Source organism: Pagrus major, chromosome 1 (assembly GCF_040436345.1).
Source record: "Pagrus major chromosome 1, Pma_NU_1.0".
In the NCBI taxonomy this organism is placed as follows: Eukaryota; Metazoa; Chordata; class Actinopteri; order Spariformes; family Sparidae; genus Pagrus; species Pagrus major.
In genome coordinates this window covers 16,743,886-16,888,064 of record NC_133215.1, presented here as the reverse complement: position 1 = coordinate 16,888,064, position 144,179 = coordinate 16,743,886, and the positions used below count along the sequence as shown (strand labels likewise).

The following is a 144,179-nucleotide window of genomic DNA, read 5'->3' as shown; positions in this document are numbered from 1 at the left end:
CCAGGATATAAAAATGTGAGCCAGCATCCCTATTTTTAAAATAATTTCACACATCCCCCTCCCCTTTCTCATGACAACAACCTGTTAATGTGCCCCAGGGCAAACATTTACAGATGCCCCTACTGACCGCCGGCCCACACATCTTGCATGCTCTACATGTACGTTCTTACAAACCCTATCGCCACACAAGACTGTAGATGAAAAAACCCTAGATTACAATCAATGGCAACTTTTTCTTCTTCTTTTTTATTAAAGTTGAATGCCAGCATTTCAAAAGATCTTGCAACTTGGCTATTTTTAATGTTAACGGAAAGATTGTGGTCAGGGCAAATAAAATATGTCTGGGTAAAGCAAGTTTTGGGAACACTTTATAATAACCATCATTAATAAATGGTATACTTGCAGGAGAGCTAAGCCTTAGTTAATAGTTATTTGACTGATAACAATTAAATGCTTTACAAACCATTTATTAAGCGGATGGTTAGGTTAGACATCATCTTCAACTTTGTAATGGCCATCCAGACAATGTTTACGGATGATCACCAGGGAAACTTATTAACCATATAAAAGGTATTACAAACATCAGTTGCTTAATTAATAGTTTATAAAGCATTTCATTGTTTCTTAACAGTAAAAAACAGCTGCAAGCTGTGTCGCTTTCTCACTCTACTGCTTCCTCCTCCTCCTCCTCTTCCTCCTCCTCCTTCTTTTCATTCACGCTCCCTTCTGATGGACCACGGGCTCCTGGGACCATCTACCTCTCCTGGCTCCTGCTGCCTCACATACTGACAGATCTGGATCGTCATACCTTGGGCTCTGCTGGATCATTGCTCTCCTCTGTTTCACTATCTCCTTATATCTGTATCTCTCTGTCTATTGCTAATTATCTTGTGTGGCCTGCCCCAGGTCACCACGGCGGAGAGGAGGTTGTCTGGCTCAGGCACCACTTGGCGATGCCTTTGCCTGCTGAGTCGTCTCCTGGATCCACACACTTTACATTATAATTTTTATCAGATATTCTGTCAATGCAACCTGTAAACTGTGATTCTGTTGTTCTTTTCTGTACATGCGACATCTATTGCATGTTTGTCCGTCCTGGGAGAGGGATCCCTCCTCTGTGGCTCTCCCTGAGGTTTCTTCCATCTTTTTTTTTCCACCCCTGTTAAAAGGTTTTGTTTTTCCATCAACATGGCAAGTTTTTCCTCACTCGAATTGAGTGTCTAAGGACAGAGGATGTCGTTCACTGTACAGATTGGTAAGCCCATTGAGGCAATGTGATTGTGATTTTGGGCTATACAAATAAAATTGATTTGATTTGATTTGATTAAAAAAAAAGTATTAACTAATGTTTAATTAAGTCTGGGAAATTTCTCTTGCTCTTCATCTCCTTGCTGATATAAGTTAAGATTATAAGTGTCCATGATCATTTACAATGACGTCATTATATTGATTGACCCCCTCAGATATCCCGTGTCCCTGTACTATGGTCGTATATATATGTGTCATTTGTAGCAAATTTGAAAATCAATCTTTTTTTCTTTTTTTTTACTAAACTGCATTTGGCATTGAACCTCGCGCCTGCTTTGTCCGCCTGCTAAAATAGCCTTGTTTAGAGTAAGAGAGGGCAACGGAGAGATGAGAGATCCAGATTCCTTGAATTGAACTGTTGCCTCTGGGTTGAACAGTAAACGACCTTAAATACGCTGAATAATGACAATAACAGTACTTCAACATATGCGAAATTTGTTAAACAGGATTAATTTGCAGTTTAAGTATCCTCCTCAAACACATTTCATTTGATGGTTTCTCTCCATGGTGGAAATATCACGGCCATCACACAGCAGTCTGTGTGTGTCAGTCAGAGGACGCTTAATTTGTCAGCCAACTCCTGCTGGTAATGGCATTAAAACATGCAAAGTCTTGCAACAACAATTTCGAACCCAGCTGCTCAGCATCACAAGGGCATTTATTTTTTTAATTGGTTTGTTTATATTTGTGGAAACTGTATAAAGAAGTTGCATTTGAAGAGCTTGTTCAGACACTGTGTGTCATCAGCCGAAGCAATAGGTGATGATAGTTAGTCACAGTGTGAATGTAAAATTGTTATCTTGACTCATGACTTTTTTCCACATGTTTTCTGCTGATTACTGATGTCACACAATGAAGACAGTGTTACAGTATAATTAACTACATTTTTATTAAATCTCACAAATTGATTTATGAGGTAAAAAAATGATAATGTTGCTACAGGTCTGTCTTTCTAATAAAATTTGTCATGTTCCTCATTTCTTACCTTCTGGCGTTTTCCTCTAAATGTGCTTAAATAGTTTCAAATTCATTATTTTCAGCCCCTCACCCATAGTAATCCTGCACAGAGGATTTGCAGGATAAAATGGAGTGGACCATGTGGAAATGTTTAATAAGAAATCCTTTGGGATTCCTGCACGGTATGTAAATGAATGGAAATCGTCTGTCATGCATCGTAAGCTGTGATGTTGAATTCTTGGGCAGTATTTCATATAATTATGTTGAGATCATAAATAATATACAATGTTTAAGGGATATAAAAAATACAGGGCAGACTGTGGTTCCCCTCAAACCTCAGGCTTTTTAAAACAACCAGCAAATCTGAAATTCATTTTCAACATTTGCATGCATAATTTAACTACATTTTAGTATTATATTATGCAGCTCCCACCATTTAATGTATGCTGAACAGTTTTCAAGTACATACAACTACACATTTCATATTTAGTACCAATAGTTATAATAAAAGGTTTGCTGAGGTTTTCTGCATAAGTCAGATCCAGAGGCTTTGTGCAAACATGGTTGAGCTGAATGCCACATTTGTAATATAAATGATGACTATAAAAAAGGCCATATTCAAATGAAATATAGTAACTATAGGAAAGTGGCTGCACTGCTACTCTTGGCCAGCACCCATGATTAACTGGGCAATTTCAGCTGTTCATTTATCTAATGACTTTAAGCACAGAGCTCATAAAGATAGAGGAAGCAACAAGTAACAACTGCAAGATTTTTCTGTATCCAGCAAAATGTCTGAATAGATTTAGACCGTATTTATTAAATTTTGGAGAAAGGGTTTAGCTTATTAAGCACTGCTGGGTCAAGCAACTTATGTAGTTTCTTCATCTGCTGAAACACAGACAAACCGCATTAATAAAAGGACAACTCCCTTTAAAGACATGAAAAAATGATTTCACCATAAGGTGCGATGATGTCAGCCTATCATATGCAGATAATGTAAGGTTCAAAGAGGCTCAGAGGGAAGAGGAAAAACCCCAAGACTTAAAATGAATTATTGGCACGTTTTATAAGCATGTGTATGTGCAAGCTGTTGCTGTCTTAAAGCTGCAGAATATTTAAATGTCAGGAGACATGTTTGTGTTCTCACAGACGAGGAATAGCAAACCAGCTTAGTGGATTTATGTTTGTAATATCAATCCATATTTAATAATGCTAATGTACAAAAATATAACCCTTTTCATGTCATATGTATGATTATGACATGCTTTTCTCTAGTTCTTTTGTATTTGGCACTTGGCTTGAAACTGTCAAATGAACAGTTTAACACCGGGCAAAAAGATTCAGAAAAAGATAACAGATTGGGCAAAAAAACGGAAAAGAAGGAGGATAAATCTGGCAAGAATAACAAGAATATACATAACAAAGACAGCATGACAGATGACATACAGGAAATAAACATGGTGTCTCAACAACAGATGATGGAGTGAATGATAGATGATTTGGCTCATTTCCTCTGCTGAGAAGCACACAGGGATGTACATAGCCACACCTACAACTAATTAAGAAATTAATTTGTTTGTCCTTCAGTATCATATCATATCATATCATATCATATCATATCATATCATATCATATCATATCATTTGGTTTCCAATCTTTTCCTGAGTGGCACTTAAGCATGTTCCACTTAAAGCTGTTTCAGCTCAGTAACACTGATGATTACTCAAACATGGAAGCTGTGGTGTCAAAAAGGAAAGACATATTCTCCAACTTTGTTGGCTTGGCATTGCAGTGGCCGTTTTGAGGTTTTCACACCCAAACGAGCTTTATTTCATAGTCAAGTCGATGCTTTGAACCAGAAAATGTACCCACATCCCCGGAAGAGTCTCCAACTGCTTGTCAATCACACGGAAAACAACTATTTTGTGTCTCTTGCCGCAAGCTTTAGGAAGCAGGAGACGCGAGATACTCCAACCTCGACTTCAGAAAAACTATAAATCTTGAAATTGTGATAGCTAATTATTGTAAACAAGCAGATATTTTAACTTTTAATAAAATCTAACATGACAATCTGTTGTGATTATGTCTTAACAGGATTTGCTTTCACTTGTGCCTTCACAAAAATAGTTATAAAGACAGAATTAACAATAAAGATACAAGCAGAACTGTAACTCTTTCCCTTGTAATCTTTTGATTCAGGTGTTACTAATAACATAAACTATTTTATTCAAGTGTTCCAGTGAGCCATGACAGTAACCCAGTATAAACAATACCAAGACAATGCAAGTAAAATAATGTAAATGGAAATCAGCTATCATTTTCTTTATTAGTTACACGTGTGTGCTTCCTACCGTGACGTGTCAGAATGTTAAATGCTACTAGAATAGTTATTTTAGTAGTAAGTTTTCAAGTTACATACAGAACTTAAAGTGAAACCACGATTATCTCCTGAACCTAACCAAACTGTGACCGTTTCATAATGTTAACAGTGTAAAACTCATAATATGAAACATCTTTAACAGCAAGCTTTAGTTTGAAAGTATAACTGGACGTTGCTGACGTGACCGTGGAGCTTTGCACGTACAAAAGTGACACTTGTGGGGTAGCTACAGCGTCGCAGTTTGGAGTGTAGGGCTAATGACCAATGCTGATGCAGCCAACGAGTTAAGAGTGAGAACTCGTTGCTGTGTTGTATGTTGACCAATGGATTCAAAGCAAAAACAGCTCTTCTCTGCTCCGCTCTACTTTTTGACGGACTATGGGAATATGCAACTGCCTCGGTGAAAATCTGATGGGGAGGATCTCTGCTTTGTTATCCTGGTTACGCCAAGAAATGAACTGAATGAGACACAGTCGACTAAAACCAACTATTACCGTAAGCGGCATAAAATGGTATATTTATCGAAATTATCTTACAAATTCGATAATTATTGTACATCTGGCAACCTCAACACTCATCAACAACTAACCACACTGTTCTACTCACTGACATTTTGTTACATTGCTCATTTCTTTGCTATCATGGCTGATATTTACTTGTTCTGTGTCCATGAGTTGCCATAACAGAGCAATTACTATTAATACAAGTGTTGCATGTGTGTGCATGTGCTGTTTGTGTGTGTCTGTGTGTGTGTGTATGTGCGCCATCACCATGTGATTAACGGGCCATCACCAAATGCCGCTGAGTTTTCCGCACTTCTCTTTTCCTGCTTGTCACAACTTCTGACTAGCTCAAAGAAAAGTGGCTTTTTTCGCACACAAACGCTCACAAACACACGCACACGACAACCACACTCTGACTGAGGAACGCCGGTGCACGCAGACACACGCAGGCGAGACGAGCTCATAACACACACTTCATTTGCGCTCTGACAGCTCAGTACATGCTCTAGATGAAAGAATTGACAGTTCAAGGTGACGGGTACCTCCAATCAATCCACTGTTGCGCTGTGTGATGTGCGCTCTGTGTACAGGATTTGTGTGGGGGCGTGCAAACACACGTGTGTATGCCTTCTCTTTTGTAGCGTTGATCTAGGCAGGGGGTAGCTGACAGGTGTCCCTTCTTCTTAGCCATGCAATTTATCACCCCACTGGTGGTAGGGACCTTTGACTGAGTCCAAATGCCCACAAAACAAAGTGCTCCTTCTTTCTCCCCTTTCCTAAATAACTAATCAACAAATAAAACAAACAATAATCAAAACATTTCAAATCAAACCCTTAGACATAAGGTGATAATATCACTCTGTTAGAATACACAATCCTCTTTCCAGTCCTCTCCTCTCTCACTCTCTCATTATCCGAACACTGACAACTGCAGCGAATAACCGGGAAAAAAAAAAAAAGTCAAGGCATGCTGAGCAGCCATGGAGATTTTAAATCTTTTGTTCTTTCTGGCTTAATAATAAAAAGTGTTTCAGGGCTCAGTAGGAGCCAGCTGTCAGAAATAAACCATGGCTATCAATATGACTCCCCAGATATCATTATTTTAGTTCTTTTCAATTAATTATGAGAGCGTGGTGAGACGGTGCTTTAGATCTCATTTCAGGGCCTAAATTGGTTTGTGAGCATAAAAACCTTTATTGTGTATGCCCCGCGGCACACACACATACACACACACACACCCACTTACACACACAAAAGTAGTGTGGAGGGTGAGTTTGGATATGGAAGTTAAATGTATAATTTTGTAGCTGAAGATCACAACACTTGGATATCGACCAGTTTATCATGAAGATTTCATTGGAGGTAAAAAGCTCCCTCTTGATAGTTGGTTCCACTGGATGATTTTTTATTTTTTTCGTCTATTGAAATGCACATTCCTTTGCTTTCTCCTTGGTAACAGTAGCTTTCTCTGTGGGGAGCCCCTTCCAACCACCCCACTCACCCGACCCCCAGCGCCCCTCCCTATCTATTCATCCACTGCCGCTGTACCAAATCAGCTGGGGGTTAGGGCTTAAGGGCGAGCGGGGGGTAGGCTAAAGGGTTATGAGGGGAAGCGTGAACCATGGTGAACAACACAAGCATAAAGACAGGCCTTAAAGTTGAGATACAGATCCAAATCCTTGTTTGTTTTTTGTTACCCTCTCTTCTTCTATCGCTATGGCTCTTGCTTTGCTGTCTTCATCCACCTCATCTCTCTCTCTTCTCTCTTCCCTCTCCTTGGCAGTGGACGGAAGGAGTCAGGGTGATAAATAGGTGGTGTCCGATGTGCTTCTCCTCTCCTGTCGTTCTTTCTCTCCTTCTCTTCCACTCTCCTCCTTCCCGGTCTCGGCTCACCGCACTCCCAGCCCAACAGCGTGTTCATTCCTGTCAGCAAAAAGAGAATCACTGGAACAACCTGGTCTACAGCACACATGCACAAACACACAGACCCCCCCCACACACACACACACACTCATGCACATCACTGGAGATAACATAGGGTTGATAAAATAGGGCAATGGTGGTATGTTAATGTGTAAAATGCACTGTGAGGTTCACGGACAGCTACAGCCGCACGCTGAGCCTACAGTACATGCACAAACACACGCACAGCCAGAGTCTATTAGTGTTCACAATGCACACAGTCTGGATGAATTAACATCAGTGGTCACCAGCATCGACACCACACACACGCACACACACACACACATACACACTTCTTTATCACTTTCTCACTCCTTAGTTGCGTGCGTGTGAGTGAGCGTGGCTGTGTGTTTGGATTATTTGGTTGCATAAAAATCTGAATTGAAGAAGAATAAAAAAGAAAGAAAGAAAGAAAGAAAGAAAGAAAGAAAGAAAGAAAGAAAGAAAGAAAGAGGTGGTCAATACCTACCTCAGTCATGATGGATAGCCGCCCTGGAGTTAAAGCTGAATGTAGCTTTATTCCTCCTACCCTCTAGTGACATGAGTCCTCCCAGGAAACCATTATCAGAGTAAATGCCTGTATCTCAAACAGCACCATATATTTAAGCCCATAAGAGCTCTGAATAGCGCAGAGCTCCCTCATCCGTTTCCAGAATCTCTTCAAACAGCCACCTGTCCAGATATCTTATCAGTATATCTCAAATGGGAGCAACACATCATACACTGCATTCAAGCTTATAATAACATAGCCTGCAGTGTCAGTCCCCCCTCTCCAAACATTCTCACTGTACTGCACTCCCCTTGACCCCTTTGCTAGGTAAGTGAGTGTGTCACTAGAGCTTTATTGAGGAACAATTGGTGTAAGCATCCCCTCAATGCTGCCATGCATCACCTGTTGTATAATTGAAGAGGCTGAGTGCCTGTTAATGATCCTCTGCTTGACCCTGGGCCTGTATTTGCATTGTTTTTAGCTTAGCACATGGCTAATAGCTAGCCTGAAGGCACGCCAGCCTTGCTAAGGATCGAACACCAATTTCCTCCGTGCCAAGGGCGAGCTTACAACATCATTTACAACACAAGAAAAAAGGGTGCATGCCTGCACGCAAATGCAGCCACTCATTCTCTATATTTCCCGCTGCAACACAGAGTGTCATGCACACATGCACACAAACACACTGTGGCCAGGGGGTACGTTGAATAGGAACAGCAAAAGGTGCTATTTATTTAGCTGATGAGAATGAACCTGTTAGCAGAGGGTCTGTGAAGGGAAGTAACGCCCCCAGAGAGCCAGCTCTTTCCTTAGCCGGTGAAGGCTGCTTTAAAGAGGTCACAGAGGGTGAGGAGCAAAGACAGCGTGCTACAAAAGAAAATTGAGCCTAAATGGAACATGCTAGCAAACAGACCCACCCTGCACCCCTGACATTTTTCTGAACATGTCTTTAAATTGGGTTGTAAAAATGTGTATCTCTCGGGTTTATATGAGAATCCAATCTGCGACAAGGAGGGGATGAGCAACAGAGCAAGTGATAAAAACAAATAAATCAATTTAGTAGCCGGGTTTATTTTCCGATCACAGAGAGCAGTGAGTAATAAAAACTGTGTTACACCAATGCTAAGCTTCGCTTGCATTTTTCATTTACGTGCATTGCATTTGCTCGTGTGCGCGTGTGTGTGAATATATTTGTGCTAGTCAGTTGCCTTTGTCAGCGACAACAGGATTTTCGTGTGTGTGGCAGAAACTAGGGTTTCTTTTCACCTACCAGATGCACAATGTCATAACCAATACACTGTAAAAGCCCACTGGGTTCCATTTAACAACACAGAAATATCTACCATGGTATGTGCGCAGATATAAACAACGTTATGGCCTCATCCCTGGCCCACTGCTGTCCTTATGCTGTGTCTATACTTCACTCTCTTTATGGCACTTATTATTGGAAAGTCAACAGACATAAAAGACTCTCTGTGAGTAGAAAAGCCCAGCCAATGTTTTGGAGTGTCATTTGGCAGGTGAAGTGGGGAGGATATTGGGAGAAGGGCAGCAAAATTGCCTCAAATCGAAAAACTATACAGGAAATAATTTACTTGGACTGAATGTCTCTAGGCACTCAACATTTAGAATGGGCTCTGCTGCTTTAATTGAAAGGGAAAGAGAGACAGGGAAAGAGAGAGAAAAGCTGTTACAAACAAGAGCATGATTTATGAAATCCACCCCTCTGTTCGTCAGAGCGAGCTCATTATGTATGCGCAACAGTGAGAGTGTGAGAAGACGGATGAGTCGTCCCGGTGGCGGAGGAAGAGGAATGGCGGCGCTAAACTCTGCCGGTAATCAACTGGTGAAATTAAACATCAAAAAAACAGGAATGATTGTGTGCGGCAAAGCGATTTGTCTGCAATTAGCGACCGGTCGCATAACTCACACACAGGCACACATAAACACATTCACGCTTAATGGAACAAGACGTGTCACCGGGTGTGTATTTGTGTGTGTATGCAGAAATACGGCGCAGGATAACCATAAAAACAGTAAGTTAATAAACTTGAGAGACATTAACAGGACCTGGGGCAATTGGTGAACAGCTACTTCATTTGTCAGCAGCTCTTATTGAACGCTTTCTGAGGGGTAGCTGCTTGTATTTATAGCCTTGTCTCTGTCATTTGTTTATGCTAGTTTAGTGAAAGAGAGACAGGGGCGGGGGTGGAAAAGGCCAATGAGGAGAAGAGAAACAGAAGCATGTTTTATTTACATGATATTTGTAGTTTATCGTACACATAAGTCAGTTTTTTAGTGTTGTATCAAAGCCTTTCATGACCTTTATAGATCAAACATAAGGTATTGTACACCCTCACCTTAGCAGGACTTGACCCGGTGCACACAGTGGACTCAATATAAAGGCAATGCGTCAATGTCTCAGCTTTTTCTGCAATAGGAAAGACACAGGGAACGGCTACCTGAGCCTCAGAGCACTGTATGGAGCTGAATTTCATTTTGGCATTTTCTGAATGCTGCCAGTGTAATTCATCAGTGTATTGTAGCAAGTACTGTTTACCTCAGCAGGGGTGTCACACTTTTAACACCCAATGTCAGTGCTAAAAGTATGGCAAGACTGCAAAGATCTTCATTGGTCCTTTCTACGTCTAATTTTATTCTGTGTAATTGAATTCCCTGTTCATCACAGGATTACTAGCTGACTGAGTTTAAGCCTATACTTTCCTTAATCTGCATAACACGATTGCCTGTGCTTGTCTGACTTGATAGAATAACCTGCGCCAGCCCACTTGAATGTATCCAGCTGCTGCAGACATGTACTGGTGTATTAATGCAGATTACTGTGCAGATGCCACATAAACAGTCTGATAAATGAGTGATTAAGAGAGTTGGACATGTACTTACAAGCCTGTTTTGCTTTGGGTATTAAAGTATGTGCTTGTGTGTGTCATTCTTGCAAGAATAGTCCTTGATTATGTTTTGAACATTTGCAAAGAAAGTGTCTAAAGCATTTGCCAGCATGCGATTGATTTGAGTGCTTTAAGTGCTTCTCTCTCATATGCACACCTCCACCTTTTCCTTAACCCTTCTCAGCTCTCTCTCACTTTATCTCCCGCCAAATGTTCACTAAATCGTCTGTTTCTCCTCCAGATCTGCTGCTTTTACAGTTTCCAGCATTATAGAACGAGAACTCGAAAGTAAAGGCCTGGTCAGAAAGTGCCACAGCGAATTAGCCTACATCTGGTTCTTGAAGCTCAGCGATGAGGAGACCACTCACAGGGCTAGCTGGTGAGCTAACTGCTAAGACGTTAGGGAAAATGCTAGCACAAGTCAGTCCCAAAGCTCCTCGACCATCGTTCCATTTCTTCTCTTTGACATGTTATTATGGATACCACTGCTTTTCTGGGCCCACTCTAAGGCCCACCCTACTCTACGTCTGATTTGTCCTTCCCTCTGCTTCTGATTGGCTTACCATTACATTCTTCAGTGTTGTGCATCAATGTTGTGAGCTTGTTTTTTTGAATGCGCTCATATTTTTGGTGAGCGGTGAGCTGATGTAACTGTTTGCTACTAATGAACATAAACGTGATCTAACTCTAAACACTGACTCCTAAATTGCAAATCGCATTTCATTGTAAATCCAGCAGTGGGCGCTCTTGAACCCATAGCTTAATGACGGCTCTGAAGCACACCTCTGATCGGTTGACAGATGAAGCCCAAGGGCATCATGGAGCGACCAGTAGTTGGCTAACATTTATGCTAACAACCACAACAGTAACTGTTTTCAACATGGAAAATGGACAAATAATCACAGAAGACATTCACTGTTGGATTTAGCATTATGTATTTATTTTCTCCATAAAGACACTGCAGTCCAAGGCTGAATAACAAAGCTGCTCAAAGGGATATCATTGCACCAGAGGCCTCATTAGCACAACCATTTAAAGGCAGAGTAGGGTGGGACTTGATGAGAAAAGCAGTGAGATCCATAATAATACTAAAAAGCTGTCAGAGCTAAGCAGTTAGCTTAGCTGGTTACCTCAGTTGCTAATAGGAAAGTTAGTGTGTCCTGTTAATGCCAAATACATGTTTGCACCATCGATTCCTGTCTTATAACTCTCTGAGAGCTATTCCTCTTTTGGGGATCAGTTTATTCAGAGCAGGTTAAATAAAATTGGATTGTAAAACACAGCTAATATGCCATGATAGTTTCCTCCATTTTGCAGGAGACTGGTCAACTGTGCCAACTCAAAGCTCACCAAAGTCGACTTCTATGAGAAAAAATTGCACAGACACCACTGATGATTGAATTTCAGTTACTGCATTATGCCACCAAATATTGCCATTTTAAATGCTGGTGTGGAAGAAGACCATAATTCAGTTGGAATAAGATTATTCGAGACCACTTCGAACGAAAGTGCCATAATTGGTCACACTCCGCAGTTATCCACCAGTGACTCCTTTTCATTTGCAAAGAGAGCTAAAGCGTGACCCCCTTATATGAGTCTGATCAAGACTGGTTTTTAAATGTGTAAAGCACCACAGTTGCTTTATTGAGATCTGAAATCTGTTTTCTTTGCTTTCCTCTCGCCTCTGAACAGAAAATTGCCTCGGTGCAGCTCACTGGGGGGAGGCCGGGTAGGGGTGGAATCCAGGAATCCTTTAGCTGCAGATGAATTGCTCACACATCGTATGTTGGCCTCTCACCTCAGGCCACAAAGCAGGTGAAATGGGGTTGACCTTAAGACCTTAGCCCTGCTTTTTGGCTGCATGCAAAGGAAATGGAATCTGATATGATTCACATGGCTTGATAGGGTTCATCAGATCACACAAACTTGAGGGCCAGGAACAAAATTCTTCACTGTCTCTTTTTTGAACAATTCCCACCACTCTTGATCTCTATTCCCCCTGCAGTCTTCAATCTATCTTTTCCTCTTTACCTCTGACCTTTTCATTTTTGAGTTCCTCCATACCAATCTACTCTTCCATCTTGTCGTCTACACTCTCTCTCAATCCTGCCATACTACTGACCTTTCAGTTTCATTCTTCCTCCATTTCTCTACCTCTCCTCTCCTCCTGGTCTGGGCTGTAATTCAGCTTGTTTCAGGGCCAGTTAGGCAGCCAGTGGAGTTAATCTGTCTTTTCAGGTCATAAATCACCGCTTGGCATCTCTCTCTCTCTCTTTCCCTCTCTGTATCTCTCTCCCTGTTTCTTTCCTCTCTCTCTCCCCTCCTCGCTCTCACCTGCTGCATGGACGTAGAGCATACTTTGAGGTGATTGCGTCTGACAGTCAATGCTGGTGTTCTTTGCATGCGTGTTGGTGTGAGGTTATCGCTGCTTTAACACCCAACAGATAGGGAGTGAAACTGCATACTCTGGAAGTGCCACAGCCAATCAGAAAAGATTGTTGAAACGTCAAGACAGATCGGAAGTGATGCTTCTCTCTGTGGTGCAGTTTGGATCTCTATCTCTGTGTCTTTTTTGCAAACACAACAATGGCACTCACACTCATAACAGATGGAATCTACTGGCTAAAATTCATTCATAAGATTGGATTCTTTGAACTTTCAGGGGTTGGATTAAAGCTGGCTTTGTGTGTGCGTGTGCATTGCCTCTGTGCATTCTGACACATCTACGACCAGGCAGGTGCATGGGAAACTGTTGGCCCCTACAAACAGACAAAACCACATCAGGAACTAGAATGGCGGAATTGATGGGGGAAGAAATACAGAAGAAAGAAGGGGAAGGAGAGAAAACAGCTTAGCGTTGCAGGAGGGAGTAGAGAGAAAGAGGGCGAACGCGGGAGGAGAGTAAAGTTGAATAGCAGGAGGGCGGGAGTGGGAGAGCGTGTGAATGAATGTGTTGTGGATCTATTGTGCCCGGCTCCTGAATGGAGTGTTAGTAAGCTAAGTAGTAACTGGTGATTTACAGCTCCGAGGCCATATCAGCTCAAGTGGGCAAACAATAGCCTTTCATACGCAACATTCAGCAACTAGAAGGAGCTTGTAGAGCTGTGCTATTCTGGATCCAAAGTGGGGTGAAGTGTTTTGGATGTCTGTGGTTACATGCAAGGAGACACTTCAGCGGAGAGGCAAAGCGAACGAAGGGCAGCAAAAAAGAGAGAGTGCAAACTGAACAAGCAGGGACTTGCTGTTTGTGTCGACTAAGCTTCATGCAATGTTTTTTAACCAGCGTGTTAATTAAGTCCTGTATTGTCTCTGTTTGAAAGTGCACCACACGATCTTATTCAGCGAGAGATAAAGAGACGGTGTGGCATTATCAGCTGTGTTCAAATTTATCACTAAGCTGTGTTTTTAGGGTTTGTGTGTGTGTGAGGAGGTTGGGGTGACGATGTAAATAATCTCCAGGCTCTCTCTGCTGGCTGCAAGTTCCCAGAGATTAGCTTCCCGTCTCCCTCTGAGCTTTGAGCTATGTTCAGCACCTTCCACAAATATAAAGACACACGTTAACTTGACAACCGCTCTGATAACAAGAGGCATGTGTCGACTAGAAATGTTGAAGTTTATTTTTGCAAAATATGTTTTCAGACATTTTTTTCCCCCGTCAACCTCTCACTCTGTCTGTCAGTCGATCCCCCGAGCTCGGTGAGAAATGTTGAGACGCAAGTCATTATGAGCAGAGCCGCCCAGCATGGGGACCCTGAATGCAGACCTATCCGTGGCATTAGAACAACAAGCCCTGTGACGAATGGGAGAAAATAGAGGAGTCGCGCTGCATGTGTGTGTGTGTGTGTGTGTGTGTGTGTGTCCACGGCTACATTTTTGCCATTCTGATTTGTTGAGAAAGAAGAAGGAGATTCAGTCGACCATTCTGAGTGTATTGCGCTGCAGAATTGTGATAAGGGCCACACACGCAGACACACACACACACACACACACAATCATTCACCCAATAGCAACTGCATTCCATACTGCAGTGCCCATTCTGCTCTGCATATAGATTGTGAAGAAGATAGTCCTCAAGGAGGGTTTTTGCACAACTGTCACGGGAGAGGGACGCTCACAAAAACACACACACACTCTTGCACGTGCGCTCCGAAAGCAACACACAACTGCTGCAGGAGCAACAGTTGGCGCTAGCCTGCCTCCCCAAACCCACGAGACCTCCTTTCAGAGACCCCAGAGACCTCAGCCTCCCTCCTAATGCTCCTCCATCCCTTTCCAATTCATCCTCTCCTCTGTTCCGTTCCTCCCCCTCCTCTGCCCTTCCCGCCCCAGAGAGTTCTCAGTTCTGACAGAACAGTTAATCATACACTCTCTGCAGGTCTCATCCTATGTGTGTATGTGTGTGTGTGTGTGTGTGTGTGTGTGTGTGCCTGTGTGTGTGTGTGTGTCCAGATGTACACCTTCATTTTCAGCAAGACAGAGGATCTGTCTCTCTCACCTCCATTTTTCACACGTTTCTCTTCACTTTTTAAAACTCTTCTTTGCCTGCCCTTCATCTCTCATATCTTACCCATGTGTCTTTTAAAATCACAAGCACGTACACAAGAGAAAATACATTTTTTAGAGCCATGTTTTTGACAATTTTGTTATTCATTCTAGCTCTGGTTACTGTTGTCTGTTGATTTATGTGCACAGTTATTTAATTTGTTTTTGGATCTTTATGCTTGGATTACACTGCATGTTTTAATTTGATAAAAATGTTCTTATTGGTACAGCACTTTTTTAGTTTGTATTTGTTGTTGTGTTGTTATGTTGATATATATCCCCAGGAAGACTAGCAACCACTGTGTGGAAGTGGGGATCAAATAAAGATTTCAATATTAACCCCGATATTGTTGGTGTAGTTTGTGACAATGTTGTCTGTATAGCCATGTGTACTTGGGCGGCTGTGACTCAGGAGGTAGAGCGGTCCTCCACCAATCCAACGGTTGGTAGTTCGATCCCTGGACCCTGCAGTCTACATGTTGAGGTGTCCTAGACTCGGCCACCAGTGTGTGAATGGGTAAATGCTGATTTGTGTTGGCAAGCGTTTTGAGACTAGAAAAGCGCTATATAAATAAAATACATTTACATTCCGAAGGGCTAATTATAACTTCTTGTAAATCATGTTGAAGGTATAACTATCATTTAGACAATGACTGGAACAATTAGAGCAACTGTGGCTGAAGCTCATGCTAAGCGATCATTATTCCCAGCACCACCACTCCCCTTCTAAGTTAAACGCTACTAAGGAGTGCACATTTCCTTGTCCACCCAACTTTCTGGTGATGAGCCTCCCCAATCCCCAATTTGGAGATCCTTTCCGAACATTCTTGCAAATGAAGTGATGGGGACAAAATCCACATAAATCCTGTGAATTTTGTTCCACATCGCTTACGTTGGTTTATAAGGGCACCTGATTATTGTTTTAAGACACACTTAACTCTTGAACATATCCTTTAATCCTTCATTGCATGTCCAAAAAGTTGAGGGAGGTGTTTTCAAAAGGAAGAAGAATGGTCAGAACTGATGCAGCACAGGCACAGTCTTTGAGACCTCCCTATGGGTCAAACTAGACCCTGCAATTCCCATAACTTGTTTACATCGTTATTTCAACTCTCGCTGGCTGTAAACTCCCACATCTTTCAAGTTCCTGCTCATAGTTTGCAACACGGGCTTTTTGATAAGAATTTGCAGTCTCCAAGGCCAAAGCTGAGATAAGCCTCAGAAGACATTACACAGCTGTTTTTCACAGGCTGAGTAGTAGGCTACTCTCCATGGCAAGTAAACTGATCCAAATGTGTAAAATCAGTGGGGTGCCTCTTTAATCAGAAGTATGTCTTGAACTCATGTCCACTGAGATTGCTGTTGGTCAAGAAGCTGGTAATTCTGTGTCTGCTATAGTGGATTCCTGCTTCTATGTTTAGTCCAGAAAGAATCCATGTTTAGAGCTGAAATCTGTAACTTTCACATTTTCACCTTCTCCTGGTGTAAGAGGTCTCACACTGTAAAGACAGCCAAGTTGTTATGGGAGGTTGTGTGGGAGCCTGTAGTTCATTTGAATCTGCCATTACAAGACTTAAAAAATATCTCAGCTAGTGAAGTGTTGACCTACTGGGCTTCTGCTTGATTTTGATGCGTGAAACTACAAACGTAGCGCAAAATGTGTCGCTTTCAGTGTGCTGGCTCAGTTTTAAGTGGAGTTTATTGGCAATGTCAGCCAGGAGAGGAGTAACCTGACAAGTCGTGACTATCAGATCAACTTACTCACAGACTACACAGTCTCCATCCTTGGTTAATGACGTGTGTCATATACTCCACCATAGGAATGAATATCTTATGATTGTAATTTAAAAAGCATTATGGAGAGCAGCTTTTGTTTTAGAGACACAGCAAAGAATCTAAGAATAATGAGCCCCCAAAAACCACATACACAGACTGTTTTTATTCATATTTATTTTTTTATTTTGTTTTATTTTATAACTGCAGGCAACAGTGGTCTAATCCGGATGTATGCACAGCTGCAACAAACCATTCAAGAAAGATGAAAAAGGAAAACAAACTTAGTCAAGTGGACGGAGAACAAACCAAGCTTGAGAGCAAAGCATGCAAGCAAAAGTGTTGCTAAAGAGTGCCTTTCTACACCGCTCAGTCGCCAGAATACAATGTCGGCTTTGTTCAATTCAGCAAACCACTGATGTGTTAACTTTGTATGTTTCATATGTATAATATCGATATTAATACATTACATGCAGTATGTTGTAACAATCAGAATACATGTACAGGTGTTGACTTTCCTTTCTTTCATGTCAGGAGGAGCAGGGGATGGTGGAGGTGTCACAGAGATCACTGTTCGAGACAGCCACTGAATATTCTTAAATAAGAAGTCTTGACATTTTCCGGCTGTGTCAGCGGTAACAAAACCAGATATTTTAGACGAGACATCGGGACAATTTGCAGATGTAGATGAGACTCTGGGACAATCTGTGGTGCCAGAACAAGGTAAGCCAAAAGCCACAGGATCTTTTCCTAACCCTCAGTCTGAGGTAAGTTCAGCTAAATGCAAGGTACGTGCTTTAATCCATAACATTCAATGAATTGTCACAATTGCTGTTTGTTTTGTATATTTACAAACCAACAGACAGAACTTTGTATTATACTAGTTTGCAAAACTCTCGATTGCTTTCAATGCCATAAAAAAACTACAATAAATACTTGCGCATTCCAACTACAGTATGGTTAAAGTAAGATTGAGGTTACCCGACCATGCACTCCTCTCCTGAGAGTCAGATACAGATACTCTTTTTGCTCATACAACACCCTGACCTCCACACCTTTACCTCTTCACATATCTACACAGTTATTTTATCTGCTTTGGCATTGAGCATTGGCAATGGAGTTAAATTGTGAGGTGCAGAATCGTCCAATGTGAATGTAATTTCTAGGATACTCGAGTTTATGGTAGAAAGGGCCTTTATTATGTTGCCTTTGACTGGGTGCTTATATTTCTTCTCCCAGAGATGAAATACAAGATACAAATTGCCCAGAGTATCATGAGATCACTGCCTTCAGACATCAAGGACAGTTACAACATTTTGGAGGCCATAAACATTTCTACAGACAGAGCGCGCTCTTGCGACCTCATCTTTGTTTGCGGATTGAGATTCAGGAACCGTTTTGTCCCTGGAGTCATCACCTGTCTGAGTACTGCCCACCACCGCTAACTCTCTCACCACGCCTGCCACCTGCCAGACTCACAGTGTGAGCACGACAAACCCCACAAATACACACACACAGTGCTGGAGTCAAATAACACATGTTACTTATTCATTACAGCCTCCATTTCTTTAGTGGTCAGCCATGCTAAATATTTTGCATGTGATTTACATTTACCATAAACATTCATACAACATTAGCGGTGCATAGTGTACAACATAGTACATTTAAATAAGTTCTGTACTTTATACAATTCTGAGGTACTTTACTTGAATTTTTCTATTTTAGAGTATTTCATACTTCTACTCCACTGCTTTTACATTTTACATTTCAGATGGAAATATTACAGTTTTGACTGCACTACATCCAAGTCACTACTTTTCTGATCAATGTTTTTCTTATAAAACATGGATTTGTTACTTTTGTTGCTAATACTTTCTTACTTTTATTTAAATAGATTTATCAAATTAATTTACTTAAACTGGAAATAGGGTTTTTTGCTTTTGTATCATTGTGAAGTTCACTACTCAAAATTAGTTAGGGATATTGGGATATGCATGTGCATGGATATGCAATAAAAGTCAAATGAAATGTGTCGCAATATTTTTGGGGATGAAGATTCTTCACAAAACACAAAATAAAAATTCATATTTGTTCAGAACATACAATCAAGTGAAACACTAAAATATCCCAATATTCCTAATTTTTAAATTTTCAGTAGTAAATGTTGATTGCACGATGTAATGACGATAAAGTCAGTGTTTTTAAATTGGTTCCCTATAAACCTTGCTCCTACTATGCAGTTTTGTCCCTTCTGGAGGAATAAACACCCAGAGTCACATCAGATTCTGTTCTGTTCTGGAGCTGTTTACCAACAGCAGAAGAGCTCAGAGATAACTATTTATCTTTAGGGATTCAAAAGTGTAATTATCTTCCCTCCTGTTTATCAACCTGACTGCAGCGATCCACAGAGGTGACCTCCATTGTCGGGTTTTTATGTTTTGTAATGTTGACTGGTGACTGGAGCTGGAGGGGAAACATACTTTACTTCGTTACAGAAAGGAGAGGGGAAAAGAAGAGAGAACTGGAATCTCTGGTGAGTGCTGAGTTCAATGAGAGTTGACCTTCATTCAAATAAACTCACATACACTCACACATACATCCTCTGTGCTTGCCGTTGCTGCTAGCTCACTGTTAATGTACAGTAAAGTAATATGGCTGTTTGTTTTTGCTTCACTGGTGGACAACACACAGTTAAACAACCAGCATTGCCTTTGAAAACCTGACAACAGAAATTTAGTTTTTTTGACAAATCTAAAAATATGTAACTTTTAACCTTTTTATTCCTAGTTGCTAATAAAGAAATTGCATGACCAATAACTCTAAATCCTGTTAAGAGCTGTGCTGGTGATAAAGGATCTTTTTTGGTCAGTTACATTCCACCCAATCGCTGTTGTAATAGTTTCTTCTCCTCAAGGTTTGGGAGTGGGCGTTTGGTCATAAAATGAAAAAAACTGACAATGAGGACTTTTCAAATTAGGGTTGATCAGAACACTAATTTGCAAAACACCCTCTGTACAGCTTTCACATTTTACATTTAAAGCTGTGCATAAATGAATGTGCAAGTCAAACCCTCCTTGTTCTCCTTCATGCTGATATGATTTGCTGATGGACACACATAGGCCTGCTCTCTCTCTCTCTCTCTCTCTCTCACACACACACACCAATCAAGTGTGCAAGGAACTGTGGGTGTGAGTGAATATTACAAGTCAGCAATTTTGAGGTGTGAAAATTGCTCTTGCTCTCCAGGATATTTTTAATTTCCTATTAAACATCATTACACTCGCATGATTATGCATGGAAACCACACCTAGGTGCATGCACACTCGCCCCCCTCACACTCACACATATATTGCTTATGCACCATCTCTCTCTGTCAAAGACAAACTTACCAAGTTCACACTACGTGACTGCCCATGTGATGCTCATCCTTGTCCTCCATTTCATTAGACAGGGGGCCGAGTGAGCTATTCTGGGAGAGAATGGTAACTCTTTGTTGGTTGCTCAGCTGAAGAGACGTCTCCAATAGCAACTGAGACCTATGGCCTCCCCCCTGTGGCGTCCAGCTCTCATACTTGTGGATGTGAGTGTCCACGTCTGTCTTTCTGTCTGTTTCTGTGTGAGAGGGTTCATCCCTCTGTGTGTGTGCATGTGTCTGTGTGCAGCCCTTGAGTGTGTACCTGTGTTTTGCATGTGTGTTTGTGTCTGTGTGCAGCCCTTGAGTGTGTACCTGTGTTTTGCATGTGAGTTTGTCGGTGTACACGTGGAACAGGATGTGATCTATCACTCACAGATCTATAACAGTGGCACGCAGCGAGGGATGAACACGTTAGTGTCAGTTGCAGACGAGGGAGACGAGCAGAGGAGAGGAGTGATGTGACTGTTATCGATCCTGCCTGGTAATTACAGCGCGATTTATTACCAGAGAAGAGAGGGGGGAGAGAGAAGGGGGGAGAGACGGAGAGAGGAGGTATCATATTTAGTTTGGGGTTGTAAGTCAGGTTTTTGGCGAGAGTGAACAAGGTCAGAGAGAGACAGAGACAGATCACTTTACCCCTCCCTCCCTTGAGTGCTGTGCGATCTGATCAGTGTTGTGCTTTCTGACATCCTCCCCCGTCCTTCCCTCTCTCTCTCTCCACACTCATTCCTATTTTTTAAATCCTCATGTGACCATATGATGCTGTGAGCACTTCTGTTCAACATAAGCAGACTCAGGTTTGTTAAACACTCCTGCGTACATTGAGCCTTTCCATGCATGGTGCCTTTTTGCCTCTCGGAAGCATCACTTGTAATCAGCGCTGAGATGAAGTGTTGACATGATATGAAACGAAGGTGCACTCTGTCACTCTCGCAACAAGCCTGACAATGTCTGTGGCTTGTAAAAGTGTGGGAGTGTTGGGTTGTTTACAGAGATGTGTGGGCGTTAAGCATGATCTTGTGGGTATGTGTGCGCATTTATGTGTGTTTCTGTTTGTGCGGAGACAATATTGTTCCTGAATATGTCAAAAAACTATGTTCTTATATTGGCGAACCACATCCTGTCTGTCAATGAGTCACACAGAAAAACACACACGTACCAAAACACACCACTATGATCCTACTCACGTAGATAGATGTTTGGTTGAACTGTAGATAGCTAGGTGGTGATTTTCTTTTCATTGTTCTTTGTGCCTGACCACTAACTGTTTTGTAAATATTTCACCAGATGCAGTTTTTGCATAAACAGTATTGATCCGGTTGCATTTACACAACTAAAAATCCTTGCACATTGATTCATTTTTGCTTGGCTTTCATCATCGGACAAAAGCACATAACTGAAAAAAAAAGCCTCTTCAAAAAGAAGTAAGTAAAATGAACACAAGGTGTTTCTTGCTTGAAAAGAATTAAAAAGAAAAATCTACCAATGGAACAAGTGAAGATTAGACTAAAAACAAGTCCTTATATCTCACTGAAATGTTACTTTCTAGATGATTATGCCTTATATTAAGTGTAATGAGATATATATTGACTAGAAATTAGACGAATACAATCGATAATATTTTGAGTTTATATTGAAATTGTTTCAAGGTATTTCTTATATATTTAAATAACACACATTTTTGCCGTGCCCCCTCAAACGCTTGTAATAAAGATTTAAATATTTTACAATTTAAGAACAATAAACTTTAGCGACCAGAATGTCATCAGTGCACTGAAACAGTAAACTTCACTTGAATTTTATGATTATAAATTAGAGAATCTTTTTCTACATTATGTTCTCTAAAAATTACAACATGTGCCAGTTTTTACTTTCCACTTCCTGACTTTGTCTGTTTTCCCGCCCTTTCTCTGTGTACACCTGTGTTTTATTTCTTTATCAGCCCTTCTGTATCTATATCTGTTTTTTTCCCTGTCTCCCTGTCAGTTCATCTGTTTGCCCACGTTGGTCTTCCGTCTGTTGCATTCTCTGTTCCCCGGTCCTCTTTTGTTCAAGGTGTCTCTGTGTTCCCTGAGTTTTATCCTGATTTGTACTTTATTTAGTTTATGTATATCTTTTTAGTCTTTTGTATTTTCCCCAGCCTGTTTTGTCAGTGTTGGTGCCTGGATTTGGATTTTAGGACCATGGCTCACGTTATTAATGCTCGCTGTTTGTTTCTTTATCTGCATTTGGCTCCTCATCTTTTTCAAGCCATCAAAGCATTAACTTTTCAAACGAACAAATGGAAAAACAAACTCTGGAATTTGTAAATTTGTAATATTTAATTATTCTAAATATATTGCAAAATATTTTTTCTTATGGATTTGTTTTTTCTTATTAAAAACATTACTATTCTTCTTCTTATTATTATTATTATTATTATTGTTTTTTATATATGAATTTAGTTACCAAACATAAAAATAGGCTAAACCAGGCTCCATTTTCACTGTAATGCTTTTTTCTTTGCATCAAAGCGATGCACATAAGCCTGCTATAGGAGTATCATGTTACGCGGAGGGATGGATTAGATTTAAATTAGAAGTTTATCTGGGACTGTTAAATAAAGACTACATTTGATATTATTCATAGCAGACTATAGTTTGCTGGTGTATGTTGCTATGGTAATCCTGCTACTGGCAGCATTCCAGTAATAGATTGATTTGGGTCTGGTTATTCTATACACCAGAACCCAAAGATGGAGGAAGAAAATATCTTTCTTTTTCTGTGTGTGTGCATGTGTATCATTGCCTTATCAATCTGTAAGCAGTGTATTGATTGGCCAAAAGATATTCTCTCTAATGTGCTCGGGGATGAGGAGTGGGAGGGAGGGAAGGAGGGAAGGGAGAGGGGGGCGACAGCTTTCACTTAGCCTCCGAGCTCTTAAGAGAACATCTATCTATCAACGTTTCCAGGCATGGGGAGGGGTCAGGAGCGGGTAGGTGGTTCGATCACACACACATACATAGAGAGAGAGAGAGAGAGAGAGAGAGAGAGAGAGAGAGAGAGGAAGGAAGGAGCTGGAATCATTAAAATAGCAACAGCATCAAGCAGCCAACACACCTAAGCAAAGCTGGAGCTTGTTGTTGTTTACACTGTGGGAGGCAAAGAGCTGATACATCTCAGAGAGCTGCTAGTTTGAGCCATAGATCCTTCGCTTTGTGGAAACAGCCAGGAGAGAAGAGTGTCATTATTAGTGCCAGGGCTCAGGGTCTAGTATGTATTCAGTGCAAGCATGCAACAATCTGTCCAATGTTTTGTTCTGTTTTTAATTAGAGGAGGGGGGTATAGCGTGAACGTTGCACTGTGTCTGGATGCCTCCTGCCCTCACTCCTGGGATAATGTGATGCATCATGATGATAATGTCTTTCCCTGTTTTTACACTCGAGCTCCATTTGCTCTCTTCAGGCCTCGAACAGGACCAGAGGCTCACAGAGCCACCATTTAGCTCTCAGCAGGGAGAGAGAAGAGGGGGAATCAGTCGCTCCTCCTCTCTTATCTCTCACTTAACAAAAGCCTCTGATGAAGACAACAAGCGTTCCCCCTCTCCCGCTCTCTGTCTCTCTCGTGCTCCCTCTCATTTGTCTGGTGCTCTCCTCTGTTTGACTGTCAGAGTGCTAGTTGAACATGGCAGCTCCGACACTTTTCACATCTCGAGTCCTTTGTTGTGTGTGCCCTCACATGTGTGCGTGAGTGACTGCATCCTTGCATGCATTGCTGTATATAGCACAGTCTTGTGTTTCTGCTTTGTATACTTGCTCCCGGGCCTGTGTCTCAGTGAGTTTATGTGTGTGCTAGAGCCACCATATGCTCACATGTGTGCAATCGCGTAAGTTTAGTTTCGACATTGTGGTAAACACATTAATGGCGAGTCAGGGTCCCAAAATTCTAAGCATCAAACTTTTCATTTCCTGCATTCTGGTGAACTTTTATGTGCCAATCTGTGCCTTTTCTAAGGAGAAAACACAATTCAGATGTTAGGTGACAATTCAAAATATAATGGAAAATAATGCAGTGCGGCTCAGACAGACTGTATTGATTTAAAAATCGTCCTCTCATGTACATCATCTTCTAACATCTATTATTTAACACATCTTCTGCATTTGTAAGCTGTATGTAAATTCCAATCGATGGAATTCAAGTTCAAATGTCCAACGCTGCCAACAAATCACATGCTGCCATTATTTTGAGTGTCTTTGGACAGCGGCTGCGTAGCTAATGCTGAGCTAAAGTGACTACGAGGAACTTCCAAGTGTTTATGAAACAGTCTCGTTATTCCTCTGATGACTATAAATGACCAGTAACAGCAAACGTGACCATCAGTGAAAAGACTGCTACTTTGTAGAGTTATTATTAAAGTGAACCGGTTGTTTGTAGTCATGTGATTTCAATAACGCGGTAGAATGGATGAGATGGAGGACAGTATGTACTGTTGTTCAGTTACAGCGGTACAAACTCCAACAAAGGACAGAAAAGCAACAACTTTAACATTACAAAGTAAGGAAACAGTTTGTTACATACCCATGGTTTGTAAACGACACAAACCATGGGTATTTTGAAAGTTAGTGACAGTGTTTGCTTTGTATCAACAAGGAACACGTCACTGTGTCTCATAAATCATTTGCTGCCCTCCATTTACAGTTTGGGCCACAGCAACGGATTGGCGTGACATCTTCTCCAAACAAGCTATCTACGAGATTCCTGTGAAAGTCACTGGGGAAACAATTATGGGTGATACTTTCAGCGCTCGTCGGAACTTAGCATAAGCAAGATGGTATCATAATAACTGACACCAGCTTCACCTTCAAGGCTTTAGAAGCTTTAGCTAAGTGAGCTAAGCAATAATAATGGTTTCAGTAGTATTCACACCATTAAGTTGCTCACCTAGATCTCATGAATGAATGATACACCTTACCAATTGCTCGGGGAATGAAGACCAGCGTCCTTGGTTTTGACACTTTCTAAGAAAGAATCTTCTTATGTTGGACCTTGCTTCTTTTTCTTCTTTTGCTTCGCAGCAGATTGTAACTAGTGCTGTTGAGGTTTGCACGCTGCCACCACCTACTTTACCACCACCTCTGCTACTTTCATGTTTTTACTGTGTGGAGGACAAATGCTCTGCATACGGAGGAGGATGTGTAACTGCATCCCCCGTGATATCTCTGCTTATACATGTGCGCGCATTATTGTTCTTTTGAGTGAACGTCTCCGTAATTATCTTTTGGGTTAGCACACGCATGCATGGAAGCGCACACAAACACACACAAAACACAGCCTACACTGCAGTCTATGCGCAGCTGTCTAGTTTTCATCCCTGGCTTATTGTCTCCAACTTGCACTATAGCAGGAGTGGTTCTCAGCTTGTAATGTGGAGGAAATGGGTGAACAGCCTCTCTAATTACACTTCACCCACTGACACTAATTTACATACAAACACAATCGCACTCCAATCCAAACCTTCATTATCTCCGGATTCCATTCTGTAGGGCATGATATTCTGCCTGTTGTGTTTCATTCATCTCTGTGTTTTTCAACACCACTGCTCACTCATTACACTAACTGACAAAGAGGGACGCTTCCAGTGCGAACGTGACCCAAGAATGTCCAAGTGTTTCAAACTAGCCAGCGGGTAAGAGGAACATGTAACTGGCATGAAAATGGGCTCTCTCTTAATGCTCTATGGGGATCCGTGTGCTTAATGTTGTATGGAAGCCACAATCAGCCCCAACATCACCCTCTGTGATCTGACAGCACAACTGCCTGTCTGGCTACTTACATTTTTCTTCACACTTCTGACTGTGTGTGCCCTCTCACTCTCTCTCTCTCACACACACACACACATGCACGCACACTAAATAAGCTCCATTGTAAGGCCATTACAATGTGAATGAGGGGCCCACCAGCCCCATAGAGACTTGTGTGAGCGAGTGTGTGTCAGCGCAAGTAGGTTAGAGAGATTGATGAACTAGAAGGGAGGGAGAGAGGAACACCTAATCAAGTTAAAAACACTGCGTGATTGACAAGCAGCGGCTGGCTGATTGACACTCTCCAGGAGCAGTCCTAATGGGGGCTGATTCATATGTGGGTGAACATGCATGAATTGAGAGTGAATATCAGAAATGTCTTGTATTCCCCCGCATGATTGATACCATTCTTAATTGTGTGAAAATGCTTCTTTCTTTTTCTTTTCTTTTTTTCTTACACACCAGCTTAGTGGAAGTGTTCCTCCTCACTTCTCCCACTCTTTTTTTTTTTTTTTTTTTTTTTTCGTTATCCTTACAACTTGTGCAAGGAGCGAGAGAAAAGCAGCAAGGCGCGCCATTAACTTGCACCGGTGCGTATCCGTGTGTGACATCCCTCATCCGACTAACACCAACTAACGGGCCGTGAGCTTTTACCGGGCCCGTGATCGCTGATGCCCGAGAAAAAAGGCTGCTCGTGTCAATCAAACACGGTCCCCCTCCCCTCCTCTACTCTCCCCTCCTCTCCCTTCCACCCCCCCCCCCCCCCCTTCCCTCTCTCTCTCCCTCGCTCGATCGCCTCCACTTGTGTAGGCGCTCTTAAAGCAGAGCATTTACGCACGGCAGCCAGTCGTTAACGGGCAGCCGCTCCTCCGTCTACTCCTCGCTGCCTATAATCTCCACCTTAAAGAGCAAGAGATTAAGAGACAAGAGAGGACAGGAGAGGAGAGAGGAGAGGAGAGGACAGCGGGGGAGAGGAAGAGAAAGAGAAGAATAATGAAAGGGGGAAGAAGGAGGAGGAGGAGAGCGGATCATTCCGGCTGCCCGCATCTGCTGCTCTAGTGGAGGCTAGAGGGAGACAGGAGATGGCACAACGCTTCAGCATCCAAAACACACGGGAGTGGTGCGCCACAGAGACCGGAGCCCCGGACCCACCCGAAGCAGCGGCAGCAGCAGCAGCAGAAGCAGCAGCAGCGACGGCATCACATTCAGCGCTCTCCCGTCACACCTCTTCCCCGCACGGCAGCGCCTCAGCCTCGGTGAGGGGTAAGTGGGAGAGTCGGCGCTCGTTCTCAGCATAAACTTCAGCGGCATGGAGCGGGATGGGGGAAACTCTGAGGAATGATCCGCTGTTAGTTTGAGTTCATCTCTCAGTCTGTTAGTAATGATCAGGTTTGTTCATGTGTGTGTTGCTTTGGAGAACAGATTTATTACCAGTTTCCCTCCAGTCTTTTAATGTTTTTGTTTAGTTTAGTAGCTTAAAAAGGGTTGGACGATTTTTCTTTTTCGCAGTTATAAACAACAATCAGTCTGATATCGACACCTAAATGCAAGAAAATGACACACGTTTGATTTGAAACTTGAGTAGATCTCTGGTTTACAATTGGGATTTTGTGTCATGGAGCATTTCATGCATGAGAAAGCGACATGAAGGCGCAGTATCTTTAGTATACTGCATGATTTAGAGCACCGCTGGGAGTTTTAGTTGTTAAAATGACAGAGGAAAAACTTCCATGTGAAGTCTCTTGTGTTCATCCAATTCCAGCGCCCTCCTGTGGCTCCCAATAGTGAGACCCAAGCATACCTCTTGTAACAGGTTAAACCAGCACTCACCTATGAAGTTTGAACTTATTTAAAATCTCAAAACAGCAGCCTCAACTGAGCATCTCTGAGACTGCTGCACATGGTTGATGTCCAATAATGATGATGTCATTTAAATACCATTTAAGTACTATTTTCCCCTCTGTGTTGCCCATAAAGATATCTATTCTAGTTCTTTTCCTTCTTCTTTTTCCTTTTCGGGTATCATATTTAAGGAATGTGACTGGACTCCCTCCTCTATGACCTTCTCCTCGCATGTGTTCTCTTAAGGCAAGGAACAAGAAGAGAAGGGATGGGGGAAACGTGAGGAAAGACTATTGATATTCAAACAGACAGAAGGAGAGAAAGAGGGGGTGTGGAAAGATAGAGAGAGGGGGAGAGAGTGAGGCGCAGAGAGAGAGAAAAGAGAGAGAAAGAGATGCTGTGGGATCTTTTCTTCTCCCTGGCTCCCGGCACATACATTAAGATGCTAATCCTGGTCTTTTTTGTCTCTTTCTATAATTCATTGCATTTTGTTCCTCTCTCTGCTCCTGTTCTCTGGCTCTCTTATTCTTGCACTTTTCCTCTCGCTCTCCATTTTTCCTGTGTACTGTCACGGGCTCCCCCCAGATTAGAGCTCCTGGCGAACGGATTCCAACTCTAATTTTGTGGTATTTCAGATGATTAGGTTCAGAAATAGGACAGAAGTGCACAGAATTTGGCGCAATTAGAGGAATTCTCCGTAGAGCTTTATGGGCCTGATTAGTTGAGCTGCCATCCACCTCCCCTCATCGCCGTGCTAACACACAACCAGCTGTTGTTTATTTGTGAGGATCGACTTTTGTGTCTTGTGGTGTCACTTTGTGTGTGTGTGTGCCAGAGGTTGGATAAGCCCTAAGGATGCAAGTTGTTTTCAATCAGCTCTGTAGTTACCAGCTGTGCCCTCACACTCCCCAGGGTGGCACAACCTAGGTACACATACACACACACCCGCGAGCGTGCACACACACACACACAGAGAACTAATGCATACTATTCAACCTTGCCCAAAAAATTCACTCTCTCTTCTTTTCTCCTTGTCCCCTTTCTCTGCAGGCATTAATCATCGCTCGCTCCGTCTCTGCATGTGATTCCTCTGTGTGGATTGGAAGGGGAGTACCTTGACTGCGTTTCCTCAATGAAGATCTTTGTTCCCCAACATCTGGCACAGCTCCACTCTCCACCTGCCATGGTGACATGACGCACCCCTGAGTGGCTTTGCTCCTTTCTCACACACACAGACAATCTCTTGGACTCCTGAAACCTCCAAGCACTCTTCTAGACTGAGCAGTCTTAAAAAAGACATTACCAACTGCTACGCGCAACAACTCCTCGCTTCGAGATGACGGTGGCCGTGCGATTCCGTCGCCACCTGCGGAGGCTCCTGCTCCTTTTGGCCTCCTGCTGCCTGCTCTCCCTCCTCCTCTCTGCCTACTTTCTGTTTACGAACTCCTCCCCTTCTATGCAGCTTGGACAATCCCCCGAACCCGCCTGCGCCCAGCCTCTCTCCATGTCCCCGTACCATCAACTTCCATACCCATACCCTCCCAACCCCCCTCACACACACGTCCACACTGACCCGGTGGTGCTGGTGCTGGTAGAGTCCCAGTACTCCCAGCTGGGTCAGGACATTGTGGCTATATTGGAGTCAGCACACTTCCAGTTTCGCATGGAGATCGCCTCAGGGAAAGGCGACCTTCCGCCATTGACAGAGAAAGGCCGCGGCCGATATTCACTCATCATTTATGAGAACTTGTTAAAGTATGCACATGCAGACACATGGAACAGACAGCTGTTGCATCAATACTGCACTGAGTACAGAGTGGGCATCATTGGTTTCTTCCGCTCCACAGAGAACTCCCCACCTCTCCTCAAACTCCGAGGCCTCCCTCTGGTGCTCAGGACCAACCAGGCACTTTGGGACTGCTGCGTCGTCTCCAGCTCGCCTCTCCTCCACCTGACCAAGCCCGGCACAGATCGAGGAGCTTTACCTGGGGAGGACTGGACCTCCTTCTCCTCCAATCATTCCACCTATCAGGCCGTGCTGCATGCACGGGCCAAGGAGGGAGCAGGGGCAGGCAGCGGCGATAATCCGGGGCCTGGGTTTAGTTTGGGCCTCCAGGCCACTGTGGTGCAGGACATGGGGCTCTATGATGGGGTGAGGAGGGTGCTGTTTGGACAGGGACTGGGCTACTGGCTCCACAGACTCATCCTGGTGGACGCCATCTCCTACCTCACAGACAGGAAGCTTACTTTGGGTCTGGATCGTCACATTCTGGTGGATATAGATGACATTTTCGTGGGGAAGGAAGGGACACGCATGAACACCAAGGATGTGAAGGTATTGGGGGTGATGGGCGTGTGATAATGTGCAGTGGGATAGAAAGGATGAATTCATGTCGGGTCAGTGGTGTTGGATTAGATTTTTAATTCAGCTATCAACTTCTAATAGCAGTAAGTCATGGCAGTGCGGTAGTGAAAATAAGGAATGTTTGTCGAGATTTCAGCTCGGGCACGGGTGCACCGAGGGGGTACTCTGGAAGGCTCATGCATGTCTGTGTGTGTTGTGTACCAAGTGCATATGTGTTGGGGTACATTGAGAGGGTATTTATCTCAAATGGAGGTTTAGCCAGAAGCAAAGAGGCCATTTAAGGGAACAAAGACGTGGAGTGAAAGAGAGAGAGGAGAGATGAGAGAGAGAAAGAGCGGCAGTGAATGAGCCTGTGAAAAGATGAATGGCACTTATTCCTCTTTTCCCACGTTCCTCCTCAGAGGGGAACTAAAGGAGAGTCAGCCATGCAGCCCGCCTCTCAAGACAGCTATTGTTTCAACACACATGCTTGCATGAGCAAACACACACACACATACAGACATATACTGAGGCATGCACCTCCACAGACACACACTGGAGTGCATATAAACACTTCTTCTGTGGGAATTAAATATTTTTTAAAAGACAGACAAAACACCTCAGGTTCACTGGAGTTTGGAGGAGTTTTGTTTGAAATCGCTGGTCACATTCTCCCATTGCGTCCTCACGGAAAATTTAAAAAAAAAATGCATTTGGTGGGAGTGTGTGCCTGTGTGTGTGGAGCTGAGGCTTTAAAACAGGTGAGATTTATGCTGATCTGCGGTGATGTGCATGAGCTAAACCCAGAAGTGCCTGCCCGTATCAGTGCAGCCACAGGATATACATGATAGGGAAATGTGTGTGTGTGTGTGTGCATAGATATGGGTGTTTGTGTGGGGGTGTTTTTTCTGAATCACTACTCTAGATTAGAATGTCACTTTCCGTCAATGGCTGACACCTGTCCCGTCAGGCAGTAGGGAAAAAAAGCAGCCACCTGTCTGTGGCTGAAACATGGGGACAAGATGAGAGGAATAGGGAGGCTGAGAAACAGGAGGGCAGTGGGTGGTGAAGTGGAGAGGAATTTCACCCTTGAATATAAAAAAGATGCTTGTATCCAAAAGGGATAAAAGAGTGCCGATCCACACACACACACACACACACACACACACACAGTGCACATACACATTCACAAAATGAGCACACAAGCGCTCTCTAGTTTGAGTTTTCATTTTAAGTCTGCCTGACTCTTCAGCTTTGTAGCATAAATATACATGAGGATGAACCAGTGCCATAACAGAAGGACAGGGAGATGGGGATGGAGGAAGAGGTGGAGTGTGGGAGATGGAGAGATAGAGAGGGAGGGGGGCAGAGAAAGAGAGAGAGTCTTGCCATTTGAAACATTCCTTCCACATTTCTTCTCTGTCCTCTCTCACAGCGAGAAAGAGCTGAGGAAAAAGAAGGAGAAGAGTTGGGAGGGGAGCGAGGGGAAGGTGGAGCTACAGCAGCTAACTTTGCGATTTGAGAGAAACAAAATGCTGTGGGGAAATGGGGAAGCAGAGGAGGGGAGGTGGAGGAGCAGGGATATGGTGATTTGTAGCAGCCCTCCCCTCAGAGCAGGAGAGCCTCAGGTAGAGTTGTCAGATTACAGCTTGGGGCTTATTTTCACTGACAAGTGTGTGTGTGCGCGTGTTAACCATGTACGTCCATAATCGTGTCATCAAGCCAATTTATGTTACTGTTCTCTTCTCTAAATGTAAAATACGTCTTTGATCTGTAAAATGGTAGTTTTCAGATGGAAGTATTTCCCTTCTTAGCAAGTGTCATTGAAAAGCTGGTGAAAGGATGAGTCATATCAGACGGCCATGTGTTAAATATACATCCAGCTTTGGTTGAAGGTGACAGCTGGAAAGATGTCTCCTTATAAAAAGAAAAATATGAATGCTTGTGGAATCCAAGGAATTATTTAATCATGAAAGGAATGTGTTAGCACAAATTCCTAAGCTGAGGTAGTGTAAAAATCGACTTTATAGAGGAAAATAAATAAACTGTCTTGTAGAGCTGCAACAATAATCGATTAGTTGTCAACTATTATATTCATCACAAACTATTTTGATGATAGTTTTAAGAAGGAAAAAGTTCTTCTTTACTCCTCTTTGACAGTAAACTTTGGGTTGTGGACAAAACAAAACATTAGATGACGTGCTCCTGTCTCTTTAAGACCCCCCCCCCCCCCCCCCCCCCCCCCCCCAAATACCCAGTCTGCTCTGATTGGTCAGCTCACACATGCCTGACCCAGCACCGCTAACAACAACAGAGCACCTGTGCTATATCAATTCTTACGTGCCAAACTTGTCACTCGGCATAAATTACGCAAATTTGTGACATGGTGGAGTAGTGTGATGTCACAAAGTCACGAAATTAAAGTTGAGACTACTAACGAGGCGTTACAGGAACAGTGTTTTCTGTGGGAGAGAGGAGCTTCTGTTGGTGCTGCCTTTGGCCTTTTTAACTTGCAAGACTTTTTACGTGCACAAATAGGGATGTAACGGTATGAAAATTTCACACCACGGTAATAGTGACCAAAATTTTCACGGTTATCGGTATACTGCGGTATTTTTAAAATGTCTTCAAAATGTTGAAAAAACACTGATACACTGATAAATTGAAATAATTTCACCAAGATTTATATTTAAATAGATTTATTATATATTAAAAGGGTTAGGGTATAAGCAGCCTGTTTTTGAAATGCGTCCTGTAATGTCTGTGTTACAGAGGTAGAATGAGATGTACTGGCAGTAGCATTCGATTGGCCAGCAGACCCTCTCTGTGAAAAAAATGAATAGAAAATGTCATTATTAATTATTACTGTCATTGTTACTTAATACTAAGGGTGCAACCAACAGATCACAAAACTCAAAATCTAGATCATATCACTTTTGTGAGAAACAGGTTGGATAATCTTTTAGATCAAAACAAAAAGGATTATTGTTAAATTAATTATGAACGCTCTATTTTGGCTCTAATCTCTATCTAGACACTTGTTATATTCACCATTTTATATTATTCTTTATATGTGCGCTTCAGGATTAATTTTAAGGTTCTTTTACTTGTTTTTAAGTGTCTTAACGGTCTTGGGTCTTCTTATCTATCTGCATTACTTTTACCCTATCAACCCTCGCGGACCCTGAGGTCCTCCGATGCTGGCCTTTTAACGATACCACAAGTTAGAACTAGAACACACGGGGAGGCGGCATTCAGTTATTATGGCCCCCGATTGTGGAACAGCCTCCCGGAGAACCTCAGGGCCGCAGAGAATGTTGATGTTTTTAAAAAGAGGCTCAAGACCCATCTTTTTAATCAGGCATTTAATTGAGCTCATTTAACTCTTTCTAATTACCGGCATTTTTTATTATTTATTTATTTATTTATTTATTTATTTATTTATTTATTTATTATTATTATTCTATTTTATATTAATTCTTAGTTAAGCCAATCCTGTTTTATTACTTACTTGTTTTATCTCAATGTTTTATTTCAATGTTTTAGTCGTTATTTATGGTCTATTTTATACATTATATTGTTCTATTCCCTCAGTTTTAGCTTCTATACCTTTTATCTTATTTTACTGTTTTAGCCCCTCGATTCTCCAGTGTTTCCTCCTGGGGGCCTACCACACCGGGAGTTGCTTCTGGTCCACCGTTGGGGGTGCTGTCCCGAGGACGGCCCTGGCCGGAGTGGCGGGAGAGCTTTACGCCTTGGTGTGGAGCCTCCTGTCTACCTGGGCTGGGGCGGTCCTTTTGGTGGCGCCCCTGCAGTCATGGACCTTGATTCCTCTCGGTGTGCACGGCCCCCAAAGGTAGCTGTTCCTCACCTCTGATCTTTGTGCCGAGCCATGTCTCCTTAGCAATAACTAGTGTATGTCTGTGGGTGTGTGTATGTTTGTGTGTGTGGGGGTGTATGTATGTCAGTATGTCTATGTATGTACGTGAGTGTGTATGTAACTGTGTATTTGTGTGTATGTTTATGGGTGTGGGAGGCTTGGGGTTTTTATGATGTTGTCTTGCTCTGTTTGTTTGTTTTTATCCTCTGTGAGGCACTTTGTGCTGCAAAACTGCATGAAAAGTGCCATATAAATAAAGATTGATTTGATTTGATTTGATATAGTCTATGTCAATCTGATTGGTCAAATGGCTGCTGAGCCACAGGTAGACGCTGCTCCAGTGAACGGAGCTGAGATGAAAGTCAGTCATCTCAGTCAGTTTGCATTCATTAACTCAGTCCACCCAGTACGTGTTTGTCTCAAATCCTCCTCACTGCAGCTCTGCATCAATATTTGGGGAATTATTAGGTCGACTTTAAAAAGTGAAATCTACAATTAATAAGCGGTTCAGATAACGTGCCAAATCACGGATCAACTTTGTTCAGTTATACCACTATCTGGTCAGTTTACATTAGTGACAGCAAATTAGACAGAGAAAACTCGACATACACACATCATGCACCCGAGCTTAAGGTTAATTTACCTTGCATTCACTTAACAGTTGAGGGCGATGGTTGCGCAAATAAGTAAGTAAATTGGATGTGTTGCTGCCCCTCGCAACAACTTTTTTCTTGCAGCTCCTGCAGATAGGGCTGCCATCCTCGACCAGCTGTCCCTGAGCATTCTTATAATAACCAAAATACGCCCAGACTTCAGATTTGGTTCTCTTTGAAGGCGGAAAAATGCCTTGAGGGCCGCTACTATCACGTCCTCCCTCCGCCATGTCTTCTTCACTACATAACAAGCGCACATTGCACGCTGCGCCTGCGTAGGGAGACTTGGATAAAATATCTTGCAAGTTTTCCACACCGTGGTTATCGACCGCGTCGGTTACCATGGTAATTAAAACTTAAACGGTAACCTTCACCGTCGGGAATTTTACCGTGGTTTACCGTGACACCGGTAACCGTTACATCCCTACTATATATATATGTATATATATATATATATATATATACACATACACACACACACACACACATATATATATATATATATATATATATATATCATTTGTTGCTGCCCTAGAAGAGAAAAATCTACATCTGAGCATGTTAAGTCCTCTCTGATTTCATCCTTACACACCTAATGCTAATTTATTCCAATACTGTAGCACTGAAAATGATTTTTCAATAACCAAATGTCAGACACAAGCCACCACAGCACATATGGTGATGAATGTTTATGAATGACACACAAGCTATTCCAATGTATAAATCCTCTCTCATCTCAATAGTGCTCCGTAGACGACTTATGTGTAACACAGTATGTAACAGGATGTATTATTGACCAATTAGCAGGGCAAGGCGTTTGGAGTGCCAGTGTTAGAAATCCCTTCTTACCTCTGTGAAGCCAACATTCAGTCTCCTGTTCTCCCTGCCAGAAGAAGAAGGGAGAGGAGTGAGACGGAGAGAGGGAGAGAGGCCAATTAAAATGCCTCCCTCCTTCTCTCTGCACTCTTCATTAGTCTCACCCCACGAGTTCATCTGGTGACAAACAATACCTACACCCCCTCCTGTCTGTGCACACACTCACACACACAGCTGTATTTCCTCTATTAAAATGATTCACAGGGAGGCACCCCGCCGATGACATTTCTCAAAATGAGGGATGATGCCAGTCAAAAACTCCCATCAATGATTTGCGCGTGCCGCCGCCACTTGTGTCTTTTAATTCATGCGTGTAGGTTTTCTCTTAGCTTGGAGTGTTTGTGAGGGAGGTGTCTAATTCTCATCCTCAGATCGCTCTTTATCCTCCCCCTCCTTCTCCCCTCACCTTCCTCCACACCCCCTTCATCACCCGAGTCATTGATCACAATCTCCGGCCTATTTGTATTCCCCCCCTAAACCTCTCCCTTCAACTCGTTCTCACTCTTTACCTCCCCAAGGTGCTTTCTGACACCGTGTCACCGAAGTTGAGAGGACACTACATGTGTGAACACACATACTGTACAAACCAAGTAGAAACACACACTCTCTGTTTTGCACAGAGGGTTGCATTTAGTTGATCTGACTAGATATTTGGCATTTTTATGTAATCAAATAAAAGTAAAAGCTCAGTCACAACTTTGAACCATTCCTTGGAGCTGCTGTGTGCAAATTCAAACCATCACCATGTCAAAGGAAATTCCCTCTAGTGACAGTCTGCCTGTTGTTCCCCTGAGAATGAAATAATTGGCTAAATAAGATTAAAACATGTGTTTCCAGAGACTCCATAGGGCTGGGATTTTTTTGCAATTTCATTGCTTTGTTTAATTTGGCAAGACAAATAAATTCTAATAACCCATAAAATGTTATTTAGCCTTTGCGACTGAACTGAAAGCTTGTTTTAACATTTTTCCAGCTAGAAGATAGTTATTCTACATATTACTGAGAAATGTGTGATAACAGTGCGGAGGAACATTTGAAATAAAGAAATTAATATCAAGGCCAAAGTGTTTCTTTATGTCCTCATGATCACTTTTGGTCTGGCAATGACCTGAAATTGAAAACAAGACAAAAAAAGGACTCTGGCAATATTCAGACTTCATTGAAGATTTTTGGCTTAGCAGCCTGGAAAGTTAGTGTGCAGTCGTACTTCGAGTTAATCTTTAGGCCTAATTAAGTATGATGCATTTTTGCCACTTAAGTCAATGGAACCGAGCTCATCCCATATCCGTTTATTGCTTTGCCAAATTACATAAGTAATGAAGAAAAGACATAAACAGTGGAGGAAAGATTTGGAAACCAGTGGAGAGAGATGAGGAAATTGGAGAAAAAGAGACTGCTTTCGGTCTTAAAGAGGCATACAAATCTCTGTTTTTTAATCTTTCATTTAATACATGGCACCCATAAGGAACCTTAGGTCTAAGGCCTTAATAGTTTCTAAAATGACAAAGTTGTAGGTGAGAGAAGGAGAAAGGGAGATGACATATAAGATGACAGAGAGGAGCAGGATATTGCTTCCAGCATAATGCTTCCCGACATCTGCTCACATTCACCCCTTCTGATCTGGACAAGTGAAATTATCACAGTCGGCCCTGCAGGGATGGAGAAGTTTTACAGGAAGAAAAGAGGCTGTTACATGTTTATGTATCAAGGGAGGTTCATTTTTGGTTTATAACATATAAAAGACAAAAAAAAACAGCAATCGTGTCAAAGTAATGAATGCTCCTGTCAACAAGAAAATTATCTTAATAACTTTTTTTTGTGTTTAATTAACAGTTTTTTTGTCCACGCTCTTGTTTTTACTCCAAATGTGCTCTGAGAGCGTGGCTGTGTGCCATGCATTTTCTTCCACCAAATGAGGCAGGTTTTGCGGTCACAGCAATCACTGAAACTCAAAATCCTTGAGGGGCTGCCAAGTAGAATTTAGTGTAAGTACAGCGATGCCAAAGCAATCACAAGTACCTTGGATCTGTAAATGCAACTGAATAGATGATTTTGTAAAACGCTCCAATATAAAAATCTACACAGACTCGAATCTGACAAGCGAGAATGGAAGTGAGACAGCGAAGGGAAGAGTAAGCAAAAGGAAGACTGGCATTAACTGGTAAAACGATCATCCTGCTCATCAAATAGAGATGCCTGACCCAGTTAAATTTGCTGGTCTAGTGTTCGCATTACATGCACAGCTACACACACGTAGACACAAACGTGTGCGCTCATGTAGATGAATCGAGAACTTTGACCTGCTTCTGAGCCAGAATTAAACCCCCTAAATGTGCCTAATTGTCTTGTTCCCCTCAACCCGCCTTTAAATCTGTTTGCAAATAAGTGGTTTCATAATTACTTTAGTTACTTTTGATCTCCCAGCCAGGCTTACGGCTGTGAAAAAAAGAAGAGAAACAGTGCAAAGGCGAGAATGACAGAATGGGGATATGGTGGAGAGGTGGTTGGTGTAAAGGGTTTGTGAAAGGCAGTGAATGCCAGCTGTCCAGATGCCTGTCTCCCATCTGTTTGAACCCCAACATCTCGCTGGCACCTCTTCCAGCGCTTTCCCCCGCACACGTGCAAGGACACACAAACACGCACACCCACTGTCGCTCTCACGTACACAGCAACAAACTGGCATTGCTTCTGACACCAGCAGTGTTAGGCAGCTGTGGGATTGGGCACGGAAACCAGGGCTATCGCTAACCGCTAATCACAGTGTGTGTGTTTACCTTCATCAGTAGGATTGTCAAGATCTCTGCATAGTCCCACCTCCTGCTAATCCAAATCTCCCCTTCTTTCTTATGAAGTATCTCTTATGGCACGTTTTTAAAACCATCTCCAGCTTTGAGCTCAGTATCCAGTGGACAGATTGGCTCCATATTGCTCAAAGCCCTCCATTCTCCCAGATCTGCTGCCGTTACCCTCAGAAAAGCAGCAGGAGGGGCGTTCATTGTCCCCCATAGTCGGAGTTAGTGGTTTTGTCGTATGCTCAGTGTTTTTTCTCCTTTTTATAGCTGGGCATAGTTTGTACCCACGGTTCTGCCTCCTTATGATGATATGCAGTAGGGCACAATTCACTCAGCACTTTGCTTTCACTTAGGTGTGAACAAAACATCCTGTTACCATTGCTGTGGTATCCTGATGTGGTTGTTTGGAATATTTTACCGATCATACACAGATTTCACCCCTCTTTTACTGCCTGTGGCGCACAACTGGCAGAATAACCTTATCTCTGTTGCCTGGAGAATGGATAGGATAGAACAAGCAGGAAGATTAGGCTCCCATGTAAATAAGAAATGCCCCCGAAACTACAAGTATACTTCTTCAGAGATGTTTGTCGGATAGTTAAAGTCCACTCCCCCTACACGCTTCCGATGTTGGTTCTTCTCTCTCTAACCAAGTGCAACACTATGAATGCCTTACAAGAGAAGTGAAGAGAGAAATGTCACTAAATGTGCACTGTTATTCCCATATAAATATATAGAGAACGTCTTGCGATGCCCATTAACAACATGGTACGACCCATGAGTACTCAGTATTCATTACTTTGTTGTTACATTAGTACTTAGTACTCATGGGCAGATCTTTTTAACTCGGCCCCATATAAACACCTGGCAAAGTACTTAAAACTTCTTCTGTGGTAAATTCTGCAGCAAAAGTTGTTTTCAGGACCAAAATTTGACCTTGATTACAAATGTGCACACAGACTCACGAGGTGAAAACATTAGCAGCCGACGCTGTCCCGACTACTAACAATAGCACATATCCTTCATCTCTCTGACAGCCAGCTTTTCTTATCAGGTATAAAATCCTGATTTCCGACACGCTGTCTGACCCTGTCCAGAAAAAAACAAGCTAATTTTGTTCAAGCATAACCCACCCTTATGGTAGTACAATAAGTATCACAGAGTACGGCTTTTGCACACCTTCAGATCGACGGGTGCGTAGGAGAAGACCAAAGGCCGACAAAATCAGGAAAAAGACTCCCGCACACTGTCCACTTCACTCGCAATTAAGTTTAATGACATCATTAAACTTAATTGCAAGTGAAGTGCGGGAGTCTTTTTCCTGAGTACAATAAGTATCGAAAGGATGCAAAAGAGGACACAAAGAAAAAGTTGAGATACAGTATGATGAAGAAACAATGGATAAAGTTTGATAAAGTCACCCAAAATAATATTTTTTATTATTAAATATTTTTAATATATATTTTTTTTTATAATAATGTGAACTGAGTTACATCAAGCTAAGTTAAAAATAATTCAATAAAGTCACTATTTACTGCCAAATACCTAGAGAACTTCATATGAAAATCACAAATAGAATACAATGTGAATAAAAATTTTAAATCCAGTTTTGAAATTTTTCAATAGTTAACTTGCTAGAAGTGTCCTCTTCATTGTTTCCCCCAGCATTTTAGTTGGCCCTCAAACTGAAATAGGACCAGTAATCTGTAGACAGTGAACTGTCAAGTTTATCTATTAGATGCAGCTTACATTACATACAACTTCTTTGGAATGGTTTGGAAACCACTTTGCTGCGATGTGAAACTTGCCTGAGAAAGCAGATCTATCACAGTGAGCAATTTGTAGCCTGTAAAAGTTTCATAATCAGTGCTGCGGCTGCAAACAGCAAGTGTTTTGAAAGCTCTCCTTGTTAGTGTGAGATTTTGGCAAAAACTTCTTTAATGTCAGAAGTTCACGTTAATGTTTGCTTTTTGGTGTCCTGGATTTGTCAGCGCAAGAGTTCTGGGATGACGGAGCAGCCCTGAATGCAGCCCCGTAGCATTACTGTCCAATGACGACTTAACTTTCCCAAGAAAGAAATCAAGGTGACAAAATGTCTGCTGTGGTAGTAAAACATGCAGAAGCACCTGTATGGTCATTAGTGGCTCTGACACATCACAAAAATGTCCTGCGTGGCTCTTCTGTTTTCTGCTACGGATGTTAGCTAGCAGAATACAGATGAGGTGTTTAAACTAATATACTGCACACTGTCACCTATGCCGACCCTCACAGATAGCAACACACACGTTAATAATGCATTTTGACCAAGTGCATCGGGGGGTTTATATTGAGTTACAATGCAAAGCACTCAGCTGCAAACTTAATTTAATGCTTAAATCTTTGTATCCACACACGTTTGCCTGCATATGTGTGTGTGTGTAGAGGAGATGTAGAGGATGTCATAACAGAGGAGACAGGGGATCAGATTAGGGAGCTGTGCACATCTGTCAGCATGCAGCCATCTTCAACAGCATTAGATTAGAGCTAATGAAGACACTCTGTGCATGTGTCTGTATATTTGTTAACTTGGGACACACACACACACACACACACACACACACACACACACACACACACACACACACACACACACACACACACACACAGAGGAGTACAGAGGGTGAAGAGAAACTGCCTGGAGCTGATTCCTTGCTCTGACATCAGCTGCTCAGGTCTCGTAAATCAGGCAGGGTTCCTGGGGATCGATTAAAAGCAGCATGACAAAGAATGGTAATAGAGATGTGGCTCGTAGCCCAGCAGAAACACCCAGACTGACTGAAATATACAGAGAATTATAAGAGTTTCTTACACAAACAAAATATTTTTTGTATGCGAGAAGTGCAGCGGTGGCAAGAAGATAGGATGGGAGAGTGCGAGAGAAAGAGCAAGGGGGGAGAGAGCGATCTTTCCTCCGTGCTGCTTCAGCCTTCCTTTCAAATTAGAGCAGCCCCGTCTCCTGAGAATGTGACATTTTCACGGAGCAGGCGAGGGAGAGATGGAGGTTCAGAGAAGGGTGGGGTGGAGGTGGTGGAAGACAAATGGGGAAGGGGGGGCAGAGAGGCGGCTGCAGGTTCTCAGAGCAGGAAGATGGAAGAATAGAGGGAGAAACAGGAAGAAAGGAGGCGAAGGAGGGAGGAAGAGTGGGAGAGAGGAAGGGAGGATGCAGGGTTTCACTTGGTAATGTTAGGGATGGATGGAGAGAATGATGAGTAGGGAGGAGTGTGTGCGGGGGTTATTAGTCCACCCTCCAGAGGCTACTAATGCACTGACCTTCATTAACTCGCATTACTGTCGGTGTGTGTGACTGTGTGCGCGAGAGTGCAACTCTCTTTAGTTAACACTCATTACAGAGTCTTTGTTTAAAGGCCAGTAAACTAATGAAGTCATTAAATAAGTGGAGAAAATCCTGATTCAAGTATTGAAACCAGAGGCCGAGGTAACTTTAAGGAAGGAAGCAACCACTGGAGCGCGTGTACGGAGGACTGACACCGCCAAAATCAAAATAAAACAAAGAATTGAATCCATAAATAAACAAACCTTTTACTATTTTTTTCTTTTGTTTGTTCATGATCGAAAAGAATTATATCAATCAAATAAAAAAAATCAATCAAAAATGAATAAAACTAATAAATAAAACAGGGAAGTAAATAAATAGTTAATACAAAGGTGAAGAAGAAAAAGGCAATTAAAATATTGACATCTATATGTGTCACATTTTATACATTAATTAATGGCTACATTTATTTTCAATCTACAGGCTCTCCTCGATACTCAGAGGCAGCTGCGTTCTCAAATCTCCAACTTCACCTTCAACCTGGGCTTCTCTGGAAAGTTCTACCACACAGGTGAGTTCTGTTCACATACTTTATATAACGTGCTAGTACCAGACATACACAGTGTACAAAAAGGTATTTTGTTTGAATTGACTCATGCATTAAATACTTTTATTCATTTCAGTGGGTTTTACTCAAAATGTCAGCAGGTTAAGGTCCTTCGATAAAATAGTTTGCCTTCATTATAAATAAAAGCTATCCTTTGGTTTCCATTCAAGTTAATCATGTAAGATTGTTTTCATTTAAACTTTCGTTTCCACTTTTGACACTAAAACATTTTTTTTTCTCAAACATTAGGCGCAGCCCTTGTGGCGCTACAACATCCTCATCTATTAGTTGGTCTTATGATGAAGGATGAAGGATGAAACAATTTTTTAAATGGAAATTTTCACATGAACATTTGTTGGCGCAATCCATCAATTGAAAAATGTATTTAAGGCTTACCCAGTGTTAGTTTGAGTCAAAAAAGAAGCTTATTATTATTATGTGGAAGTCGAAATAGCACTTTCTTTAATACTAAGTAGTAAAGCCTGACGATATGTCGGCTGCTGATATGTCGGCTGCTGATATTATCGGCGGACGTTGGCCTATCATAGATGTATCGGTATCGGCTTATATGTGCCCAGATATTTTAATTATTAAATTCCCAGCAAAGTTTAATGCTTCAGTGCACTGATGTCATGTTAGACAATAAACTTTAAAGTTTAACTGTTACATATCTTTGTCACAATTGTCCGATCACATCATTGCAAAAATCTGTGTCTCTCAGCCAATATGCTGATATCTGAATTTTTTACTTCTTAATATTGGCATCGGCCTCAAAAATCGAGTATTAGTTGGGCTCTACTAAAAAGTTAAGAAATTATGTATATTATATATATATTATTTATTTGAAACATGGCACTGAAACTGTACTAGAACAGTCACTGAGAACCAATTGCTTTTATTTCTGTTGCACGTCTGAACATACAATACATAGTACATATGCATCTATCAACTAACTCTTTACAACTTGATATCAGATAATTAACTTGATCAGTAAGGTCATGTATTTCTGTAAAATAAATGTTCTGTTAAGATGGAAGCAAAGTGAGAAATGATTTCATTTAGATTTATTCATTACAATCAGTTCAATGTTTCTTTATTTACCGTAACAAACATATATGTGAATGAACTACGTCAAGACGTCTTAAAGTCAACCCTGAAAAACACAATTTTAACAAAGGGATGGTCTCAGAGGGACCAATCAAATCCACGCAGTTGCCATAGCTTGTGCTGAGTATATGTAATAATTCATCATAAAACAATCTTTTTTTTATTATGTCATATTATGTCCAGATTTAGAGTTATGCAGTAATATTGATAAAAGCATATTTGCGAGGCTCTGACGTATTGCCGTGCATCCAAAGCTCCGTTGCGGTTGCAAGGACAGATTTTATTGATTTTCTAGTTAAAGTGTCTAACTCTGCAGCAAGAGAACAAAGGAGGAGGATAGTCTGGAAAGGAAAAACAGAGGTGAGACTGAACATCTAATTATAATTAGAAGGAATCTGATACAGAAAAAAACATATTACCATAGCATCTGTTATTTCTATGGCTTCGCTTTTCATCACCATGGTATCTGACTGCCACCTTATTTAGCAACGCAACTTTAAAACAAGCCAGTTGCTTGGTGATGTACTCTCACCTTACACCGGAGAGAAGTTGTGTGCAGCAACACTTTTTCATCTGCTCTCAATCTGCATGCGGCGTGCATTTATACTTATCATTTCTCGTCCTTTTGCCCTTGCGTGTGTGTGTGTTTGCAGGCACTGTTGAGGAGGATGAAGGAGACGATTTGCTGTTGAAGTATGTGGATGAGTTCTGGTGGTTCCCCCACATGTGGAGCCACATGCAGCCTCACCTCTTCCACAACGAGTCCTCACTGCTGGAGCAGATGGTCCTTAACAAGGAGTTTGCACTGGTGAGAAGCACATGCACACACACATGCACTCACACACATTTCTTGCAGCTGTCTATTCCGTTGCTGCTTTCTTTCGTCTTGTGTGTCCTTTTAATCACGCTCGCTTCCCATGATTGCGTTTTCTTCAAGGACGTCTGCTGCTGTTAGTAATTGTTATTTCCCCGCCACAGCAGATTAAAGACATGATGTTCACAGGTAAATTTGCTGGAACTGTTTTAGAAAAAAATACATATATGTGTTATAGGAAAGCTGCTTGGATTATGACATTCCTACACCAAAGGACATAGACACAAGAATCTGGGTTTCACATCCTGTCCTATGTGTTGTTCGGTTTAAAATGCGTCATCCCATTTTTACACCAAAATTAACCCTTACATTAAGGTTTTTTTCAATGCGGGTAAGCCTACTAAAAATAGGCGATGACTCATTTCCTCCTTGCATTGCCAGTCGACGAGTTTGCCTTTCTGTTTTTTTTTTCTTGTTTTTGTTTTTTCTGGTGTGTCACATTCAGTGTCACAAGCGGACCAGTAAACAGAAAACGTTCGAAAGCAGGATGGAGGCCAGTGACAATGATACTGTGGTTTTTAATGTCTTTTACTTCAGTCTCTTATTCAGACTCAGTGCCAAATGAATTATGTTCAAGCACTGCTTTAATGTAAACAGAAAAAATAGAATAAATCGACCCATAGATTATTGGCCCGATATTGGTATATTTATATATAATATATATAATGAAATCAAATAGAGTCCAAAGTCTGAAGCCAAATTGCTTCGATTGGCTTAACAAGCACATCATCTACACACTACGATACAGTAGGTTTCAGAGCCAAGCATGTGAATGCTTTTTACAGTTTCAGAGGAATACAACACACTTGCGTATTCAAAAAAAAATCCTGTTAGAGCTGTGGAATACAGAAAAGGATCTTATTTTTAAATGGAAAAATGTAAAATGAACGGTTATCATATCTGTATCGCCCATGAGAAGCAGGTAACGATCAGTTATCGGTATGTTATGATCATGTCCGCCGGATGTTTTAGTTCCGATCGGAGCTGGAGCAGATAAATACCCATTACTGCAGCGTCATTTGACCCTGGAACGACAGCAGATTGTACCCTCTCCAACTGACGACATAAGCCAGATGTTAGTGGGTGTTAGTGGGGTTTTTTGTCCAGTTTGAAGGGGATCTTAGCTTCCCCCAAGCCCCGCAGGGAGAACAAACATGAACGATATTGACAGCGTATGTTCTGCAGATGTGTGCAATATAAATATGCCTTTGTTTTGTTGATAAAAAGCACAATCAGGATAGAATAACACGTCCTGCAGAACATATTTGTTCATGCAAATTAGTTGCATGTGAACATATTTTTAAGAGGAAGAGTCCTTCTTCTGTCTTCAGAAATAAGAATGCTTTTAGAGAGTTAACTGCCAGGTGCTAATTATCAAAAACAAAACAAACAAACTGTTAATATCGCAGTGAGGGACTGGGGCACTTTTTGATGGGCGCACCTGAGCCCTGTTTAATGTCTCCTGTTTAATCTGAAGTCCACAAGGTGCTTTTGTTGCTCTGCTCTGCCTTGTTTTTCCTCTGCTTTGTTAGTACGTGTGTGTGTGTGTGTGTGTGTGTGTGAGTGGAGATGATTTGTATGACCGCACAGGAGTGTCGTGTGGCACATACAACACAGTGAAGGGGGGCTGGTTCATGTTGTTGAAGGTGAATGTGATCATAAAGTCTGATCCCTAACCTCTATTGTACACGCACACATACATACTCCACTCCCTCATCCCCTGACTGCTGATGCTTAGCTTTGACAGTGTGTGTAGGTGTGTGTCAGAGCGAAGGACAACACCATCAGTCTGCAGAGATGCACCCAACAACCATCCACCCTCACCACACACACACATGCTCCCGCAAAATTTTTTTTTTTTTTAATTTCCAACCCGAAGGCCGGTATCGTAACAAACACAAACCTTCTCCTGCAAGGTCAGACTTTGTGTTTATGTGCTGCCATGTCCTTTGTCAGAGTTGTAAATGTGCGTGTGTTTATGTATATAACCCTCACATTTCCGTGTATGTATGTATGTCCTCCACCCCCAGGAGCACAACATCCCAGTGGACATGGGCTACGCCGTGGCCCCTCACCACTCAGGTGTCTACCCGGTTCACCTGCAGCTGTACAAGGCCTGGAGACGTGTGTGGAACATCCAGGTCACCAGCACAGAAGAGTACCCCCACCTCAAACCTGCCCGCTACCGCAAGGGCTTCATCCACAATAACATCATGGTGAGGAGACAACAAAAAGAATAGCCTCAGGGCTGCATGAGCTTTGCTGCTAGGGCTGCAGCAAACACATTTTTCCATTATCGATCAATCAACCCAAAATAAATGTCAGCTCAGTAAGTTTTGCAAAAGCACAGGTAAGTTAAAACTTAACGTTTCTGTATTTTGCAAATAACGTTTGTTTTGGTTTAATTTTCTATTTCTATTTCTCTTTCGTCTGAGTGCTGCGCTTAAGCTCTGGTTAGGTTTAGGCACAAACACCACTTGGTTAGGGTTAGGTAAACATCACGGTTTGGCTTAAAATACCTGTTTTGGTCACCATGATCTTGGCTGGAGATGGTCCGACTTTTATGTGAAAAGCAGCTGTTTTGGTCGCCACAATAACGGCTGCAAATGTCTGCAGGTCTCCTTAACACACACCCGCTTATGTCATTCAAAAAGCGTCTAGAAATATCCCCAGGTGTCCTTAAAAATATCCACTGGTGTAACTTGAATTGCGGCCGGCCGTTTGGCAGCCTTGTTGGCTATAACAACGCCACAACCGACCCCTCTGTCTCCTGATTTGAAAGCCAGCTAAAAAGACTATAATGTGAACGTGATGTGACACATTTGCTACAAAATTAATCACTTAGTCTATACAATATCAAAGATTTGTGAAAAATACTTATCAGAATTTCCCGGAGCCCTTCCAATTGCTTCTTTCTTTCCACCAAACAGTCCAAAACACAAAGACTCTTCATCCGCTATCATAACTGACAAAGAAAAACAGCAAATTCTCACATTTAAGAACCTGGAACAAGCAAATGTTTGACCTTTCTTGCTAAAAAGGAACGACTGAAACAATTAATAATAATACATCGATCGTCAAACTAGTTGGCGATCAGTTTTCTTTTGATCGACTAATATATGCACCGTTGCAGCTCTAACTGCTGCAGGCACATACACGCGCAAATGTGCTCATCCGCATCCATAAATGCACTTTGATCAGCTGACATGTTTCTGCACATAGATGAAAATTGATTACTACATTCAAAGCTAACTGCTGGATATTCACTATCTTATTTTTTTGTTCGCTGAAAGCTAAAAACGGCTGCCACGTTTCTCAGTTCAAACTATATTTTTCAGGAAAAGATCTCCATGATTACTTCATATGTTTATGTACCATTTTGTTTTATTTTTTAATCTTCTAGATCTAGAGTTAGTAATAATTTAGCTGTTCTTTCCACAGCTGATGGTTGTGGGCATCCCTAGAGCCGAGTCAGTGTTTGTGCTGTTTGTAGACACATTTCATAAAATATGTTGGCCAGGCCGACACAAAAGAGACATGTGTTTGTTGTCTGTGAGGTTCGTCAGATAAGCATGATAAATATCACAACAAAGTGCATCTTGTATGCTATCAGGTGCTTTTCTGAACACGGCTCCACTGATCATGCAGAAATCATGAATCAAACCGAACACTCAAAGTTGCGCAGCGTCCTTGCCCGCCAGTAGGGAAAATGATTTGCTTAATTCATCTGACTGAAATTAAAACCGTGAATATAAATTTGTTGTGCGACTCTTGAATGCAGAATCATTTAGACACAAAAGTCTGTTTGGATCTGTTGTTTGGCCGCTTTCTTCCTTTATCTCACTTTGAGAAAGAGTTTTTATCTACTGTCTCTCTGTGCAAATAAGTGTTTGCTGAATAGTAAATTGTGTGCTGATTGTTTCTTGCGGTCTTAAACAGAAAATCAATAATGCTGCGCTTGGTGTGCAACCTCTGTGTGTGCACGCGTATGTGTGTATGTGTGTGTGTGTGTGTGTGTGTGTGATATGAATTCTTTGACCTCGTCTCACCACGGCACACTCAGCTCCATGTTGATTCAATATTTAATGGCTTCCCAATGCGGCTAAAGGGGTGAGAGTTTCTGTGTGTGTGCATTTGTATATTTGTATATGTGCAGGATGTGCATCGCAGAATAAAGATCAAGTAATGAGGGCACTTTTACACTTTCATGCTCCAATAAATAATTCATCAGTCACTGTTTGAGACAGCAACAGAATAAAACTCTCGTCACTCATTCCACCTAAGCAAGTTGTCTTCATCCCTCCCTCTGTCTTTCCTCCTCCTCCTCCTCCTCCTCCTCTTCGCCATTCACCTGTCAGTCAGGCTCTTTGTCAGTGTGCACAACTGCTCCCTTATTGACAAAAGAACCAATCAAATCTGACACCAAAATTACCAGTCCATGTTGTTCCGCTGCATTTGGGTGTTGAGCAAACCATTTGAACGGACAGCTATGTCAATTTCCTAATCAGTCCTCGAAGTCTGCTTTCATTTCTTGACATCTCGTCACAGCGTCATAAAAGACAGCCACTTAATCCTACTTTCTTTCAATACAATAACAAGCCGACAGTTTGACAGGCTATAATGTGTTATTATACATTATCAATAGTGAGGTATTGAGAAGCGTCAATGAATCACTGAATTAAATAACAAGCAGCCAAACAAAAGAGCACATTCAACACTTTCCAACACAATACATCACAAAGAAAGAAAGAAAGAAAGACAGCGGGAGAAACAACAAAGAACAAAGTGGCAGAAATAAAAAATTTAATTTTTGTTTTACAGAAGAAGAAAAGTTTGTTTTGAAGAAAAGCTGAAAAGAAAGTACAGGCTGAAATTAGATTAAATCCTTCACCAACGACCCCAATGATGGATGCAGCTGCTCTCCAAATATTGTTTTTGTTTTCACTCTGACGGTCTCTCAAATAAAAATCAAGACTGTAGTTTTTATTGGCTGGAATAAACACAGTGGAAGGGGAGCAAGGACACATGCAAATCAGATCCAGTGCTGGTCACGTGTAGAGTGAGCTTTCTTCGGCTGAGCTTTCCTGGTCTCTCAGTTTTGACAGGATATGAAGAGAGTGAAGATGCCTAGAGGGAAACATCCCATCGCTCTTGTAGAGACTCTCCAGGGAGGCTGCCCTGCTCTGGTGCGAGCTAGTTTACATGTTCACGTAGAAAAGTAACAATGTTCAGTACAGTTGAGCGTTATTTAATTATCTGAGGAAAATGTAATTATGAACTTATCCGGGAGGGACAGCTGGACCCCGGCTCTGTGAATTAAAATTATATGGCACTTAGTCCCGTACCCAACAGTGACCCTCAGGACAATGTATGTCGATGGGTATTTAGGCTTCAGGTCACCCCACGGTCATCGTCCCCTAATGAATTTATGTTATGGCTTTCTATTGAATTTCATACCTTAAAACGTTGGACTTTCACAGTTCACTCTTGATTTTGGAAATATCAAAATTCTAGGGCAGGACAGCGTTAAAAAAAAATCTTAATAATACCCTATCCCAGCCCCGGCAGAAATAAATAAAAAAACTAAGGTATTTTGAAACCTTAATGTTAGCTGGTACGCTCAAATGATCAAGAGCTCCAAAAAACAGCTACTAAATGTATCTTAAGATGAGATTGTTTGAAGACGGAAAGTGCTCAGAGAAGAAAAAAAGAAATTTAAACATCAAAATCAAAAAAGCACGACACCTGCTGATGAAAATCATGTGAAAGCTACACCACAAGTGATTCAGTGAACCTCCAGGTGGTATTGTTCAATCACATTCCTTTACAAAACAGTAGAAATACACAAATATGTATTAGTAGTCACTGTTCAATATATTAAGACAGGGGAGCACAGTGGCTCGTCTCTCGCTCTGAGACACTGCATGCTGCACTGACTAAATAGAAAAGGGAGGCTAGGAAAAAGAGAACGAACTCAAAACTTAGCTCATGCAGGCGGAACATTTTTCTGAGAGGCAGTTTCTGTGTTTGCGTGTGTGTGTCTGCACGTGCACTTTAAATCATTTCACTATATACCGGGCGGTGAGCTTTTAGATTCTGATAATTCATCTCGCCTCCTGACCTCTCGTAAAGTTACTCCGGGACATCACTCACAGCCTCCCCCGTTTTCTTTACCTTTCACATTTTTTCACTTCCAATTTTTCTCGCAATTTCTGTCTATTAATCTCTTTCCCCTCTGCCTCTCGCTCCATCTTTGTTTGCTCCGAGGAGGACAGGAAGTTGTCTTAAGGCTGTAAAATTGGTGTTTGGGTGTCTCTGTCAGCAGATTGAGAGCCACCCACTGGACCCACAGTATCAGAACAAATCAGACTGAGATATGGGATTGTGCCCGTGTATGTGTGTTTGTCTGTGTATGTGTGCGTGCTCTCGCGCAAACATGCATACTTGTGTGTGTGTGTGTGTGTGTGTGTGTGTTTGTGTGTGTGTGTGTGTGTGTGTGTGTGTATTTCTTTTTAAAATGTACTATATCAGTTTGAGCTATAGCTCTGTGGATAATTGGTTTGGTGAAATAGTGCTGAGTGTCTGTGGCTCTGGTGGCCTTCTCCCGCTCTCTCTCTCTCTTTCTCGTGTGTGTGTGTGAGTGTGAGTGTGAACGAGTCTGCAGTGTTTTATAGATAAACCAATATCTGCGCTTCCAGCCTTTACTCTCTATTTCACACGGAGAAGTGCTCCACAAGGAGTTCACAATAAAGACCTTCTTCTTCTCCCCTCCTCTGTTCTTCTTCTCTTCTCGTCATTTAATTCATTTAATTACCTCATAAAAAAGCCATTAATTCATCAGCTGTTTAACACCGGAACTGGCCGTCTGTTACTTGTATATATCTTCTTGTGAACATTATTTTTCATTTTTTACTGCATAAAATTTGTCTTTTTGACAAATACTTGCTCTACAGTTGAGGCAAGCTGTAAAGACTCCCTGATCATTCAAACGTTAAAGCCAAAAAATGATGTCATTGCTGTTAAATAAATTGTTGCTCTCACTTTTTAAAACCTTATCGAACCATAAAATTGTTACATTTCTCCGTAGCGATGAAGAGAATATGAGAAACTGACATCGGAGACCCAGCTTTTATCAATCAAAGCACAGAGCATGTAGCCCACACAGGGCGTGGCAGTGTTGCTTTTGGTATTAACGTGGCCAAGCGAGCACGGTGCACCTGCTTGAGGCTGGATTAAAAGTAATCCATTATCGTCTCCTCCTGCCTTGGTAAACAGTGAGTCACCAAAATACTAAACAGGTGTAGGTGAGGAAGAAAAAAAATGAACAGTGACACAGAAATGTTTAAAGGGACTGTTCCCCCCCCCCCCCCCCCCCCCCCCACAAATCACAAATACATACTTTCCCTCTTACCTGTAGTGCTGTGTATCCATCTAGACTGATTTTGGGTTGAGTTGCATATCAGCCATAGAGACGTCTGCCTTCTCTTGAATATACTAGAATTAGAAGGCACTCGGCTTGTGGTGCTCCAAGCGCAATTAGAGACATTTGAAAAATTCAACAGCAATGTCTCTTTCTAGAAATCATGACCTGGTTACTCAAGATAATCCACAGACCTTGTTTTGGTTGGGCAGTTTCATGTAGGAACTTTTTTCTTTCTGTCAAACTAAACCGACTATCAGTGTTGGGCAAGTTACTTCTAATATGTAATATATTATATATGACTTGTTACTATGATTTGAAAGCAATACGTTCTTCACAATATTACAATATTATTAATACACTACTTTTGCCTTACTTTCACCAAAACATCTGCAGAAGGACAACCAGGCATTTGTGGAATTCATGGTAATATTGTTTTGCTACCATAGCCTTGGATTAACCAGGTCTCTGTTGACTATAAAACCTTTAACTATCATTCAAAACAAATGGTTTATTGTCATTTTCCTTATGGTTTGAATTCGGCCGCATTTAGAAAACAACTGAAAAAGATGCCTCTCACTGCAAAAACTGTGCTCCATTTGACCAGAGCTGATTGGCCTTCCAAACTGGGAGCACTTGCAATACTCCAGGGGCTGTCCTGGGGTGAATAATATTATATTACTGTAACGCGTTACTTTTGTAGCACATTACCCCCAACACTGCCAACCAACCAAGCTTCGAATGACAAGATGCTTCCTTCTGCGCAGTGATATGGTTGTTGGTGGTAGCTCGATAGAAATCAAGTAGTTCCGACATGAAACTGCTCACAACAAAATATGTGGATTATCTTGAGTAACTGTGTTGTGATTTCTGGAGAGAGACAGTAGTGTTTTGGCGCTTTGAGCACCACAAGCCGTGTGCCATCTAATTCAGTCATATTCGAGAGAAGGCAGACATCTATTTGGCCAAAACTCGGCAACTCACACCAAAATAATTTAGATGGATTAATTACACTACAGGAAAAAGGAAAAATATGTATTTTTTATTAGGAGGTGAACTGTCCCTTTAAACTAAACAACAAATCAAAGCTTGATGCCATGCATCTGCATGAAAACCAGGTCTCTACTGCTGTGGTGAGGTTATCTTGGTTGGACAGTGTGTCCTCTTACAACCCTAATTTGACTCTTGAAGACCTTTTTACAGCAGACATGTTGACAAGTCGTTACAGAAAAGACGAGGTGGATCTAATAACATTTAATGACGGCTCCAAGTGTCCCAGTAAGGGGAGCAAATGAGCCAGCATGCAGGATACTAGTGTCCTAGAGCTTGAACACCCACATTAAGCAGATCATTGTGTATGTATTACAGCTTTTTATCTCATGATAAGTAAAAATAGCTGCTGTGAAAAAGGTTTTTTACACTCTACAAGGATATGACTTGAAACATCTGTAGAATTGGCACCTGTGATAGGTGTCATTACCATATGCTGGATGACACAACAGAGGGATATTCCTGACCCGCTCTGCTGTCTGCTTCTCTGTAGACAAGCATGACTCTGTAGCTGTACAGTTCATCCTCCCATCTGTCATCTTTTATGCCGCTAGTCGGATGATTTTTGTTATTTTATTTCATCTTTGTACCTGGTTTGTTTGTACGTCGGCCTTGAAATAGGTGAGTAATCACTCTTTGAAAAACTTTACACAGAACTGACTGTTTTAATCTCAAAGCATCATATCACAGAGGGTTCATATGCCACTTACAGGGGAACTCCAAAGATTTTACACATCAAAGTGTGTTTACAGGTCTTGGGGAGTACTACTGCATGTGTGACAAAGTTGTGTAAAGCCTTTTGTGGCTCCAGAGGGAGATGCACAAAGTGTGGTAACGGTAGTCTTCAAGTGATGTCACTTGAAAACTGCAAGTTTGAGAACAAAAACAAAGTGGAGGCATGGAGTTACAAAGAAGTGTGCTTACCAGACTCTTTAGTGAACTCCTCTTCTCTGCTTGAGGCCAGCAGCTTGAGCTTACATTGGCTGTTACAAGCATAACATGCCTAAATCTTCAAAGAAACTATTGGTGTATGAGTTGCATTGTGGGTAATGTAGGTTTTCATAAGGAAGAGGAGTGCACTGAATAAAAAAAAGGAAATAATTCTGGTTCTGCTGCATCAATTTTGATGCTTTGTGGTTTAAACCATCCATCATGAGAACTACAATATTATAGTGCATTGCTAAGTCAGAGGAGACGTCTTTAATAAGTCATTGAAAACAACAGATTATCATTTTTGCTCATAAATGCTTTTATGTCTGAGAAAATCTTCTTAATACCTGCTCATCATACTTTGCTTATTGACTGTCAAAAACCATTTGTTTATTCCTGTGTGAGCTGAAGATATGAAAGACATTAACCAATCCGCTTTTTTTTTGTGTATGTGCTTGTGTGTAGGTGCTGCCTCGTCAGACGTGTGGCTTGTTTACTCACACCATCTACTATAAGGAATACCCCGGTGGACCTAAAGAACTGGACAAAAGCATCCGTGGGGGAGAGCTGTTTCTCACTGTGCTACTCAATCCAGTGAGTCAGAGACACCATGCGCAAACAAAAACACACACACATACACACAATCAAACACACACTTGCACATACAAACAGATATAGAAAGTGAGAGATTGGAAGGACTGTTACTTTCTATTTAGATTTTTGCACCTTAAAGAGGTGCAAACTGGGTTTACCGCTGTCTCTGTAGAGGTAACTTCCTCTGTGTCTGGTTCATTTTCGTTTTTGCTTTGTGCGAGTGTGTGTGCGTGTGTGTGTGTGTGTGTGTGCTTGTGTGTGTCTGTCTCATTTCCTGTCAGGGGCTGCTTCTCACAGTGGAGTTGTGTTCATCTCCCCACTTTAAATTAGGTCTCACCACAGGGGGGTTGCTGTCACATACACACTCACACACGCATGCACGCACACAATCACACACACCGCGTCCTCCCCCTCTCGCTTACCCCTGCTGTGTATGTCAACTCAACTCGATTCTCCTTTGAATTAAGGAACAGAATTAGGCTTTGCCAGCAGTTAAGATGCTCATTCACACGCACGTGCTCACATGTGCGTGCAGGCACACAGTCGAAGGTAGGCGTCGAAATTCCCAGGAATTATCCCCAAACAATCTCTGTCTGACTCCGACAGCACACGTGCACATGCTCCGACACGCACGACGCTGCTCGTAGATCAGCAGTAGGCTGTATTGAAGTGTCAGGTAGGGGAGTGGGGAGAACTAGAGGAGCTGTCAGAACTCAGCGAACATCATAGAGTCAAGTGCAGCTTTGCACAACAACCCAATCTAACTCTTTCTTCTCTCTCTGCACCACTTTGTCCCTGTCTCGCTGCTTTTGGTATTGTTTTTTATTCAGTTATGTTTGGTCTTCATTTCTTTCATTTCTTTCTTTGCTCCTTTGTGTCTGCTGTCTTCCATTCTTAACTGTTTTATTTATTTAGATGTTTTGTTCTTTTGTTCTGTCTGTCTTCTTTGTCTCCACACATCAGTGCATCCCTGTTTCTCCCTTTGAGTACAATGTTTTCACAGTTTTTAAATGATAATAACACATGACATTTGCATAGAAATGTTGTAAGAGCTTGTTGTTCTACTCTCAGATGACAGTTAATATAACAAAGCCAGTTTATATGCAGCTCAGAAGAACTCTTTTAATTGCTTCATTTTGCTGTTCCTAACATCTCAGGTAGCCATTTCCTCTTTTGTTACACATCACATTAAGTGTTTTATATTACAGTGACAATGGTTTTTCTAATAATAGACTAGGTGCTAGAGTGAGTGTAATTTACCTTTTTTCTTTCCAAGTGAGGTGGAGTCATTTGTGGAGCTGAATTGCCTGTAATGTTTTGTTACAGTAAGGAGTAAGTGAGGAAAATGTAGCTGACGGATGGTCACCTGTGCTTATAATAGGCCTTCTCACATCCATTTTTAACATGCTTCAATGGATGAATTGTGATAAGGGCGAATACTTTTATGGCCTTTAGCAAAACCAAAGCAAAGCATGAGCAAACATACGTATTGTTGAGAAGGTTGAAGATAACAGAACTACAGATTTCCTCAAGTGCCTTGTAAAAAGGAAATGCCAGGGTTTTCAATTCCGATCGGGCACTGTAACATGAGAATATTTTCTTTTACTGGAGATTTAAAAGGAGGTATAATAAAAGATGAAAGAATCTTTACAGGCATGGGAGCATGCAGTCTGTAAAAATGACTAAAATCGCCAGTTTGAATGGAATTAAATCATAGCTCTTAAAAAATTACAGTAAATCACCTCCCCTTTTAAACCTTCTCCTGTATAAATCATCACAGAGTGGTCACAAGGTGCCTTCTGGCTCCTAAAGTCACCTGCAAGGCCCCCGAGAGGAGCTTCTACATGATGGCTGGACTGAGTGCCTCCGGTGTAAACACTGCCTCTGTAAACTCAAGGCACCAAACCAGCCAACCAGCCAGCTACCTAAAGGCTGCATGTACTGAACACTTCTACTAAAGTACAAGTACCAAGTATCAATACAAAATTGTAATATATATGAAGTCAGATTAATTAAATGTTTTTTTTAAGTGCAGCCTTTATAATTCAAAGTGTGGTGTTGCTAATAATGATTGTAGTTGGGTAATACTGAAATTTCTTGTCTGGGTTACAAAAAACACCAAAATGAAATGTAGGTAAACCATTTTCTATAATATATTAGACAATATAACAGTAAATTAATTTAATTTTAAAACAGAAGAAATATATGAAAAATTAAAAGAGTACACTCAGGCTAAACATCAAGATAACAAAAACAGGGTATTATTCATCTCATATCTTGTCTGACTTTAGTTAATCATAACATATCAGGTATGGAATTAATAATTAGCTAAGACCACATTTTTGTATCTGTCATTGTTTGAGTCACAACAAAGGCCAAATATGGCGTCCAACAGTTAAGCCTTGTTAATAGCCCAACAGATTGTCAGAAATGCCTTTTGCTATGTCGTAACACATATTGCAATACATATTGTATTATCAATACTGCTGAAAAGCTGCAAATCTAAGCTTTTATGACAGATTCATATGAAATTGTGTCAATATTTTCAGAAAGAAGAAATCTGGAGTCCTTGGAAATTCAAGCAAAATGTGCTGAAGGTGCTCTTTGGTATTTATACATGTGTATGTATAAATATGAACACATGACTCATTAACTGCCTGGTGCTTTCAAGGACTTTTTCAAGCTTATATTATGCAATACACTCTAAGGACTTTCATCTTCCATATTGTCAGATTCCCCTTAATCAATACTCATCTTGATACTTTGAAGTATGACTATTGTTATTTATACAGGGCAGGCATCTTCATATGCCTTTTTTGGCTCCTAACCTGCCCTACGCAACATGAGTACCCATGTGTAGTGGCACAAACAGCCTTCTTTAGGGTGTGAGCCCTGACCTTTTTCCTGCCTTGGATCTTATCAATAACATGAATAAGCTCTTGGTAGTAATCCTATCAGCACCCTTTAACATATTGAGTGTCCCCCACCGGAACAAGACTCAAACTGAAGCAGTTGTTGATCACTTGTAACTCCTATCAGCCAGTTAAGAGGAGTAAGCAGTCAGGAGCCAGTATAAAACAGAGCAGTCAATAAAGTAGGTTTACCATACTTAACCATGAGGTCCTTGAGCATACAGTCATGTGCATAGAAAATATTCATGTGTCTAGTAGTATACGGGATTTGCTGCGGACAGATACACGCACACACACTCAACTTAATGCATGATCTTCTCCAGGCTTACCCCTTGCGGCGATAATAATTACATTAAAGAAAATACACTTTCCAATATTAAAATGCCTCCGTTTTGGAACTATACGCTGGATTTGGGAAGGAGCAGTCTGAAGAAAATCCCATGAAGTTTTCGTCGTAATATAGCTCTCATTCTTTATCCTCCTCCATCAAAACATGTCATCCAATTTCTGCTCATCATTATATTTTTGTTGTGACTGGCTGTGTGTTCCTGAGTGGTGATAAGTGCCAGAATCATTTCCATAGCTTAATTTGTGCGTATGTATTTTGTGTGTGTGTGTGTGTGTGTGTGTGTGTGTGTGTGTGTGTGTGTGTGTGTGTGTGTGTGTGTGTGTGCAACATTTGTGTAACTGTGTGTGTTGATAGCTACTCAAAGCGCAAAGGACCTGACAGCATTTTTGCTCTCATCGCCAGTGATGTCATCTCAGCATGAGCTCACAAACCAAGAGGGACGCCTCTGCACACTCACTGTCCCCCTCTATCTCTTTCACACACGCACACGCACACACACTCATATACATTTCACAAGAGTTTGAATTTCTTCTTGAAAGCCAGAAACATGCAGAGGCTAATTACATTTTTTCCACAATCTTTTGTCCTTCTTCTCTCTCGCTGCCTCTCTTTCTTCATCAGTGTAATAGGAGATGAAACTCTCCTCTTGTTGTATCTCTTAATGAAGAGACCTATTAAACATAAAAGCGTTTTTAAGCGCTAAATGAGACTCATCTGCCATGACGTACGTGCACGCTCACACATGCTCACACATACACACAGGCTGATGATTTCATTCTCACTTCGCCCTGCTATGTTTCCATTCGCAGACACAAAAGCTTTTATTAGTGTGTGCACTTTGTAATCAATAGTGTTCTGTAGCTCACTGCTTTAGTCCCGCGGGGGTTTCCTATTGTTTGATGATCTGCACATTGGTAACATTGTCACTTCCCATTCAATGACTTTAAATCACATTTGGCCTGTGGTGGCGGTTCAGCACTGACAACACCCAACATATTGGAAGTGTGTGCGTGTGCATCTACTGTATGTGTGTGCGCGCTCGGATACCTTTGTATCATTGCGGGCTGCATCAGCGATCATTGAGCTCCACGTCTCACATAAGCTCGACGATCGATTAGACGACCTACACTCTGCAAACAGCCAATAGGGCAGAAGTCATTCCCCAATAAATGGCCAGAGAGATGGTGAGAGAAAGAGAGGCGGGGGGGAGTGAAAGGAGAGAGGGAGGAGAGGAGTGGGGTGAGAAGGTGGCAGACAGATTGAGATTTAATTTTCAGGTCACGGCATCTTGTGTCACTTGAGAATCCAGACACATACTGGGAGGAAGTGATGCACATACAGGCACACACACACAAGTACACACAAACACACACACAAGTGCATGTGTTTGGGTGTCAGCATCCAAGTATCAGCGTATGTGTGCACGTGTATGTTTGCATAAATGTGTATTGAGCTGACACAAGCAGAGCTGTAGACATATATCACGCCTGACATTTAGCGCTTAGCTCTGCCACTAAGCTTATTAGCCAAACACCAAATATCAGCACAATCTGCCTCCCTCCCAGCCCCACTGTTTTACTCACCCTCCCAGCCCTCACCTTTCCTCACCCCGTCAAAGGCTCTGGTGGCCCTCTCTCCATCTTCCTTTTTCTAATTTTCAACCTGTTCATGTTGACTTTGCTCACACGTGTGAATCTTTCCACACTTCTTTTTGTCTCATTTCCACTCCTTCCTTCCCTTTCTCGGGGGTCCTGCTGATTGCTACTGAAGGCTTTGGCAGCTCATCAACACATACAGGCTTTCAGACACACACTCTCTCACACAAACACACACACACAATAAGCTTCAAACCAAACAGGAGGAGAAATTACAAAGTGAGAGCAAAGCAGTGAAAGATGGCAGAATGGAAAGAAGATGTTGACTGGAGCAGGCAGAATAAATTGAATCGAAATCATTTGCCGTATTGACGTTCAGCTTTCAATTATCCACTGATGAGACAGACAGCGAGATTGCCTCAAAGAGAGGGTAAGAAAAAGAGAAGAAGAGCAAGAAGGGGAGAGAGGGCGATGATGGTGAAGGGGAGAGAGAGAGAGAATGAAACTGTGAGGGGGTGGGGGTTGGGGGGCTTCTTTTTAGTAGCAATAACAATTCAATCAGGGAGAAATGTATGTGGAACTAAGTGGTCTGTAATGGGAAACAGGCTGCTCCAGCTAAACACTGAAGGAGAGAGAAGGCAATAGAGAGGGACAAAGAAGGGTTAGGGTGGATGGATGGATGGATGGATGGATGGAGGATGGATGGATGGATGGATGGATGGATGGATTGAATATGTACATAAACACACATGTTTTTGGAATTATCCTTAAAATGTGGTTATCAAACACTTGAGACAAAGATACGTATGTGATGGAAGCAGAATATTTTATAGTTTAACGAAAAATATTTTTGTCTAAAATGACATCAGTGCACCGAAACTATAAACTTCACTGGGATATTGATAATTGTAAATTACTACAAGAATTTTTTTCTGCATTATGTTCTGTAAAAAAAAAATAAAGCATATCACCAGGGTAACTGCTAACTGTAGCTGCTGACCATCTAGTGGTCAGAAACTGGGAGCTCGGAGCACTAGGGGAGTGTTAGTGTTAGCACAGGAGCTTCACTTTGCTAACTGGTTAGCTTGCTAACTTTAGTAGATATCCCGACAACACAATACATAGACATATTAACTTGCACCTTTAAAGCGGAAACTTTTCAAATTCCCTCCCAGTGTCTCCCTTCCAGTTGTTCCACCGTTACCTGGAGATAGTGACAAAAGAAAATAATCCCTCTTCCTGTTTTGCTTTGCAGACTCGCTGCCCTTGTGCATTAATTTGTCCTTCGCAGAAAAATCTGGTGGCAGACCGAATAGCAGATAGAAAGCAAGGTTTATAGGGAACCAATCTATATGCAGATGATGTCATTTTGTCACAGCCATTACACTGTGCAAAAGGTAATTACTTCAGAATGATAAGTAAAAGCAAAAACGTTGTCCATTGCCAGTCTAAGAGGTTGGAACCAGTAAATGTTTGATATTTTTGCTTGATGGATGGATGGATGGATGGATGGATGGATGGATGGATAGATAGATAGATAGATAGATAGATAGATAGATAGATAGATAGATAGATAGATAGATAGATAGATAGATAGATAGATAGATAGATAGATAGATAGATAAACAAAAAAAAAACAAACATCCATCCTCAACCAAAGGCCAGTCAAACAAGTAATTGCTTCAGAAATGTCAATCATGTTAGGGGGGGATTGGAAAATGTCACAAACTCGAATACACGCCTGCTGGTTCTCATAATCCTCCAAGACATGGCATTTGTGAGTGTTTGTGTGCCTGTGTGTGTTCATGTGTGCATGGATTTTAAAGAACATCGCTCCATGTTGGACTGACATGCTTCATCAGAGCATCTAGGTCAGCATGAGATCGGAGAGAGAAGGAGGGGGGGACAACATAAAGAAGTGACTTTTTGGAGCCGACAAGAGAACGAGATAGAGAGAGACATTAAAAGGGTGAGAAGAGAAGAGGGAGGAAATGAAGCTGCATAGGAGCAAGAAAAAAACAAGGGACAAAGATTAAAAGAGGAAGGCTGCGAGGTCGGGGGTTTATTTCTCTCATATTTACACTCCTCTCCCAGCCGGGGCTCCAAGTACGATTTGACGCCAATTCTGGTGTTAAATTATTAGCGCAGTATTCTTTATTAAAGGCACATATGGGACTCAAAGCAATCCAATATTCAGGAAATGAGACGTGGCACTGGATGCTGAGAAAAAGGTTTATATGGTTCAGTTAATTGAATTCTTAGCCACCGAAAAAAGGTTGCACCGTGTCGGGAGATTAACTCTCTCTCAAGTGGCTTTTTTTTGTTTTTTTTGTTTTTTAATTCACACTCACCTGCCAAGGTTACTCTCACTGTCTTCTCTGTACTTCTTTATTTCCTCTCTTTTGTCTGCAGTTCTCCAATTACAAACACAAATCATCTTCTCTCCCCTCCTTTGTTTAATTTGGCAGCCAGTGCTTAAACTCTATAATGAATGTTTCCATGTTCAATAACACTCGGATTGTCTCCCCCCTTCCTCCCTCCATCCTCCCTCCCCCTGCACACACACATACATACAGTACACCATGTCCCCTCACAGCCTGAGTCAGACATCACAGCGTATTGAGTGGTTTGAAGGGAACATAAATCACTTTTTGATCACCTTGCCTGCTTTCAAGAGAAGCACGAAACAACACAAAAAAAAGGGAGAAGTGGGAGAAACGGTTCATAGCAACTTATTTACTCAGGTTAGATTCGTCTGCGTTCACCATATGTCAATCCAAAACCTTTTCATTTTAGAATAATCCTATCTTGCACTTTTCTTCCCCTTCTTCAACTGCTGCAGCATGCCATGGGAAATACTCCCTCTCTATCCCAAATGTGAATAGATGTTTCCGGTGTGATGCTGTCGAATTTAATTTTTACACATTTCTAAGAGTGGCGCTTCAAGCTCTCCATTCATGCGTCTAAGAGGAAGGTTTTAAGGGTTCTTGACATCACGAGTCATCGGTGAGGAGGACTGAGCAAACATTTCTTATGTTTCTGTTGCTCCTGCTTGAGTGCTCGGCTTTGACAGGGGTTCCACATTGTTGCTCTAACATCTACTCGATTGATACAAAGGCGAGGCTGGATGGTGCACTGCTGGTTCACTAAGAGTGAGCACGAGATAAGAAGGCGGAGGTAGATGCACAAACGCATCAACAATTACACACATAAAATATGACTCTGACATGCATACCCTTGTGCGCACTCTTCTCTCTCTGTTGTGTTCTTTGTCACACACTTTGCCACACACACGTCTCCCTCCCACAGTGTCTCTCGCTCACACACACACACACACACTCCTCCCATCAGTATTCGGGGCCGATCAGTATTCTGAACAGCTTTCCAGGTCGGCCGGACGCTGATCCATCAAACCCCGACACTGTGTCGCTTTGTATCTACGGCAACCTTCAGCGTTAAAGAGGAGCACCGACGGTCCTCTGTCACCTGGAAATCACTGCGTATGCTCGTGGGTGTCTGTCTGTGTCTGTGTGTGTTCACGTTCAAACTGTAGACGTACTCCCAAATATACTGGCACACGCAGACACACACATGCTCACATCCAACAAATAATTCATATCTTAATGGCTGATGTTACCGTTTCATCCAGACACTTCACGTTCCCAAGCTCCCTCCAATCACAAAAGAAGCATCTGTGTGCATGTGTGAGTGTGTGTGAGTGTGTGTGTGTGTGTGTGTGTGCGTGCATTTGTCTGTAGCAGCTATCTTAGCTTGTCTCTTTGATCAGCCTATAAAAGCACTGAGGCGTGGACAGATAGCCTGGACCAACACACTATCGCTCCTCCGCTCCCTCTGAGCCTCTCCTTCTCCCTCACACACATTAACCGTTATGAAAACACACCCGACACACTCTGAAAACACTTTCCCGTGTGTGTAGCCGCATCTCTCCCATCACCCAGCGGCTCTGAGGAGTATTGTGCTGCCTCCTCGGCTTTATCTATCAGGAGTGGTGAATACATCGCTTTGAGTTGATCTGTTTTCGTCTTTATACTTGAGCCTGTGCTGAGAGTTAATGTCGAGTCTTACCTGACAAAAGTGAGTATGTCACTTTGCAAAGTGATGGTAAATATTGATACCCGGTGGACAGCTGCTCTGTAACTGACTTTAAATCCATCACATGCTGAGAAATAATCTGTTTGCTTTCCACTGCAGTCACAACATCAGTAATTAGATTCTACTGCGCTGCCTCAGTTTTTCACAAACATGGGAACTCGGGAAATTAGATTTTGCCTTTATCACAATTTTACACAATAAGTATATATTTCCTTCTCTCCTCTACTCTATCTCTGTCTCTCCACCTCAGATCAGTATATTCATGACACACCTGTCCAACTACGGCAACGATCGACTGGGTCTTTACACGTTCGTCCACCTGGCCTCCTTCCTTCGCTCGTGGACGAACCTGAAACTCCACACGCTCCCGCCCATGCAGCTCGCACACAAGTACTTCCAGCTTTTTCCAGAACAAAGGAACCCGCTCTGGCAGGTATGTGTGCGTGGGTATATAATCCACACGTATGGGCTTGTCTTTTTACATTTCTACTGTGCATTTCTGTTCGAAACAGATGTGGAAAGTGGGTCCTGTTTTCTTTTGTATTGTACAAAGTATGATGATTTTATGAGAGGTGATTTTCACAATGCTAACTATGTCTCAAAAGCCTTGAAAAGAAGGCAAGATGGACTGTTTTGCTGGCTATTTTCTCTGATTACCATAGACAAGGAGGTTGGGTGGTTTGTCAGCAGGATTACACAAAAACTGACATATTTTACAACACTTTGATGGAGGAGTGTAGACCCTGTTAACTTTTGGTGCGGATCCAGATAAAGGGACAGATCCAGGAATTTTTCTCACTTTCTTTAAAGGTGCAATATGCTACTTTTTGACAGGCCTATAACCAACAAAGAGACAGAGCGTCTTGATACATTTTAGATGCACTTTAAAGCCAATGTATACTTTTGTATTAGGGTAAAACATCCTTGTTTTTTGAGTTACGAGACTTAAACCACACATTGCCAATCGAGAAGTCCTATAGTTTATGAACAGAAGACTACTGTATATTACCAAAACTGTTATAAAAAAAGTTATATAGTGCACCTTTAATATTGCGAGATTCACGTTTTTCAACGTTTTTGTTAATTTCTCAGGGAACGATGCATGGATCTTGATAAAAAAAAACAAAAAAAAAAACAGGAGTTTTTAGGTGGCTGGTGTGAGTATAACTCTGTTAATGATTCTGGATCTAGCTGATTCAAATATGTTTTTGTGTTTGAGGTGGTTTTCATTTTAAAAAAAATTTATGAAGCCCTCGTGTCCAGACGTATATGAATCTGTGGTGACTAGGTTGGGAATAGTTTTGATGCCTGACACAATAACTTCATTCATTCTGTGTAGTGAATCCTCCATGCACTGAATGTACTGTATGGGCATGTTTGTTTTTGTGTACATGAAATGTATATAATCGCTTAAATCTGCCTCTGCAGAATCCGTGCGATGACAAACGGCACAAAGACATCTGGTCTAAAGAGAAAACCTGCGACAGGTTACCCAAGTTCATGGTCATAGGACCACAGAAAACAGGTAAGCCCAGACATGCACGTGCAACAAAGAGACTCCCTGTGTGTGCTCAGGTGTCTAGATCCTCAACATCAGAGCCCATTCATTTAATCCCCCTCGCTCCTTCGGCTCTGTCAGAGGGAGACAAAGCAGGAGGCTCTTACCTCTTTTCTTCCACCCACATATTCTATCTACTTTAGATGCATAGAGATACAGTACTGAACTACCATCCTCTCCCTCTTTTTTTTTCTGTCGAAGACACAAAAGGAAAAGCAGATTATTGAACATCTGCTGCTTGGATCCATAGCGCTGCATTCATGTTATTCTAATTGCAGGTGTATGGTGTTGGAGGGGAGAAGGTCACGTAATGCTGCTAATTAACCAGATGATAATTCTCTAAACGGGAGGAGAGGTCACCATGGCAACATTGGCTGCACAATAAATAACAATTACAATAAATGTTAATGCATCTTTTAATGCATGTCAGAGATGTTCGAGATAAATAGGAAATGGGGACGTGTGGGAGTAAGTGCGAGGGGGACGGGGTGAACGGAGAGCTGCTGAGGGTGAGACAGAGGGCACGACCGGAGCCCCACTGCTGATTGGTGTCAATTGGTTTTGAATCATTTGATGGCGAGGCCTGTGATCTCTGCAGACACACACATATAGTGTATTCTCAGCAAGATATAAATCTTGCGAAAGGGGAAAAATCATCCAGTATGGATCAGTGGATGACAGCTCTCGCACACACACACATCCACACACACACACACACACTACTCTCTGCTGAGCCGAATTAACGAGCCAGTTATGAATTATGCCCTTTCTTCCAGGAACGACAGCACTTTATCTCTTCCTACTCATGCATCCCTCCATCTCCAGTAACTTCCCAAGTCCAAAGACTTACGAGGAGGTCCAGTTCTTCAACACCCATAACTACCACAAAGGAATCGACTGGTGAGGACACACAGAAACACACACATTTACACATCTTTCAATCTTTCTTTGCCTTTTTATTAGCCAGAGCCTAAGGTGAAATAAAAGATTACAAACGACCCTGTCTCTGTAATGTGTCTTGCAGACGTCGGTGAACATTAAGCAGTTCAAAACAGTTCAATAACGTCTTCAAAATGATCTTTTAAGCCTGTAAACATAAGCCAACAGACATATGGCCGCCTAAATTGACCCGTAAATGGGTTACTTCGCTGACAGAGACACAGCTGGTGTAGCCTCTGAAGTCATCCAAAAAAGACTTAACTGTGGAAATTTTTCATTAAACACTGTTCAAATGATATCGTCGAGTTTTCTTTAGGCTCATTGTCTCAGCACAGATTAAGGCCATCGCTCGGTGACTTTAAAACTTGTATCTGACTTTGAAATATGTGTGAAGACTCAGCAGCGTACATTCGAGAGCGATGCTGTGGTTTGAGGCGTGTATCATGAGCATGTGCACTTGTCAATTTTCTGTGTGTCTGCTGCCTCAGGTACATGGAGTTTTTCCCCGTGCCCTCTAATGTTACCACGGACTTCCTGTTTGAGAAGAGTGCGAACTACTTCCCCTCAGAGGAGTCCCCGCGGCGAGCTGCTGCCCTCTTGCCCAAGGCCAAGATCATCACCCTGCTCATCAACCCCTCTGACAGGGCTTACAGCTGGTATCAGGTACACACAAACACAGAATATATTAGATGCCACTGACTGCACATGTATTATTTTTAGCTGCCCACCTCATCGCATGCTTCATCTCTTCTATTGATTTTAATTGAATTCTTTAAGGCGTCTGAGTTCTTCCTGCAAGCGTGGCGTTAATGAGCCTGATTTATCTATACGTCTCAACGCGGGAAATGTCACCAGATCCTGAAATCTCCTGCTTAAGTCTGTTTGATTAATGAGACATGAATGTCAACGACGTGCCAGCTCAAATGTTATGTCATTGTCCTCCCCCAGCATCAAAGAGCTCACGAGGACCACGCCGCCCTGCAGTTCACCTTCTATGATGTCATCAGTGCGAGATCGGGAGCACCGGCCGAGCTGCGCTCCCTGCAGAGCCGCTGTCTCATCCCCGGCCTTTACTCCACACACCTAGAGAGGTGGCTCACTAACTACCCTACCAACCAGGTAGGTACATGCACACGTACACAGCTGCACTGTAATATCAAACATATCCACGGTTATCAATACAGTATCTGACATTAAAGCCCTGCGTTTTGTTTGGAAGATATGATTTATTGTTCACAGTGATTTTTTTATCCTTCGCTGATCGGGATCATGGTCACAATTGAAGGATTGGTTACTTTATATATGTTAGGGTTGTTGGATCGTTTGAGAATTCCTTATTCTGTGTTTAGATGGGGACTACATACAACAACACTGTCACATTGCCTGCAGGAAGTAATAGCAATAAGGCATAAGAAGAAAAATGAGCGAAGTGATATATGATCTGCTGTCAGAGTTGCACTAAACAAGATTGCCCCCTGGTATTCGTTTTACCAACTACCTAAATGAGTTTAAGTAAACTAGTAGGGGTGGGGGAAAAATGAGTTTTAGATGCATTGCAACTCTTTCTTAAAAGGTTATGTCTCGTTATTAAAACCCGATCTTTAACAATATGATCATCGTACCAGTACATCACCGTAACAATTTTTAAGATGAGCTGAAAGTTCCTTACGGCTGAACCAAGCGGATAGTGAAAGGAAACGTCCGTGAAACGTGTGTCGGGTTTAAGTTCTAAGCTAGGCTACTCCTACTCCTTATTTTGGTGAGGAAAGCTGTACATCAGCAAAATCTGTTAATTTGTTTATTTTTTAAATTATGGATCATTACAAATATGCTATATATTAAAAGTCGTCATATAGTGAGAAATTAAACATTTTGATGCAACCATCAAGAATTGTTTTATAATCACGTCATAAATTGAAAGTATCAAGTTTATTTCTATTAAATCATTACAAATGACCTTAACCTGTCCTCTCAATTCCAGTAAACACTACTTTGCTCTTTAAATGTACCAAGTGTTACAGTATGAATATATCTGTGTGCAGCTGATGATCATAGACGGCCATCAGCTCAGAACTGACCCTGCGGCAGTGATGGATGAAGTCCAGAAGTTCCTGGGAGTCACTCCTCACTTCAACTACTCCCAGGCCCTGACGTAAGTCTCTCCTGCTTTCTCTCCACTAGTCTCTTGGGGTGAGAGGGAACCTTTCACCTGGGATGCACTGTGACAGAGATGATAGTACACATTCAAGCTGTAACAACAAGACTCCAAACCCAAATCTGTGTGAAGCCTGACATCTACTGGTGAACAGGAGGGCACTAAACGGGCCAGCTCCTCTTTGCCAGACTTTGGTGCCAGGTGGTGTCATTCTCTGAAAAATACAACAGACAGTGACATCACCTGGCACCAAAGATCAGCCAATAGCAGATGGTCAGTTCGCTACTTGCTTTGAGCTATTACGTGTCCGCATTTACACAGATATTTGGGGCTATTTTCAATATTTGAAGGAAAGAAAAAAATGTAGCACAACAGAGAGAATAAATAGATGAAGAAAGAGTGGATGCATTCATTTCACTTCAAATTTGTCAAATTTAAGTGTAGTAGACATGGCAAAAATTAACGTGTGAAAAAAGATGGTTTATTAGGGTCAAGAAACTGAGCCAGTAGTTTTATGTAAAGCATTACTTGCTTGTATATATGTCCATTACTAATATTTGTATTCCATAGTGAACACATGAATTTGTCGTAGCAATAACGAGTTGATGCCTGCTCTTGCCAAGAGACAGTGGAGTGGTGAAGTCTCAGCCCCCTGAGCCGCTGGCCTGGGATCAAATCCCAACAGAGCGTTGACTGTCTCACTTACACTGCCTGCCTGTCTGTGTTACTGCCTGTCTGAATAAATAAAAGTCCGAAAAGGTTAGTGCACTGCACAGTGTCAATCCAAAGGAACTAAAACAGCCTCATTGCCAGTAACCTAGATGAATAACTAATGCAAGTTCTGTGATCTAAACACATCCTTTGATTAAAAAAAGGGGAGAAATTATGGGTTTAATTTAAAGAAGTCATGTGGAAAGATAGTTCCTGTAAACAGTCTGTAACTGAATACTGTACAGCCAATATATTCAGATACTGGTGCATCATGGTGGAAGAGATGCCTATTATGCATGTCAACAAAATGCTCCAGAGTTTTAATACAACTCAAGAGAATTAGCTTGTGCCTCTTGATGCTCTGTTTCCACTCATTCCACATTAGATATTTTGCATGTGAGTTTGGGAGGAGTGGTAAAATGTTTTATTTCTCAAGCACCACTCATCAGAATGCAATCTGCCTGCAAGCCCTCAAATCTCCAGACAGGGACATGGAGAATTTGTAGCTCAGATTGGGACAGAGAGTGCCTCTGTCTTGAATCACGAGCTCACATGCATACAAATAATTTGTAAAGAGATGCATTTTGACAGAATAATAAGGAAGCGCCGTGTGTGCGCGTGAGGTTGTGAGTGTGTGTGTGTGTGTGTTTTGGGTGAAGACCGAGTTACACAAAAGCCTAATCTTTCTTTTCTCCTTCTCATTCTTTTGACATGGCAGCGGTCTGACAGATCCTCAACACTGCAGCCTATTTATTTAATCCCCCTCTCCTTTCTTCCTCCTGTCCTGTCAGAGGAAAACTGAAGGAGAACCACTTAACTCGTTTTTCTCTTTTGATTCACCCACTGATGCATGCAGATAAAGAACAATATTTGCATCTTTCAGTCACACCCACATTAGACCTCCTGCTCTAAATGCAAAATAGCAGTTGACAATAACATGTATCTCTTTACCTTTTCCATAGGTGTACTTTTATACGACTATACTGCAAAAGCAAGGTGCATCATCTGCATACATGCGTACAAAATTACGACGTGCAAATTATCAGTATATGTGCTGGTTACCCATACATACTGTATACACATCCGTATATACGGTTAAATACACGTGAAGCATATGTATTCATGCATATGCTCTAAATACATGTGACAACAAGCGCACATGTTAACTGATGTATTTTGCTTTGAAAGTCACCCTCCATGTCAGTGACAGGTTGTCACATTACATGCTGCTGGGGTTCAATAGTCTTTGCACTCTGCTAAGAAGAGCGGCAGTTTAGCTTCATGAGGAATAGTCATAGAGTCAACACGGGAGAGGCATAATATGTATTAAATATTTCTGTAACACTCTCTATGAAGCACTTATAGCATTGTATAATCATAGTTATAAGCACTTATGAATATTCACAATGCTTTATGACAATAATCACAACTATAACTTACTTATATTGGGTTATAGTGTGCCTATATTTATAGGCAATCAAAAATATTCAGAATGCTTTATGAGAATAATCATAACACATAAAGCATTTTGTAATGACCTTGAAGGTCAAACATCATAATAATTTATAAGTATCATTAACATAAGTTGCAACTTTATGAAAAACAATTGCTCAATAAATGGTTTATGAAACATTTCATAGTTTGTTAACAATCAAATGACTATTAACTAAAGTTTAATTAACTATAATTTTACCATTTATTCAAATTATGGTTATTAGAGAGTTTTGCCACACATCCCTCAGTAATCCACCAAGTAGCCTTGATGACGATGGTTCCCTTTTGTTTTTTTGTTTTTCCCACATTCAAATAAAAGTAGAGAGCAGTAAATCAATAAAAATTGAAATAATTGTTTGAAATATAAAATAATCCGAGGCACAGAGTGGTATCAGGAGCGCCCTGAAAGTAGTTGGTTTAATCCGTTGGTAGGTTGTGGCACAGTTAGAGAAAAAAGCCCCTTAATAAATAAGAACTAGTACATTGTGAAAACACAACAACCCGCATTGACACAGTTGCCTTCCTCGGGGTGTCTTTACACAAAATGAAACTAATAATTAAAGTAATGACATTTTCAGATTGGATTTGGGTCGAAATGAGACAACAAAACAAACTATAGCCTGTGCATATTTTTATCTCTATTTTACCATATTACCATTTTCACCATTGATGTTGGCCTAGCAATAGATTATACTAATGATTATTATGTGTCTGCATTGAGTGCAGGAGATAGAGAGAGGAGAGACGTGGAGAGGGAGGGCGATAGAGACACACAGATGAAACGAGACAGTGCTGCAGTCAGAGAGACACCGATAGCAAAGAAGTACAAGGCAGACAGAGAGTGTGTTAAATGCATACTGACATTTATATCTGCTCTGTTAGAGGACGATGGCGCCACTTTTTCCAACTGTAATGTCTTTATATTCGGACCAATTCTGAACTTACCACTCATTTGATTTCTTTTAATAAGATTTCTCTTCTTTCTCTCTTCTCTCTGTGTCTTTCCTCTCAGGTTTGACCCTCAGAAGGGCTTCTGGTGCCAGCTCCTTGAGGGAGGAAAGACAAAATGTTTGGGAAAGAGCAAAGGGAGAAAGTACCCTCCCATGGAGCCAGAGGTAAACTTATACATTTTAATTAAAATAGATTTCTGCTCCGTGAGAAAAAAAAAAAAATGATATATGCATTGAATGAAAGGTTAGAGACAAAAGAAAAAAGGAAAAGCAGCAGCCTGACTGACATCGACAGCCCGCAGTGGCCTCCATCGCTGTGGCAAAATTTCCCACAGGACTCAGCATTGGGGCGGAAACTGTCAGCCAATCAGACCCGGCCAGAAAGTTACAACCTAATTATGAGGACTCGATAGTGACACAACACCCGTGAGGGAGAGGATGAGGAGAGGAGGAAGGCAGAAGGAGAAAATCTAATCCATAAATCTTTGTCCTGGCTACTGATTCCACAGAGGAGAGGGAGGAGAGGGAGGAGAGGGAGCAGACCTGCAGACGATGAATTCGCTCTCACATGAAGACAAACACACGGAAATACAATTTGTCTTCCCGCATGTGATCGCACGTGGCTAATGGCTGTGCCTCCGTGTCACCTGTAATTAAACTGTATTTGAGTTTCCACCAGGGGGACAGAAGGAGAGGACAGATGATGGGGGAGGGGATGGAGGGAACACCAGGGAGGAGAGGTGGAGATGAGGGATGCACACAGGAGGGAGAAAGATAATGGAGCTCATGCATCCTGCATGTGATTTCCTCCCCCTCTCCAAACTCTCTTTTCTTAGCTCTGTTCATAGCACTCGGCACTTAGTGGCTCTAAAGTCCTATTGTGAGGAAATAAACTAATCTAAAGATGGTGGCACATCATTAATCTCTCTCAATATCTTGTTTGCCCCCTGCTCCCATGCTGTCTCTCTTATTTTCTCTTCTTTTCAACCCCTTTTTTACTCCCTGCACTTCTCACCTCTCATGCCATTGCTTCATTTCCCTCACTTCCTCTCTCTTACTCTACCATCTGCTCATCCTCTCACCTATTTTGCTCTCACACTTCCACTTCTTCCGTCTTGTTTTTTTGATGGTTTTTTTTCCCTCCTCTCCTCTCTCTTCAGGCGCATGCATATCTCTCCAGGTACTACAGGGAACACAACGTGGAGCTGTCAAAGCTGCTGCATCGCCTCGGACAGCCGCTTCCCTCCTGGCTCAGAGAGGAGCTTCAGAAGGTCAGCAGCATTAAACTCTGTGACGCTCATCTCACCAGCTTATGAATGCAAGTTCAAATGAATTCACATCAGTGAATATTGAGGAAAAATGTCCTTAAAGCCGAAGAAGATGTGCTTTCAAATCAAATAGTTCTTTGCAAGATTACGTTTTTGTGACTACGTAAGCAACGGTCACAGAGTTGTTGAGTATTTAACTCACAAAAACTCATCTTCAGTGTTAGCCAGTCTTGTTTTTGCTCTTTGATTCATTTCATGCAAGTTAGACAGTTTCACAAAGATGAAATAGATGAATTCTAGAAAGTCATATGATATCTTTATTTAATTGTTTTAATGTTTGCATGTTTAACAAGCTGAAATAGATGAGTAATTAAGAAAAAATTAAGTAATCCTCAAGTAATATTTTGTGAGGTACAACCTATTAAGATGGTTTGATATAGTTATTGTCATTCTACTAATTTTAGAGTTTTGTTTTCTCATACAATCTAGTTCTTGTCTTAATAGACAGCTGTCACAGACCGCAGTAACTGCAGCTCAAGCTCAAAAACCTAAGCAGAGTTCGGTAACTACACTCGCTGCAGTCTGCCTTGGTTTTCGTTGGATCTAGGACATTTTGTAATTGCTGTGCTTTGGCTTTGTACCGCAGCAGTGCACTCAACATTTTTGACAACTTTCACTTGCCAGATATTAAAGAGCCAGACGTCATTTTAAATGTATGCTTCTGTCAAAGGTTTCATGGTAAACAGATGCTCTCAGTTCTCCGTCTGACTACCTAATAGCATTGCACAAAAAATATATGACATTTTCCACAACGTAACAAAAAATTCTCCGGCTACAAAAATATGTCACTTCTGTCGAGCGACACTTATGCACCAACCATAACTAAGGCACAACGTCAGCCCAGCCTGCCCAGGTGGTCCGCCCCTTTCTACCTGCATGCAAATGTGCAAAGGAAAGGAAACTAAAGCAGCAGGAGGAGCACTGACAGACTCAGAGGCTGTCCATCTTTGTGGCCCCAGATTAGATTGACAGTGCTAGAAACATAAGCATCCGACCCACTGACAGTTTAAAGACTCTGATTCAAATGTTTCTGAACTCTGATTGGTACACAGAAATATGTGTCATCACCTTTTTCAGCAGTTAAAACCCTATAAAGCAACCAAAGCACCATGTTTGGACAGTTGGACAATGATAAACACGAAAGAATTACAGTTATTGCTGGCTTGTAAGAAAACACACTGATCTTCTGTACTTGACGACATTGTAATCCTGTGAAGGTATTCAAAGCATGCACTTAAATGAGGCTTCATAGTCTAAGTGTTGTTGCTGTCATCCGTCTCACCTTGATCCCTGCAGAGCCGTCTTTCTTCTGCAGTCCTCAACACTGTATCTTTTTGTCTGAGGAATTTGTTTGTGCGGCTGTCAGTGTTTATGAATCAGAGGGAGCCACTTGAAAAGTCTGCTTACATTTTCCAGCCCATTCACAGTTTTCGCAGCATGTTGTCTTTCTTTTTTCGTGCTTGGCATTTCAATCAATAAGAAAGCAAAAACGGAATTAAATTAGTTTTCCCTTCTCCTTTCCCTCTTCTCTGTGTCTCCCTCTCCGTCCCCTCCCTCTCGTTACCTCTTTCTGAAGGTTAGATAACCTTTGCATCCATGAGCCAGGGTTAAAGGTCAAAGGGGTCCAGGAAGACCAGGAAGCGACCAGGAGCACCTGACCTTCAGATGCACTGTCGGTGGCCTTTTAGTGAACCCTGAGGTGAGGGCAAGGACGGGGTGCCTTGTTATACCTGGGAGCTGTGACACTGCTGAAGGGAGCAGAAGTCTTGAGAGTGCAAAGAAAGTTGAACTCTTGAATGAAGAGATGGATGGATGGAGAAATGACTCGGACAGCTCTGAAGAAAGTGGGACTAAAAGGAAGAGGCAGACAACTATGGGAGACATGGAGCGTTTGGCAAGTCTTTGATGCCCATGTCTCGTGCAGACCTGCAGTGACTTTGACGGTTATTACCACTATTATTACTATTATTATTGTTTTATTTTCACCTTTGATTTATGATGCCAGAACAGCGCTGGTCAGCTGTGCGTGGTTCCCATTGAGATGACTTTGCACTAAGTTCTGTTCCACGTATCTCCAAGACAAAAAAAAAACAAACATGCACCCAATGTGGTTCTTGTCTTACTTTTTTAAAATTCTTTTTATCACAATGAGAGCGAAATAAGCAGGGAGGATGCGTGCATAGACTCAGGGTGAGTGACAGGCTGTTACTTTCCATGATAGGTTCTCATTGTTTTGTGAGTTAATTTCTTTAAATGAAGCTAGTCTCCGGTAGATCTGGTAGCCTTGTTCACCCCTTAGAGATGTCACTTGAGGCTTTCACTGGAAGAGTATGGACTGGGAGGAGTGAGTCACTGAAGCAAGATGCATCGCCCGCTCATTATTTTCCTCTGACAAGCCACGCAGAAGAACGCCGTGTCCGTTTAGCAGAGCACGAGCGCTGATGACTTCAGCGCCGAGGACCGAGGAGACGTGAGTTTGTGGGAAGGAAAACTGACCAAAATGAGCCTAATGGGTATGACACTTAATTCCAAGACCCTTTAAGTAGCTACTTTAACCACAGGCAGTTTTTGTATCGTCAGTGACTCATTTAAGTCTCAACCTCTTGTTTATTTTTTGGTTCCTTTTTGAAACCAGTGGCCTACGTTGTTGAGCTTCAGTTTGAATGCAAAAAAATCCCCTAAATGTCAAACACAGAAACCAAAATTAAAGAAATGGATATGACTGACAGCATAAGATGTGTCTTTTTAATGACCAATGAATATTACGGTGCAGACACACACACACACACACACACTTGTGAAGTCACATAATCTTTGGCCTAATTGGCTGACAATAGACTGTTTGTCCTCTAAGGTAAGTGGAAATGACAAGCGTGACAGTTGGCTATTAGAGGGATTTGTGTCAGGTATTGCATCAGTCACCATGAAATGACCTTCCATACAATTATGTTCAGTTAAAACACCAAGGTTATTCTGATATTCCTGTTTTTATAAGATATGCACAGCACACAGCATCACGTTAGACAATGCTGTCACACGAACTTCACAAAACTGTAAAAAACAAATGACAAAATAGGAGACATTCGCATGTGACATTCGCAGTTAAACACTAGGTTCTGGACAGAGGCAAAAGTCAAATGTATGAAAACATGATGTTCCCATGAACACTTATTACATCCACACAGTCATGTCTGAAGAAGGACTCGGGCCTGAACGTTGCACCTGGAGGTAATAAGTGTTCGTGGGAACATTATCTAATATCCTCTTAGAGTCACACTGTGTCACTTCCTATCAAACATGATATACTAGACTTAAAAGTAAAGGATTGACAATTATGAAAATGTATTCTAAGAACATGTATTTAATAATTATATAAGCGTTTTGTGCAGGAATGTACAACGTATTCACTGGGAAATGTGCAAAATGTCTATGTAGGGAATGTATGAATAGTTGAAATGTGCAAGATAGTAATCCAAAAAATATGTTTGCTAATGTAACATCAGTGTCAGATGGTGCAAACCTTACATTAATGTAATGAGTAGTGACTCTGGGTGTGGCCGAAATCTATGGAGTCTTTGCTTAATGAGGCCAGATGCAGCCAAGAAAATGTGCTCTCATAGCGTGATGTTTTGGTTTTTAAGGAACTGCAGCCTCCTGCCAGCAGGGACTGTCTCAAAAAGTTTGGGGGTCATCTGCAAACTTACCTGCTCACCTCAGGGTACTGTACGTGGTACGTTTGATATCAGACTTTTACTCAAGTATGACTTCTTGGTACTTTTTACAACACTTCTCAAACCGCGGACTGTAGATTTTGTTTCCCATCACTTATACTGAAAGTGCACTGGGAAGGGCTCTTTTAAAAGCCAGTGTGAACAGAAGGAATGATTACTGCGAGTAAAACCCGCTTCAATGTACACATGGGCACCTGACTATTGTTTTAAGTCTAGAGTAAACTTTGAAGCTATCGTTTAAGGCACAGCGTGATAATAAGATACCTATCAGTCATTGTTAGAGTGTGTGGGGTTTTGATTTACTGCAGTAAGGGTTTCCAGGTGAGATTGTATTTATCAATCTGCTGTTGAGCCGCTTTTATTTACCTCTGATCATAAAATGTAGAACATTTGCAGTAAACCTTGAATGTGATGGAGGGCTTTGACATTAACCAAAGCAAAAGGATATGACATATAGCCATGAAGTCCATCAGATGTATGCCTTCGTGTCCAAACAGAAAGACTGATGTATATTAAATTAAAACATCCATTACCAGCAAAGCAAGAATGAAGGGAGACTATTTTTAAGCACGACTACACTCAATAAACCCTTTTCTGACAGATATGGATGAAAGTTTAAATATAAAAAATGTCTTCCAACAAACAATTATCTTTATCTTAAGTAGCTCCATTCCTGCAGTGGCACATTGTGTTTATAAGGAGCCAGAAGTAACAGTGTGAAGGTATGAAATCATTTCAGGTATTCCAGTTATGGCTCATTTACAGCAGGGTTTAGTCTTTACTGCAGAGTTCACAAGGGGCAGGCAGTCGCAAGGTAGCAGTCAGTGTTTTTACTAATTAAGTCTCTAGTGGGCACTTTCTTTTTTTTTATAGATATGGTATGGCTGTAGTGTTTTTTGGCTTGTTACAGCTAAATGAAACCGAAAGGTGAACCAAAAAAAAGGAGTAAAAATGTGTAGCAGGGCTGTTGTTGAGAAAAGGGTGTATTTTAATATAAACTACATCAAAATGTTGTCAAAGGAAAATCGGCTTATGATGACATGAAGGAGGGAATTAATTTACAGCCAGTAATAAGCCACCAGAATACTGAGGTTGCTCTTTTTCAATAGTCTCAAAAAACTTGTTTTAAGATTCTAGTGGGGGTGGTCCAGATAAAGTAAGCGTGCGCAAGTGTTGCAGATCAAGATATAATCAGTCTAAAAGTAACACAAACTCCCAAATCTATAAACCTTCAAAAGCAGCTCGTTGAGGAGGGAGTTTGAAGCAGCCAATTTGATGTGCATGAGATCACTCTCATTCAGGTTTAATCATTATCCTCAGATCTTTCCCAACTGGTTTTCCCAAGTGTTGCCAGACTTAAAGGGATGGAAACAGATATGAGTAGAAATAAATTATCCGTGTATAATGAGACCTTCTGTTCTCCACCACCTCTGGTGACATCTAATATGAGCTCATTAGTGCAGAGAGAGAGAGGTTCAGTGGGAAAAGTAAAAAGTAAAAGACAAAAAAGGGCAATTCTGACTGGTTTCTATATTTCAGTCTATATTCAGACTAAAAAGACGGTGCTGTGACTGTTTTATAATTGACACTATGGACATTAGAAATATATAGTCAGTAGAAAAAGCACAGAAAAAGTGCATATATGCATGTCAATCCATTCGATGACTAAAACCTCCAAAAGTGGATTGAGGGGAAGAAATAGTTAATTGACCCAAGACCAAATGAAGTCAAGAAAGGCAGAAGCTGAAGGCCAGAAAACTGAAATCCTGGCACATCAAAGCACCGTACAGTGCAATACAATACAGACTGCTACACCTCTCCCACTTAATATGTTCAATAAAGGACTTGGAAACTTGGAACGTTTGCAGTGGATAGAGTGTATTTCTTGTAGGTATAGACGCATTTATATTATTTATTTTTAATTCAAAGAAATGAAGTGGTAGCTCCTGTATTATACAGAATAAGCTGTAATGTGTTATAATGACCACAAGAGGGCGCTCTCGGGCAGTAAGGACAACTGTGTGTTCAAGCTCATGGCAGTTCAGGCAATAAATTTAACAAATGTAAAAAAAAAAATAAAAAAAAAAGATAAACTAGAATATTTGCATTTCCTGAAGAAAAATGCATGTGATGGCTGCATCTGCTGCTGTTACTTGTGGTGAGTGATTTAAACAAAGTTCTGTAAATGATGAATGTGTCACAAAATTCTGATTGTACAACTTTACTAGCATAGTCAGTTAAAGTGGATTTGTGCCACCTACAAGGAATGACATCACATATTTCACAGCAGTGTTGGTGATTTATGTCTCATGATATGACCCGAAATTGGTGGCAGTTAAATCGTCAATTAAAGATATATGGTGGCATTTTCTTAATGGCCACAATGTGAGCCTGTCGGTACCAAACTTTAACATGCTCATGGAGAACTTGTGAACAAACTGTCATGTCCTTAAAGCCAACATATTTATTAAAATATCATCTTATATTGTTAGTGTAGCATCCCCTGAGGGAAGAATTGAGAGGAATTTTACACACTTATGCAATGTGGCTGTCACAATGTACACAATGCAAAAAATCCAAAATGGCGTCAAGTTTTACAGGGGTCAGTGTGTGTGCAAGAGAAATACTGTTGCATAACTGCCATTGTGCAACTATTCTGTCTGGTTGACAGGTAATTGACTTTTGCTGTTCTGCAACTTGTCTGTGCTTCATAAAAAATATAAAAGGGTTCATAGATACAAAGGCAGTAATGCATGATGACATTTCATTTTAACAACATGTCTTGTAAAATACTCATCAATTCGATATTTTGAGATGAAGTGAAAGCAGAGCCACGGCAGGGATCACATTGGTCACAACTTTCAGAGCCATAAAACTTTGAACATATCTTATTTTGATAATGAATTAGGGGACATTAGTCATCTCAATTTTTTCCATCGTGGAAGGTAAGTAAACACGAAAGGAAAGGGAAGAAAAACACTATTTGGAGATATAAATTTAATTTATGCTGCAGAATGTGCAAATTTCAATTCTAATTTCCATCCATACAAAATTATGGAATTCAATCTAATGTGATGGGTTGACCACAAGGTGGTGCTGTTCTGTTGGATATTAAAACATGCACTACTACAACCACTGTGTGTGAGGTGGTTGGCTTATCAGGAGAAAAGCATAAAATAAACACAAAGCAAATTAAGTGCTTTGATACAAGGAACAAAGATAGATTAATAACTTTTCAAAAACTAAATAACTGCGTCAAAAGTATGCTTTAAAAACACGGGAACAAAAGACAAGCGCTAGAAAGACAGGAATATTTTTTATTTATGTTGCCAAGATTTCATGCAGCCTCTCGGTGTAACAGTTGGTCCCAGTTCTCCAAACGTGTTGAGTCAACACGACATGTTTGCATTGTAAATGATGACAACTGAGAAAATGGCTGCCATTCCTGAATGCACTGTGTGGGAGTGTGTGCGTACACATTGTCTGACATGGTGGTGCTCACTTTGACACTTTGTAGTCAGAAACAAACCTGAAGGGGAGTCTGTCAGTTCCAGCTTTCAAATGTTTGGCAATGACGACAGGTAAAATTAAGTGCAACAACCGCTTAGAAAGTATACGCAGTCACGCCAATATGCCTTTACATTAACAGATATGAAGTGTCTTAATTAAACACAAAACAAACACAGATTTTTTTTTTTTACAAAATCTACCTTTATGAAGAAATGTTACAGTACATTAAAACATAACACAGTCAGTAAACACCAAATAAGAAGGCAGTGTAATGTCAGTTTTTTTTTCAAGTGTACCAGATTGTCTCCATTCAGTGTTGTCAAAACCTCGACGACACTGAACTATCCCACCAGAGCAAAATAGCTTGATAGACGGTATCGATATGACAAATGATTTCTGCTTTGTGCTTTGATTCAGAAACACTTAAGTCCCGTCCCTGAGACAAGGACAAATACTGACTATAAATTATAAATGCCTGAGCAATTAAGACCTGATATTCACTTTTTTACACAGTAAAACAAAGAGCACAGTGGAGGAACAGTACTTAAACAAGAATGAAACGAGGTTGAAGGACATATTTCACTTTGGCAGATGTCAATATGACTAGGAAGCTGAACACAACAGCACTGAATATCATGCATTAAAGGGGGCTCCTTTGTGCAAGTCTGCAAGATTCATATCATGCCATTACTTACTGTGTGTGCATAAGTGCATGCATGTGTGTTACACTGTTGGTCCCTTTTCAACATGTTAAATCACATAATTCATATCATAAATTACAATATAACAAAAGCAAGCACAGAAAACATTATTGCGAAGAATACATTTTAGCGTAGTATGAAATGTCACGAGACAAAAGATATTTAAGTTGAGCTTGAAAATCTTGCAGCTCATGATGAGAATAGTAAATCATTGAAATAAGTGCTAATGACTCGGATGAGAGAAAAGACGTGCCTTCCTCTCTCAAAAAAAAAAAAAAAAGTTCCTACGAGAAAAAGTCCAGCGTTGCCTTGTCCTCACTGGATAATCAGGTCATAGCATTGTGAGTCATGACATCAGTCATTCATGGATGAATTACACTGTTGTAACACCTGACCAATCAAGGAAGTCTTTGAGCGTCATTCTTTTTGATAGAGAGGTCAGTTGTTTCAGTTCACCGCCTTTTCTCTTTTCTGTCATCACGTCCAATCACCTTGCGTATCCAGGAGCTGAAGGCGGTGACTTTGGTGTAGACGCCAGGGGACTGCTGTGTCCGGCAGGCATGGCCCCAGGACGTGACCCCGTAAACAACCCAACCCCCTCCTGGACGCTCGCACACCAACGGGCCTCCGCTGTCACCACGGCAACTGTCCACACGCCTCTCCGGCTGAATGCTGCCGGCGCAGAGCATGCGGCTTGTGAAGGCGCCGTGGAAATACTGCTGGCAGTGACGACGGGGAAGTAAGGAGAGAGGCGCCTGCTGCAGGGTCTTGGAGTATGAGCGGCCTGAGAAAGAGGGAAAGAGTTTAGAGGTTTGCTTCTTTATTGGTGTCAAAGGTCAGAAGCTGATCAGTTGACTGCCAGAGTAATAGAGGGCGGCAGGGATGACCTATTTTTGTAGGCCAACCCCAAAGTTAGCATCGCCCAGTTCCCCTCGACAAAAAGCTAAAGAGATTTGTCCATTGGATTTTGGCAAACAAAAGTTTATGAAACATGTTTTTCTCAGTGAGATAATCTTAACAAATGAACATCCCCAAGCCTCTTACTACACTATACAAGTTGAAAAGTTTGAGTTAGAGTAGTATGCAAGTAAAATCTGCCTCTAAAGGCGGACTGGTGACTAGATGAGTCCCCGTGTTCAGCATAACAACTACAACTTCTGCAGTCTCATTTAGCCACTTGTTTGCAACCCCCTATTTTAAGACACATTATAGCTTCAAAATTCAAGAGTGGGGTGTTTACTGACTTATTTTATGTGGTAGAACAAAACATAAAAAATGAAAAAAAAAAAAATCAGGCATTTAAACAAGAACCCATTCAAAAAACCCAACGAGGGGACCAGAAGTGCAAAAATGCTAACTTCTTTTCCTGTTTTTTGGACTCATTCCTGCTGAGCTCTTTTGCAGATTGAAAATTTTTTTTTACTATGATTAAATTTACATATGTATATATATATATATTACAGAAATAATATTCGTGTTTCAGCCTTGCTAGCGCCAAATATCTTTCATTCCATCACTTTGGTCCTCTAGCACCACCAGCAGGTTGACATTTTTGGTGCAGAGTAAAGTTTCTTGGATTTACCTGGAGTTTTGTACAGCTCGTTTGTAGCGATGATCCCCTTACCTTTGATCTAGTGCCATCATCAGATCAAATTTCCATTCATCCAAACACTGTTTACATGTTTATGACAAAAAACACGCAAAACCAATGACACTTCCATCAGCCTCAGCTGTACTTTGTGTTAAGCGCCTACTAGTAATAATTAATGAACATGCTAAAATACTAAATAGTAAATGGTAAATGGTAAATGGTAAATGGACTTGCATTTCTACAGCGCTTTTCCAGTCTCCTGACTGCTCAAAGCACTTTGCAACACTTGTCACATTCAACCATTCACACACACATTCCTACTCTGATGGCAGAGGCTGCCATGCGAGGTGCCAACTGCTCATCAGGAGCAATTTGGGGATCAGTATCTTGCTCAAGGACACTTGGACATGCAGCTGGGAGCCGGGGAGCCGTATTGAATACTAAACTGAGATAGTAAACATCATACATTCTGAATATTTACATGCTAGTTTAATACAATTATCATTGCGAGCATGTTAGCATACTGACTTTAGTGCCACAGTGACAGTCCAGCCTCAGAGTGTGTGCATGATTGTCAACAGCTATTCCTTAACCTGTGAACTGTTTTATTTATTTATTTTTACACTATTTTCAAATAGTTTTGACATTTGTGGATGTGACATGCAGTGTTCCTCATGTGAATGACTTGTGCTAAATGTTTTATTCTAAAGTTTGCTTTGCCAGCGGGCAGCAGACTCTCCTTGACTTGACCTCATTTATCACATTCTTATCAAAGACTCTCTGACTTCTTTCAGGCATTAGAGGCCTCTACCAGCTCTAATTTAGAGATTAATCAATTTCAAGGTTTCTGGCAGAGTCTAAGAGAAGCTATTTTCTTCAAATCCATGACGGTTCCAATTACATATCTTTTCTGTGTCTCTTTTGCTATCTCTTATGCTAACTTGACTGTCGGCCTGGGGATGTTCTAGACAGAGATTTATATTTACCCAGTGGCCAAATGTGCGCAGAGCTTCATAACTATCCCCCCATATCCTACCCTCTTCTACTATAGTGGCAGCTTAGGGTGGTATGTGTTTGTGCAAAATGTGTTTGTGTGTGTGTGTGTGTGTGTGTGTGTGTGTGATATCAGTGGCAGACAGCCAAATGCAAACAGCTGTACAAAGCAGACATCTCCCCTTAATGCAAACAGCTTTTCCCGGCATCACACACTCCAAAGAGCCTGAGTGTTGTCATCACACTTAAGTAAACTCATAAAAACACTCTCTCCCGCACACACACACACACATACACAAACATACATGTACACACACATGAGTTCAACCTTATTTAAGGAAGTAATGACACACACATCTTAACAGGGAGGACGTGTTTTTGCATAATTGTGTGCTGTGACCTTCCGTAGCCCTTTGGGACTAAATTGCTTTGATGACATCAGCGTGTAATTTAAAGATCACTAACAGATGTACACAGTCAAGTGTACGGACAGACAAAGCATGAAGTCAAACAAGTTTAATTACCAGAGGAGGATTCTCTACTGTGTTCTCCTCTTTACATTTGCACTTGACCTTCAAAATAGCTTACATATGGAAAGAATTCAAGTGGAAGGAGCGTGGTTACAGCACGTGATTGTTTTGAAGCCGAGTCCAATCGACTAGTCCCAGTGTTTCACGATTTTCTTTTTTCTTTTATTAACTTGCTGTTTCACATTAATGCATTGTTTATTGGCTTTCCACTGCATTTTAACTGTGAAACTGTGAAATTTACTGTGAAATATCTTCTACCTTTAAATTGCTCCGGTAAATATTTTGAATTAAATGTCATGTATTTATCAAAAAATAAAAAATAACATATTTCTATAGAGCCAGATACCAAATTTTAGCCATGATTTTGTAAAACTATTTAATTTAAAAGACTATTACTTTATTAACGTAAAACAACTCATTAATTTTTTTTACAGTAGTACCCTAAACTTAAAGGTCATGCTGTCATGCTTTTCAATTCCTCCACTTGCTTTTTCCCGCCTTTTTTCTTGTTCACCTGTGTTTTATTTGTCGATTGTCCCTGTCTACTTAAGCCCGTGTTTTTCTCGTACTCTTGGTCAGTTAGTCTGCTCTGTTTAAATCCAACATTTGAGGAATGAAATGAACAAGAATTGAATAAAGACGCGATGTCATGCTTTGCACCTCCAGGGCCACCGTCCCTCACCTGTGTCACCCCAGCCGGTGATATGACAGTTGCTGGCTTGTTTGAGCACCCTCTCTTTCTTCATAGGCAGACAGGCGGGAAGAACATGGCGGCTGAATGACACACACTCTCCCGGCATCTGGCCCACCACCCCCGGAGACAGACGAACCAAGGCCAGGTCATAATCGTTGCTGTGGGAGTGGTAGCTCGGGTGGAGGACTATCTGATCTACGGCGTACTCCTCTTCGTATTCCTCGGGGACCAGGGAGTGGTAGTCGCCCACTCTGACTTTATACTGCTTGGTGCTGTTTCCATACCTGCAGAGAGTAATAGAGGGATGGATCGAGAGGCCGTTAAAGAAAGAAGGTGTGTGTGTGTGTGTGTGTGAGCAATCCCACCATGAGCAGTAAAATTATGAGCTCTGGCGGGGGTTACATCAGCATTAGGTCATCTGGAGCTGTAAAAAGTACTACGTAATCAGTTTTAAGTATGGATATGAAAACATTTCTTTATTTCTTTCTTTTCTTCCAACAATCTACTACTTTTACACCCACGTTTAGACTTTTCTTGATTATTTTTAGTTACATTTTGTGTTGTGTTTGTGTTCCCCCTTGAGCACAGTCCTAACCCATCTACATGCTCTTTCCTCTCTCTGCTGTACTCTGCTGTTGGTCTTTCCTCTGCTCATTGTCCTCACATGCTCAGTGTGTATCTTGGGGCTCTGAGATTCATTACAAACTGTGGTTGTCTCACTCATCATTGTGTATTATACTAAGTGAATAAGTGAATCAGTCTGGTTTATGTGCATGCTGCCTCAGTAAAAAGTAAAGTGTTTATTTACAAAGCCAGTCTCGGCAGACTTCCTAGTTGCTTATCCCTCTTATAAACTTTATATATGAAAATCATAATCTTCGTTATCTGGATATGTAGCGATTTGTTGCTCCCATAGTCCGAACTAAACTGGGGAGGAATGCTTAAAGGTTTTCTGTACACATCTACAGATTGTTTAATCTGATTATTTTAGTATGTTTTCTTTTTAATTTCCTTATTCAACACAACATTGTCGTAATGCTTTCGTAAATTCGATCAGTTCAACTAAGACAGGGTTGCACACTTCTTGCTCTTCTTCTAGGGGCTAAACAAATGGAAACTTGGATGGAGAATGAGTTTAGGCAGGAGTGATAACAATAAATCTGTCATTGTGTCTGTGTGTTTATGCTTTAATCCGACTCATCGGTTGATGAAATGAAGTGTTTTGCATGCTTCCCATTTATTCAAAGGAGGATGTTTGGCCTTTTTTGAAATGGAGAGAAAGAGAAGGAAAAAAAAAAGCAGGCTAAGTCACAGACAAAGACAGGACCAAAGGAGAGGGAAGGAAGGAGGGAGGCAGGGAAGAGAAGAGAAGAGGTGAGGAGTGTAAGAAGGAGGCCTGTGGATTGAGCCAATTCTCTGTGTCCAGTTACAACCGGGCGAGTGTTTCCGGAAAGATCTCCTGACCTGGGAATGCCGCGATGTTCCTGGCAGAACTAAGACTCTGCTTACCGCTCATCTACGTATAGTACATATATTTAAACACACAAACATTTGGAGCTCAGACCGACTCACTTGGCACAAGACAACAAAGCTGGATCCTGTGTGAAAGGTGGAATCTCAAAACCAGAATGGAGTGTGAATGTGACACCTCAGTTACCTTTCACACATTGTTGTTGTTGCTAAAAGCAGTTAAAATCTGCTGGAGTTCTGTTACTGCTGGCGAGCCCCCAGCTGTACAGCTACAAGGTATAAATAGGTTTAATATGTTGACAGCATGGGACCACTGACCTGAGGTCAATTTCTATGCACCTACTAATCTGTAATGGTAGTGTAAGGGATAAAGTGACATGACCACGTTAGTTACATTTGGTTGTGGCACCTTAACATGTCATCATCAAATCATCTGTGCGTGTCGGTTGTTTGTTGCTGTGTATGTGTGTGTGTGTGGGCCTGTGTGAGTATCACCCTGTGTTGGTTACCATATATGAAAGGTGACACTGTGAAGTCGGAAGTCCCTATCTTGGTCTGCGTGCTCTGGCTTGTGTGCAGCAAATTGCTTTTGAAAGCTGTCATAGCTGAGGCTAACAGGTCAGTACTCAGTAGTGTCTGACCTTTCCTTGTCTGCTTGCAATATCCATTCTAACAGATATCATACAGCTGAAAATACTTTAGAGACGTCACCTCAAAGTCAAAAATACATATTTTTCCTCTGACCTGTAGTGCTATTAATCCATCTAGATTGTTTTGGTGCGAGTTGCCAAATTTTGGCGATATCAGCCTTCTCTGGAATATAATGGAACTAGATGGCACTCGGCTTGTGGTGCTCAGAACACACACACACAAAAACACATTTGAAATACCCAACAGCAATGTCTCTTTCTGGAAATCAGGACCCTGTTGCTAAAGATACTTGTTGTGAGCATGTAGGATCTTTCCATCAAACCACACCTACCAGCATTCATCCACTCATGTATGAGAAGCTAGATAACTGAGCTAACTGACCTTGCTAACATTTCAGTTCAGCCACGGAGGATGCCGTTGATGTGTACATCCTGTGCTGTCACGAGCTTCTCGTCCATGAGTAAATGCACTTAAAGTCAGTGTTGATAAAGGTGTGGCATAACTGTCGCTGGAACGCTGCAACAGTGATTATTGTGTTTGGAACGCTTATCACTGTCATCAGACCTATTCAGTCATTTAGGTATGAGGGTGTGTTGGCTGTATCGTGTGCCAACCCGCAGCAGGGATATTCAATGAGCTTTAATGATTTATTGTAGCTTATGATACATGAATCATAACCTACAATGAATAATTAAAGCTCATTGAATATCAAAAAGGCATAGCCCGAGGCAGCAGGTGAAGTCAAAAGAGCCTGATGGGCTGGCCACATTGGCTGCTTGTGTAGCACGTGGCGGCTGCATTGCTGAGCTGCTGCGGCTCACTCGCGTGTTTGTGTTGGCGAGTAATTTTGTTTGGATAAAGTCTATCATTTATTTGTCCTACACAAGCTGTGGTATGCTACCACAATCAATCAGTGTCATATTCGAGGCTAATTATTATTTATAGTAGTAGTAACAGTAGTAACAATTCCAACTGTGTGGTTTTAAATGACTTACAATTGTTATTTTGACAGTCAATCTTTAAATCTGCAGTTACTCTGGTGGTTAACTTATCTCAGTGTTTGCATTAATCAGTCCTAAAAATCTTGATTGCTACATCCCGAGTGCTCTTAATTTGTTTCCTGTGTGTCGTTTTAAAGAAGTAGATGGAAGAGTCACATCTCAGAGAACAGGTTCCTGTGTTAGGAGTACAACTCTGGCAGTGGAGAGGCCCCGGGAATGGGTCAAGAAATGGTAGTGGAAAGGATTTAGTGAATGACCACTTCCTCTCTTTAATGTGGAAACATCAGGATTTCTAGTGGTGGAGCTGCTGGAGCCTTTAAAGAGTTCTGGTTTTCCTACCAACCCAAAGCTTGGAACTAATATCTGGTAAGGCAACCAAAAGATAATATGCTTAAAATACAGCCTGACAACCTTACATTCACTGTATAAATATCAAATGCAGACTTTAGGGTTAGTGTTTTCACAACTCTCGATTTTCTCAACTTGTCTCTCTCTGTTTAATTCATTTTATTCTTTTCGCCTCCTCCTCTGCTGTATGCATTAGGTGATGGATTTCATTTCATCTTGGTGGTGCCATATGGAGGCCCCCAGACCGGACAAAGTTAAGATGAGGTGGCTGTCTCCCTGCACCACAGCCAAACCACTGCTGATTACCGCTCACATTGTTGTGGTTCTCCTGCCTCTGTCAGACTTGAATATATTGAGGAAATAAATAAGCTGTGCAGCTCGGTTGAGCTCAAGCTACAGGCCGAGGTGAATGTATTCATAACCACAGCCACATTTCCACGAATAAAGAAAAGACTGCAAAACATGTGCAGAAAAAAATTCAAATGCACAATGTTGAAGGCAGATATGTTGACATCTGTCAGGAGGGCAGCTTTAAAATAGAGGTTACTAAATATTTGCTTATTTTAATTGTGTATTTATTTTGTTACTACATGTTTTGAGAGTGCATTTTAGCATGGTATCAGAGTGTTGCTTGTTTACCCTGCTGTAATTGGAATGTGATAATCAATTGCCCACGAGCAGAATACAACAAGACATTCAACCAATCACTGTCCTGTTTGTCACGCGGTATCCAAACCACCAACACGGCATATCAGATAGACGAGAGACTGTAGGAACAGCAGGTCCCTACACTTGTGGATTCTGATACAAGAAAATGCAGACTGACCAGCGTTGTGAAGGACGCGAGCGAAGACACGTATTATGAGAGGCCCGTAAACAGATAAGTGAAAGAATGTTATTATTTCCTGTCTGGCTGTGTGTCAATTATTCCCTCTCTGTCTGTGGGGTTCGACCACCAAACTTTCCATATAGGCAGTACATTGGACTACTGGACAGAGCTGGATGTGAACATTGGATTTGGGGTCACTATTATAATAGTCAGGCTGTGACATTTGTCACATTTCCCTCGACTGAATTTCCTTGTAATCTCAATGTATTTGCCGTTTAATTTACCCAGACATCATAGTCTGGTTTATCTTCTTTTAATGTATAGTGAATTTATCTATTAATTTTATACCTTGAATATTTTAATTCCATTATTCTATGTAATTCATGTTTTTTTTCAATTTTGTGTCAATACATTTTTTTATATTTTTGCCTCAAATTTACTTTGTGTTTGTGTTGGCCCAGTTTTCATACTGAAACTGCCATATGAGATTACATACGTGTGTGTGTGTGTGTGTGTGTGTGTGTGTGTGTGTGTGTGTGTGTGTGTGTGTGTGTGTGTGTGTGTGTCTGCGTGCTGACCTCTTGAAACAGTGTGCTGAGGTGAGGACCCAGCAGGTGTCAATGAGAGTCGCTCCACACACCAACCTCCCGTCTCCTCGAGATCCTCTCAGTCGAATCGCAGCCTGCCACGGCCAGCCACCCCTATGAACACACACACACACGCGCACACACACACACATACAAAATCAATTCTGAAAGTGCACAAATAACTAAATGCATACACTGACTACATTTACATGCACACTAGTTTTCCATTATTGTTCAGAATATAACAATGTTCCAAATTTAATTCACGTGATGTAAACAGCATATTCTGTTTGGATATTCTGATGAGGCCTAATGACTGATGTAGCATTTTCCAAATAAGACATATGGGATATGCAGATATTATTATTTATATTTATTCTGGTTTTAGGCATGTGGTAGGGGGCTGTGTGTGCACTTTGAGAGGCACGTCTGGGACAGAGATGCAAGCACTTACGGAAAGCCCACATTTCTGATTGGAAAAAGGAAGAAATATGTTTTTGGATATGCACACATATTGCAAAATGTACCATTTCAAGAGCATGCATGGCTGGATGTAAATAGGAATATTAGTGGAGTATTCATTTTCAATAGCCATGTAAACAGCTTAGGAATATTGTCCTTTTCGGAATGAAAACTGAGTCAGTGACACAGATTTCGCTCAAGAACAAACTGAGTCCTATTCCAACAACACTAAAAAGGAATGACTGCAACTTGATTCATAAAAATAGAGTCTGAAACAGATAGCAACAGGGTGACACATATATTAAATTCAAATATGATTTATGTGATTAGTTGAAGGAAACTAATCATTTATGTACCTGGCTGGCAGAATTAGTTTACATGCAGTAATTTTAAGTGTAAACATGCAGGTTATCATCTAAACACACACACACGCACACACGGTCATTACCACAAGACTTGGCTATGTACGCCTGTTTCTCTTTAATGTAAATCATTCTAGATGACACACTCACATTTAATACACATTCTTATTCACTTGCATGCTTCCACTTACCCACCTACTACAGTGTATGTTAATGTTTGGAAGTACACACAGTTGGAGATTTCTTTGCCTATAGCTTCACATCAGCTGTTTTCCATCTAAGACTTGTTGGCTTGAAAATGTGTTCAATATTCTTTATTCTATATGTCTCTGGCAGGCGTTCTCTGTGCTTTCATTAATCCCTCCCGTCCCTTCCAGCTTACCTCAGAGAGTTTTCTCCTCCTATGATTCGGCGCTGGCGAGTGTGTTTGAGCCGCAGACCACAAATTGAGTTGACGGGGTCTGACAGAGACAAAAGAGGAACCATTGGGTGTGTATATATGAGAGTGTGTGGGAGGGTGATGATTGTTTAACCATACATTCAGGCTCAGATGATGCTCTTGTTAAATATTTGGACTGATCGAAAAAATAATAAAGTTTGAAAGGCATCTTTTACCACCACATTGTGCCTGGAACGAAGTAAATTAAATGAATGAGAGATCATTTTCATGGTCTGTGTGTATGTGACGTTAAAATCTTAAAACTTTAAGTACTTTTTCAGAGGATGTAATTTATCATACTGAAGAAACAGAGCAGCCTCCTGCACTGGTCTGACTTTCCGCAGTATGCGCACGAGAGAGATGGAAGTAATAGCATATGTGCAGGTAACAGATAGCATGGTGTGTGTCTGCCCTGATGTTTGACAGACAGGGTGAAGCAATAACATCACTCTCTCTATTTTACCATCTGGAAATATACACACACACTGAAGTCTTTCCTGCTTCCCTCTCAGAATTACCTCCTGACTTCTCTTTAGTCATTTGTTTCTCATTAGTTTTTCAGTGTATATGACATATTGGAAACGTTTGCTAAACACAGTCTCATGCACTCTCAATGCCCACACAGATGCTCTGAATAAATCACAGAGCTCAGAGATATTAAGGAGAAAACAAACCTGACTGACCTTTGACCTCTTTGTAGCTGGGCTGAGATTCACCGTAGTCACAGATGACCCCAGCGTCCTCACTATGGCGACAGTTGTGTGTGCCGGGCGCCTGTTTGATGCAGTCTGCTAATGAACGCTCCTCGCCGCTGCACTTCACATTGTCCACATGGATGGGCCCTGTCCCTTCCCCAAAGTACGCCATCACACGGGCCTTCGCCACCCCACTGGGGAGGATGAGAAGGACACAGAAACATTTCAGTGCCTTGTCTTCTAAATTATATTAAACTGGAAAACCATTACAACTGTCAAAAAAGCAGGCTGACAATAAAGACCAGCAAAAAAACATTCATGTAGCACTTTTTGTGTTTCACAATAAACCAATTTAAAGGAGACCCATCATGCTTTTTCATTTATTTCCTTTCCTTCAGTGTTTTCAGATCTTGAAAGTTAGAAAAGAAAAAAATTTATTAATTAATTCCGTGACTTTGTGACATCACGCTGCGTCACCATGTCATGTATTTGCATAATTAATGCCTAGGGGCTAGTTTGGCATGTAAGAATTGATTTAGCATGGCTGTTCTGTTGTTGTTGACTCAGGTGTGTGTAAGATGACCAATCAGAGCAGACTGGGTATTTGAGAAAGGGAGCCTTTAAGAGACAGGAGCTACAACAGAGCGTTTCAGACAGACGGGGGATACAGTGCTGCTGCACTGGACAGAATGAGAAAACTGGTGTGTTTTTTGAGCATTAAAGCTATTAAAGCCTATATATTATATATATTATATTCTAGTAGTAACCCAAAATAAAATGATGAACCTGAAAATGAGCATAATATGTCTCCTTTAATATCAAAAAGGTGGCATAGCAACAAATCCAAGTGCAACAAAAGCTACAACAAAGAAGTACAAAAAAGAAACACATCAGTTTAGGAAAACAAGGACTTTAAGTATGTCTTGAGAGGGTTTTTAAAAAGATTCAGTTGAATTTTGATGATCTAATAGTAAAGAGGTAAAACTATTCCAAACTTCTGGGGCCCTTCTGAAGTCTTTTTTTAATTTTAAGCCACACTCTGGGAACATCCAGTAGCAGACCTGAGAGGCATTTACTCATACTACGGACACAAGAATTCAAAAATGGACTCAGGGGTTTAACCTAGAGCCTCACAGGTAATAACTAATTCCAAACTCCACTGGTGGACAGTGGAGGGAGGCCAGCACTTGAGAAATGTGCTCTGTGCACTTTGTTTTCGGAGGGCGGACAAGCTGCAGCATTTTGGACCATCTGAAGATGAGCTACAGCTGCTGTCAGCATTTGAAATGTCTGTTTTGTGTAATAATCTTATGAGATTTTGAATGTGTATATGTATAGGCCAGATTTAATTAAACCTTTTTTGTTATGTTTGGTTGTAACATGTCAATTTGCTTTAAAAAAAACTTGTCTTCTTTTTTTTCTTCTGTGGTTTTTGTGTATCATGTTTTACAAGTTGTATTTTACTATGTTGTGATTTTGCACGGCTGCTCCCTTGGCCATGTCTCTCTCCTAAAGGAGACCTTAATCTCAGTGGTACCTCCTGACAAAATAATGGTGATAAAAATAAATAAAATAAAACATACATTTTCCAAATTACACATGTCACGAGCAAAAATTCATAAGTTGCACGACTGGCTGCTACATCTTTCTCTCAGTATATGTCTGTATGAGCATGTAGTTGGTGATGACATGTTAGTATGGATGTTATTGTTTGACATTCTCTGGCTGTGACGCAAACCAGGTCAAAACCCTTCAACCTACAATCTGATAACAACAGTATTTGTATCACGATCTCACCTCTGACTTTAATTAGCAACCAGCTAACACAGAGGCCAGCGGGTTGTGTATGTGTGCCTGTGTAGGCTGTAACTGTGATTTTAATTAAGATCGATAGATAACTGACTGAGAGGATCTCATGTTGCATCCCTGGGGTTGGATGGGTGGCAGGTCTCGCATCCCCTCTCATCTAAAGGGGATCTCAGGTCTCTTATTGAGACATGTAGCACTGTGTCTGTGTCTCCAATAGCTCCCTGAGCGGCATTTAGCATGTATAGGTTGAACTTCCATGTCACTTGGAAGTGAGCCTAGAGACTGACATCAAGCCTGCCTGGTGTGTTTCTGTGGCAACACACAGTAACACAACATCAGTCAAAAACAGAACGTGGTTACTGAATGCTCGGGTTAGAAAGGAAAGCCAAGTGTGTTCTCAGACATCATATTTCATGTAACGTTCTTTTGCTGTAACTGATCTTTTTGGACAACAGTTTATCAATTATTCTTTTTTAGTGGCTCTGTTTTAAACATTGCAAGGGGAAATGAAGAAAAGACACAGCCAAGGTGACTTGGACAAGTCCTCAATCTAAGCAAAACCTAAGCATGGCGACACATTAACAGTCTGACTTTAACCCTCAAAGATCTAGGACTTTAGGGGTGCCTGACTCTCCTGTATTTCCTTATTTTTTTGTATCCTATTCTAGCAGTCAGCATCAAGTGCCTTACATCATTTAATTCAGCAGAACCTTAAGTTGCAGTCTGGCTCATCTTAAATCCCAATTTTATATCTGCTTTGTCTGAGAATGGACGAATTTACCAGAACTATAAGGAAATGCCAGTCAAAAATATGTATTTTGTTTTCTTTTTTTACAATTCTTTTTTACTGTGAACTCAGAAAAGACCTTTTGTGTTTTTATTTAAACGATGTACTTAGATGTTTTAGACTTCCATATAGATTGTTGTCTACGTTTGACCTTTCCTCAGCAAGTTACAGCCATTTATTACGACGAATCAATGCTGCAGGACATGATGGCGTGATCATGTTCACTACAAAGCCCCTGAATGCCCAAACAAGACATGCGATACCACTGAAAGCTAAGAAACCCCACTTTACAACGATTAGCGGTTCGAAAGTTATTGAACATTTTAGAACAATAGCTATTTGTAGCTGTCTAGGGTGTGAATGCATGACCTATGTATCCAGGGTTGAGAAAGGGTTATTTAGGGTTGATTTTTCGTATTTATTGCATTTCAGACAGACGTGTTTAACGCACATGTTCATATGACGATGAAAACACAATTTTGTTTATAAGATATGACAAAAGTTTAAAGCAGTAGTATGAAGTATTGGTACAAATACGATTCAGTCCACATTACAGGCTTTATTTAGACCACTAGTACATTCAATTGTTGGAAAATTATGTTTTTTAGTTTTATGCTTGCAAACATTTCCCTTGTGTGTGTTGTCCAGTTTCATGTAGGTCCCCATTCAGGGTGACTCTGGGTTAAACTGTTATAGTTTGTGTGAAAGTGTGTGTGTGTTTCTGTGTATATTTTATCACCCCCAGAACAACCTCTAACCCTTGGGGGCCTGCTGTGTGTGTAATGACCTTTCACCACACCCTGAGTGAGACAGAATGATGATCCTAACGTGGCTTTTACACGCCTCCAACACGCTTCCTCTCTCTCTCTCACGCTTATGCGCTCCAGATGTGGCTTTCATCTGCACACAGATGTGTCACAGAAAATTGGGTGGCTAAGCGATGAGTCCTCCTCACTGAGGAGTGATGTGAGGGAAAATGAAGAGTTTGTTACGGTACAGTTTTCCCTCGCCATCCCATTGCCATTGTTTTGGAAAGTGGGACAGTGTCTCAGAGGGAAGAGATAACGGGACTCAGAGATGAGGTAGTTTGCTTGGCCGCGACATATATGTCACTGTGAATATGTCATTTGCACAACTGGCCTGCCCTTTAATTGGATGTTTATCTTGGCTTTGTGAAAAGGGCACAGCTAAAACCCCTAATAAAAGCAGCTGGCAGCACAACAGAGGCTCACAAGAAGTGCTCAAAAACTTGACTGCACAAAAAGATAAATTCATGAAATATTTATCATTTTAAATGACTCAAAGCATACTGCACTTTTTCCATTGTAGGTTAGTTTGAAACTGGAGACGAGTGTGATGAGGTGCAAACTGAAAACACAGAAGGGTTGAGAGATGGAGGGATGAAAGACAGACGCAGAAAGTGGCACTGACTGTAACACAGATGCCGAAACCAGAGAAGTGGTGATTGATTTTGCGAACAGAGCAGCCAGTCTGGATTCAGTTAAGTGAGTGTAATGTATAGAGTGATCACATTGCAATGCCACAGCTCACAACTGAGATTTTCCTCAGCATTTTCACCTCTATATCAACATCCTGACCATGACTTTAACAATATGTTGAAGATGAGAAGGGTACAGGGAAAAGGAAGAGAATAAAGAATACTTGCTTTTTCAACACACGCACCCATAGATATGCTGTGATTGATTCATCGAAATATCATCAAAAATCAAAATATTGCAATATGCAAATCACATTTTTTTTAATAAAGGTTAAATGTATATAGCATTAAATGAAGCATTGTGGTGTTACAGAGATTCCCACAGCCTACACATCATATTCTTAGACATGAGGGAACGTGCTTGTTTGTACAGATCACATTATCATCATTTATATGTTTTTTTTCAAACTGGTTCTTTGTCCAACCAATAATTAAAAAATCAAAGACATTTCCTTTACTACAATAAATAACAAAAAAACTGCAACTCTAAATGTTTGACATTTTCTCTTGTAAATGGCTTAAAGAAGTAATTGTTTATAAAAATAGTTGGAAATGAATTTTATTTTGATCGACTCATTGATGATTTACTACTTGCAGTGTTTTTATCATGCTACCCAGAAACAGAGGGCTATCAAGCAGGCTACTGCAGCACACATGCACAGACACACATACCTGTATCCCAACTGTCGGCACACCACCTCAGCATCACGATCAGTCCATCCGTCATCACACACCGTCCCCCATTGACCAGACAGATAGAGCTCCACCCGGCCTTCCCTCAAGCTCTCTCCTCCCACAAGCCTTACAGGCACACCTGAAGAACACACAAACACTTTAGACTGACCAAACAGACTCCCCTTCCTGGCTAAAGTTACCCAAAACCCCTGAGTCTAGAAAAAGACACAACATACATTCCCTGCCAAACCTGATCTTCCAGGCCCACATGTCTAGTGAACAGGGCATGTGCACTCATGTCCCCTACAAAGGAAGTAGCTTGAACACCTGTCTGTTTTCATGCATGCAACCACTTGTGAGCCCAGAAGGGGAAATTGTTAGACTCCCATCACTATGCGAAGATCATTTATTTTCATCCTCTGTTTTTCACACGCTCCCTCTCTTGTTCTGTCTCTCAAATGGTTTTCACTCACGCTGTTAATCAAATCAGTCTGGGCTTTAGGTTAAAACAATCCATCATCGTTTGTCTGCACACAGATGGCCTGACATGCACATACAAACATACACTAGTCTGAATGCCAACCTCTTTTCCATGTGTGGACAGTTTCAGGATCAGTTTACACTTCTGCCAAGTGGACCTCTGTGGCTCTAGTCCCTGCGGTTTGACCCATACTGTTGGTACTAGTCGGCCCTTGTTGGCAGCTTTTTTGGTCTATTGAGGAGGTTGAATCAGGGGCGGAGCCCTTCAGTGAGAGAAATCACTCTGATTGGCTGATCAGCTAAGCGAATCAGTAAAGGGAAAGGGAAAGCCCTTGTTTCTTGATTGGCAGTGGCTATCTTAGCGTGAGTGGTGTGAAAATAGTAGGCCAACATTGCTTCATCCTAACACAGTTTGTATATTTGCAGTTTTCCAGTTTCCCTAATAAAGAGGACGGCCACCTGGTGGTATGGAGAGTTATTTCCTCTGACACAGGCGCAGAACGTACTTGACACAAAACAACAGTCAGTCTTCAGCGCCACTAGGTCTCTGATGTCAGTTTGGTGTCTCTGGGCCCTAAAGCAGCTGCAAGGAACTTTTTTTTTGTTGATTCTGGTGGCTTTTGTGGACAAAAGCGGTATGAGCACAACCACCTCCTGTTGTTAAGATCTTGATCTAGCTAGCGCTGCATATGCATTTGTTTTGGAAGCCAGTGAGAGAAAGATTCAGTTTTTTAAATACTGTCTTTATAACACAGCAGTTTGCAGGATGCATGGCGATGAGGTAATGTATCTATTTGTAGGCTGTGTAAGATTAATAAAGTGATGTGACGATGGTGAAACAAAGTTAGTTTTGTTTAAGTCAAAGTACCGTACATGTAATCCTACAGCTAAAAGATGCGGTAATGCTTGGTAATAGCAATTTTGTTCAGTTGAAGCTTAAGTTCCCTAGTGGGTTATGTCTTCATAATAATGAACCGACAGCAAGATACAGCTCGCAGCGAGGCCAACACATTTTTTATGTTACAAGCCAGTCTTTCTGCTGCCGTCTGGCAATACAGAAGTATCGGCTACTGTACCACCAGACTACAGAGCAGCTTCTTTCCTCACTTTAGCCTAAAATTGTTCCCTGTGACTGTATTGGGTTGAATGACGCGCTGCATTGAAAACACACCATGTGAGTGGGATATAAGAATTGTAGGAGGGGGAGACTGCGACAGAGGGAGATAATTGTGGGAATGTTTACTTCTTAGTTGGTGTTGGCTATTGAGGAAATGCTCATCTGTGTCCTCTCACTTACAAACACAAACACTGCTTCTTTCCCCCTCTCTCAGCACACAAACAAACACATGATATACTGCTACTCTGGCACAACGCTAATGTGACGGTCTCTCACAACAGACAGTGAAAGACAGAGAGGGAGGGAGCGAGGGAGTTCAAAGCACAGCCTGGCTTATCTGCTTTTTCTCCTTTTCCAAAAACAACATAAACCAATCTGCTCGCGGCATGCTGGGGGGGAAGGAGGGATTTAAGCACACACATAAACACTCGAAACAAACGCACACAAACAAACACACGCAAATGCCATGTAGTAATGACATAATTCTTTAGTGGGTGTTTGTAGGGTTAGATTGTCCCTCAGCCTCTTGCCAAACAGCATAAGCTCCCTAAACCCAACTTATCATCACTTACGACATAAAAACCATGATGTATCCTCTCTGTGACATTCACCAGACTTATCAGACCTCATATCTGTTACATTCAACATCAGGTCAGACGGCAGAGACCTGACCAGTTACATACAGTCTGAGGTGAAATCTAAACCCCTGCTGGTTCCATGCAGCTCCTACCCTTCACATCTTTATTGGTGTCTGGAGGCTATAGACATCAGCTTGATTAATGGTGCTACCATTCAACCATTCCTCCCACCAGCAAGTAGCAACACAACTGAATCCTTCTGTCTCTTCTTATAAAAAGGTAAGAAGTGCAGTTCTCTAGTAGGATGATTTTGTGTAATGTGAGCCAACCCACTGGTGCCATGTCGTTGATTGCGCAGGAGGAATAGTGACATGAGGGAGACTTACTTGCAGTCGGCCCGTTTAATCATGATGACTTTACAAGCAGCCCAGTTATTAAGGCAGGACAAGCCGGCTAACAGCTGCGCCTATTAGAGTTAGCAGGACTTACATCATCCTCTATCTGTCTCGAGGAGAATGTCGGCTTTCCTCTTCTAAGTAAGATGAGATCCAATTGGCTGCAGGTTGAGTTTGGCAGAGATGTTAAAAACAGATTTCAGATCAGCTTACACTTCCAGCACCTGATTTTATGAAGTGAAGGGGAATTACATCAGGACTTCCATCATTTGGTTTCCTGTTCTTCAATGCCTATGAAGTATGAAGTCAAGTATTTGTTTTAAACAATTATTGCTGTTAATAACATCAATATGTCTTATTTTCTTAAAATTTTCTTAATTCTCATCCTTATTCTTATTATTACAAAGAGAAGAGTGTTAATATATCATTAAGAGCATTTTGACTGCAGTTTCTGTGCTATGACCAACTCGAGGAACAGACTATAAAACAATAGGCAGAAAGGTTTAAAGCTCGCCCACACATAGCGTGCTAACTAACAAAGCTCCCTCTCTACCCTCTAACACCTCCCACAGGGACAACACCCGGTGTGTTGTTCCAATTAACTCACCTACAGCAGCACTACAGTAACTGCTCTTAGTATTTCCAAGTAACCATCTACATACGCACATACATTATAATCATATGATCATCTAACCACATACATAAACAACATTTTTACAGGTAACATTGAGCCTCTCTCACCCATCCATAGTTTCAATACTATCTGTAACCTTTTAAGTAGGCCTGACAGTAAGATGAGATTCTATCTTACTGGTTGGAAGACTCTCTCCGTGGCGCTCAGGGCTGCAGGCGATGTTAACGTCTTCATGGTGTGTGCAGTCATGACGGAGCCACTCCCTCCTGTTGCACAGCATTAGGCTGGGCTCTTTCCCTGTGCAGCTCACATCATCCAAAAGAATAGGACCTGACCCCACCCCGAAGCGTGGGACTGGGGTGATGTCGAGGCCTTCAGAAAGGAGAGTCTCACCTAATCTGCAACGTAGAAACACACATTTTTTGTTACTTATTAATAAATAATGAGAGTGCATGCACCTGTCTGGGGGTATTAATACTTCATATCACCTGTAACCAAGTTGTCGGCACACCACTTGAGTGTTAGAGTCTGTCCAGCCGTCATCGCACACTGTCCCCCACTGACCACGGTAGAAGACTTCTAAGCGTCCCTCGTGGTTGACTGCACCCCCAACTAACCTGACAGTGCCATCTGGAGAGACAGAGGTAGACAGACACAGGTGGGGGAGGGGTTAAAGAAAAAAAAAAGAAACTTCTTATTGCCTTTCACATTTTAAACACTGCACACTGCAAATTCACTAATTTCTGGCTGCAGTCATGACAAAAAGGCTCTGGGAAATCCAGTTTGGACTTAAAAGCAAGTGCCGAGATTCAGTCCTTAAGACTTCTGCCTTCACATGGTGGTCACCTGGCAACACACAGGCCTCTTTCTCCTCTCCTTGTGTGTCCACACAGAACCTCTCCCACATTGTTTGCTCAGGTTGAGCAGTGGCCAGCCTTCATACTTATAACTCCTAAAAGCTCAGCTAAAGGCGGGAGCTAATGTGAAGAAGGTAGTGTTTTCACCTGGCAACCTTCTCATGCGTGTCTTTGATTGAATGTTTTTTTCTTTAAACCAATTTGCCATGCCTTCTCCGAAAGAAACATTTCACTTGTCACAGCAGGAAAGGCACAAGTGTGACTCAGTGTGCACAGTGCCAAGCTCCAAGCACCAGAAAATGTCAACGGAATGCAGCCATTATCAATCTTATCAGTTATACCAGTGTTAAACAAGTCAAGACTTCCTGGAGGTGTTTACAAACACACTGTATCTGTATATGCAAAATATGTGTGCATTTCTCTCGCATTTCTTGTGAATATATTGATTCCTAATGCTGAAGCAGGTGTTGTGTTACCTGTAAGAGGGTTGCAGGACACTCCTGCATCCTCAGAGTGCAGACAGTTGTGTTCCCCCCAGGCACTTTTTGGACACTGCTCCAGAGTGAGCTCATTGCCTGTGCAACGCACCTCGTCCAGCCACACGCGGTTTGAACCTTTGCCAAAATGGGCCTGGCCCCATGCCTTCGCCACACCGCTACAAAAGAATTAAGAAGGTAAAGAAGAAGAGAGGGTTTGGTTTGTTTTTTTTAATTGGAAACAGATGTCCTGACTGGCCCTGATTTACAGATTTTCAGGTATAGGATACTGTATTTGTTCAATCTGAAATTGACTGGAATAAACTTCTTGCATTTCAAATCAATCTTGGCACGCACATGCGTGCATACATAAACATTACACCAGCTCCAACACCACTGTGGCATACACAAAAAGTGCACACAGGAACATTTGCAGAGAGTGTAGTGTTGCTAAATATGCATATCTCTGCGGTGGTAGAATCCGTGCAGGAACAATGAGGCTGATTCATTATCTGACCCCCAGATGTTCTTTACTGCTCGCTCCTCTCTCTGTGTGTCCGAATGGAAAGAATACTTCTCATACTTTTGGAGACAGAGGAAGATAGACTGCTGGACACCCACATCAACTCATCTCAGCTTCCTACTGTCTCTCTGTCAGGCTTTTTCCTCACTTTCTCATACTCACTATGTGTTTCCTTTGTGCTATTTATGGCTGCGAATGAATATGAACATCAATATCTGTGCGTGTAAATGTGTGGGTGTGTGTGCCCCCTCACCTCAGCCCCAGCTGTCGACACACCACCTCTGCATCACTGTCATCCCATTGGTCGTCACATATTGAACCCCACTGCCCTGCATGGAAGACCTCGATTGTGCCCTCTGACTTTGATTGACCTCCCACCAGCCGTATAGGGAGCGACATTATCGCTGAAATACACACATTCACACGTAGTCTGCTTTAAGAGTCTATGCAGGCTGATATAAAATGCAGGGCTTTTTTTCATTTTAAAGTATATATTGAGGACAATTGTAAAACTTCCCCATTATCAGTGCCTACCTTGCTGCTGGGTGCAGGTGATGGCTGCAACCGTAAAACACTCTCCTCCATTCCAGGTAGTCTTAGGACACTGCAGCAGGTCTGGCTCCTCTCCCTGGCAATGAACTGCTCTCCAGTGGAGCTTGGCTGAACTCGGACGAAACAGGGGAACTGCACGTGCACGTCCTGAGATCCTGGAAGGGGATCAATAAGCAAGCAAGTCTTTTTTACTCATTTGAAATACTGTTCTTTAACCCACAACTTACACACAGTCTTATCTGATGAGAGGCGTCCATTACAACATTTAAAAACATTTCAAGTAGGGATGCACAATATAGATTTTTTTCAGATGATAACGATAACAGATAATGACCTCCCTCAGATGGCCAACACCAATAAGATAACCAGTAATTTCACACAGTTTCACACAGTAAAATATTTGAAAAAGTGAGTTACAATGAACTGAATACATTTTTTAAACAATTCAGGTTATTGCAATTTCTTAATGCATACATTTAAATGAAGAAAAACATGTATTTGCAAGCTACAATCATTTACATAATGTGTTGAGAAACTAAATGAAAATGTATTATTGAGAGCACTGAAATTAAGCGCTGGTGCACCTTCATGAATAAAGTTATACACACCAGTGCAGCCAATGTGAAAAGTTAGTCTGAAGCCTTGACCAAATTTCCCCATGTTGGGCCTATGAATTACATATTGTGCATCCCTAGTTTCAAGAGCAGCGCAACCTAATTGGACACTGCTTTTATCAGATCATTTCTGCTCTGAGCAAAAAAAGTAAAGCGGCCGTTTCAGCCTGGTAGCAGGAACTGTAAGCCATCTGCATGTTCATGATCTGTAATTCCAGGACCAGTACGGTCAGCGGTTTTACACCCAACAGCTTTCAATAAGCGGCCACGTGAAAGTCATCACCAACGATTCCAGCTGACATATGGCTGACATTTGCCCTCTTTCCTTTCCGCTGTGGACTTTTATTGACTCCTGTGTGAATATGCACACACAGGCATGTGTTCATGTCAGCAATGCATGCCAGCACTGGTGTTAGTGTCACCATGTGAAGTGAGTGCACAGAACGTCTCTGTTCTCCAGTGGAGTCAGATGCTTTCTCAAACATCTACAGCCCCAGCTTATGAACACTGTCGATACGTATGATCTGCCTATGGGCCCCCCTCCCCCCCGAGACCCATCAGTGACTCTTCCAGCACAAAAGCCTCTCATAATTTGAGACAATCTGACACAGTTGCATGTGTATGTGAGTGAGAGACAGACAAAGAGGGAGCTGGCAACAAGGTAAATAGCTGAGCACTTAAGGTATTTAAATACCTCTGGGAATGGGGGGGTTGGAATGCAAGGGTCACGCAAGAAAAGACTGTGCAGAGAGCGCATGCATGTGTAAGTCTGAAGCGTCGTGAAATTCTCCAACATTCCCACCAAATTTCCATCACACTCCTGCCATCTGTCAAAACCTCTGACGGCAGCTTCACATAGTGAATTTATCTGACAGATGGTGGTTGTACTTGTTGCACCTGTGTTTGAATGCGTATGTGAGAGGAAGAGGCGAGCAGAGAGTGCATGTCTGAGCGCATGTGTGTGTGTGTCTCACCCCTTGCCCAGCTGTCTGCAAACCACTGCAGCGTCTTCGTCCCCCCACTCGTCGCTACAGACGGACCCCCATACTCCTGCCAGATAGACCTCCACCCTGCCATCGAGCTTGGAGCGGCCTCCTTGCAGACGCACAGAGCCTGGGATGGAAAGACGGTTGGAGAAGAGTTGGATGTAGAATAATACAGCACATACAAAAAGGGGATAAAAGACGATATAAAAAGAGATAAAAGACGTGTCACACCATATCAAAATGTACAAAAGAGGAGGGTGTTAAGAAACAGAAAGAGGCAGCAGGATGAGAGGCAGCTCAATCCAAAGAAGAGGAAGGCTGTATTTGATTTTGTAAAGATGACGGGAAAGCACATGTACAGGCGCACAACTGTCTTATAAATGAACCAGTGAATCTGTCGACATCAAAAACAGCTGCATGTACAAGTTCTCATTGCACTTCAGCTTATGACATAATGTTTCATGTGTGTGTTGTCACCTCTAGTCTACCAGTCAACTAGTCTATAAACAGAAAAGAGATAAAATAGCACACACATTATTAGAAAGGTGACTATTTGCTTTCTAGTTGTCTTTTTATTGTCAAAGCAAGTGTTTTGTTTTTTTTCTTTTCCCCCCCCGAGAACAAAAAGGATTTTTATTTGGTAAATTTTTTCCCTAGTGTACAGAAGTTTCTACTAAAAGACATGTTTATACAGTGTGCGTCCATGTTGTTCATTGTTGAAATACCCTGATTTGTATATCCCTTCTTTGACGGGTGAATGCCTGCCTCTAACTGCCACCAGCATTCAGAATTTAAATCAGAGAGAACATCAAGTGTTTATTTTTTCATGAACCCCAAAGAACCCAAATTTGGCCAGTAGTGGAAAGAGTAGCGAAAATCTGAACATTACTGAAATATTACTGTGTTCCCATTAAAACTACTGGTATTATCAACAGCAGGCGTTTGATCAAAGGGGTTTCTCTTTCTCCAAATCTTCAGTCTAAATTACTCCCACCAGCTGCTCTGTTCTGCTCAGTGGTCTTGGTCACCTCTCCAAAACCTGCGCCTGCTGCAGAGGTTTGTGTTTTTTTGTCCGTATGTCAGAGTTTTCATGGACCCGTCTGTGATCGGATCGCCTTATTGGCAACAAAAAAACATCTGAATGTTTACCACAATTCAAATTGTACTCAGTACTCAATTATGATTTTAAAAGTAACTGAGTAGATTACATTGTGTAATGCATACCCATAAGAAGTAGTGATAAAAGTACCCTCGAAAATGACCTAGTTACAGTAATATGAGTAGTTGTAATTAGTTACTTCTTCCCCTGAATCTGACGTCCCCTCTTCTAATCGTCCAGTCTTCTTTCATAAATGGATCAATGTAAGTCAATTCCATGTATCAATTACCAGAAAATGAATTGCCTCATGCTGTGCCAACTCACTCTAGACTAAAAATACCACAGGCTGCTTGTCTTGTGCCAGATGGAAATCACACACTCTATTCCTTTCACCACTCTCTCTCTCTCTCTCTCTCTCTCTCTCTCTCTCTTTTACTTCTCTACCTTTCATCAGAGGTGTAGGACCCACTTTGTCTTCAGTGTTGAATTTAGCAACACTCAAGGCTCAAGCCTGTGTACTTGATACAGCTCCTGATAATGTGATGTCCCCAACCATTTTTATGCGAGCGGAGAGATTTTATTTAGCCTGCTCACTTTACTCTGGCGATCCCTTGGTCTGCGTTACTGCCAAATGCACCTTATAAGCAAATACCTGAGCACTCATTACAGCACAAATGTGCTTAGACTTGCCATCTGCATACACTGTAGTCACACCTGGGATAAAGTAAAGGTGTGTCCTGTCCAATTATGTAGCCTACCTCAGCGTGGGCTTCTTGAGTTTAAGCACAACAGGAGCTGGGAAATAGTTTACACAGTTGCAAACACTGCACCTCATACAAATCAATTCAGCATAATATGCACAGAGACAGTGTCTAGTTCATATCTCCACAGATTTTAGATGATGGGTCCCTATGCTGTGTGTCTGTGGGCCTGCGTGTTTACCTTGTTTACAGTCGCAGTAGCCCCAGTCCAGTCTGCCACTGTGGCTCCTGAAAAAGCACCAGGGTCGGATCCTGCCGTCCGGGTTGCGGCAGTGGTTGTGCTCTCCTATCCCTTTGCCCGGGTAGCGCTCCTTGAAGCCGGACACTTCGGTCCAGTTCATGCATCGGGCGCCGGACTCGGTGACGTCTATCGCTCCCCGGTAGAATCCGTCTCTCCCGCGGCTCTGGACGCAGTCGGTGAAGGGCAGGATGAATGAAGGGACGCTGCTGGCACGGGAGAAGCCGCGATCCGCAGCCAAGAGCGCGGCTGTGAGAGCAAGAAACGCCGCATTCATGTTAGGTCTGTGGTTGTGGGCAGCTTGAAGACGGTCGCTTCTGTCTGCTATCATCAGCTGAGGAGAGGGTTTGCAGTCAGCCTCATCGCCCTGCCGTGGGACGAGAGTGAGGACCGGCAGAGGAAAAACGACGCGGATCAATGAAACTCCTATTTACGTGGGCTAATGGGCAGACAGCCCCCCAACGAAAATCACACAACATGTTTGTAATTTCCTCCCCAACTTGCAATATTATACAATTTAAAGTCAAAGTGGTAATTATATATAGCCTATCGAATCAAAATATATTTATGGCAGCTGTAGAGCAGATTCAAGGGGAACACAAGCAGAATAATGTGATCACCACTGCCTTTATAATCCCACAACATGGTCATCTGTTTAGGGCTCCCAAAATGTTGATGAAAAGATGAAAATTTGGGGTTTTGTTTCCGGACGGTATGATTTCTGATTGTCCTTCAACACTATCTTCATTATTTTATTATTATTATTATTATTATTATTATTATTATTATTATTATGATAACATTACCCATAGACTTGGATCAGTAATCAGGTATGCAGGTGTTTGGCGCTTATTAAGAGAGGAAGTGTGGGAATCTTCCATGTGGAGCCGCATCAGTGAAACATCACTGGGACGCGTCCAGTTTTGACGCAGTACAGTAAAGTGCACTCGCTCTCTCCATGTCTTAAACTAAACTAACTGAGATGCTTTATGGGAGATTATGAGCACTGTCTCTGGGAGTGTGTGTGTGTGTGTGTGTGAGAGAGAGAGAGAGAGAGAGCGCCTCTAGTGCCTAAATGATCTGATTGGAGGAACTGTCTTCATTTGTCTCTGACATGATTCGTGTCATTATTTATGGGTAAATGTTATAATCACTGTAGTAAATGGAGAATTTGTGAGTTGGTTCATAAATGATTTTAAACAGTAGTTTCCCATCACTGAAACAAATGAACTGTAGCAACATCACAAGAAAAGATAGGCTAAGTGTTGGTGTATCTCCTTTCTGGCTGTTTATTTGTGGTGTCTTAACTCCGCCTAGTGATGAAGATGAAGCCTGCTCTTTGCATGTTTATATTAATTTTCATATAAACCTCCCTTATTTTATTTATCTTTATCTTCATCTAGGTTGATTATAGTTTACTCTGTTTTATATATATTTGTGTGTATATATATATATCCTCTACGAGATATAATATGTTTTGTATTTTCTAAAATATTCAATTAAAAAGAACCAAAAAACAAAAAAAGCGTCCTGTCTGGTGACGTCATCCGCTAGCGACCACTCAATCACAAAAATGTGGACTCGGCGTACGCCGCAAGTCGCCTCGGTGGGCGGAGTCAGCCCCTGATTATAACCCGCACCGTTTGCCGCTTGACCCGCTCCCATCGCAGATGCGACCCCCTCTCAGATAGTGTTCACTTTTAAAAGACGTAGAAAAGACAACAACCACTGAGCAGTCGCAGTTTTGCGGCTACGTCCAGTCTGTAAACACAGCCCGAGCGCCCCGGTATAAATAACAAGTGCACCCGTTGTGCTTCCTTTTTAACGGACTATACAGATAGTTGGTTACTGTTATGGCCAGCTGTAGTCACATTAATACAGTTTGGGTGTAACGACAGCAACAACAACACAATGGGTATTTAATAGTTAATAAGAAACATTGCGTGGCAGGAAATGGACACTCCAGTGCAAGACACCCGCGGCGGCAACAGGCAAGTGCACCATCTCCATCTCCAAAACCAACACACCTCCCATAGATGTTAAATGATGATGTGTGATTGTCAGAGTATTTACTTGATTGTCAGTGTGACTACACCCAGAGAAAAATAACTATCAAGCTGGCAGCAACAGTCTGTAAAAGTGCCTCTATTTAGGTCATGTGTGTCTGTGTGTTTAGGTACCTCCAGGCTGACCCAGAGCACTTTGACCTGCAGGATTTTAAGTGCAACTTTGATGTAATTCTGCTTGAGCCTCTTGGAGGAATACTGCAGAGAATCAGGCATCAGCCACACTGAACGTTTCTGGACCTGGGATGATGTATGTATGCATGTTTGTCTGATTTTTGCTTGTATGTCAATACATATACGCTGGAGGCAACACTGGAAGGCCTCCAGCAAAAGTATTTCTGCTATCTGCTATTGTAGATCACAAAACTAGAAATTAAGGAGGTATCAGCTTGTCGTTCCTTTGTCTTCCTCTGGTGTGGCTCTGGTGAAGGCCTGGACTTTGGCAAAATGGTAATATGATCCCTTATTCAGTCAAAAGCACACATTAAGTACAGGCAGAAGTCTCAAAAATGTATCTTTTATTTTTTAAATCATAGTTTTGACAATGTTTCAGACAAGTTTGAAAAACTCTTATCCATATAAAACCTCAGGAGCTTTTTTAAACACCAGAATCTTACAGTGGTTCAACACGTTAAGGTCACAATTAACAACCATGGCCACATATTAGAATTTGTGTTTATTCTGGGGCTAAATGCAAATAATATTTCTTTCCGAGACCTGTCCGTGTCAGATCACAATTGCATCTTGTTTTACACTGTGGTTCATACTGTGGAGACAAATTACAAAAAGAAGATGTGTTTTTGTTTCACTGAAAAGTTGTGTAAAGTTTTGACATTTTGTCCATGAAAATGTGTGGGCACACTGGGTTTGTTTGCATTTTTTCAGGCATTACTTAAGATTTTATATATACTCTCTGAATAAACATTCTTTACACTTTTTTGTGTTTGTGTATTGATTTGTTTATCACAAGTTGTTCTTGAATATACAGTAGGCTAATGGGAGAAATTTCAACATTGCAGTACATATTTAGAAAGCAGAATAGATAAGAAGAATGTGTTTGAAGAAGCACACTGTTGTAGCCAATTTGGATTTGTGTGTGTGTGTGTGTGTATGATTGAATGTGGGTGTGTCAGTGGTGAGGCACTGGTTGCTATGGGTTACCTGCACACCTGTGGGCAGGGGTGGTTGATCAGTCACACAAAGGTTAGATAAGGGAGACACAGCTGAGGAGTGGCAGGGAATCAGGATCAGGGAAGCCACACAGTTTTTCAACCGTGTCTGTGTGTGTGAGAGATGGCTGAATGAGCTTTGTATTACAATTTTAGTATTTTTGTATGAGCTTGTTAAAGTCTGTTGGCACCCGGCTTTTTGTAGGTGTTTTTTAAAGATCTATGGTTAATAAAGTGTCAAACTCATTCCCATGGAGGACTTCATTTTTTACACACCACCATGAGTTGGAAATGACTTCAGATTCCCTCATGTGGCCTTTTTTGTAGTTAGATTGCCACTACACGCACTATTGCAGATACAAGAGCAGCGAGTTTCCTTCTAAAGATTAGTCATTTCAGGGTGATACTACCCTCTCACTGACAGCACAATTTTATTTTATCTTTTTAAATAATGGTTGATTTCAAGTACTTGTCACATACTGTACATGGGCTGACTGCTAATGCTCAATGAAAGCTGATTGGCTGTTCAGTTCACGCTCTTTCTGCATGTCGTTGAGCGTGTATGGAGAATGTCAACCAGGCAGAGTTGAGGAGGGGCACCATTTGGAAGAATGCCACTGATCTTCTTTCTTACATACGTCAGTGTGCATATTTCTTTGAGGTGGGGCCGTTAGTCTGGTATTGTGACTTTGCTTAACAGTTAGATCTACAAAGGCAAAACGGCCTCCTGAAGCTACATGAGGTATACATAGAAGTGCTATGTGCCTACTTATTAGAAGTCCAGTTAAAATGTTCAAACTACATTTTGTACATATGTTTACTGACTTTATTGACCCCTTTATTTTCAACTGGAACCACTGCGAGTTCCTGGTATTAAGTGAAATGGCAATCTCTTGAGAGATGAGACACAGATGGTTCACATAGCGCCTCTGGTGTCCTCAATGTAGTATTCACTGATTGGAGGAACAAAAGCGTCCCTATCTGGTGACGTCATCAAGCAGCGTCCATTCAAACACAAAATTGTAGACTTTTAATTTACACCCACGCACGCCGAAACCGGCCCCGGTGGGCGGTGTCAGCACTCGGTAAACGGCTCCCTTAGTCGTGGATCCAACAATCGCCTCAACATACACGAATTAGAGACAACAGCCACTAAGCAGTCCCAAACGGAGGTTTTAAACATTTTATTTTAGCGGCTAACTCCACCTACACGAAAGCCCTATATCGATCCCGAGCGCCCCGGTGCACATAACGAATGCACCCACTTGTGATTTTGTTTGAGCGGCTATTACACATTAGCCGGTTGTTAGCTGTCGTTATAGCTAGCTAATCACATATACTTCACGCTAACTTACGGTTTGAATGTAAGAACAAACAAGGGAATTTAATAGTCAGTCAGGAAACATTTCCAGCGAGGAAATGAATAGTCGACTACAAGAAATCCGCGAGAGACAAAAACTCAGGCGGCAGCTCTTAGCTCAACAGGCAAGTGGACAGTGTTGTTGTTGTTAGCAAGTAGCTAACCTGACAGCACAACCAGCCAGCTAACCATGTCTCTAGCTTGATGTTAATGTTGCATGGTAAATAATTTTGGACCGTAAGATGCATAAAATGAATCCGTGGTTTGTGACTGTCAGATGTCCGTCATACATTAACATTGGTCTTCCTCGAGTGGAGTCCAGACGCAAATAACTTGACTGTAAATGTAAATGGGGACAACACGTTGACGCTATATGTGTATAATGTAGTTGAGATAAACGAAACAAGTTTTAAATATATTATTTACAATCTGTGTCGAAAAGATTTGGCTAACAGTCACATTGCAGCAGTACAAAATACTAAGAATGCATATAGGCTACACTGTGGGATTAAAGGGGCACTACGTAGTTTTGGAGAAGAAATTCAAACTCAGAATTTTGATATTTACAATACTAATGAGGTGATAATACAAACTCAGACATGTTTTCCATAACTGAATAAACAAGCTGTTCTCAGAGGAAAAAAGGGTCCCCAGAACACTGTGTGAAGCTAGAAAGGTGGCAGGGTCCGCCAAATATAAACAAAGTAAAACAGTATGAAATTGTGTTGTCCTTTAAGGTCAGTTTGTTTATTCAGTCACAAAAAGGAGTTGTTTTTTTTTAGTTTGTTTAGGCTTTTAAAAAAAAAATCAGTCATTGAAGTTCTTTCTCTTCTGATTAAAATTTGGTCCCCAAAACCACAAAGTGCACCTTTAAGTTAATATAATTGTAAGGTATGCATTATATAATAACGGAGATCAGAATTAGAAAATATGCGGCTGTACACTTACTCTTCTCATTCTTGTTTCACCACAGTTGGGAGCTGAAAGCGCTGACAGTATCGGAGCTGTCCTCAACAGCAAAGATGAACTGAAAGAGATCGAGGAGACGAGAGAAACGTGCAGGTAATATGTGATTCTGTCCTCAATAAACAGAAGGGAAGGGCTGTCCAAACAGACAGACATGTGTACAGATGGACACCAGAAGGGGTTGAGCCCCTGCCCTTTTGCCCTCAGTGAGGTATAGGTACACTAGTATCGACTGAAAATAGACTCATTATCAAAAGTAGGCTAATCTGCCACTCTGTGAGTCTGTATTTGTCATGCATATCAATGTGTTTGGTACCACTCTTTTGTTAAATATTGCTATCACATTCACCATAAACAGGTCTTAGGGGATGCAATTGCACAGAAAGGCAGGGTGCCACTGAAAGCAAATTAATATACTGAATGTCTGCACAAATGCACATACTTAATGGCATGGGGAACACGACATGGCTTGGAGAGCCAAGCATATGACCCAGAGTAGCTGCCATTCCTTCTTGAGTTGTGCTGTTTCGTTCCTGTATTTCAGCAAATATTGAACATCCTTTTCTACATTCAGCAGCTCCCCTCAACTCGCCTTCAACATATTTTTGTAAACATTTGTCCATCTGTACATCACTATCACAACATACAGACATATCAGGGCAATAAAAGACATGTAAATATATTAAACAAATCATAATAACAAGTAAAATAAATATTTGTACTTTCTCTTAATAAATGAACGCATGAACATTTTAACATCTTGCCAGTTTTGCAATGTTGTTGTCAGTGCCAAAATGTTGATCCTGTGCTTTGGTGAGAGTGAATCTGGGAATGTATCTTTGGTTGTTTGTCTTTTTCAGGTCATCACTTGATAGCTTAGTCGCACCTTCCAAAAGGAAGGCACAGGCGGAGGGAGAGGACACGGAGGAAGATGTGGAAGAACAGAAGGTGAGCATTATCACATGTTGTGAGCATCATGAATCTATGTGGTCAAAGAAGCCTCCACCCTATTGTATGCATGTGGGTCATTGCATACAATCTCATCTAGGGCTTCCCAGTTCATTTTATGGATTTTCTTGAAAAAAAATCATGTTGAAACTTCTGTTAAATTCATGGCACCTTGCAAATCCAATAGTTGTACTACAAATACTTTTTAAGTTATGAATTTTGGAAGTTTAGCCCTCACAGCTACTGTACATTTCAGCATTTTTGTGATTCTCTGTACTTGTATTCTGAGCCTCACCAGTGGCTAATTTTTCACTGGATTGGTTTGAAATTTGTCCTGAACATCCAAGAGACCCTTAGGGAACTTGGCAACATGTTTCCATTGAAATAGTTGTTGCTGAATTGTTACAGTAATCAAATTAATAACAGGAATTACAAACAAGTCATTTTTTACCAGAACGAAGTCATTTTCAAAAATTCATCTCCGCTAGTTTTCACTTTCTTCCAACCAGACTTTGGTTCTGTGTCGTATTAATGTAGTTCTATCGCATTAGAAGTTATTTGGTCCTGCATAAAAAAATAAGCTCCACAGATCTTGCTAAATATTGCTTGAGCTGGAGCTGAAAAACACACTTTTATTTTTATTTTGACTGTAGATATTTATACTGTGTTGACTTCTGGTTCTCTATCTGTCTGGTACCTATTGGGCCTGTTTTTTATTGGGTTCTGGAAATTTGCAAGTTAACTTGTAATGGTTTGGTTTGTTGCATACTATATGATGTCATCTTGTTCTGTATGCCAGGACATAAAATTAATCTTAATTCCTTCGCTCAATGCTAAGAGTACAGTGAGAATGTATTACAAAATGCTTAGAATACACATACAGAGAATCACAAAAATACTGAAATTTAGCTGTGAGGGCCAAACTTAAAAATGATTTGGAGTCGAGCTATAGGATTTTGTAAGGTGCTATTAATTTGCTAAAAGTTTCAACGTGATTTTTTTCAAGAAAATCCATGACATGAACAGGGAAAAGTTCTGGATTTTGGGTGAGTTGGCATGGAATGACGCATGTATGTATTGTATGGTAATAAACCTGATTTATGTATTTCCAAACAAATATTGCAGTTATTTACATCATAAAAACAAATCGACACATGAAGGAGACAGCAGAAGCAGCTAAAAACAAAGAGCACATAATGGACAGAATGAGAGCAGAGAAGTAAAATCAGGACAAGCTGTTAAGTATGTATGTGGGAGTGTTTTAAAACATGAGATAAGCTGAACAAAATGTCTTCTCAGACATTCTGTTCCTCAGGGCACCGGGAAACAAAGGTGTGGTGGCTTGGTATTTTGGCAGAAAGTCAGAGCCTTCTTGCCTGATGATATCATGCCGTTAGTAGGCTACCTTGGAAGAGGTCTTAAAGGTCCTATTTGTAAGAAAAGTTTATTTTTGGGTCTCAATCCTGACTCGTCAAATACTGATGCTTTGGGATGGCAGCTGGCCCGACCAACAATCCCAATGCATCATTATTTATTAGTAGAGCTATGTATTGTTCTCAATTATCAGTTCCAAAGATTTGGGAGAGGGTTAATGACCTCTCTGCATGTCAGTGTGTGTGGCTACGCTCCATTTGGCTGTTTTAATAACCTTTTACAACTCAAATAACTGAAGATCAAGTTGGACAAACTATGTAGACCATTTTTAACTGTGTGTGTGTGTCTCTGTGTGCGCACGTTAGGATGAGGTGGAGGTGCAGCAGCCAGATGAAAGCAACCCATATGAGGAGGTGTACAAGGACTCAAGTACATTCCTTAAGGTTGGAAAACTTGCTTTGTCTTTCTTATACACACCACTATAGATGGAATCACTGCAACATTGTGCTAACCATCACTTCTGGGTGTCAAACTTGCTTATTTCCATTGGTTATTAACATGTTGGCCCAACCTATATGACATTTCTGCAGTGATAATGTCACGTACTGTGTTGCTTTACTAGCCTCTTTGATACCTTGACATCTACTGCTAACTGCTAGTTTTTGGTAAACTCAAGCTGTCAGTTAGGTCCCCAACCTAATGTTAGTGAAAGTGTTGTTATGAGATATGAAAGCATCAGATGAATTAGATGTATACACTTTGAATCTGATCATGAAAAATACAGTTAAGTTGTATGTCAGTTAGTGTACAATGCAGTGGTTTTCTGGCCGGAAATTATTGTAAACAAACATTGTGATTCAGTCTATATCTCTTTTTCTCTCCATGTCTTTTATTTTTTTTACCTTTGTCTTGTCACACTATTTATTATTTTTTTGGCCTGTCAAACAATGTTAATTTTATTAGGCTCATATTGATTCATACAGCCTGCCAAGTCAGTACATTCAAAGCATTTTTAATATACTTATAATGCAATGAGTATAATAAACGGATAAGAAATCTACATCAAAGAGAAATTATGTCAGACGTGCACTTGTCAACAATCCCTGATTGTGCCATCACTGTCACCCGCATTACCAGTATCAACCGCAGCAACTACTTTCACTCAAACAATTATCTTGTTAATTCCAACTCACTATTGGAATGGTGATGCTAATTAATCTGTCTAGAAGTTAAAAGAGCCAGCAGTCCAGATAAAGATTTTGCTGTGTGGTTATCCGTTGAGCATAAAGTGTCTCAAACTGTGGAACAGTCACCAGAGATGAACAAATCTTTTTTTGAACCCGTGATCCAAAGCTGGAAGGACACGTTTTATTTGGCTGATTGGATCTATGCACCCCAACTAACTTGTGTAAAGCTAATGGAATGTCAGTAACACACGCACATTACTCAGATGTACCTGTGATTACAGGTTAGAACCAGTTTGAGTGACTCACAGAATTGTTTTAGGTCACTGACCAAAACAAGATGTTTGTGCAGTGAACACATGATCAGCTTTTGTAAGTACACAATGTATTATTTCAGTTAGGGGTCATTCACACTATTGAAGGTGTGCTATGTAGTTGAAAATGTACCTAAACACACATTCACACTGTTTTACTTTGTTGACATTTGCTGGAACCTGCAACCTCTCTAGCTTCAAACAGTATTCTTCTTCTACTTTAAGGATGGGTTGATTATTCAGTTATGGACATATTAAATAATAAATATTGTTACCTTATTAGTAACGTAAATATAAACATTTTGAGTTAGAATTTGTTTACGAAAAACAACATGTGCACATTTAAAATAAAAATTAGCCTGAGAAAAACAGAGTGTTTTATATGGCCATATCCAGCCATTCATATGTACTCTATGATGTCTCTACTTATGCAGATATATTTTTCTAATTACCCTTTTTCCTGTTTATTTTATTTCATTCATTCTTTTTCAGGGCACTCAGAGTTTGAACCCTCACAATGACTACTGTCAGCACTTTGTCGATACAGGACACAGGCCACAAAACTTCATTAGAGATGTTGGTGAGTGTGTGTTCGTGTGTCTGTTTCAAGTACATGTGCATACCTGTGTATTGTTATGACCTCACCGTCCTCTGTGACTCAGGCTTGGCTGACCGATTTGAAGAATACCCTAAACTTCGAGAGCTGATAAGACTGAAGGACGAGCTAATCTCCACCACCAACACCCCTCCCATGTATGTTAAATGATGATGTGACTGTCAGAGTAAATATTAGCCTGATTGTTAAGAAGGATTATACTCTAAGGAATGACTTGAGGCATGTGTGTCTGTGTGTTTAGGTACCTCCAGGCTGACCCAGAGCACTTTGACCTGCAGGATTTGAAGTGCAAGTTTGATGTAATTCTGCTTGAGCCTCCCTTGGAGGAATACTACAGAGAATCGGGCATCAGCCACACTGAACGTTTCTGGACCTGGGATGATGTATGTATGCATGTTTGTCTGATTGGTGCTAGTATGCAAATAAAAATACACGGCAGGTCACACTTGAAAGACAAAAGTATTTGATATAGGCACGGATATCCCAAACAATAGCTGTTTTCAAATATGAAATGCAGACGGTGTACAGGGAATCACATGTATCACAGGAAAGGAGATTATCCGTGTCAGACGTGCTCTCACCGGCTGAAAATACTGTTTGTTTTAGGCGTGGGTTGCTGCCTTGGTAGTAGGAGGAGGAGGACTCATCCGTAATAATGACTGTTATTCAAGTCAATTCAGTTTATTTATATAGCCCAAAATCACAAATCACAAGGCCTCCGGAGGTTTTACAATTTCAACAGTGTAGGACACCCTCTGTCCTTAGATTCTTGATTCTGGCAAGGAAAAAACTCCCAAGGAGTTAGCCTGCACACAGTAGACCGGACAACAAAGCATTACAGTAACCACGTCTGGATGAAACAAAGGCATGAATTAAGATCTCAGTATCAGCCATGGACAGGAAAGTAGCTGGAAAAAATGTGATTTTGTTCTTTTTTTAAATGTGCTGATGAAAAGAGAAGTTAGGATTAAATGTAAAACCAAGACCTCTAAATTTGTAATTTGAGAATGATCTTTAACGGCACATATAACTGAGTATTGTCAGAATAATAGTACAATTATTGTCAGTAACACTATAACTTGGACAAGAGGTGAAATATATAGAGAAGAGCAAAGGGCCAAGAACATAGCCTTGAAGTACTCCATATCGCATGCCATTAAATATTGATGTATTATTATTATTATTATTATGATTATTATTATAGCAAACACACTGTTCTTTTAGATACGTAGGACTTAAGCCAAGCGAGAGCCAGGCTTGAGATCCCAAATTGTCTTTGTACTGGGTCTAAGCTAGTATCAAATGCACTACTGACATCCAGTAGAGAGAGCACCAAAGTATTTGAGTCAATAGTAAGTCAAATGACATTTACCACTTAAGTAAGTGCAGTTTCAGTAGATTGAAGCAGATTGAAGAGGTTAAAAAAGATTAAGTAAGCAGGCTAGAAAGGTTAGGGACTGGTCTATAGTTATTTAGAGACCCTGGATTAAGGTGTGGCTTTTTCTAAGTAGAAGTGTGACCACAAGTCTTAAAGCTAGTGGAGAAAATACCAGGTGTAAGTGAAACATTTATAATTCAGTATTGTAGGTCCCAGGTAATCAATGTTGAAAAAAATTCTATGGCTTACAGTATGTTCACTCACTCCTCTTTTCCTTCTCTGTTCTCTGCTTTTTTAGATCATGAAACTAGAAATTGAGGAGATATCAGCTCCGCGTTCCTTTGTCTTCCTCTGGTGTGGCTCTGGAGAAGGCCTGGACTTGGGCCGAATGGTAACATCCCTCATTTTGTGAATAGCAAACATTTAATTACAGGCAAACTCTAACTTTACTGGTCTCATTAGGTTTTGCAGCTTAAGCCAAGCCAAGCATGTTATTTTTATGGCTTGTTGGTAGGGGTGTCACGCTTCTCCAAATCCTGTTTTCATAATTGAGTCAACTTCTTTATGATGTCCTGTGGAAGTGTCACTCCATGGTCCGCGTGTGTGACATGTTGGGAACCCCCACTGATCAGTTTGCCAAAAGAAGAAGCTGCTATGTTGTTATGCTACTAGCATGCTGGACCTACTAGTGATTGTTTGTCCTCATCGACAGATTAAAAATAACAGTAAACTACTTGTTAGATAACGTAGCATTTTTTGAGTCAATCAGGAACTCATTGGTCCAGTGTGCAACTGAGTTAGGCAATCATTTTGAAGGGCATGTATTCATACAACACTATTCAAAGCTTAAGCTTCTCCACAAAAGAACCCTGGATTCAGGTGTGCCAAGCTGTCAAACAATAATCATCAAACAGTAGTTATCTTTGTTAAATAATCCTCACCTGCTGTTGGTGTGACGTGTGTCCTCTTTGAGTCTGTGTTAGAAAAAATGTTTTTTTATAGCCTGTACCAGAGTAGGTATGTTTATAATGCACTGTGAACTTTATGATTCACTTTAAGAATGAGCTCAAGGGTTTCCCCGCTGTCTGTCCAACATTCAGAAACCAAATATTCAAATTTGTATTGATGCAAACTGATGTAAACTTTTACATTTAAGCTTTCCTATTTTTTAAAAGTAAAGAAGAATTTTGACTGTTGGCTATCAGAGGATTGATTCAGTGTTTTGCTTGTGCTATTTTCAGAAGCACCAAAAAGCTAGGTGTGGACTGATAACTGTAAGATAATGATATGCGCAAAGCTAAAAGTGTTAATCCCTTTTTAATGCATTCATCCTGTAATATAAAAAAAAACATGACATTATCATTATTAAATACTTAAGTTCATAGTTAAGCCCACGCAGTACATGGTTCATAATAATACATATGATACCCATTTCAGTGTTTGAGAAAGTGGGGCTTCAGACGGTGTGAGGATATCTGTTGGATCAAGACCAACAAGAATAATCCAGGCAAGACCAAGGCCCTGGATCCAAAAGCAGTCTTCCAGAGGACCAAGGTACAGTATACACACACAGGCCTAAAAATAGGTAGATGTAAAGTTCACGAGAGCCATCTACACATGATATATTTAAAGTTAAATCCGTTTCAATTGTGTTGTCTACAACGCATTCCCCCCAGGAACATTGCCTAATGGGAATTAAAGGAACGGTGCGCAGGAGCACCGATGGTGACTTCATCCATGCCAATGTGGACATTGACTTGATTATCACTGAGGAGCCTGAGATGGGAAATGTGGAGAAGCCTGTGGAGATCTTCCACATCATTGAGCATTTCTGTTTGGGCCGCAGGAGGTTGCACCTGTTTGGACGAGACTCAACCATCAGACCAGGTGAGAAGGACTCGCTCTTTCCTTGGAAAATTTAGGTGATAACTGTTTGTTTCACAATGCCAGTTCAAATTAGTTGAAACACCGATGTTGAATCCTTACATTGTTATGATGAACTAAGATGAGCTAGTCACTACAGCCAAAGATAGCTACAGTAAATAATAAGCAAAGGTTAGCGGTTATGCTGCCCCTTTATAGTTTTGGCACTACCTTTTGAATTCTGGCAGTTTCTTACAAATGACAAATTTGAGAATATAACTTAAGCTGCAGCACTAACTTTGTCCTCAAGTGTTTCATGAGGTTGCTGGTTTTGCCACCATTTCACACAACAAGCCTTTTACATGTTTATGTACATTTGGATTAAATTTAGTAAAGTGAGTCATGACTGCTGATCACAGGCTGTAAACACGCAGTTTCACAACATCAAACATAATTTGCTGATTTGCCGGCAGCTTTGTCATCATTGGCGTTTGTTAGGAATATGAAAATGCCATCTATCAGTTGCGTAGGTTTGTATTCATATTTGGTGGAAAGTGAGATATTTTTTGTCAGATGGCCAAAATAATGTGTGCCCTTGAACTCAGTTTCACTTTTCTCATTCAAAAGTACACATGTATATGTACCAATAGAGCCTGAATTTAATTGAATATGTGTTTGCTGATAACAATTTGCCTGATTATTTTTCTTTAATTTTAAGCATATATTTTCACCAATTCCACTGCTACAAATGCCGGGCTCTTTTATTTATGTTTTACAGTGTCCCATCTTTTTTGGAATCAGGGTTTTATATTTGCTTTTAGTTTCTTAGTATCTTTACTTCTTCTGTGGCTCTACTTGATCTTATTGCTTTTTTTGTTTTCTTCTCTTTCTAGGCTGGCTGACAGTGGGCCCTACTTTGACGAATAGTAACTTTAACCCAGAGGCCTACGCCTCACATTTTGCTGTGCCGAACAACCACCTATCTGGCTGCACCGACGAAATAGAGAGGCTGCGTCCCAAGTCGCCCCCTGTTAAGCTGAAGTCGGACCGTGGTGGTGGAGCCCCCAGAGGGGGACGTGGTGGGCCAAATGCAGGAAGAGGAGACAGAGGCCGTGAAAGAAACCGACCAAATTTCCGCGGGGACAGGGGAGGGTTCAGGGGCAGGGGAGGTCCACATCGGGGTTTTCCACCTCGTTAGAGCAAAGAGCTCACGGCAACCAGACTGATGCTAGGAAATCCAATCTCCGCTGTATGCAAACACAAGCTTCTTTGTAATGTAGTTGGGTTATGGTATGGTTAGTATGTGAAAAATGAGAAGTTGGCAAATGTGATCAATCCTTGAGTCTTTGAATGTTTTTGGTTTCTTTATATTTTTTTAAGATTGACATTGGTATTGTTTGAATAAACATTCTTTACACCTTTTGTTTTTGTGTATTGATTTGTGTATTATTTCATGTCCTCAAATTTTTATACAGTTATTGAAGTAATGTCAGTATTAAAGTAGATATTTAGATAGCAAATGTGATTGAAAAGGCAAACACTGTTGTAGAGATACAAGGACAGCAAGTTTAAGTTTCCACTCATCTTCGTCAAATATGGTACTTCAGTGTGCATATTCCTTTGAAGTAATTCTTCTTAATCTAAATCTAAATCTATCTAAAATGTTCAAATTAAATTTGTACAGAAGTCTCCTGACTTTGTGTCCTGTGACTTTTCACCTGGAACCACAGCAAGGTTGGTTCCACAACTGTTGCACATTACCATGAAATTAAATTGGATATTCATGCCCTTTTCCGGATGAATGGTAATAACTTTGGTGATCTCCTACCTTCACCTAGTGACATCAGGAGAACATTATGTGTGCCCCATACTTTAATTTATCAAAAAAGATACCTGTGAAACTAATGACACTGCCTTGGCCTCAGTTGTATTTTGTGTGCAGCACTGTAATACGCTGAACTAAGATGGTGAACGTGGTAAACATGCCTGCTGAACAATGACATTGTACAAATTGTTAGCACATGATAGACATAGCATGGCTGCAGACTCTTAGTCTTGTTCAGCTTTAAAGTCTATCTATAGGTTCAACCGACATTTATCTCTCTGTTTCATGTCAGTTCCTGTTTTGCCTGTGGTCATGCAAAACTGTAATGATTTTTGTCTGTGTAAGTTTCTCGATGGTCTAGGTTGCTTCCTGTGCTGCCTATGCATAAACCAATGTTAGTGCGGATGTCACTTCTTAGTTATTTCTTTATAACAATATTTCTGTTGCACCTCATCCAAGTTTAGAGCTATTTAGTAATATTATATTGCATAAAGTTTGTATTTCTATGTTCAGGACCCCAGGAAGACTGACTCAATTGCCAGAATAAAAGTTGGCAATGTACATTTCTGCAAATCATTGATGGATTTAAAGTTTACATTTCTTAATGTTGAAACTTTACTTTTCTTTAGGTTCAGTGTTCTATATTATGCTGTGACAACGCTTTGCTTAGGGTCTGGTTAGATTTCGGCACAAAAAACTCTTAGTCAAGGTTAGAAAAAGATAAGTTTTGTATGTCGCGAAAAACTTGTGATATTGTCCACACATCTCAATAAAGATATCCAGTGTTTTCATACTTACAAATGTTGAAATGACACCTAGAACAAAGGTTTGTGGTCTGGCGCTTGGCAGCCCGCTCGCATAACTGTAATGAAAATCAGCTCATATATATATATAACGTGACTGTAATACGAGACTTACTGCAGAAATGTTGACATGATAAAGTAACCACGTACAACTTTGAATGTATCCATGGTTTTCAAAAGCATAAAGAGCCAATGTTTTATTCTGGCGACTGGGCTGGAAAATAGGCACAATCATGTGTACTAAAGTTTATTCAAATATTTTTAACATTCTTTAACACTATATATATATATATATATATATATATATATATATATATATATATATATATATATATATATATATATATATATATTGATTAAGCCTTATGGCTTGTCTTGCTTGGTATCTGAAACCTACTGTAACATCATTCTGTCCACTTTATACCATTCAGACACAGTGACTTCCAGTGTTAAAGGTCGAATTTGTAAGAAAGTAGAATTTTGAATCTTGTTCCCAACTCATCAAATTGTGGCCGTTTTGGATGGCGACTGACCCGACCTACAATCCCAGTATCCAAGTCAGTATTTGAAGAGTTGGGAATGAGAGTCAGAAATCAACTGTCTCACAAATAGGATCTTTAATGTCTTTCCATGGTATGAACAAAATCTGTGGCAACAATTTAGACCGCATATTGTAACATTAGATTGAGATCTCTGAAATGGATTTCATTATTTCTTGTCATTCATTTAACATTTGGAACTGAGACATTTTTATCAAAGTATTTAACCATAACAATTAGATTAGAATAGATGCATGCAGTTCCTTTCAAATGACTAACCAGGTGAGAACCTTGTTAGCATCCTCACTTAGCTTCCATTGCATAAGCATTACTCTGCTGCTGTGTTGCCAAAAGAGTAACAAAAGGTGTTGAAGTGATGCCACTTCAGAATTGAACTGAATGTGAAGAACAAACTTTGCCCTATCAAGGAAGTTCTTCAGCATCTGCAGGCTTTCCAGATCACAGTTCACTCAAATGTAAGATGGATTAACGCAACAAAGGTGTGTTCATTGAGTGTGAATCACAACAAAGGTTGCTGAAATGAGGAACATCATACCTTGCCAAGGTACACTCTGAAGAAGACAGAAGCCTCAACATTGAGGTGTACAGAAAACCTACACACACAGATCAATACTTGCTGTTTGACTCTCATCACCCCCTCGGGCACAAGCTGGGGGTCATCAGAACCCTAAACCATCGGGTTGAGACAGTGCCCACAAAGACCGAGGGGAAGGATCAGGAACAGAAGCACATCAGGGGAGCACTTACAACCTGTGGTTACTAGAACTGGACCTTTGTCAAAACCTCTGAAAGATCCAGAGCAGACAGAGAGGAGGAGACGGAAAAACGTAACAACATTGTCATTCCTTATGAACATTTGGGAAACTCAGGAGGATCTTCAATAAACATCATATCCCGGTTCACTTCAAACCTACCAACACACTGAGGCAGAAACTTGTCCATCTTAAGGACAAAACACCCAGGCACAAACAGAGTAAAGTAGTTTATGCTGTTCAATGCAGCCAGGACTGCACAGATTTGTTCATTGGGGAGACAAAACCACCTCTCCATAAACGAATGGCACAACACAGGAGTGCCAACTCCTCAGGTCAAGACTCTGCTATCCACTTACATCTGAAGGAGAAAAATCATTCCTTTGAGGACAACAATGTAAACATCTTGACCAGAGAAGACAGATGGTTTTGAGTAAAAGAATCCATCTATGTCAAACTGGAATGACTGTCTTTGAACAGTGGCCTACGACATTACCTATCACCCACCTACAATGCAGTACTGAGTTCCCCAGACAGCTTAACAACCATTCACACCTGGGCTCACCTAGCCCTAGCAACCCACATGAAGGCCGGTTAAGTCTTCAAGAAACTGAAACCAGTCCAGGTGCCTACGATACAGTACTTACATTTACCAAGGAAGTGCCAGCAGCAGTGATTGCCACTCAGAAAGCGAGACAGAGAAACTTTCCTTCGGAAAAAAGGCTGCATTAATGTGGTTTTGATAGATACTTATCAAAAGTATTAGAAGTTAATTCAGTTATTCTGATGCAGCATTGTGTCATCTGCACATGATTTAGGCAACACATGGATCTGACATGCTTCCTTCGATTGTCTGTAAAGTCATAATTTTATAAAGCAGGAAAACAATTTTTCGTGACAGATGTTTACAAAAACGACAAAAATGTTGACAAATTGTGTTGACCTTTCCACCTTGCATCACAGAATCCCGTTGTGATCTGGCTCTGAGACTACTTCTTTCCACAAAAACACACATCTTCATGAGAATAAAAGCGACTAACCCATCACAAAAAATTCCCCCACACATTTCTAAGGTGAAGAGAGACAGATTTCATGAGATGATTGAATGATATGGCTCACCCAATAGTCATTATAAAATCCAAATATTTGCATATTTGAAATAGTAGGCCTCCCATGTAATAGTATTTAAGCCTGCCCTTTAGGGTTTACTCTCTGCCTCAGGGGCTGACTGAGTGTATTTGGATGTGCAGAATGTTGCTCTTTTAATCTTTCTGACATGGTAATGAGTTGGAACAAGTCCTGCCAGTTAGTATTCCAATTTTTTAAAAATCCTGAGTGAGTCTCTCTCTAAGCTTTTCACTTGTAGATTTTAACTGAAGAGGGCCATGTGCCTGAGTGGTTTTATCAGCTTCTAACATCACTTGAATAACAGACAACTGACGTGATTATTCAGTTTTGCTGCAGAGTTGGATTTGGACTCTCCTGGGGTAAGAAAATGTGAATATTCAGTACTGGCATTGCTCTGTAATACTGTTTTTGATAATGCTCACCAGGAGAATCCAGGTCACATTTTTAACTTGCAACATGTACTGTATCACTTCATGTTCAGACTCATACTGAGTGAGCCAGTTTGTATTATGGATTCTGCAGGGAGCATAATCAAGCACAGTGATCAGAAAAACGGAAAAATGCAAAGCAGCACAACGGCTTTGCAATAAGAACTATGTTATTTAAAATGTCAATTTTTTAAGCTTGTGTTTGTGTTGAGAAAAAATGTTTTGTCTATTTAAAGACTACTTTGTGCTCTACTGCACTTTATTTTATTGAAAGGTGCCTCTAAAATTATAATAAAGATCTTACAATCTTGCATATCCTTGTGTACCCTCTGTACATTAGAGTTATTTACTTAAGCTTAAGAGATTAAAAGGTAAACACAAGAAGTATAACATTTCCACAATGCACAATTTGTCTTTTCTTAGCTGTACTGCTCTTAATGTACAGTGCATTGAGTGTGACTTTTCCACTCATAGTGCACTGCTCTATGAGAGTTACACACTGATTGCATCCTCTCGGAGGAAGCTGTTTTGACATCCTGTTAATTTACCTATAATTTATAGGTAATAATTTACCTATATACAGCCAACTACAGACATGGCTGCCATTTTCAAAAAGTTTTAAAGTACAAGATTGAGACTAATGTCAGTTGGTGTAATTGACAAATACTTGAAAAGGTTGACAACCTTTCATCACATAATGTAAATTTTTTTAGCCCACTTGTTTAAATTATGTACAAGTGTCTTAAAGTCTCATGAAAAGCACTAAACAAATAAATAAAAAATACAATAAAAATGCATTATTACATAATTTCATGGTAATATATTTAGTTTAAAAAAAGTCCAGAGGATGTCACTTACTAATCCAATTGCTTTCCTAATATTTCAGATGCATCAACATCAAGTAGTCCTCCTCATCCTACAGTGCCATCGCTGTCAGTCTAGAGAGCCCCGAGAATGTCACAGACTGGATACAAATATTTTTGCAGTGTTATTAAGTGAATTGAGAGACGACATAAATGTGGAAAATGAATCTAGAAATGTTTTTTTTTTATGTTAAGAGCAAATCATTGCTGTTATGGAAGCTGCTGGTTTAATGGATCGTGATACAAAATACAAATAAACACTGAACTTTGTCATTTGCTTTTTATTTAGCCTGCCAAAGAGACTCTTTCGTGTTCGTTGCTCAAATGCCGTGAAAGTCTATGTTTCACGCAACCGCCTGTCATAAAGTGGTCATAAATGCAGGAGAATATATAAATGATTCAGGCAGGAAGTGTGCAAAACTGATATGGTGAGTTCAGTTTCTGAAGGCCTAATTTCTTAACACCTGATGATATAACCTGCCCTTTATACATACGTACTGTTAATATTGCAACTAAAATGTAATATACGTATTCCCCAACCCACGGCCTTCATGTGGGTTGTTAGGGCTAGGTGAGCCCAGGTGTGAATGGTTGTTAAGCTGTCTGGGGAGGGAACTCAGTACAGCATTGTAGGTGGGTAATAAGAAATGTTATAGGCCACTGTTCAAAGACGGTCATTCCAGTTTGACATAAATGGATTATTTTACTCCTCTTTCAAACCATCTGTCTTGTTTGGCCAAGATGTTTACATTGTTGTCCTCAAAGGAATGATTTTTCTCCTTCAGATGTAAGTGGATAGCAGAGTCTTGACCTGAGGAGTTGGCCCTCCTGTGTTGTGCCATTCGTTTATGGAGAGGACTCACGACTGCATCCCAAGGGCTACCACCAATCACAGTGTGAAGTTTGCGGATGACACAACAGTGGTGGGCCTCATCAGGGATGACCACGACCTGGCTTACAGGGAGGAGGTGGAGCAGCTGATGGGCTGGTGTAGAAAAAACAACTCGATCCTGAACGTGGACAAAACCAAAGAGATCATTGTTGACTTCAGGAAGAAGCAGCCCAGCCATGCTCCACTTCTAATCAACAACACGGCTGTGGAGGTGGTCAGCAGCACCAAGTTCCTGGGGGTGCACATCACAGACGACCTCACCTGGTCTGTGAACACTGCGGCACTGGTCAAGAAGGCACAGCAGCGTCTGCACTTCCTGCGAAGGATGAGGAGAGCCCTCCTGCCCCCGCCCATCCTCACTACATTCTACAGGAGCACCATAGAGAGCATCCTGACCAGCTGCATCTCCACGTGGTGTGGAAGCTGCAAAGCCTCTGACTGGAAGAATGTGAGGAGCGTGGTGAGGACAGCAGATAAGATCATTGGGACTTCTCTTCCCTCCATTCAGGACATTGCTCCCAAGTGCTGCATGTCCCGAGCTGGGAATATTATCAGAGACTCCTCCCACCCTCACCATGGACTGTTTTCCGTGCTGGCCTCTGGAAAGAGGTTCTGCAGCAGTCGGTGCAGGACCACAAGGCTCTATAACAGCTTTTTCCCCCATGTCATCAGACTGCTGAACTCTAAGTGAAAATTGTCGTCTATTCTTAACTCAACTATGTCACTTTCAATAATTTGCACTTTTTAGTATGTTTCTGTTTTTGATATTTATTTTCTTATTTTGGTATTTTTTGATATACTTTCATTTTAATTCTATGCTGAGCCTCTGAAATGAAATTTCGTTCTGTGTTCATTTGTTGCTCACAGAATGACAATAAAATCTGTCTAAGTCTCTAAGTCTAAGTCTAAGGTTGTTTTGTCTCCCCAATGAACAAATCTGTGCAGTCCTGGCTGCATTGAACAGCATAAACTACGTTACTCTGTTTATGCCTCAGCGTGTTGGTAGGTTTGAAGTGAACAGGGATATGATGTTTATTGTAGATCCTCCTTGTTTTTTTAATCAAAGATTGGATTGCTATATCAACTGAACACATTGCCAAGTATTGATTATATTTATGTATCTCTTGCTATACAATCTGATGTTATTTTTTTATATATATATATTTTTTTTTTTTACAAATTAGACAACACGATTCAGTGTTTCCTAATGTGTAAAGCAATAAAATGTCCCAATAAATTTGTTCTATTCTTGTTAAAACTATCAGAACTAAGAAATACTACATATTTTTTCTTTTTAAAATAAAAGCATCTTCTTTACATATACTGTTGAATGTCATTTTAAAATGCTGTGTCCAGTGACCCAATAGTGACTGATCATTGAGGTCAAAGAAGTTCATCAACAGTGTCCTCTCAAAGGGACCCTCTATACTGCACATATATTGTGTAAAATTATCTGAGCCTACAGTCACATACCCATACCTAATATCAGATCTCTACTCCTGGACTCCTATTATATCATCACATATCATCATTGACCATTGCTACCGTTTTATGTCATTGTCTGTTTGTCCATTATGTCAATTCTATGTTTTGTTTTGTTTTTTGGTCACACTTTTTCATCAATAAAAATAAATAAATAAAAAATATCATTGCTGACGTATTTCAGCTGTAGGTGGTCTTTGTAAGAGTACTAATTGTACTTTAACAGCAGCTCCTTTGTTTACATATGACAAAACTCAACACAGGTGCACAGCTGACACCCACAAGGCTGTAAATTCTCACACAGTCACAAGGCGCAATTAAAGGGAGAAACTCAAGCGATACACAATAGAGTTTTGGCACCAAGCTGAAACATATTATGAAAACTATAAATGTTTCTTTCAAATAGTAATTTGACTTTGATTACTGATGTTGCATTGTTATGCACAACTATTAACTTGTTAAACTGCCTGTTGTACACTGCTGTATACTACAGTGATTTTAAAGGCTTGCGCTTCAATTATGTACAGGGCATTACTGGTTACTTGAACCTAAAAATATAACAATGTCTGTAATACATGCTTTCTTATAAACATACTCTTGTATAATGTGTTAAAGGGGCCTTCTTCTAATTAATTATTTGTTAGTGATCACACAGAACCCCCTTTGAGGTCCATTGTTGTTTTACACCACAATTTTTAAATGACAAAACGTCGTACATGAGGAATTAGTAGAAGTACAATAGTGTACATAGACATTAATAAATGACACTGCCTTACTTTTCACAGCACACAAAAATGATCAGTCGACCTTTTTATTCGTCTCAGAATGAGAATGTTGCTTTTAAGGGAGTGGCAGCTCTGCAAGCTCTCTAAAGGGGTATCAGCTGGATACAAGAGTGTGTCAGCTAAGTGTTTCTACTACGTATTTAAATAAACGTACTCAACAAATATCAATAGTTATTCCAAGAAAACACTAACAAAGGGCTTTTGATTAAAGCAGTAAATTAAAGCTGTTTTGTTGTTAACAGAGGTTTGTACTATCTATGTGTGACATAGATGAACACAAAACCATGCTCAACAGCACAGACTCCTGCCATTTTTTTAGTCTTGTCAAACAAAGAATCGATATCAAAAAGATCTTGCCTACTCTGACAGGCGGATCAGACAGCTGTAGAAGGAATGCCAAAAAGCCCCTAAAGCTGTAATGCTCCTCTCCTCTTTGTCTGTCCTCCAAAATGTTGGCAAACCTGATTCAGAGTTAGTTTCAAGCCCTGTACAGACCAAATATTTGTGACGAGACCTTACAATATTCCATAACCTGCCAGTGTACATCAATGTGACTAGTATTGTCTCCACTGCAATCACTGTCTGTATGTCTGTTCTAACTGCCGAGTTGTTCTTATTTAATCAAACAGTTAAAACTCACCGAATAAAAAGGAAAACGCTGCAATAGGAAATCAAGTTTTTTTTTATGCTATTATGATATAATATTCTTAACTATTTTCAAACTGTAAACAAGAGATGACACTAAATATTGGATTTGAATGTATTACTCTTTTTTTGATTATCATATCTATTCAAATTAAAGTACGTTCTTTTCAGATCATTTTATTAATTTTTTCTCATCCACCCAGGTGCTTCAAAGAAGAAGAAACGAAGTTAAAGATTTGTTTGCCAACGACTGTCAGAGTTTTGACAATGTAGTCAAACCTGTTCACTGTCACCTTGCAGCAGGAACATTAACTCCCACACGCAGTTATTGTGCTCGGAAATCCCCATGCTGAAGTGACAATTTGTTATTCCAGAAAATATATTGTCTACTTCCTTCTTCAAACTATAAAGACCATAGCCACTGTGCAATCAAATCATACCCAACACTGCCTTTCTTATACAGAAGTACTTGTGAATAAATGTCTTTAAATTACATATGTTGCACCCATAGGTCCTTTTCTGCAGTGGCACAGAGATACAAAGACAGCCTGTGTTTATTATTTGAAAGCGTAAGCAAAGTACAGTATAGTAGAGTGGAAGTGTGAAGTGGTGGAAAATGGAAACACTCAAGTAAAGTATAAAAACCTCAAATGTGTACTTCAGTTCTGTACTTGAGTAATTTAGTTGCTTTCTATCACTAATAATGTGTCTGTGACAAAGAGAAAACAGAAACTTCAGATAGAACTGGTACTCGACTGATTTGTCCATCAAGAATTGTTTTCAGAAGACATCCTTTTATTTCATCTCCTCCACCAGAAACAAAGGCAAAGTCCAAAATGCACTAACTTGCTCCTATAGCCCCTGGGGGGGCTATGTCTTCTATGTCAAACATCTCATGAGTCATCAGCAGTCTGAATTCCGCAGCTACTATATTGTAGTTCAGCCTGTTTTAAGTAAACTGTCTTCAAGTCATAGTGTTTGTCACCCCCCAGCCATATCTCCTGATCCGTTCCCCTTGAGTCTTGAGTGCATCTTATACAAACATTAATGCTCAGGAATTTACACAGATGTACCAACCAGATGATAAAACATTATACATTATACATATGAAAAATCAAAACTAAGAATACAGTTGAAACAAACAATATGGCTACATTTTGTTACAATGCAGGAAGCAGAGGGAATTTCTGTATGAAGGTACAACTTTGTGTTCTTCAGTATTTGATACTCAATTTTTTTTTTTCCACAAATTTCACAACAATTAATGCCCTGTCCACATATTAGCTGACTGACAAACACGTACCCACCAGAGGATCCCAAACTGGAATGATACAATAATAATCTGTATCTATCTCTTCAAATAACTAGACAGAAAATCCCAAAGTTACTGTTCAGTGGAAAGCATTTCAACAGTGTAAATTTCCGCCTACTCATGATGTCCTTTTGTCATCTTTTATGTCATGGCAGGCATGACAGTGTCAGACCGTTGCCAGTTAAATGACAATGGAACTTGTGTCTAAAATTAGTTGTGAGAAAACAGAAATGAAGGATAGCAGTTGAGGAGCATTGATGGAGGAGTAGATGTGTTAGATAAGTGTAAAATAAATAAAGGAGACTTTCTGACTGAACTTTTGCTTTTGGGATGGAACAGTTGATATGCTGATATGTTTTTTAGGTGTTATCAAAGGCTATTGTTTCACATAATAATGTTTGTATTGTTACAGACAAATCCACTTTGCAGCACTGCTCATTGAGTACTTATGTGACAGGTGAGTTGTGGCACCAGAGGCAAAATGTGATGCATTAAGCATGTCTAAAATAGCAAGCATGCTTCCATAACACACTGCATTGTATTTCCATCTCTTAGCCCTCCCCAACTTTTTAACATTGTGCCTTGAGCCTCACTCATCATCCTTTTTAAATGGAAATGATGTACAGCAGAACAAGTCCAGCAAGTTATGTAAACAAGAATTTCTCGCTCACAAAAACCTCATTCACTGAATGGAAGTCTTCACATCCATTTTTTGACTCAAGAAGGTAAGGTGTAAGGTGCCTTCCACTTGAACCATTCATTGATTGATTGCTGTGAATAAAGACATACTGCTGCACATTTGGACGTGGGACTCAACTCGGGTAAGAAAGCAAATATTTATATTTACATGGCTGTATACAACTGAATATTTCAAACATGAATGATAAGAAATTACTTTGAATCACCAATGCCTAATTTTCATCCACTACTTTCCTCACCATTTAATATATATATGCAATGAATTAGTGGTTTTCTGTACCACTTTTTGTGAATGTAAGTTGAATTGCTTGATTTTAAATTAACTTATCGAAGGAATTCTTATCACCATTTTTGCGATCTATGCTTCTCCCCTTATATGTGTGCTGCTTTAGAGTGGCAGTTTTCTTCTTGACTTCAGGTATTTGCTCAGACTGCGGCTGAACAATTAATTGAAATATAATCAAAAATGCAATATCCAAATTGCAGTAGCTGCAATTTTTGATAAAGGTAAAATGTGTCACAATAGACCATCATGAATGAAGCATTGCTGTCCTACAGAGATTCCCCAGCCTAACGTTACAAATTATATTTTCCAGATGTAAGGGAACATGTTTGTTTGGTGCAGACCTCAGCAAATGACAAATCATCATCATTTTTATTTCTCTTTTCAGTAAAATGTAATTCGAAAATGAATAACTGACTTATATAGCGATTACAATGTCTGTCAAAATCACTGCAATGTGATGTTTTTGCATATCAATCAGTTTTAGCTCAGACAGATCATTGATTTCCATTGGGCTTTTATACCACATCTTATCAAATACAATGTATATATATATATATATATGTATATATATATATATATATATATATATATATATATATATATATATATATATATGTATGTATGTATATGTATGTGTGTGTATATATATATATCCTAACAGCATTAATCAAAGCAATTTAGATCATTCTTAAGGTTGTTGAACATACATTATGATGAATTGCAGTGCTTGTCTTGTCAGGGTGGGGCTGCCTTATGAGCACCTCAATGCTCTTTCAGCTGGAAATAGGAAATACTGCGCAAAAGTTCTTGTGCTGCAGGAGCAAGGATTTTCTCATAGGAATTTCAATGAATTGGTACTCCTGTAAAGGCAGTTGCTTCATTTGACAAATATATGCCAATATTTATTGCATGAAAACATAGAGACAGCTTCCAATCATATTGTCAGATATGACAAAGTCACCCAAACTTGTCTCTTGGGAATGTTGGCATACCCGATACTCATTATGTGTTAAGACTATGTCCATGCTCTTTTAGGCATCTGCTAAATTATGAGGATGAGTTTATCAGTTACTTACTGCCACACAGAGGCAGAGGATGGAAATCTGGGGCAACCAGAATTAATTAGGACAAATTCAATTAATTGTTCTTTTATGACATGTGGGTACACCTAGCTAAAACTAATGCAGCCTAATACATCAGCATTGCAAAAGCCCCTACCTAGATATTGTAATATTTAGTTAAAGAATAAAATGGTTTAAAGACATTTTCAATCAACGAGGCTGCAGTTTGTGGTGCTGTTGATTTGGGTTTTGTTATACCAATTAACAATTGCAATTCAACAGCACCACAAATTACAACCTCCAAACTGACCATAGGGTTTAATCAAAACCTCACTGAAATAGTTTCAACAAAAACTCAATATAACAACCTTTGTTAAGATGGGATCTGTTGCAGGGCTGTTATGTCTTACACTAGGTGTACCTAATTAACTATCAACTCAACTTGTGTGCAACAAATGTTCTGCATACAAAAATGTATCCAAAATGTATTTCTAATCAGTTCTTAATGTTTTACAGGTACCAGAGACAAGGAGGATGGAACCCCACATATTACTGCTGTTATTAGCAGGTATGTGTTGCAGTAAAGTTGGAAGGATAAGAGGAGACTGAAATTTATTATACATAAATAACTTTATTTTGAATTTACATTTGACTATTCTCACACTTTTCCCCACAGGACTAGTGGGAACAACGTCAGCAACTAACATGACAACCACTACTGCGACAACAGGTAAATTATTATACACTGTACATTCTTTCAAGACAACAGTTAACAAAATTGGTAACACAATGTGTGCTGCTGAAACTACACTAACAGCAATGTATTCACATGGTGCCATAACGAGCTATTAATTATCTTAACTGACCAAGTGTAGCAGGTAGAGTTATCAATTTTGTCCAAACCAAATCAAATAATTTAATTATTAATTAGTTTACATTACTTCACGTGGCCAGGATGTGGAGAGGGAGAAATACTTTTTAAAGGGTTGGTCTGAATCAACTGGGTAAAAACTATTGACAATTATTGCTGAACTCACTTGTCTGCTTTACCTGGATGGACAGAAAGACCTTATGGCACCTTTAATATTTGTAATACCATGTTATATACTAACATTATTATTTATTTTTTTATCATTGTTGCACATGGATTTAAAATCATCTTTCTCATTTTAGCATTTTTGATTTTCTTCATTACTGCTGAGTAGTAAGTTGTTGTTTGTAGTGTTTCAATATTAAAAAATTAAATTAATTAGTGAATAAATACTTGCAGGGAAATTTTCTTTAATGATTTGTAGGGAAATATCAAAATGTTTTTGGCTTTTTTTATTGGACATTAAGAGAAGGGTGACCAAATTGGACCAAAAGTTTTCAGTCTTTTCATGGGGTTTGTTGTTTATAGAAAATTACGTAAGATATCAGCCGTAGTTTGTGCAGTTGGGTCACTAAAATGTGATCACTAATACATCTTAAGTTACATATTTTTAATTAAACACAAAGAAGACCAAAAAGAAAGGCACACTAATAAAAACAAAAATGTTTTTATAAACACAAACATTGGGGCTCTGATTGCTGGATATCCGTTCAACCAACAAAATTATCTGTATCCATGAGTAGTGGAATGGGCAGGGCTAAGGATAAGAACAAGTGACAAATCAAGTTTATTATAAACTCGAAAAAATAAACTTCAGTGTGGATATAGACACATTTTATTGGGATGATGATCATACACATAAGAAGTACATTATCTGGATTGAATATTAATTTGAGCCAAGTACTCACTCAACCCTATTGACAAAAAAGACCGTACTCAAAGCAAATTTACCGAATTACAATTCACTAAGTTAAGGCAAGCAATGCAACCTCACCAGTTTAAAAAAACAAACAAAAAACACACACAACTAAACATAACCTCACCACCAATTAACACATCACCATCAATAAATGTCATGTCACTACCAGTCAACATGACTCCCTTGTCCAAAGGTCACTAAAAAATGGACCGCGCCCAGGTCCGGACCCAGATGCCGTTCTATTCTAAACCTGAGCCTATAATTGATAAAACATTGAGAATTCTTATTTTAGCTTTCTATTTTAATGCTTTTCCAGCCTTTACGGCACTGGTTTAGCGGCCCCTGGAACCTAATAAACAGGGCTACACGAGTGAGTGAAAAAATAGACGAACAGACAGACAACTGTCAAAGGAATGCGCAAGTCAGAAGAGAGGTATTTCACATGGTGTGCGCTAAAAACAGAAAAGTGGACAACGAAAACATAGCTTTTAATCAAGAATGGACTCGTACATGTTCATTTTTCCAACAGGCAATTCAAAACCAATCTGACTGTGGTAGTCAGGACCATGGCGATTACTAAGAGTGAAGTGCCACAAGAAGCAAGTCTTATAAGCCAACGTACCAACTCAAAAACAGAATTAAGGGCAACAAAAAAAAAAAAAAGGCAGCTCTTTCCACTATCAACACTATTAATCAAAATATCCTCCTGACTACACGTATTTGAGTCTGGCCTGGACACCATTCCAGCCAAGACAAAATCCTGGCAGGTAAAGCCAGAGCTCACTTCTATCACTGAACAAGAGGAAGTGGGGGAGTGGGACATAACAGGGAAAGAAAGACTATTCATTTGTTAAGATGTGTTGAGATTGTTTTTTGGTTGAGACTAACAGTTGTGTGTCTAGTAATAATTTAAGAATGGTGCAGCAATAACTAATCAGTAACTGTTAAGAAGTGTCTCTTGTTAACATTTGTAAATGGTTAACGTATATATGGTTTAAGTATATGGTTGACTAAGATGTTAATTAACATGTGACATGTTGTAGATGGCATTAAGTTCAAATCTAGTTTTTATTGAAAGAAAACTTTGTTTTTACAAAGGTTTTAGTGTAATGATTGTACAATTAATTGAAAGAGAATGTTATGTGAAATGGTGCTTAATCTAGTAATTTACTAATAAAATGTCCACTTGTGTGGAAGTTAACAAATGTTTTTTGTTAATATTTATTAAAGCACTATTATGTCGAAATTGGCATTTTGTGCATTTTGGCTTCAAAAAACAAAGAAACTGAGAGCGACACCACTATCATAAATACAAATCCAAGGTGTGTAACAATTTCTCAGATGCAATGTAGGCAATAACTACAAACAAAACTCAACTCATCACATAATAACAATGTTATGTCTTAAAAACTTTTATGTTGAAGGAAACATGTATGTAATGCTGTGATCCTACCATCTCGCTGAAGTTACATAGTGCAGAAACAACTGGTAGGATGGCAGAGTGGCTGGGAAGGACACACCATTCACCCTAATACAAGACACTGTACCATAAAGATTTTTTGTAGCTGTTATTTTTTAGATAAAAAAATTACATAATTGGGTTGACACATTAATTGGTTACATATTAATAAGGTACGTGATAATACATACTGTAAAGAGTCATCAATACATTAATGACTGTAGGCTGCGTTAGGAAGCATTATTGACTGTACGGAACAGTCACACTGTCATTTTAATTCTTCTCATTAAATTTTCATATGCAGTTAATGGAACGACAGCATCATTGAACATGTCCACACCAATAGCCAATGCAACATCACCATCAGTCAATGCAACGTCACCACTAGCCAACGCAACCTCACCAGCAGTCAATACAACCTCAACGGCAGTCAACGGAACCTCACCACCAGGTAATGGAACATCACCATCCATCAATGCAACCTCACCACCAGCCAACGCAACAACACCACCAGTCACTGCAACCTCACCAGTGGTCAACACAACAACGCCACCAGTCAACGCAACCTCACCACTAGCCAACGCAACATCACCAACAGTCAACGCAACCTCACCACCAGTCAACGCAACCTCACCACCAGTCAACGCAACAACACCACCAGCCAACGCAACAACACCACCAGTCAACGCAACCTCACCAGTGGTCAACGCAACAATGCCACCAGTCAACGCAACCTCACCACTAGCCAACGCAACATCACCAGCAGTCAATGCAACCTCACCAGCAGTCAACGCAACAACACCATCAGCCAACGCAACAACACCACCAGTCAACGCAACCTCACCACCAGCCAATGCAACAACACCACCAGTCACTGCAACATCACGACCAGTTAATATGACCTCACCACCACTCAATGCAACATCACGACCAGTCAACATGACCTCACCACCAGTCAACGCAACAACACCACCAGCCAACGCAACGACACCACCAATCACTGCAACCTCACCAGTGGTCAACGCAACAATGCCACCAGTCAACGCAACCTCACCACTAGCCAACGCAACATCACCAGCAGTCAATGCAACCTTACCAGCAGTCAACGCAACAACACCATCAGCCAACGCAACAACACCACCAGTCAACGCAACCTCACCACCAGCCAATGCAACAACACCACCAGTCACTGCAACATCACGACCAGTTAATATGACCTCACCACCACTCAATGCAACATCACGACCAGTCAACATGACCTCACCACCACTCAATGCAACATCACGACCAGTCAACATGACCTCACCACCACTCAATGCAACATCACCACCCATCAATGCAACCTCACAACCTGGCAACGCAACCTCACCACCTGTCAATGCAACATCACGACCAGTGAACATGACCTCACCACCAGTCAATGCAACATCACGACCAGTCAACACCACCTCACCACCAGTCAACATGACCTCAGTCCAAACAATGTCAACTATGTCACCACCTGGTAATACAAATCCCACACTCAATTAAAAATTTTGATAATTTTTAGTTAAAATGACTGCTGCACAAAAAAGCTGCTACAATATGTGTCATTATAACAACACTGGCACCAAGTGCAATTTGTTCATTTGATTAAAATTTCTTAATATATTTTTTAGGTAATGCAAGCTCTCCACCCATTACTGGAACCTCCAAACCACCAACAATCACAACTAACGGAGCCCCAGCTACAACAGCTGCAACATCACCAGAGCCAAAAATTAAGTTGGCATTTAAGGTGCAACAAAATTTTACAGCAGCACTTAGTAACCAATCCTCACCACAGTTCCAGCAATTGAAAGGCCAAGTTACATCAACGGTAAGTTCATGTAACAAGCATGGTTTGTTGTTTTTATTTCGTTTTTTTTTTTTGCATCTTTGCAAGAATAATACCTGAAATGTTTAGATGACAGAACTTCCAAAGATGCTCTTTTCTTAAAGTTTTTAACAAGATATTCAAACTAAAAAAAACATTGATCCTTGTAGCGGGAATGAGTTGTCAAGACAGTGTAGCAGGTAATAGCATAAAATGTACATATACAAACAGCAATACATCGCTTGCATTCGTAAATGATCAAATATAATTCACAGCATTGCACATGCAGTTTATATGATTATATTTCAATTATCAAGTTTTAGATGAAGGCAATAGATGGCTAGAACAGAATATTTAGAGATGTGGGTTTTCACATCAAGCCAAACAGAGAATAGAGAAAAAAAAACATGAAATAGTTCTGGCATAATATTATTATCATTAATTCATACATATTTTGAAATTAACATTTCTATTCATTCACAGCTCAACACTGTCTATTCGCAAAAATTTGGAGCTGTGTTCAATCGAACTCAAGTCAATGGCTTCAGGTATAAAACACTGCTTGCTTTCACATATTTGAAAGTTGTTTAATAATGTATTGATTTTTTGTTGATTATTAATGAAAACAGAAAGAAGTGCTGTACATTCTTTTCATTTGTCTGTAAGGGTTTATCATGTATTGAGAAATGTTCAGATTTTTAGAATAGATTTAAATTGTTCTTTTATTTATACCTCTATCAGTCCTTGTCATTTAGCCATATTTAAACAACAATGGCCAAATAAGTTTATGGCATTAAAACATTACTTTTCACAAATACTTCTGTTACAGACAGGGATCCGTTGTGGTAGATGCTGAGCTGATATTCAACAATGTGACTACACTACCAAATGCCAGTTCTGTAGCTGAAACTTTAGCGACTGCTGCTTCCAGCTCTAACTTTTCCCTCAGTGTCAACACATCATCTATTTCTGCAACCGGTAAGACATCATATCATTTAAAATTGTATATTTAGTAAATGATTAGTGGACGCTCATACAGAATATATGATGACAAGCATATTTTTTAAAAGACAACAAAATCAGTTTTGGTAACTGTTATTTTCAGCTGTGTTGGCACCAACTCAACCCCCATCCACAGTTGCACCTACAACAATGATGGCAACAACTCCCTCAACAGGTATTATCATGACACAACCAGTCAATGCATTTTAATTCTGTTCAGTTTAACAAAGCAAATATTGCCATTCAGTCATTACTCAATACAAACACAATTGAATTATCACAATTCAGTCTAACTTGCTGCATTACAATAAAAATACTCCAAACATTTGCACAACCAGTCAATGCAACTTCACCACCACTCAACGCAACCTCAACACCAGTCAACGCCACTTCACCACCAGTCAACGCAACCTCACCACCAGTCAACGCAACCTCACCACCAGTCAACGCAACATCACCATCCATCAATGCAACCTCACCACCAGTCAATGCAACCTTACCACCAGTCAACGCAACATCACCACCCATCAATGCAACATCACCACCAGTCAATGCAACATCACCACCAGTCAACATGACCTCACCACCAGTCAATGCAACCTTACCACCAGTCAACGCAACATCACCACCCATCAATGCAACATCACCACCAGTCAATGCAACATCACGACCAGTCAACATGACCTCACCACCAGTCAATGCAACATCACGACCAGTCAATATGACCTCACCACCACTCAATGCAACATCACGACCCGTCAACATGACCTCACCACCACTCAATGCAACATCACGACCAGTCAACATGACCTCACCACCACTCAATGCAACATCACGACCAGTCAACATGACCTCACCACCACTCAATGCAACATCACCACCCATCAATGCAACCTCACAACCTGGCAACGCAACCTCACCACCTGTCAATGCAACATCACGACCAGTGAACATGACCTCACCACCAGTCAATGCAACATCACGACCAGTCAACACCACCTCACCACCAGTCAACATGACCTCAGTCCAAACAATGTCAACTATGTCACCACCTGGTAATACAAATCCCACACTCAATTAAAAAATATGATAGTTTTTAGTTAAAATGACTGCTGCACAAAAAAGCTGCTACAATATGTGTCATTATAACAACACTGGCACCAAGTGCAATTTTTTCATTTGATTAAAATTTCTTAATATATTTTTTAGGTAATGCAAGCTCTCCACCCATTACTGGAACCTCCAAACCACCAACAATCACAACTAACGGAGCCCCAGCTACAACAGCTGCAACATCACCAGAGCCAAAAATTAAGTTGGCATTTAAGGTGCAACGAAATTTTACAGCAGCACTTAGTAACCAATCCTCACCACAGTTCCAGCAATTGAAAGGCCAGGTTACATCAACGGTAAGTTCGTGTAACAAGCATGGTTTGTTGTTTTATTTCGTTTTTTTTTTTTGCATCTTTGCAAGAACAATACCTGAAATGTTTAGATGATAGAACTTCCAAAGATGCTCTTTTCTTAAAGTTTTTAACAAGATATTCAAACTAAAAAAAACATTGATCCTTGTAGCGGGAATGAGTTGTCAAGACAGTGTAGCAGGTAATAGCATAAAATGTACATATACAAACAGCAATACATCGCTTGCATTCGTAAATGATCAAATATAATTCACAGCATTGCACATGCAGTTTATATGATTATATTTCAATTATCAAGTTTTAGATGAAGGCAATAGATGGCTAGAACAGAATATTTAGAGATGTGGGTTTTCACATCAAGCCAAACAGAGAATAGAGAAAAAAAAACATGAAATAGTTCTGGCATAATATTATTATCATTAATTCATACATATTTTGAAATTAACATTTCTATTCATTCACAGCTCAACACTGTCTATTCGCAAAAATTTGGAGCTGTGTTCAATCGAACTCAAGTCAATGGCTTCAGGTATAAAACACTGCTTGCTTTCACATATTTGAAAGTTGTTTAATAATGTATTGATTTTTTGTTGATTATTAATGAAAACAGAAAGAAGTGCTGTACATTCTTTTCATTTGTCTGTAAGGGTTTATCATGTATTGAGAAATGTTCAGATTTTTAGAATAGATTTAAATTGTTCTTTTATTTATACCTCTATCAGTCCTTGTCATTTAGCCATATTTAAACAACAATGGCCAAATAAGTTTATGGCATTAAAACATTACTTTTCACAAATACTTCTGTTACAGACAGGGATCCGTTGTGGTAGATGCTGAGCTGATATTCAACAATGTGACTACACTACCAAATGCCAGTTCTGTAGCTGAAACTTTAGCGACTGCTGCTTCCAGCTCTAACTTTTCCCTCAGTGTCAACACATCATCTATTTCTGCAACCGGTAAGACATCATATCATTTAAAATTGTATATTTAGTAAATGATTAGTGGACGCTCATACAGAATATATGATGACAAACATATTTTTTAAAAGACAACAAAATCAGTTTTGGTAACTGTTATTTTCAGCTGTGTTGGCACCAACTCAACCCCCATCCACAGTTGCACCTACAACAATGATGGCAACAACTCCCTCAACAGGTATTATCATGACACAACCAGTCAATGCATTTTAATTCTGTTCAGTTTAACAAAGCAAATATTGCCATTCAGTCATTACTCAATACAAACACAATTGAATTATCACAATTCAGTCTAACTTGCTGCATTACAATAAAAATACTCCAAACATTTGCACAACCAGTCAATGCAACTTCACCACCACTCAACGCAACCTCAACACCAGTCAACGCCACTTCACCACCAGTCAACGCAACCTCACCACCAGTCAACGCAACCTCACCACCAGTCAACGCAACATCACCATCCATCAATGCAACCTCACCACCAGTCAATGCAACCTTACCACCAGTCAACGCAACATCACCACCCATCAATGCAACATCACCACCAGTCAATGCAACATCACCACCAGTCAACATGACCTCACCACCAGTCAATGCAACCTTACCACCAGTCAACGCAACATCACCACCCATCAATGCAACATCACCACCAGTCAATGCAACATCACGACCAGTCAACATGACCTCACCACCAGTCAATGCAACATCACGACCAGTCAATATGACCTCACCACCACTCAATGCAACATCACAACCAGTCAACATGACCTCACCACCACTCAATGCAACATCACGACCAGTCAACATGACCTCACCACCACTCAATGCAACATCACCACCCATCAATGCAACCTCACAACCTGGCAACGCAACCTCACCACCTGTCAATGCAACATCACAACCAGTGAACATGACCTCACCACCAGTCAATGCAACATCACGACCAGTCAACACCACCTCACCACCAGTCAACATGACCTCAGTCCAAACAATGTCAACTATGTCACCACCTGGTAATACAAATCCCACACTCAATTAAAAATTATGATAGTTTTTAGTTAAAATGACTGCTGCACAAAAAAGCTGCTACAATATGTGTCATTATAACAACACTGGCACCAAGTGCAATTTTTTCATTTGATTAAAATTTCTTAATATATTTTTTAGGTAATGCAAGCTCTCCACCCATTACTGGAACCTCCAAACCACCAACAATCACAACTAACGGAGCCCCAGCTACAACAGCTGCAACATCACCAGAGCCAAAAATTAAGTTGGCATTTAAGGTGCAACGAAATTTTACAGCAGCACTTAGTAACCAATCCTCACCACAGTTCCAGCAATTGAAAGGCCAGGTTACATCAACGGTAAGTTCGTGTAACAAGCATGGTTTGTTGTTTTATTTCGGGTTTTTTTTTTGCATCTTTGCAAGAACAATACCTGAAATGTTTAGATGACAGAACTTCCAAAGATGCTCTTTTCTTAAAGTTTTTAACAAGATATTCAAACTAAAAAAAACATTGATCCTTGTAGCGGGAATGAGTTGTCAAGACAGTGTAGCAGGTAATAGCATAAAATGTACATATACAAACAGCAATACATCGCTTGCATTCGTAAATGATCAAATATAATTCACAGCATTGCACATGCAGTTTATATGATTATATTTCAATTATCAAGTTTTAGATGAAGGCAATAGATGGCTAGAACAGAATATTTAGAGATGTGGGTTTTCACATCAAGCCAAACAGAGAATAGAGAAAAAAAAACATGAAATAGTTCTGGCATAATATTATTATCATTAATTCATACATATTTTGAAATTAACATTTCTATTCATTCACAGCTCAACACTGTCTATTCGCAAAAATTTGGAGCTGTGTTCAATCGAACTCAAGTCAATGGCTTCAGGTATAAAACACTGCTTGCTTTCACATATTTGAAAGTTGTTTAATAATGTATTGATTTTTTGTTGATTATTAATGAAAACAGAAAGAAGTGCTGTACATTGTTTTCATTTGTCTGTTAGGGTTTATCATGTATTGAGAAATGTTCAGATTTTTAGAATAGATTTAAATTGTTCTTTTATTTATACCTCTATCAGTCCTTGTCATTTAGCCATATTTAAACAACAATGGCCAAATAAGTTTATGGCATCAAAACATTACTTTTCACAAATACTTCTGTTACAGACAGGGATCCGTTGTGGTAGATGCTGAGCTGATATTCAACAATGTGACTACACTACCAAATGCCAGTTCTGTAGCTGAAACTTTGGCGACTGCTGCTTCCAGCTCTAACTTTTCCCTCACTGTCAACACATCATCTATTTCTGCAACCGGTAAGACATCATATCATTTAAAATCGTATATTTTGTAAATGATTAGTGGACGCTCGTACAGAATATATGATGACAAGCATGTTTAAAAGACAACAAAATCAGTTTTGGTGACTGTTATTTTCAGCTGTGTTGGCACCAACTCAACCCCCATCCACAGTTGCACCTACAACAATGATGGCAACAACTCCCTCAACAGGTATTATCATGACACAACCAGTCAATGCATTTTAATTCTGTTCAGTTTAACAAAGCAAATATTGCCATTCAGTCATTACTCAATACAAACACAATTGAATTATCACAATTCAGTCTAACTTGCTGCATTACAATAAAAATACTCCAAACATTTGCACAACCAGTCAATGCAACTTCACCACCACTCAACGCAACCTCAACACCAGTCAACGCCACTTCACCACCAGTCAACGCAACCTCACCACCAGTCAACGCAACCTCACCACCAGTCAACGCAACATCACCATCCATCAATGCAACCTCACCACCAGTCAATGCAACCTTACCACCAGTCAACGCAACATCACCACCCATCAATGCAACATCACCACCAGTCAATGCAACATCACGACCAGTCAACATGACCTCACCACCAGTCAATGCAACATCACGACCAGTCAATATGACCTCACCACCACTCAATGCAACATCACCACCAGTCAATGCAACATCACGACCAGTCAACATGACCTCACCACCAGTCAATGCAACATCACCACCAGTCAACATGACCTCACCACCAGTCAATGCAACCTTACCACCAGTCAACGCAACATCACCACCCATCAATGCAACATCACCACCAGTCAATGCAACATCACGACCAGTCAACATGACCTCACCACCAGTCAATGCAACATCACGACCAGTCAACATGACCTCACCACCACTCAATGCAACATCACGACCCGTCAACATGACCTCACCACCACTCAATGCAACATCACGACCAGTCAACATGACCTCACCACCACTCAATGCAACATCACGACCAGTCAACATGACCTCACCACCACTCAATGCAACATCACCACCCATCAATGCAACCTCACAACCTGGCAACGCAACCTCACCACCTGTCAATGCAACATCACGACCAGTGAACATGACCTCACCACCAGTCAACGCAACCTCACCACCAGTCAACGCAACCTCACCACCAGTCAACGCAACATCACCATCCATCAATGCAACCTCACCACCAGTCAATGCAACCTTACCACCAGTCAACGCAACATCACCACCCATCAATGCAACATCACCACCAGTCAATGCAACATCACGACCAGTCAACATGACCTCACCACCAGTCAATGCAACATCACGACCAGTCAATATGACCTCACCACCACTCAATGCAACATCACAACCAGTCAACATGACCTCACCACCACTCAATGCAACATCACGACCAGTCAACATGACCTCACCACCACTCAATGCAACATCACCACCCATCAATGCAACCTC

At 40.8% G+C, this 144,179-nt stretch overlaps 3 protein-coding genes across 3 annotated transcripts; 2 read left to right on the top strand and 1 right to left on the bottom strand.

The window, feature by feature from the left end:
* Window positions 1-29,200: 29,200 nt before the first annotated feature.
* On the top strand, window positions 29,201-74,019 carry ndst3 (N-deacetylase/N-sulfotransferase (heparan glucosaminyl) 3). The gene is made up of 14 exons (XM_073467932.1): window positions 29,201-30,199; window positions 42,206-42,293; window positions 44,090-44,244; window positions 46,341-46,526; window positions 54,176-54,304; window positions 63,524-63,706; window positions 64,702-64,798; window positions 65,608-65,731; window positions 66,259-66,433; window positions 66,719-66,889; window positions 67,813-67,922; window positions 71,143-71,245; window positions 72,241-72,351; window positions 73,990-74,019. Exons 1-14 carry the CDS (start codon window positions 29,201-29,203, stop codon window positions 74,017-74,019), a joined length of 2,661 nt encoding a protein of 886 aa, XP_073324033.1.
* Window positions 74,020-80,802: 6,783 nt separating this feature from the next.
* Window positions 80,803-105,358, bottom strand: prss12 (serine protease 12). Its single transcript, XM_073464691.1, has 13 exons — window positions 105,025-105,358; window positions 102,972-103,110; window positions 101,366-101,538; window positions 101,085-101,235; window positions 100,309-100,487; window positions 99,464-99,605; window positions 99,153-99,373; window positions 95,769-95,910; window positions 90,991-91,196; window positions 90,251-90,329; window positions 89,036-89,158; window positions 84,147-84,442; window positions 80,803-81,134 (listed from the first exon to the last, which is right to left on the bottom strand). Exons 1-13 carry the CDS (start codon window positions 105,356-105,358, stop codon window positions 80,803-80,805), a joined length of 2,517 nt encoding a protein of 838 aa, XP_073320792.1.
* A 4,146-nt stretch (window positions 105,359-109,504) lies between these two features.
* On the top strand, window positions 109,505-119,741 carry mettl14 (methyltransferase 14, N6-adenosine-methyltransferase non-catalytic subunit). The gene is made up of 11 exons (XM_073463840.1): window positions 109,505-109,801; window positions 110,650-110,738; window positions 111,503-111,590; window positions 113,330-113,407; window positions 114,955-115,042; window positions 115,125-115,215; window positions 115,320-115,461; window positions 116,755-116,847; window positions 117,894-118,010; window positions 118,133-118,343; window positions 119,213-119,741. Exons 1-11 carry the CDS (start codon window positions 109,736-109,738, stop codon window positions 119,515-119,517), a joined length of 1,368 nt encoding a protein of 455 aa, XP_073319941.1. The 5' UTR covers window positions 109,505-109,735; the 3' UTR covers window positions 119,518-119,741.
* Window positions 119,742-144,179: the final 24,438 nt, after the last annotated feature.

Bases quoted from the DNA above. Each gene is read 5' to 3' on its own strand.
- ndst3 (XM_073467932.1), top strand. From the start codon at position 29,201: ATGACGGTGGCCGTGCGATTCCGTCGCCACCTGCGGAGGCTCCTGCTC. The intron at 42,294-44,089 runs GTGAGTTCTGTT...GTGTGTTTGCAG, and splicing joins TGGAAAGTTCTACCACACAG to GCACTGTTGAGGAGGATGAA. The intron at 65,732-66,258 runs GTGAGGACACAC...CTGCTGCCTCAG, and splicing joins TACCACAAAGGAATCGACTG to GTACATGGAGTTTTTCCCCG.
- prss12 (XM_073464691.1), bottom strand. From the start codon at position 105,358: ATGAATGCGGCGTTTCTTGCTCTCACAGCCGCGCTCTTGGCTGCGGAT. The intron at 100,488-101,084 runs GTGAGGGGGCAC...ATTCTTTTGTAG, and splicing joins TGTCGACAGCTGGGGCTGAG to CGGTGTGGCGAAGGCATGGG. The intron at 99,374-99,463 runs GTGATATGAAGT...TCTACGTTGCAG, and splicing joins TGCCGACAACTTGGTTACAG to ATTAGGTGAGACTCTCCTTT.
- mettl14 (XM_073463840.1), top strand. From the start codon at position 109,736: ATGAATAGTCGACTACAAGAAATCCGCGAGAGACAAAAACTCAGGCGG. The intron at 115,043-115,124 runs GTGAGTGTGTGT...TCTGTGACTCAG, and splicing joins AAACTTCATTAGAGATGTTG to GCTTGGCTGACCGATTTGAA. The intron at 116,848-117,893 runs GTAACATCCCTC...TACCCATTTCAG, and splicing joins GCCTGGACTTGGGCCGAATG to TGTTTGAGAAAGTGGGGCTT.